The 121896-nt window shown below is 49.0% G+C and overlaps 2 protein-coding genes, 2 long non-coding RNA genes and 2 other non-coding genes across 10 annotated transcripts; 4 read left to right on the forward strand and 2 right to left on the reverse strand.

Annotated features, from left to right (window-relative positions):
- Positions 1-3706: 3706 nt before the first annotated feature.
- On the forward strand, positions 3707-13535 carry LOC129531517 (uncharacterized). Its single transcript, XR_008676730.2, has 3 exons — positions 3707-4052; positions 9497-9673; positions 11651-13535. It is a non-coding gene; the product is annotated as an uncharacterized lncRNA (long non-coding RNA).
- Positions 13536-25907: 12372 nt separating this feature from the next.
- On the forward strand, positions 25908-25968 carry LOC115933620 (U7 small nuclear RNA). The gene has a single exon (XR_004069486.2). It is a non-coding gene; the product is annotated as a U7 small nuclear RNA (small nuclear RNA).
- A 2522-nt stretch (positions 25969-28490) lies between these two features.
- Positions 28491-56053, forward strand: PDIA6 (protein disulfide isomerase family A member 6). Its single transcript, XM_004028843.5, has 13 exons — positions 28491-28637; positions 36886-37027; positions 41764-41821; positions 42314-42440; positions 46293-46399; positions 47570-47700; positions 48658-48772; positions 49607-49747; positions 50522-50606; positions 50730-50802; positions 52077-52235; positions 54488-54584; positions 55191-56053. Exons 1-13 carry the CDS (start codon positions 28619-28621, stop codon positions 55257-55259), a joined length of 1323 nt encoding a protein of 440 aa, XP_004028892.1. The 5' UTR covers positions 28491-28618; the 3' UTR covers positions 55260-56053.
- Positions 55326-121052, reverse strand: ATP6V1C2 (ATPase H+ transporting V1 subunit C2). 5 transcript variants are annotated; one of them, XM_055377487.2, is made up of 14 exons: positions 120913-121052; positions 119110-119264; positions 115526-115593; positions 85272-85357; positions 74979-75073; positions 70596-70687; positions 67466-67564; positions 66793-66861; positions 64505-64597; positions 64314-64407; positions 61700-61837; positions 60755-60852; positions 57054-57186; positions 55326-56271 (listed from the first exon to the last, which is right to left on the reverse strand). In XM_055377487.2, exons 2-14 carry the CDS (start codon positions 119236-119238, stop codon positions 56182-56184), a joined length of 1284 nt encoding a protein of 427 aa, XP_055233462.1. In that variant the 5' UTR covers positions 119239-119264; positions 120913-121052; the 3' UTR covers positions 55326-56181. The 5 variants fall into 5 exon arrangements, 4 of the variants coding, with proteins under 4 accessions (XP_055233462.1, XP_055233461.1, XP_055233465.1 ...); XM_055377486.2 differs by lacking the exon at positions 120913-121052 and adding an exon at positions 120358-120446; XM_055377490.2 differs by lacking the exon at positions 61700-61837 and having other exon boundaries at positions 120913-120966.
- LOC129531516 (uncharacterized) lies at positions 67913-71530 on the forward strand. The gene is made up of 2 exons (XR_008676729.2): positions 67913-69406; positions 70613-71530. It is a non-coding gene; the product is annotated as an uncharacterized lncRNA (long non-coding RNA).
- On the reverse strand, positions 95028-95092 carry LOC129531878 (U7 small nuclear RNA). The gene has a single exon (XR_008677316.1). It is a non-coding gene; the product is annotated as a U7 small nuclear RNA (small nuclear RNA).
- Positions 121053-121896: the final 844 nt, after the last annotated feature.

Consider the following 121896-nt stretch of genomic DNA (forward strand, 5'->3'; position numbering starts at 1 on the left):
TGGGGCTGGTGTGCAGGAGCAGTGATAGCACTCATTCTCCAGCAAACTTCACACCCTACACCCTACGAGCCACTTTTGTGGAGTAGCTCTGGCCTGCTCTCTCTCTGTCTCTCGAGTTTTCAGGCCCCCATCTGGGCTGGCCCTCTAGACGGCTCTGGCTCCCACGCTGGCAAATCTCCCCACCAGCAGCAGTTTTTGGTGTTCCTGCAGCAGCTGCATCCCCTCCTGAAGGTCTGGGGCTCCACTCAAGGGGGCAGAAGTCTTAGTTCCTTCATTGTTGACTCCCTCTCAGCCCTAAAGGTAGCAGCCGCTTCCTGCAGCTGCTGTTCCTGAGATCCTTGGAGTGCTCTTCTACCCTTTGTAGCACTCAGCCACCAGATTTCACCTGTTAGTAGTGTCCCGAGGCTGCTGTAACAAAAGTGCTAAAAACCAGTGGCTTAAAAACAGCAGGAACATGTTCTTCACAGTTCTGGAGGATGGGAGTTTGAAATCAAGGTGTCAGCAGTGCCCTGCTCCCTCTAAGACCCCGGGGATCCTCCTGGCCTCTTCCACTGATGGCTTGCAGTGGCTTCACTCCACTCTCTCCCTCTGCATTCCATGGCCATCTTCTCCCTGTGTGTCTGCATCCAAATGTCCCTCTTCCTACAAGGACACTGGGCATATTGGACAAAGCCTGCCTTTGATTACATCTGCAAAGATCCTATTTTCAAATAAGGTCACATTCACAGGCATCGGGGTTAGGACTTCAGCATGTCTTTCTCAGGGACACAATTCAACCCATAATGCCAGACCCTTTGTGCTTGTTGATGAGTCATTTTCCCTGTTACATTTTCCCTGTTCAAAGTACCGGTGTGGTTTCTGTCTCCTGCCTAGTCCCTGACTAACACATGGCCCTAATTTAACTCACCATAACTCTCATCTGTCCCATCCAGCTGAGGTGGGATATTAAAGAAAGAAAAGAGAAATAGAAATTAAAAGGGGGGAAAAAAAAAAAACAAGCTGCCTGTGATCCTCCTGCTTTACCCCGAGGTCTCTCTTGTCCTCCTGATTTTTTTGCAACACAGCAACCCCTAAGCCATCTCACTGCCTCCACGCCCATCCATCTACAGTCTCCTTCCACAGCACCCTGCTTAAAACCCTCCAGAGACTTCTCAGCCAGGGTGAAATCCACGCTCTGCCCCGTGGTGCTCTGCCCTGCCCCTTCCCACATTCACCCTGGACCTGCGTCTCCCCTTGCTCACTAGGCTCCGAGCCCAACAGCATCCCCGCCCCAGGGCCTTTTTTGGGCCACTCTTTGGACATGGCCTGAATCCCCCAGGGCATCTGCTGCCACCACCTCATCATGTGAGCCTCTGCTCTGCCTCTCCCCTCGGGGAGGCGTTCCCCGACCAACTACTGGCTAAGGCCCCCTCCTGGTCACCCGCTGTCACATGGCCTCCTGTTATTATCCTCCCAGCATGCACCTGTACCTAGAATTGTCATGGCTGTCTGTTCTGTGTCTGCTCCCCACTCCACCCTCAGCAGCGTTAAACCCTGAGACCAGGACCAGGCACTGCCTAGCATCTCCAGCACCAAGGACAGTGCCCGGCACACAGGAGGGGCTCAGCAAGTATTTGTTGACTGACTGTTGACGTTGCAGCATTTATTCGAGTACAAATCTACAGAATATGGTAATTACATACCCAGCATTTTAAAAATTCAGATTTTCAGAAATAACAACCACCTGAAAGAAACCCTGGATTTTGTGGGTTTTCTTCATAAACTTCAGCACCTTTGTCCTTTCTCATCAACGCTGTGGAAAATGCTGCATGGTCAGGCCTGCCGCTGAATGAAGTCACTTCCTACTGAACCCTGGGGTGGCCCTGTGCGACTCCTCCGATGGACAAGGCTGGCCCTGGCAAGGGGGACGTCCACACAGGCCTCTCCAGCAGAAGAGCAAGAAACTGGAAGGTTCTCTGATGATAAGTCCTGCTCTCTGAGAAGCAGCACAGTCAAATGTAGAGAAGACAGGACTAGGGGCTGTGGTTAGAGCTTTTGCCATAGACTGAGTGTTTGTGTCTCCCCAAAATCCATGCATTAGATCCTAATGCCCAGTGTGATGGTATTGGGAGGTGGGGTCTTTGAGAAGTGGTTGACGGGATCCGTGCCCTTACACAAGAGGCCATGGAGAGCTGCCTTGCCACTTCCACTGTGTGAGCATGCATTGAGAAGACCCAAGAAATCGGTCCTCACCAGACACCAGATCCGCAGGCGCGCTCATCTTTGGACTTCCCAGCCTCCAGACTATGAGAAATAAATTTTTGCTGTTTTTAAGCCACCCAATCCGTGGTGATTTTTTTACAGCAGCCTGAACAAACTGACAGCTTTGTTCCCCAGTTTGTCACCTCCTGTGTCCTTGGGCCACACCCTTAACCTCAGTCAGTGACAGTTCTCCCCCTGCAAATGAGTAAACTAAGGAGATCTTGCTTTGAGGGAGATGTGTCCTGTAGAGAGAACACTCTAATTAATGCTAATTAAGCTGTTTCCTAATACAAGCCAAAGTAATCATTAAGAAAACAATGTCAATGGTATTAGCGTTTGGTTACACTCTTGGGAACAGCTCAGAAAATAAAAGCCTATGAATGATTCCAGAACATGCTTAGAGCTGCTTCCTTGCTGCTGCCACCCAGATGACTCCTTAATAAGCCCGAGAAGTCTCCACGAGGAGCTGTTCTTGCCTGGAGCCTCTGGAAAATTGACATAACTCACGACGTGTGTCAGATTGCAGCAAAGATGGAGCTCAGAGAGGTTCCATTCCTGCCTGCTCCATTTTTGAAAACCAAGAGAAACTCACCAGAGTGGCAGGAGAGTGGCCAGCTCTGACGAAAAGAACCCCTGGGTGGACCTCAACACCCACCCCCAGCACTTTCTGAGCCACTGCTTTCCTCTGCAAAGTGGGGCTATAATCTCTACTTTCAGGGAGAACGCAGATTACAAATACTATATGTACACAGTATGTAACCAATGAATGGTGTCAAACATCCACCATCTTGGGGCATGCTGAGTGCAGGGATCCAGCCACAGACCCGGGGCCTCTTCCAGATGCCCAATCAGAGCCCGCTGCAGCCCACTCCTCACCTGCAGGCCCCTTGCCCCCAACTCGTGGGCAGGGTCCCTCTGAAGCTGTTACCCTCATTACTAGAATGTAAGGTCACGGGGCAATCTGTGTGGTCCACAGGTGCATCCCTGGCACCTAGAACACACATTCAAACATTCAGTAAATGTTTGTTGAGGGTCATATGAATGAATGAAGGATGCGCCCAACGCCAGCCTTTTAGCCAACATTCTCTCATCACGAGAATTTTCTAGGGGCTCAGACACCAGTCCCTGGGTCCCTCCAATTCCAAAGACACACACAACTATCCAGACAGTTCCCTCAAATGCCTCCCCCAGACTTGGGAGAGACTAGTGCACAGGCAACCTCTCCGGAGCAGTCCCTGCACCAGCCTCCTCAAGCTCCCCAAACTCTCACCCTGCCTTATTCTCCCTGGAGTGGGTGAGGGACCATGCTGGCAGAACAGCTCTCAACCGCCCAGGCAGAGATGGGCTACCTGACACCTTGTGCTTTCTTCAGAACCCCTCAGGGCCTCAGCTGAAGCTCAGACAGAGTGCATGCGCACACACACACACACACACACATCTAATTTTCAACACACTTGCACAAATATAGAAACATCATGGGGAAAAATGCAAAATACCTATGATTTCTGGAACAAGATCCAAGATGACAAAGATATTCCCTGCTTATTCTGCTCATGCCCGGGCTCCCCTGCCCACCCCCAGTGCGTTCATGTGATATCATGAAAAAGCAGCAGGGGTGGCATGAACTTGCACACCAGGCTGCCCAGGCTTGAGACCCAGCTCTGCCACCTAGAAGCTTGGAGCCCCTGAACAAGCCGCAATTCTGTGCCTTGGCTTTTCTGACTGCAAAATGAGGATAATCACAGCCCCTGCCTCCAAAGTGTCCCGAGGATCAAATGAGTTGATGATACTTGCACGGCGCTCGGATCGTGGTAAGTGTGCTGCATAAGTGCTCCTTAAATCACCATCTGGAGTTTCCATACCAACCTCTCCCTGGCTTCATCTTATTTTTTTCTCCCCCTCATTTTTATTCCTCTCTGATTTCCTCACGTATGTTTTTTAATCTTGTCATATTGAGTGCATCTTTGCAAACTGCTTCTAATACTTCAGGGAACTAAATGCTGTGTTTCGTGCTTTCTTTTCCCCGTCGCCTCCTTGAATATTTAGTAAGTCTTTGTGAGGATGTCAGCCCCTCCCTGCTGGGCTGGTGGTGTCCTGGGTAAGGGGGCCGTGGCCGCCATGGGAGCAGCACACAGGCCCAGCTTGCTGGGGGCCGCACTCATGGGAAACAGAGAGGGGTGACAGTGAGAACAGAGGCAGGGACAGAGCCAGCTCCTTGATCCTGCTGCCCCTGGAAGCTTCTCCTCCCAGCATCAAGCCCAGGCAGATTTGGGGTTCTGTTGTTTAGGAGAGGTGGGATTTTCTTGCTGTAAGTGGGACAAGTATCATCACTATTAACCATCATGAATGAGAATGAAACAGAATGAGAAGACAAAAAGCCAGAAAGCTGTTCTCATTCCTCTGTGCTCACACAGCTCATCAGAGAGGGTTGAGGCATGGGACCCCACGTTCTAACCCCAAGGAGTCCCCATAACCCTGTCTGCTACACTGAGACACAGGTCCCTTCCTGCTCACATGAAGTAAGCCATCTATTTTTTTTTAATCCCCATAGAACACAAGTGGCAATGAAAAGACACAATATAAAGAAAAGGTTAAGTAGATCAGTGGTTGCCAGGGGCTAAGGGAAGGGGAAAATTGGCACAGGTTTCTTTTTGAGGTGACTGATGAAGTGTTCTGGAATTGCTTGGGGGGGGTTACACAAACTTGTGAATACACTAAAAACAACCAAATTGGACAATTTAAAAGAGTGAATTCTATGGCATGCGAATGATCTCTTAATTAAAAAAAAAAAAAAAGCCTGCAAAAGTTTCATTTAAAACCACAGAAGGCCGGGCACAGTGGCTCATGCCTTTAATCTCAGCACTTTGAGAGGCCACAGCGGGCTGACTGCTTGAGTTCAGGAATTCGAGATCAGCCTGGGTAACTTTGTGAGACTCTGTCTCTAAAAATAGATACATAAATAAATAAATAATAAAATAACACCACAGAGCCCAAAGCCCCAGACCCATCCTAGACAAGGATGCTCCAGGCCTGACGTTGCCAGTGTCTGCAGCAGGCCATCGTAGGACCTGAGTGTGCCTTAAGGGAGTGCGGGATCTGTGGCTGAATTTCAGGAAGATTCAGCTTGTATTTCTTACATGGGAAAGACCCTCGGAAAAGTAGGGGTTGATCCCCCTTCCCCCTCATCACTGATGGTGGCACCCCCACGGGCACCTAGTGGGGTCAGTAGGATCATCTCAGGCACCAAGGTACTCCACGGTCTGAAAGCATTTTTTTTTTTTTTGAGACAGAGTCTTGCCCTTTTGTCCAGGATGGAGTGCAGTGTGGCTCGATCTTGGCTCACTACAAACTCTGCTTCCCGGGTTCAAGTGATTCTCTTGACTCAGCCTCCCGAGTAGCTGGGATTACAGGCACCCGCCACCACGCCCAGCTAATTATTGTATTTTTAGTAGAGACGGGATTTCACTATGTTGCCCAGGCAGGTCTCGAACTCCTGACCTCAAATGATCCGCCCGCCTCGGTCTCCTAAAGTGCTGGGTTACAGGCGTGAGCCACCGCGCCCGGCCCCCTCTCTAAGCATTGTGATTTCATAGGATCCCCTGGCGGTCCCATGAGGGAGACAGGGCCACAGCCACTGTCCCCATTTGGCAGCTGAGTGAAGGTGGAGCTCAGAGGTGGATCCAAACCCAGGCTGGGTTTCCTCGTGGGTCGGAGATGTCTGCTTTACTTTTATTAAAACATCGTCCCGATCTGGCACACCTAAAGCTGTGTATCCGAGTGTGCCGGGCCGGCTCCCTGGGCCCCACCTGCCTTCAGGCCTCCAGCTCTTGCCTGCAGCGACCCCTGGTGGGTGCGCCGGCCTCGTCACCTCCAGGCTGGGGACTGGGCTTCCCCGGAGGCCGCACCTGGAAGGAATACGCCCCGGATAAGGCCCGCGATGGAAACGGAACCCGGCTGGCTCACTGCCAGCGGCCTGGTCAAGAAGGCGGGCTCCGGAGCCCGACTGCCGGGGGTACCCGCCCACCTCACCCGCCTGCCAGCCCTGTGTCCCTGGAGTCCCCAGCCTTTCCACCATCTCAGGCCTGGGATGGAAACAGCACTTCCTGCAGATGGCTTGGGAGGCCTGGAAGGACGGTTCAGGTAAAGTGCACCGCCCGGGGCCGAGCAGCGGCCACAGTACACACACAGGCGCTGGTGCTGCTCCTTGCTGTAGGCCCGCCCCACGTGTTCATGCTCATCAACCCACGCTATGAAATTAGTTGACTCTAGGCCAGGCACAGTGGCTCATGCCTGTAATCCCAGCACTTTGGGAGGCCGAGGCAGGTGGATCGCAGACCAGCCTGGCCAACATGGTGAAACCCTGTCTCTACTAAAAATACAAAAAATTAGCCGGACATGGTGGTGCGTGCCTGTAATCCCAGCTACTAAGGAGGCTGAGGCAAGAGAATCTCTTGAACTTGGGAGGCGGAGGTTGCGGTGAGCTAAGATCACACCACTGCACTCCATCCTGGGCAACAGAGCAGACTCTGTCAAAAGAAAGAACGGAAAGAAGGAAGGAAGGAAGGGGGGGGGAGAAATTAGTTCACTCCACAAACACATCAAGTGTCCCCTGTGTGTCTGAGGCAGGGAAGGGAGGAGACCTGCCTCTTAGTGTTCATAACAAAGAAGGACCTGGACCCTCCCAGGCCACAGGAGCCTCGGCCTGCATCCAGGCCACAAGGGTTTACTAAGCACCCTGTCAGTCCTGCCAGGCGCTCAGGGACCAATGAGATCCCACCTCTGGGAGTCACTGCAGCCCAGAGGGGTGAGGGGCAGTGCCACAGAGAGGCCAGGCCTCCGTGGAAGGAGGGAGGGAGGGTGGCCAGCCCCAGGGAGGGAGGGAAGCCTCACAGGAGAAGGGCACACGTGTCCAGAATGTTCCCTCTCCACAGAGAGGGTCTTTCTCTCCAAAGCATACTGCTGCAGGCAGCATCCGTGGCCCACATAGAAAGAGGCTCGCCTTTGATCCAGCCTGAGAGGTTCCCTTTTTTGTCTCTGCTCAGAAGTGCAGCCTGAAAGTAGAGTGAGGCACTGCCTCCTTTTGAAATCATGCAGCTGCTGCTGAGGCCCCAAAGAAAGATACAAATTCACTGGGATCTTTCCCCAGATCTGCGTTGCTCTCACTGTAGAAGCTGTTGGGACTTTGCAACAGTATTTAGAAAACACCTAATGCCCAGTTTAAATCTTCTTCAGAAGTCTGGGGATGGGGGAAGGGAGAGGAAATTATTTTAGAATTCCGCTTCCATGTGGCAACATCCAAAGATAAGAGAAACACAGAGAGCACTGGTGGGACCTGGGAGGAGGCAAAGATTTCTCTAAACCAACGTCTGGGGCTTCCAATAACCAGACACTGGCTGCCACTTCAGGGTCTTGGCACCTCGAGCTCCAAGCTCCACTTCCAGACACTTGATGGCTTCCAGCCCTGGGGATGTCATTTAACCTTTCCAGCCTCAATGTCCACATCCACTTAACTTCATACATCTCCCTGAAGAGCCCACTATACAGCAAGCACGTGCCCTGGAATCCAGGCCCTGCCTCCGGGAGTTCCAATCTGTGTGTGGGTATAAGAGGGATGTGTCTCTATTCATAGGGGCTTACAAGGCTGGTGCCAACCATACTGGCATTCTGGAAACTTCTGAGAAGGGGCTCAAACATGTTCTGGGAAGAAGGCCCAGCCGCCTCTACCTGGCAGAAGTCAGGGAATGAGCCCGCTGTGGGTTTTTGAGGTTCTGGGGGCCACTCCCCTTGGCTGTGAGGCTCATTACCCCACTGTGGTGATGGACTGAAAACCGTCAGTGGGGGTGGGGACACACCAAGCTCAGAGACACAGCAGCAAAGTGGGGGCCTGAGAAAGCTGCCTCCCAGGCCTGCTGATCGGGAAATTCCAAACGGGAAAGGGTGATTAACAACTGCGGGAGCTGGAGGAGGGGAGAGGAGAGGGACAGGACAGGGAAAAAGACCCCAGATCCTGGGCCTGCCCAAGGGCAGGAGCCAGCCTGGCCAAAGTGAGCCTAGAGGCCACACAGACGTGGGCCCCTTCTGCGGAGTTGGCCTGTCGAGGGGGCGGGGCTGTCCCTGACACAGAGCCTGGGCTCTACGTGGACACCTGCCCAGGCAGGGGAGGGGATGCTTTCTGACTGCTCTGCCTCTGGGGAATGGGGACTCCTGGCCTTTCTCCATGCCCCAATATCATCTGTGAGCTTCCTCCCACCCCTCACTTGGCCTTTTAAGGAGAGTGACCCCAGAGGGCTGGAGTTCTGGGAGCCTCCAGAGTCCCGGCTTCTGCGGGTCTCAGTGGCTGGAGGGGCGGGGGGTGAGACCAGCACTGGACTCGACCTTGCCTTTTCTGCGTCCGCCAAATGTCCCTGGGGGCTCAGGTGATCCTCACCGCCTCCTTTCCCTGTTCCTGTGGCAAGCCACAGCCTGGCCTCCAAGCCAGCTGCCCCTCCCCTCAGGAGATGCCTCTTCTGGGGTCGCCCTCTTCTGCCCTGGACCCGACCTCCTGGAAGGAAGACCGAGGCGGGAGATGCTGACTGCAGGATTCAGCCAGCCCAGGGCCTGAGCCTGGACCCTTCGGTCCACCACAGCCCCGATTTTTTAGTGTAAATATTGTATCTAAGTACAGCACATACAGAGAAAAGCGCACGAGTCCTTAGCGCACAGCTCAAATCCCACACGCATCACCGCAGCAGCCTGCGCAGAGCAATGGCAGAGCGCCCCCTTGCGGTCACATCCTGTCACTACTCAACCGAGGGTGCCCGCTGCAAGGTTAGGTCTCCTGGCCTCGTGCTTCAAACAGGAATTGATAGAATCCCACCAGGTGGTGTTTGTGAGGCGTAGATGGCGAGGATATCTGCAGCTGCAGTTTGCTCATTCTCATGGCTGCACTGCATTGCACTGTGTGAGCAGAACACAATTTATCCTTCCACTGCTGATGGGCATTTGGGCGGTTTGCAGTTTGGGGTCTGGCCAGTCCTGCTGTTGTGAGCATTCTTAAGCCTGCCTTTTGGTGAATTCTCACGCCCGTGGGGTGAGTATGTGCCTGGGGTGGGGATGCTGGGTGGGTGTGTTCCACGTCAACACTGCTGGCAGGATTGTTGTCTATTTCACTCCCCGCCATATTCCACCACCTCGAATTGTGCCTGGAATATCATAGGTGCTCAGTAAGTATCTGTTGAAATGAATTCTCTCCTCTCTCTCTCTCTTTTTTTTTTAGACAGGGTCTTGCTCTGTTACCCAGGCTGGGGTGCAGTGGCACCATCATAGCTCCAGGGGACCCTGGCTTGCCCCCCTCTGCCCTCAGCGCCCAGCAGAGAGCCTGGCACATGAGGAGAGAGAGGTTTGAGGGGAGAGGAAGGAGAGGACATTCACGCCCCATGACTGGCTGCCCCAGGTAGGACAGCAGGGGTCCGGGAAGGTGGCTGGGAGGAGGAGGATGACTATGGCCGGGAGCTGGGTCCCGCTTGGAAACTGCATCCTGTCAGGCCCTAGAATCTGTCAGACACACAATCACTCAATGAAGGAGACGTTGGTATCAATTAACTCGTGTTCAGTGAAGGCCAATCCTGTCCAGTGAGCAGATTACCTGTGTCTGCCAGGCAGGGTGTGGAGGCGAGGGGGTCATCGTAGCTGGATCTGAAAGCTGCTTATTGCACCCAAATCAGCAGCTGACGACACCTCCCATTCAGGCTACCCAGAGGTCTGACCGATGACCTGCCCCTGCCCCAGGATGCGGGGCTGCCAGGTGAAACGCCGTCTTAGCAGCTGCAAGGGAGGGCTCCAGCCACCATGCCGGAAGAGGCTTACAGGGAGAAGGAGCCTGAGAAGGAATGTGACCAGTGCCGCTGATTCTTAGTGAGCTGAGCAGTTTTGCCAGGTGGGGGCCACCCTCAGAAACAAGCCAGCCTGCGTTTCCCCGAGTCAAGAGAGTGCGGTAGACTGCAATGTGCACGGGCCTGGGAGGAGGGCAGCGCCACAGCCCTGGCCACGGGGTCAAGGGGAAGGCTAAGTAGGTGGGGGCAAGTGGTCACAGCGCTCATCAACGCCCGTCCTATCACAGTAGACTCACCTGCGGCTCCAAGTGCCAAGGGTGAGGCCAACCCAAACCCACTGCAGTCAAGGAATCCCGGAGAGAAAGGGGGTCTCACCAGCGGCTGGAAGCAGAGCGGGGTTCGCTGCACTCCCACAAGGGCCCTCCCCGCCAGCCCCTGTGGCTCAGGGACAGTGAGGGGCTGGGCCGGTGCAGGAGGGAGCTCATTTCTCCCTAGGAGGGAGACAGAGAGGCTAAGTGGGGAGGAACTGAATGTTCTGAAAAGCTGACGTGGCCAAGCGCCCGAGGAGACCACAGAAGTGCCCCGTGTGCCTCCTGAGCCACCAGCCGGCGGGGGTGGCACCAGGCAGACCTCAGCTCCGGCCCACTCTGCGCAGGTGGAGTCCCCATGTGTCCAGGGGCACAGCCACGCCCGCGCAGGGGGTGACCCGAGGGCCTGGAGGGGCAGTTCAGTTCAGCTCTAAGTCTGAGGCCACATTCTGCCTATTTCCTTGAACTAATTTCTCACTTTAACTGAAGACAAGTATCTCCTACAAAATTGCTTTGCCCTCATGGGCTGGGTTTTGGATTTTATTTTTGAGAGAGTGAGCTCCAGAAAACAACTTAGAATCCTCTTTTGTCCCTTGGCAGCACTCCCTAGGCCGCCAGGGAGGAAAGGCCCTGCCGCTTCCTGCAAAGGCTCTGGGTGCCACCCCGTGTCCCTGCAGACGCACTCCTGCCCCATAGCTGTGCCTGCAGAAAAAGGTGCCTGAGAGAACCTTGACCCTCTGGCCAGAACCAGGCAGGCTTGCAAACTCACTGAGTTCCACCAGTTCAAACACAAGCATCCAGCCAAAACAAATGGAGAACTGATAGGCACGGAGGTCCACAGCATTTTATTCACGGATGCGTTCATTCATTCCAACATTCATTCATTCATTCATTTTCCCAGGCCGTGCTAGGAGCTGGGACACAGCCCAGTCCTGGCCCCTGTCTTGAAGCTGTGCACCCACACTGGAGGGGCAGACACAGGCACTGCTTCTGCACGCGGGTGCAAGGAGGCAGTGTGGAGCAGGAGCGGCCCACACCTCCCAGGGCCTGGGGTGAGGAAGCTTCCTAGAAGGGCCGCCATGGCTTAAGGGATGAGTGTCAGCCAAGGTAGCGGGGGACAGAGAAGCATCCTAGGCAGAGACAGCCAGAGAGCAAAGTCTTCCATGCAAGACACTTGAAGCACCTGGGCATGGCGGGAGCACAGAGGACAAGCCCTGCCACCTTGTGAAGGCATGTGGACTTCACAGTGCCACCACGGAGCCACTGAGGTTTGATTTATGCCATTTTTAGGTGGTCAGAGGGACAGTTTGACCCGACTTCTCATCCTCAGAGGAATCCAGGGGTGGACTTCAGAGCTCACCTCCAAAAGAGATTGGAAATTTAATCACGTACAGTGTCAATATGTACACCTACTATGTACCCACAAAAAATTAAAAATAATAATAAAAAAAAGAGGCTGTTGCAATAGCCCAGGCCAGAAATTCTGGGACCTGAACTAGGATTTGTGTGGAGAGGAGAAAATGCCACTGAGGTTTCAAATTTGGCGGGATTTGGTGATTGACTCAGCGAAAGGCAGAAAAATTGTTTCTAATCTTCACCCCCCAACACCGTGCCTTCTAACAAGGGCAGTTCCTGGTAAGGACAGGATCTTTTGATTGGAGAGCAAAAAGTCAACACCCTTGGTTATTATGGCTTTTGGCCAAATTATAGGCAATAGCAGGCAATGGAAGGAGGAAAATGAGAGTCTGGAGAAGCAGGGCAGAGCCCACCTGCTCAACTAAGAGGGGACAGGGCTGTGAGGCACGGGTGCTCCTGAAGCTGAAGAAGCCAACAGTGCTGGGAGCTGCCTGGGGGTGGGAGGTCTCCATAAGCCAGGATTCTGGGTATGAGTGGCCCAAAAGAGACCCTGGGAGAGAGGACATCAGGGGAACAAACAGCTGAGGAGGTGGGCATGACACAAACCCTTCTCCCAGCCCAGAGCCTCTCCAAAAGCTCAGGCCAGATATCCCCCTTTTCACAACACCGGGTAAGCAGATTCTCTCTTGGGGAATGAGAAGGGCACGAAGACCTGCTGAAGCCAGTGCAATCCTGGAAAGTGCCTGGACAGCACCCCAGAAGAGAGGGTGACCTGGGTCACTGAAGACGGGGTGGGGGATAACACCGTTAACGTGATGATACATCAATTGTCCCCAGACCACACCAGCGTCTGGAGTGAATGAAGCGGGCACCCTAGCAGGCAAGGAGGAAGCCCTGCTTTGCTGGTCATGCATCCCAGGCTCCCGGAGTGCCCCTGGGAATTTCCGGACACATCCATGCACTTGTGACCCAGGGCCAGAGCCAGGGGTCATTTGGCTTTGTGCCCCCTCCAAAGCAGGGGTTTCCAGTGTAGCAAACTTGTGCCCCAAATTCTCAGAGGTGTTTTATTTGCAGCGCCTGTCCTCAGAAGAATCAGACATGATCCAAAGGGGGCTGGTAGGGGACACTGAGACAGCAAGGCTGCACCATGCCCAGTGTCGCCTGCCCTGCACAGGCTAGCAGGAGACTGGCACTGTGCTGCCCCTTCGTCCCAGCTGCCATCTGCATGGGCGGAAGAGTGCCCTGGGCCCTGGTGGTGCAAGGAGGGCGGGAGACAGACCCTCGCATTCCTCTGGTCTCAGGGTCGTGGGCCTGGGTGGAGGGGGCACACACCCTACTGGAACAGGGTGCTCCAGGCTGTGCCCATGGCCTCGACACTCTGCACTTCTTAAAGGGGAAATGACAAACGGCAGCCTGTTCTTTCTCTTCCTCACCCTCTGAAACTACTTCCTGCCCAGTGAATTTCTGATACATTTTAATTGAAAAATTGATATACAGATAAAGCAAATTGGGGGTAGGTTGGAATGAATAGTTGGAGCACAGAGGATTTTTAGGACAGTGAAACTACTGTGTCTGATACTATAAGAGTAGATGTGTGTCATCTCCATCTGTCCAGACCCATAGAATGCACAACACCAAGTGTGAACCCTAATGTAAACTGTGGGCTCTGGGGGATAATGAGGTGTCAATGTAGGTTCATTGTAACAAACATGCGGGCTGCTGCGGTGTGGGATGTTGATAGTGGGGAAGGCTGTGTGTGTGGCAGGGGGAGGGGTTTTATGGGGAATTCACTGTCCCCCTCAACTTTGCTGTAAACCTAAAACTGCTCTAATAGACTAAATGAAGTCTATTAATTTTATTACATTGCATTAAAAAAATAAAAATAAAAAGATTAAACTTTAACAAACTTTTTTTTTACTCTAGTTCTAAAGAATTGCAAGAAAAAAAAATTTTTTTTTTTTTTGAGACAGAGTCTTACTCTGTCACCCAGGCTGGAGTGCAGTGGCGTGATCTCGGCTCACTGCAACCTGTGTCTCCCAGATTCAAGTAATTCTCCTGCCTCAGCCACCTGAGTAGCTGGGATTACAGGTGTGTGCCTCCATATCCCACTAATTTTTGTATTTTTAGTAGAGACGAGGTTTCACCATGTTGGCCTGGCTGGTCTTGAACTCCTGGCCTCAAGTGATCTGCTCACCTCAGCCTCCCAAAGTGCTGGGATTACAGGTGTGAGCCACCAGATCCAGCCTTTATATTTCTTCTGAAAACCTACACTTTCATTAAATTTTCAATCACTAAACTTTATTAGTATGTGGCAGACACTGTTGTAGACAGATGTCGCCAGCACATAGGAAGGTTCTCCTCTGTTCCCCCATGGAGGCTTCATCCTAGTGAAGACAGATGATAAACAAATAAATATGTAAATAAGGCCGGGTGTGGTGGCTCACACCTGTAATCCCAGCACTTTGGGAGGCTGAGAAGGGCGGATCATCTGAGGTCAGAAGTTTGAGACCAGCCTGGCCAACATAGTGAAACCCCGTCTCTACTGAAAATACAAAAATTAGCCAGGTGTGGTGGTGCATAACTGTATTCCCAGCTACTCAGGAGGTTGAGGCAGGAAATTGCTTAAACCCGGGAGGCGGAGGTTGCAGTGAGCCGAGACTGTGCCATTGCACTCCAGCCTGGGCAACAGACCGAGACTTCATCTCAATCAATCAATCAATCAGACACATATGAATTCTGATCAGTTCTGAGGAGAAACTAAACACCGAGTTTGATGAACTGCTCACCGGGGGGCACTCTCACTTCAGATCACCTGGTGTGAGAAGAGCCTGAAGAGGTGGTACATAATAAGCTGAGGCTGCAGTGATGGAGGCAGCAGGTCGTGCCAAGTCCCGAAGGTGGGAACCAGCCTGTTGTGTCTGAGGAACTGAAAGAATACTGCCATGAACAGAGGGAAAGAGGGAGGGGTTTGAGGTGACGTCAGAGGCAGGCTCTTAAAGGTCTGCTCGGGAGGGCAGATTTTTCTTCTATGTCTTATAAGAAGCCACTGGGAAAGGTTCTGTCTGTTTAACAGTTTTATTGAGATATAATCCACACACCATATGATTCACCCAATTAAAGCATATAATTCGACCTGGCACAGCGGCTCATGCCTGTAATCCCAGCACTTTGGGAGGCTGAGGCAAGCGGATCACCTGAGGTCAGGGGTTTGAGACCAGCCTGGCCAACATGGCAAAACCTCCTGTCTACTAAAAATACAAAAATTAGCCGGTGTGGTGGCAGGCGCCTGTAATTCCAGCTACTCGGGAGGCTGAGGCAGGAGAATGGCTTGAACCCAGGAGGCAGAAGTTGCAGTGAGCCAAGACTGCGCCATTGCACTCCAGCCTAGGCAACAAGAGCGAGACTCCATCAAAAAAAAAATCCATTATTCAATGGTTTTTAGTAAATTCATAGATATGTGCAACCGTCCTCTCCCAACTCCCAGCCCTAGACAGCCACAAACCTACTTTCTGTCTCTATAGACTTCCTAGTTCCGAACTTGAATATGAAAGTAATCATGTGGTTATTTTGAGTCTGGCTTCTTCCACTTAGCATAATGTCATCAAGGTCAATCCATATCGTGGCATGCCACTGCGCTTCCTTCCTTTTAATGGCTGAATAATATTTCCGTTGTATAGCATGGCACTTTTCGTTCATCCATTCGTCAGGTGATGAACATTTGAGTTATTTCAGCCTTTTGATTATGACGAATAATGTTGCTAAAACATACCTGTATGTGTTTTGTGTGGACATGTGTTTCATTTTCTTGGGTAGATGCCTAGGAGTGGAATTTCTGGATCACATGGTAACTGTTGAATTATTTAAGGAGCTGTTGGACTGTTCTCTAAAGTGGTTGTACCATTTTACATTCCCAAAAGCCGGTGTTGGAGGGTTCCAATTTCTCCACCTCTTCACCAACACTTGTTATTCTCTGACTTTGATTCTAGCCAAGCCAGTGGGTATGAAGTTATTTCTCATTGTGGTTTTGATGGACATTTCTCTGATAACTAATGACACTGAGCATCTTTTCATGTGCTTTATTGGCCGTTTCTATGTCTTCCTTGGAGAAATGTCTACTCAGATCCTTTGCACATTTTTAAATTGGTTCTTTTGTCTTTTTATTATTGAGTTGTAATCATTCCTTATACATTCTAGATACTAGTTCATTACCAGACATATCACTGCAAATATTTTATCCCACACTGTGGGTTGTCACTTCCTTGATGGTGCCCTTCGAAGCACAAAAGGTTTTAATTTGATGAATTCCAAATTGTCTATTTCTCTTCTGTTGTCCATTGGAAAGTTTTAAGTAGGGGAGAGGAGTGTGAATTAATTTAAAATTTTCAAGAATCCATAAGAGTCTGCTTTGTGGAAAAAGAATTTTAAGATGCCATATTAGTCAGGATTCTCTAGAGGGACAGAACTAATAGGATATATATATATATATACAGAGAGAGAGAGAGACAGAGAGAGAGACAGAGAGAGAGAGAGAGAGAGAGGAGTTTTTAAAATATTAACTCACATGATCGCAAGGTCCAAAAATAGGCCATCTGCAGGCTGAGGAGCAAGGAGAGCCAGTCTGAGTCCTGAAACTGAAGAACTTGGAGTCTGATGTTTGAGGGCAGGAAGCATCCAGCATGGGAGAAAGATGTAGGCTGGGAGGCTAGGCCAGCCTGGCCTTTTCACGTTTTTTTCCACCTGCTTCATATTCTAGCTGCACTGGCAGCTGATTAGCTGGTGCCCACCCAGATTAAGGGTGGGTCTGCCTTTCCCAACCCACTGACTCAAATGTTAATCTCCTTTGGCAACACCCTCACAGACACACCCAGGATCAATACTTTGCATCCTCCAATCCAATCAAGTTGACACTCTATATTAACCATCACAGATACCAAGAGTGAAAATAGAAAGACCAATTAGAAACCCAAATCAGACTTGCTTAAACAATAAAGATGATTTCGTATTTCAATAACTGGAATGTTCAGCTGAAGGACAGTCTTCAGACACTGATCAGGGATTGGCTCCATTTCTCCGTGACTGTTTCAGCTCTGCCCCCGTTCAGCTTCATCCCCACGTGGGTTTTCCTCATCCTGTGGGGTAGTTTCCAGGGACAACGGGGATCCATTCTTCTGCCCAAGCAAATGCCACTCTTCTAGCCATTGACCAAAGTCCAGAACTTCACTCTGATTGGTTTATGTCACATGCTCACCCTGGAACAATCACTGTGGCCATGTGAATGCCACTGGCCACTTGGCTTAGTGGCTATTGTGGTGACAAAACCCTTCCTGAGCCAATAACTGTGGCAAGGGGGATAGAGTTCTGCCAGCTGGACAACGCTGCTAGAATCCACCCAGGGTTGCTACACAATGGGGAGGGGCAGCAGAACACTCGACAGGTGTCATCGGCCACGGACATGTAATCACGGAATGTAAGCTGCCCCCAGGGAAGGGGCATAACCTTGGGCACAGCAGCTCTTTTTAGCCAATGGAAGGACACAGCCATGAAGCAACAGCAGTCAACACTCCCCATGACTGGAGGTGTGAGTGTCTCCTCCTGAAGCAGAGTCTGGGCTACATACCACAGCATCCACTACAGTATGGAACCAACATTGTTGACTCTGAGATGGCTATCTGCCTACAGGAGGTTTACTGGAGTGTGCTCTTGGCAATGACGCCAACAAGGAGGTGGCAAAAATAAGGTTGGGTAAGAGAAGCTAAATCATAAAGTTGAATCATGATGTGGGTGCTTACAAGGGCCTCAGTGGACCCCCATGGGAAGCTTAAAGCTGGGAAGGGCCTTCAGGGTTGTCCCAAATTGAGAAAAGGAGGGCAGTCCTTTGTATCCCCAAATCTATCAGTCATGGAATGTAAGCTGCCCCCAGGGAGGGAGTATAACCTTGGGCACAGCAGCTCTTTTTAGCCAATGGAAGGACACAGCCATGAAGCAACAGCAGTCAACACTCCCTATGACTGGAGGTGTGAGTGTCCCCTCCTGAAGTGGGGTCTGGGCTACACACCACAACATCCACTACAGTACGGCACCAACATTGTTGGCTCTGAGGGGCTACTGCAAAAGTCCACATAGCCATTTGGAACCAAGGTGGTGGCAATTGTAAAAAAGTGGGAAAAATGTCAGCAGAATTTGAATATGTTTTGGTGCTCAAATTATCAGAAATTGCCAAAAAATGTTGGGAGCTGGTGATGGAAAGAGAACCCAATGAGATTTGGGGGCTTGAGCAATTGGATTGGTGGTGTCATTGATACAGATGACAGAGTGTTCGCTGAGCACCTAGGCACTGAATAGAGATTTATTTCCTTCTTCCTAACCCTCTCTCACTTTATTCTGAAGTTCATATGAGCCATAAGAAGGATTGGAAGAAGTTTTCGAAGCAACTTCCTGGGAGTCCATGAATTAGCAGCAGTGAGAGGCTAGAGGCCTGACAAAGAATTGGGAAGCAGCTGCTATATCCCAAGCAGCAAATGCCAGTGTGGATGGAGAAGAGAGAGCTTCATTCTGTGGCAGGAGAGCTTGGCTGCTGACCATGAGACTGCACCCTTGGGATTTGTCCCTTGGATTCTTTAGCATCTGAGCTCTAACCTCTGAAACACAAGAAACAATGAGCAAGGTGATTTGTCCAGGCCACCTCTACTTCTGGAGAAAGGAGTCATAGCAAATGATCCACCACTATCTAGTCCCTGAGTGGATTTATATAAACCACCCCGAAGACACTGGGGTACTCTAAGATTGGCCCCAGATAAGCCATGGGGATACAGCACAGAAAAACTGTCCATGGCCAATATCAAAGATGCAGCTGGAGACCAGGCATCATGGGAGGTTCACAAAGGGGAGGCCTTGTCTTGTCCGCAGGAAGCTGTGCTCACAGCTTGTCTCCTCAGACTTGCTAGAGAGGCAACAGCCATAACAAAGGCTCAGACCTCACTTTTGGAGTGGCCACCATATGTTTTGGTTTTAGCTTTGCCTAGAAGCCTTGCAAATTGTTTAGTAAAGCCAGGCCAGAACATACACCCAAATGCTACTGCACCGATCCCAAGCTACCTGTTTGACTTATTAGATGCTATAGAGGGTGAAGATATTATCACTCTACTAAGTGCCTCCTTATCAATGAGTCCCAGTAAGGAGCATGAGCCCACTTATCCCTGTTTGCAGTGCTACATTAAAAATCATTTATGAGGCCAGGCACGGTGGCTCACACCTGTAATCCCAGCACTTTGGGAGGCTGAGGCGGGTGGATCACGAGGTCAGGAGATCGAGACCATCCTGGCTAACAAGGTGAAACCCCATCTCTACTAAAAATACAAAAAATTAGCCAGGCGTCATGGCGGGCGCCTGTAGTCTCAGCTACTCGGGAGGCTGAGGCAGGAGAATGGCATGAACCCGGGAGGCAGAGCTTGCAGTGAGCCTAGATCGCGCCACTGCACTCCAGTCTGGGCAACAGAGCGAGACTCTGTCTCAAAAAAACAAAATAAATAAATAAATAAAAATCATTTATGGCTGGGTGCAGTAGCTCATGCCTGTAATCTCAACACTCTAGCAGGCCGAGGTAGGCTGATCACTTGAGCCCAAGAGTTCAAGACAAGCCTGGACAACATGGTGAAACCCCATCTCTACAAAAATACAAAAATTAGCCGGGCATGGTTGTGCATGCTTGTAGTCCCAGCTACTTGGGAGGCTGAGGTGTGAGGATCACTTGAGCCCAGGAGGTTGAGGCTGTAGTAAGCCGTGATCATACCACTGCACTCCAGCCTGGGCAACAGACTCTGTCTCAAAAAAAAATTTTTTTTTAAATTTTAAAAATCGTTTATATAAGGCTGGGTGTGGTGGCTCAAGCCTGTAATCCCAGAACTTTGAGAGGCTGAGGTGGGAGGATCACTTGAGCCCAGGAGTTCAAGACCAGCCTGGGTAACATAGTGAGGTCCTGTCTCCACAAAAAATAAAACATTAGCCGGGCATAGCGGCATGCGCCTGTGGTCACAGTTACTTGGGAGCCTGAGGCAGGGGGATCACTTGAGCCTAGGAGGTCAAGGCTGCAGCAAGCCATAACTGCGTCACTGCACTCCAGTCTGGGTGACAGAATGAGACCCTGTATCAAAAAAAAAAAATCATTTATTATTGCCCTTGGATAGAATCTTTAAATTCACAGAAACACTTAAAACCCTATAGAGGGAGAAGTGCTGAATTGTCGAATTCTCCAACAATGCTTCCTCTTTCTAGATGTTTGCTCAGCATCAGTTCAGATACCACTGAATAGAAGGCAACACCCAACCACACAGCCAGAGGCCTCCTGGGTAAATCGGGGACTGCTCTCCTCTGACCCCTCTTTCTCCTGCCTCTACCCCTTGGCTTCACAGCAATTATTCATTTTTTAACACTCAAATGCTGGGTGCCTGTTGCCTATGTCAGGGGCACGCTGTTACTCCCTACACACAGGTAAAATTGATTAACCGAATCTTGCCGTCCACTGGCTTACCGTGCAACGATAGAGACTGGAAGCAACAGACGAGGGTGAGCTTTGGAAGAGCTGATGAGGCCATGATTAATTTCAACTGAGAGGTAAGAGAGGCGGAAGGAAGGAGGTGGATTTCAGCTGGGACATAAAGGATGGGCAATATTTCAGCAACAGAAAAGTAAGAAGAGGGCATTCCAAATCTCCGAAGGCTGTTTTAAAACACGACCTGAAAATTCTGTGGCCATCTCCTGGGAGGTAGAATCCACCCCCATCCCCTTCATCCTGGGCCCAACAACCTGCTTAACCAGGGTCAGTTTCCAAACCCAGGTCCTGAAGTGGCAGCTTCCTCTTCCTGACTCTTAGGACGCTCACTCTCAGAGCGCAGCTTCCAGAGGAGAGAAGATACCCCCAGCATCCATGAGAAGAGACCTCCAGGAGAAGCTTGTGTGGGTGTGCCGACCACTGGCCCCAGCTGAGGTCCCAGCCAACATCAGCTCCGACTTCCAGCCATGTGAGTGAACTGGCCCAGCTCCCTGGCTTCGGGCCACCCCAGCTGGTGCCGCTGATACAGGAGGTAGAAAGAAATTATTTAGACAGATAGTGAGGACAAAAGAGTCCTCGACAGAACTTCCCTTCTAACAAAAAACAGCTCAAGAAATTATTTTTTTCCTAACGAAGAATAGCCTGAAAAATCATACTACAGACACAGATAAACAAAGACAACTAGAAAAACTAGAAACTTACATGGGGGAATGCCAACGATGACATCTATAGAAACGAGCCTATCTGGGGGCTGGACATGTCCACCATGGAAGTTCCATCTTCCCCTTCTTTGTTAACACGTGTACAGTAAAAAAGAAGTGGGCAACATGAAAATTCAGACTGAAAACACACCTATAATAAATTACTGGGGTGGGGGTTGCCAGAAATGTACACCCTATACAAATGACACACCTGGTCCTAATCAATTTTTCATGCCCTCTGTAGATCAGACACTGCCTCCCCAGTGACTCATCTATAAAACACCCCACATTTAACCACAGATCAACAACCCATTTTTCCGGGACCCCCTTCTATAACAGAGAGCTATTCTCTCTCTTTGATCTATTAAACTTCCGCTCTTAACCTAACTCTTTGTGGGTCCACGTCTTTAATCTCCATGACCATGAGACAACGAACCACGGGTATTACCCCAGACAACGAGGCCACTTCACTATGCCAAGAACACCGCTGGACTTCAGTGTCTCCCTCGGTAAAGTGAGACTAGTCATATCTAACTGCAGGGCTGCTGTGAGGATTAAACGAAACACAACACATGGTGGCCCCATCTAATAGAGACCAGCAGGACAAACCTACAGACAAGCAGAGGCGGGCTTCTCGGATCACTGCAACAAGAGAGGGCATCTCAGAGGACCCATGGGGCAACTCTAACCAAGCGAGCCAACAGGATTACCATAGGGTGTTGGAGAAGGGAAGGATGTAGGAAAGATTTAAATAAAGCAGTGTTTTAATAGGCTCAAAGCAAAACACAACTGTGTATAAAGGAATTACGGTCAGACCTGGGCTACGAAGTGGATGGAGGTTCCTCTTTCCTTGGAAATGATGAAGTTAAGACAAATGTGCAATGTTGTGTCCAGAAAGCCCTGGGTTGGAAATCAAGGCAGCTTCTCAGTGTTAAGATGACTCAGGTCCTTCAGACAAAAGAAGGATGTTCCATTCTTACTCTATTTATCTCAAATAGCACAGTTTATAACAGTCTGTGCTTTTTCAGGAATAAGATTTTTCAGCACTGTAACTTTTTGTTGATTAACAAAAGCAGTTTTAGCAGGTTCACAGATGTAAATATGTGGAGCCTGGCATATGGTGAACATTCGGTAATAATTTCCCCATCCCCACCTCACTCATCTCCTCTTCTCTCTCACTTTCAAGCTCAGCAACTTCTCCTGCCCACTCCCTATCAAGGAAAAGTCCCATAATGTACCCATCAACCACCATGGCTAATGCACCTGGTAAGTAGAGGAAACCCCCAGAGTAGGAGCCTCCATCTGTTCACAACAGCCAAAAGGTGAAAACAACCCAAGCGTCCACTAACAGATGGATGGATAAACAAAATGAGGTCTAGTCATATGATGGAATGTGACTCTGCTTTAAGAAGGAAGGAAATTGACACATGCCACGGCATGAATGGACCTTGAAGACGTTAGGCTAAGTAAAATCAATCACTCACAAAAGGACAGTACTGTAGGATTCTACTTACATGAGATGTCTAGAGTAGTTAAATTTATAAAGACAGAAAGTAGGATGACAGTTGCCAGGGGTCAGGGGGAGGGGGAATGAGGAGTTGGCATTTAATGGGGATAGAGTTTCAGTTTGGGGTGATAAAAAGCTCTGGAGATGAAGGTTGTACAACGATGTGAGTGCATTTAATGCCACGGAACTGTACACTTAAAAACAGATAAAGGCCAGGTATGGTGGCTCACGCCTATAATCCCAGCACTTTGGGAGGCTGAGGTGGGTGGATCACCTGAGGTCAGGAGTTTGAGACCAGCCTGACCAACATGGCAAACCCCCATCTCCACTAAAAAAAATACAAAATTAGCTAGGCACGGTGGCATAAGACTGTAATCCCAGCTACTCAAGAGGCTGAGGAAGGAGAATTGCTTGAACCCGGGAGGCAGAGGTTGTAGTGAGTCGAGATAGTGCAATTGCACTCCAGCCTGGGCAACAAGAGCAAAACTCCATCTCAAATAAATAAATAAATAAAATGGTTAAAGTGAGCTGGGCACAGTGGCTCACGCCTGTAATCCCAACACTTTGGGAGGCTGAGGTGGGCAGATCACTTGAGGCCAGGAGTTGAGACCAGCCCGGGAAAAATAGTAAAACCCCATCTCTACCAAAAAAAAATACAGAAATTAGTCAGGTGTGTTGTGGCTTTCATCTGTAGTCCAGCTGTTTGGGAGGCTGAGGTGGTAAGATTGCTTGACACCAGGAGGTCGAGGCTGCAGTGACCTATGATCACACCACTGTACTCCAGCCTGGGTGACAGAGTGAGACCCTGTCTCAAAAAAAAAAAAGTTAAAGTGGTAAATTTTATTTTATGTTATGTGCATTTTATCAGTATTTTTAAAAGGCTTCATCTGCCTATCCCCACTGAAAATAAGACTACTCTACCTATGATCCGAACCTCAGAATGAATGAGAAAGTCAAGAGAGGAGCACTGTGTGTCTCCTGAGCACCCCTAGGAAGAGGTACATGTCCCCTGTCGGATCTACCCTGTTCATTCTGTGGGTATATTAGCCCAGATTCTTCACCCTGAGAACATTAAGCCCTGTATTAGTCAAAGTCAAGCTAAACTCCTGTGGCAAGTTATTCCAAAATACAATGGCTAAAACTATAGAATCTTCTCTCTAAAGTAACAGCTACATGGTGAGCCATCCAGGTTGGAGGGTGGCACTGATCTTCCCGGTCATTCTAGACTTGGGTTCCTTCCCTGCCACTGCTCCAGTGTCCCCAAGGGCCCTGTGGGGGTCTGCATGGTAGAAGCAAGGGTGCCCCAAGTCCAACAATTCCGCCTGGTGGAAGAGGAACAGGACCTGGCTAAGCAGTTGGGATTATCACCTCCACTCCCATTCCATTGGCAAGGCCTTGGGCGCCCACCGGGGGAGCTGTCTGGTGAAGTGTGGCAGGCAGTATATACCTGGCTGCAGTTCTGCGACTGTGGAGGAATTTCCAGAATCTGCAACTTTGATTTTGATTGCTTGCGGTCTCTTCCACAAGCCCTAAAACAAGAGTCACTCTCAACTCTGGTGCTTGGGGACAGTTCTTTGTTTTAACCCAGAAAGATGACCTAAGTGACTAGAACTCAGAATAGGCACCTGGGAGTCCCTTAATTAGACAGAGGGGGTTTGCAGCCATAGTTCTACCTGCCGTGTTGTAACAGTGTCACCATCAGCTGCTGAGGCAGGGCAAGTGACTTGCTGCTAATAACATAAAGTACTCATGTCTGCAAACCACTTATTCTTTTAACTAAATTAGAGAGTAATCAAGGTTAGCCTTTTAATAACATCACTTTCACTCATGAAAAACCATACAAGCTTCCTGAGTGGAATAAAAAGGGAGAGTGATCCTAGCGGGCTGGAGCAGCCACGGGTGTGTGTGTGTGCGTCGGCAAAGAATGGCAAAGGTGAAGGATTGCAGTAGTCAAAGAAATCTCACAGGAGGCAGTAGGTTTTAGGGGAAAGAGCTTGAATGTGGGCATCCAAGAACTTGGGTTCTGGCTTTTGATATGTCATTAACTAAGTTGAATGAGGACATTCCTTGAAAGCCTATACTGTGCCAAGCACATGCCCAGTGTGGGTCTTGGGCAGGCCACATGACATCTCTCCCTTGCCCATCGCCTCCACCCTCCGCCCCCAACAAAACAGAATGTTGAATTCATGTCCTCTAAGACTTTCTTCAGCTCTGCTACAACCTGATTCTAGGAAGTAGAAGCTCACCCTCTGATCTTGGGAAGCAAAATAACTGCAGAAAAAAGGAAGGCTGTACAAAGAAAAAAATCCCAGTCACATATGTGGTCTTCCTGGCAAGAGGGCATGACTTGAGTCCAATCGCAAGAAAATTTCAGATAAACCTAAATGAAAAATGCTGTATTTTTAGAAGTGGGGAGGTGGAATTGTGTGCTTCCAAAGTGTCCATGCCAAAAAAAAAAAAAGCACAAAAAGGGCATGAAAATGTTCCAAATGAATAGAGGCTGAAGAGACAAGATAGTTTAACCCAACATCTGACTCTAGGCTGGAGCCTGTAAAAAAGAGAGGAAAATGGTGTTTTGAAAAAAAAAAAAATGATACAGGCTGGGCATGGTGGCCCACGCCTATAATCCCAGCACTTTGGGAGGTCGAGACGGGTGGATCACCCTGAGGCTGGGAGTTCGAGACCAGCCTGTCCAACATGATGAAAACCCTCTCTACTAAAAAAATTTTAAAAATTAGCCGGACATGGTGGTGGGTGCCTGTAATCCCAGCTACTTGGGAGGCTGAGGCAGGAGAATAGCTTGAACCCGGGAGGCAAAGGTTGCAGTGAGCCCAGATTGCACCACTGCACTCCAGCCTGGGCAACAAGAGTGAAACTCCATCTCAAAAAAAAAAAAAAAAAGACAAATATGATTTCTCTTATATGAAGTACCTACATTAGCCAAATTCATAAAGAAAGAAAGTTGAATAGAGGTAACCAAGGGCTGGGGACAGCAGGGAAGGGGGAGTTACTGCTTAATGGGTACAGAGGTTCTGTTTAAGGTGACAAAAAAGGTCTAGAGATGATTAGTGGGGATGGTTCTACAACATTGTGAATGTATTTAATGCCACTCAACTGTACACTTAAAAATGGATGCTGACCAGGCGCAGTAGCTCATGCCTGTAATCTCGGCACCTTGGGAGGCCGAGGCAGGCGGATCACATGAGGTCAGGAGTTCGAGACCAGCCTGGCCAATATGGTGAAACCCCGTCTCTACTAAAAATACAAAATTAGCTGGGCAATGGTGATGTGCACCTGTAGTCCCAGCTACTCGGGAGGCTGAGGCAGGAGAATCACTTGAGCCCAAGAGGTGGAGGTTGCAGTGAGCCGAGATTGCGCCACTGCACTCCAGCCTGGGCAACAGAGCAAGACTGTCTCAAAAAAAAAAGTAAAAGGGGGTGTTACAACTTATTTAGAATTTGTCTAGCAGATTTTCCAGCTTTTACTGGAAGCCCCCTCACCCCTAATAATGTGTGAAATGGAAAACTGCATGTATATTTTACCACACTGAAGAAACAAAAAAAAAGAAGTTATTCCTCTGGGCTCCACTGTACCAGGGGCTTCTCTTTGTCAGAGCATGAGGAATACCGCAGTGTAACGTGCCTCTCTGTTGGCTATGTGCTCCCTGGGGCCAGTGACTGTGCCTGAGACAGTTGCTCGTATAATTAGGTTGTTAATGTGCATTTGGTTTTAATGAAAAAAGAAATGAGCAACACGCCCTGGTGCATTTCCGGAAGCCTGTGCATTTCCAGAAGGCTGTGCATTTCCGGAGGCCTGTGCATTTCCAGAAGCCTGTGCATTTCTGGAAGCCTGTGCCTGTACAGTGGGCTTCACAGGGGTGTGTGCCTCGTGCAGCTGCGCATTCAGCCCACGGTCCAGAGCAGCCAGTGACCTGGGATATTTAGCAGGGAGTTATGATTTGGCCTCTGTTTTCTCCACAAGGATCAGCCCTGAGGCCAACTGGGACAGAGACCACACAGCACACAGAGGGCACTGGCAGTGTGGGCCACCGCAGTTCGAGGGTTCTGTTCCAAGCAGGATTGCTGCCCAAACACAGCAGGCCTGGAGAGGCTGCGATCAACTCACAACCCTGAGAAAACAAACTCGATCGTGAGTGCGTTGTGGAAGCTGTGATGTCTGTGGCCCATGGGGACAAAGTTAACTGTCTTAACGTAAAGACAAATGAAGGGGCCCTCTTCTGGTAAGAGAATTAAATCCCTCCATCCGGGGAGGAAAAGCATGACTTTCCAGGCTGAGAGGAAAAGGAAGGACTTCGCTGTAATCCAGTCAGCAACAGCAGCAAATTTAAGGGGGGAAATGTGTCAAATGCAGGAAAGGGGTCAGAAAAACAAACAGCATTCATTGCCCCTCAGGCGCCCTTCAGGGAAAGCAGACAGGCCTGGAGGAACAGGCTCGCAGTCCACTGCCCTTTGCTGTGAATCCCAAACAGCCCTGCGATCACCGGTTGGGCTTCCCACGCACCTTCACATTCAGGAGGAGCTGCCCGGGGTACCAAGCTGAGGATTTCTGTCCCGGGACAAGCAGCCTCCCTGGGGAAAATCAATGCTGGCATGTGGCTTCCAGGAGAGGCCCCCGTGACTTCAGAGGGCTGCTGTGCCTCTGAGTTCAGTTTGCCTGAAAAATCTTCCAAACGCAGCTCTAGTGCCACTTCCTCCAGGAGGCCCACCAGCCGGCCCCCACCACTCCTGGACCCCTGCCTAAGAATACTTATGCCTTACACACTACAATATGGAGAAATTACTAATACAAAAACAAAATGTCCAAGTCCACTCCAAACATAGGAGGGAGAATCAAGGCGGAAAGATACAGTGGTCTTAACTTGTGCTTGAAAGATTTTACTTTTAGGTCAGGCGTGGTGGCTTACGACAGTAATCCTAGCATTTTGGGAGGCCGAAGCAGGCGGATCACCTGAGGTCGGGAGTTCGAGACCAGCCTGGCCAATATGGAGAAACCCTGTCTCTGCTAAAAATACAAAAATTAGCCGGGCGTGGTGACATGCACCTGTCATCCCAGCTTCTCGGGAGGCTGAGGCAAGAGAATCGCTTGAACCCGGGAGGCAGAGGTTGCAGTGAGCCAAGACCCCACCTTTGCACTCCAGCCTGGGCAACAAGGGCAAAAACTCCATCTCAAAAAAAAAACAAAAAAATTTTTACTTTTGCCGGGCGTGGTGGCCCATGCCTGTGATCCCAGGACTTTGGGAGGCCGAGGCAGGAGGCTCACTGCAGCCCAGGAGTTCAAGGCTGCAGTGAGCTGTATCATGCCACTGCTCGCCAGCCTGCCCCACAAACATTTTTTTCTCACTTTTGCATATTTTACAAAGCACACACCCACGCGAGCGCATTGCCAGCCCCCTCGCCCCCCAGGACAAAGTGGAGACCCTGTCAGTGAGGAGGCTACCGCTTAAGTCCCTGGGATTCTCCAGAGAAGGAGGAGAAGGCTCTGCAGAGCCATGCGCCCTGGACGGAAGAACTTTCAAAAGTAATTCAACAAAATAGAAACTTGTCGAATTACATTGCAGACAGCGCGTGCGGAGTAAATGTGTGTCCACGGAATATTCGTCGGGCACAAGAGGAATTCCCTGTCAGCTACCAGGACCGTGGGTGCTCTGAGGCCGAGTCACGCTCCCCCGGGATAAAGAGGGTGGGGGCGCACACAGGCAAGGAGGAGGCAGGGTGGGGGGGGGGTGCAGAATAAGGAACTAAGGTAAAAACGCCCAGTACTGGACTCCCCTCCGAGCAGCACCCCGAGAGGGCCAGGAGGAGCTGAGGCGGTGCGACCCGAGACTGCCAGCCCCGCCCCCAGCAGGCCCCGCCTTCCGCTGCTCGCCACCGCCCCCGTGAAAAAAACCAAACCGGTAACCTCTACCCGGCCGCCTCCCATTGGATATGTGAGTGAGCGATGTCCACCAGGACCAATGAGCCGCAGCCACGGCTTGGCGAGCGCCTTCCGGCCCGCCCCCGCGCGGCCGCCCCTCGGACCACCGGACTGGCCTGGGGCGGGACGTGGGCGCGGGGGCGCGGCGTGCGGCACGCGGCAGGGCTGAAGCGGCGGCGGCGGTGGGGACTGCACGTAGCCCGGCGCTCGGCATGGCTCTCCTGGTGCTCGGTAGGTGCGGGCCGGCGGAGGGAGGCGGGCGAGCTGGGGTCGGCCTGAAAGGTTTCGAATATCTAGGCCGTTCCCTGGTGGGCCGCGGCCGCAGGCGGCCGGAAGTGGGCCTGGCGGGCGGGAGGCGCGGGCCTCGGCGTCCGGAGGAGCTGCTAGGTTGCCCCGGCGGAGGTGCGGGTGCGCGGGAGACTCGGGCCCCGTGGGGAGGGGCTTCCGCAGCCGCGGGGGGCGGGAGCCTCGTGCGCTGGAGCCGGGCGCGGGGTCCAGGGCCGGGCGGGAGAGCCGCGGAGCCCAGCCCCGGCCGGATCCCGGGGAGGGGGTCAGTATTCCCGGCGAGTCGCAGGAGAGCTTGTTCTGGGCTCCTCTCGAACTCGTGCGTGGGGACGGAGGTTGGCGGGCGTCCTGCACTGCAGCTTGTTTCTGCCACCTGTTTTATGCAGCTCCTACTTTTAAAAACTGAAATGTTAAGCCGGGCGCGGTGGCTCACACCTGTGATCCCAGCACTTTGGAAGGCCGAAGCGGGTGGATCATCTGAGGTCAGGAGTTCGAGACCAGCCTGACCAACATGGCGAAACCCCGTCTCTACTAAAAATACAAAATTAGTCGGGCGTGGTGTCGCGCGCCAGTGATCCCAGCTACTCAGAAGGCTGAGGCAGGAGAATCTCCTGAACCCCCAGGAGGCGGAGGTTGCAGTGAGCCGAGATCGCGCCACTCCAGCCTGGGCAACAAGAGTGAAACTCTGTCTTAGAAACAAAAAACTGAAATGTTAAATCTCAGTCCTGAAATAAGGACCCATAGTTCCCTTAGAAAGGGACAGTGCCTTCCAAAAGCTGGGCTTAAGACGCAGGGGCGCTTCGCATGTGATCGGACTCCTTAAAAACGAAATGGAACCCGGCGTCTTAGGAATTCTGTAAATGTCTGCTTCTTAGTGGGCGAGGCCGAGGGTCCTGTCCTTGCCGGGCTCGCCTTGGTCACAGCCTTGGCTCTGAGAGTCCTTAACCTCGGCTCTGGCCTCAGACCACCTTCCCTCTATTTACTGGCTCTGTGACTTGGAGCAAGTTACTTAACCACTCTGTGCCAGTGCCTTTTCAACGGTGTTCACCATTTTAGGGACTGATAATAGTACTCCCTTAGGGTTGTCCTGAGGATTAATGAGTTAGTACATGTCTTTCTGTTTTTTTGAGACACGGTCTTGCTCTGTCTCCTAGGCTGGAGTGCAGGGTTTCCATCATAGTTCACTGCAGCCCGGAACTCCTGGTCTCAAGGGATCCAGGCACATGCCACCACACCTGGCTAATTTTTAAATTTTTTGTAGAGTCAGGGTCTCATTGTATTGCCCAGGTTGGTCTCAAAGTCCTGGCCTCGAGTGATCCTTCTTCCTCAACCTCCCAAAATCCTGGGATTACAAGTGTCAGTCACCTGGCCCGGCTAGTACATGTTTAAAGAGACGTAAATATTTGCCATATTACTGTGGAGAGAGTAGATGAGGGGAAAAGAGTTTAGTCTGTTTAGTTTCCTGTGAGTGAATTCAGACTAGACCCTGAAAGAGTCCGTGAGTCTATTAATTAACTCATTTTAATAAATGGCAGCCTTTTGGGGAAACCTCTTGGTTTCTAGATGACTGCTCTGGGACCATAGACTCCTCCTAGCAGATGTGGGACAGAGATGTTACTGATGTGAATTTATAGCATCCTTAACTGCCATGGAGGAATGGAAAACCACAGATGGCAGAGCCATCTGCTCACAGAGATTCTAGACACTCACTCGGATGGTCCAATTTCCCATTGGTGTTCATTATCACTGAGTGGAATGGTGATGTGAATTTTAGAAACAGAACGTCATTGGTCAGCATTGACCTACTTTGTCATCTTAAGTGAGCCCAGGGTTTTTTGTGTTCTTGGGGGTTGGAGGTAGTTGTTGGCTACTTTTATGCATTCAGAATGTCCACATCTTTTGTCTGTTCTTTCTCAGTAGTATGTTAGGTTTCCTTGTAACCCTGCTAGGTCACATTGCCTTTTTAGGAATTTTAGTCTCAAACCTTAATCAACACAGCATTTTCATTGGGTAGCCGTGTACAAGCAGAGGAGGCTCTTGTGAGAACTAGGCAAAATTTAAAGACAAACAGAGGTCCCTCACCATTACTAGAAAAAAGAATAACCCAAGTCTATCTTAATACTGTCAGTAAAGAGCGTCTTTGTACGGAAAGGGAAGCACATTCCTAAGGTGAAAAACCCTGGTCTGTTCTGGTGACTGCAGCCTGCTTGTAACAGCATGAAGAGGAGAGGACTGACGTTATTGCTGTCCTTGATTGGCAAAGAGAAGTGAAAGTACCTAATTCTGCCACAGTCTACCTAATGATGCTCTGTGGATTATACCCCTGCATTCTCCAGCCCTTCGGTTAGAAATTTGGGTCTGTCTAATTATATGATCTTAGGTAAGTTATCCTTTCTGTGTTAAAGTTTCCTGGTCTGTGAAATAATGGGCACCATGACACATACCACATAGGGTTCTTAAATGACTTAATATATGCAAAATGTTTAGAAAAATGCCTGATACAGAGTCACGCAAGTGTTACTGTTTTGTCTCGCCAGAAATAAAGACCCCAGTTTCTGGAGCATAGTGTGACAGGTATCTCAGAATGTTAGCCATACTCCCAGATCTCTCTTGTAAGAATTTCTCTTGAAACAGTCATACTAATTTGAGGGGAGGAGGAAAATATAAGAATTTTCCGTGCTGGGCTGTTAGTGAAAAACTGGAAACAATCAAAATTCAGTCAGTAGTGGATTGACTAAATGGTTCAGCCATTAAAAATGGTTACATTGGAGTAATTTTAAAATCCTTAAGTAGAAAATATCTGTAACTTACTCTTTTGCTTTTCCATTTTTGAAAATTTCACAATAGGCTCAGTGTACTGAGCAAGTACCAAATTCGTATCGATTTTACAAAAAAGATAAAGTTCTTTAAAAGTAGTACATCTCTGTAGAAGATTATCCTATTTTTTGTTTTTTTTTTTTTTTTTTGGTTTTTTTTTTTTGAGACCGGGTCTCGCTCTGCCTCCCAGGCTCAAGCAATCCTCCCACATCAGCCTCTGGAGTAGCTGCGGCTACAGATGCACCCTACCATACCCAGCTAATTTTTGCATTTTTGTATTTTATATTTTTTCTCTACAAGAGATGGAGTTTTGCCATGTTGCCCAGGCTGGTCTCAAACTCCTGGCTCAGGTTATCCACCCGCCTCATCCTCCCAAAGTTCTGGGATTACAGGCCTAAGCCACCCAGCCTTAGTCTTACTTTCAAGCTTATTCAGAGTTAGGACTGTCAGTGCTTATGTTCTTGATTTACTTGGCTTTGTTAAACATGTCAAACTCTACTTCACCTTTTCTGCAGCAGTGAAAAGATTAATGAGCAGTGCCATCCAATAGAAATATAATGCAAACATATATGTAATTTTAAATTTTCTAGTAGCTACATTTAAAGTGGCCAAAAGAAACAGGTGAAATTAATACATTTACTCAGTATATCTAAGATCATTTCAACATGTGTTTTCAAAATGAAAAATAATATTGAGGCCGGGCACGGTGGCTCACGCCTGTAATCCTCGCATTTTGGGAGGCCAAGGTGGGCGGATCACCTGAGGTCAGGAGTTCAAGACCAGCCTGGCCAACATGGTGAAACCCCATCTCTACTAAAATACAAAAATTAGCCGGGCATGATGGCTGATGCCTGTAATCCTGAGACGGGAGAATCGCTTGAACCCAGGAGACGGTGGTTGCAGTGAGCCAAGATTGCACCACTGCACTCCAGCCTGGGCAGCTGAGTGAGACGCCGTCTCAAAAAAAAAAGAAAAATAATGAGATTACATTTTTCCCTCCATTAAGTCTTCAGAATTCAGTGTGTTTTTACCAGCATATCTTAGTTTGGGGTAGCCACATGTAGCTAGTGGCTATCATGCTGGATAACCTGTTACTGAGGGAGCAGCCCTGCTTTGGTTAGCCTGGTGTCCATTCACAGGCATCCTTTCCCACCTCTTGAAATGGAAAAGGAGATTATCCTATCAAAGGCTACTCCATCACTGACTGGGTTCCCGCTCCTCCTCTGACTCTGGGCATTTTTTTCAGATACTCCCTGTATTTTATCTTTGGCCTCTCCCACTGCATATGTCTTCCTCTCCTAGATCACTCCCATCTTTAAAGAAAACCTTCCTTGTTTTCTACATTTGCCTGCCTCTGGTCTCTATAATGAAACCTGCTTAAAGAGTTACCTATATTCTCTCCAACCCTCTGCAGACTGCATGCCTGTTATTTTCACTCCACCACAACTGCCAGGGCTCCCAGTGACTTCTTTGTCACTAAATCCAATCAGTAGATGGTTTTAAGTCTTTGCTACTTTATCTCCCAGTAGCATTTGTTAGTGTGGCCCCTTCCACATGTATCTTGGTTTATGTGACACCACTCTGGATAATTCTCCCAATCCACCTTCCACATGGCAACTGGAATACTCCTTCTAGAAAGCATAAATCTATTCTTTCCTCTGAATGATAACCCTTTAGTGGCTTCACTATTAGTAAAATTAACAGTTTTATAAGTTCTTACAGTATTGGCTATATCTGTAATTCAAATGCAGTGTAAATCTTGAATACCATAATTGTTCATTCATACCTATAGCGTACAGAACCACTTTATCTTGAGCACTAAAAAGACAGCATGGTGTAATAGGAAAAGCTTGGAAATGGAGAGCTGCCCTGCCCCTTATATGTATGACCATAGATGGGCCATTTGGTCTAGACCTTTATTTACAAAATGGAGATAATTCCTACTTTGTAGTTAGTAATGCTGTCAAAAATTAAGTGATCTAACATATTTGAAAGTGATTTGAAAAATTGAACGTGTTGTATGATGGAGGATTTAGCAGTAAAACAATGAACAATGGTGTACACTCCTTCCAGAAGAAGTGTACCATTTAGTTATTCCAAAAAGGTCCATTTGAAATCTTCGAAATTCTAATTATGAAGCAAGCATGTGAAAATGTAACTAAGATGGCATGTACACACACTACTTGAGAACACAGGCCAGTCTCACTTATAATTTGCTATATCAACAAATTAAAAGGAAGAAATGATATGATCAACTTCAGAGATGCTGAAAAGACAGGAATAGATAGAAATTTCGTTAACATTGTAAGTATATTTTGGCCTGGCGTGGTCACTCATACCTGTAATCCCAGCACTTTGGGAGGCAGAGGCAGGAGGATCACTTGAGACCAGCCTGGGCAACACAGGGAGACCCTGTCTCTACAAAAATTTTAAAAGTTAGCCAGGGATGCACCTGTAGTCCCAGCTACTGGGGGTGCTGAGGTGGGAGGATCACTTGAGCCCAGGAGGTCAGGGCTGCTGCAGGGAGCTGTGTTTGCACCATTGCACTCCAGTCTGGGTGACAGATCAAGACCCTCTCTCAAAAAAAATAAAGTGTATTTATTTCAATCCAAAAGCCAGCATGATGCAAATAGGAAAACCTTGTTGAAGTCAAGAACAGTCTGAGGATATTCCATTATTTACTTTGTTCTAGAGGTAATTAGCAAATTTTTGTATATTGTCATGTGTTGCTTAACATTAGAGATGTGATCTGAATTATGATCAACTTCAGAGATGCTGAAAAGACAGGAATAGAAATTTCTTTAATTTCTATTGTATCAGACGATTTCTTCATTGTGAATAGCATCAGCGTGTACTTAATACAAACCTAGATGGCATAACTTACTAACTAGGCTACATGGTATAGCTTATTTCTCTTAGGTTACAAATCTGTTCGGCATGTTACTGTACTGAATATTGTATGCAGTTGTAACACAATGGTAAGCATTTGTGTATCTAAACATAGAAAAGATGCAGTAAAAATATGATATAAAAGATTAAAAATAGTACACCTGTATAGGACATTTACCATGAATGCAGCTTGCATGACTGGGGGTTGCTCTAAAAATTTTATTTCTTGGATAATAGATTAACCTTAATTTACTGTAACATTTTTCTTTCTTTTTTTTTTTTTTTTTTTTTTGAGGAGATGTGGTTTTGCTATTCTGTGTTGGCCAGCCTGGTTTTGAACTGCTGGCCTCAAGCAGTCCTCCCACTTTGGCCTCCAAAGTGTTGGGATTATAGGTGTGAGCCATGGCATTTGGTCAACATTTTACTTTCTAAACTTAATTTTTTTTTTTTTTAACTTTTTGGCTCTTGTAAAAACACTTACCTTAAAACACATTGTACAAAACAGCAGTACAAAAATATTTTCTCTTTTTTTTTTTTTTTTGAGACAAGGTCTCGCTCTATCAGGCTGGAGTGAGTGGCGCATCACAGCCCACTCCACCCATAGCCTCGACCTCCCTGGACTCAGTGATCCTCCCACCTCAGCCTCTCAAGTAGCTAGGACTATAGGCATGCACCACCATGCCTGGCTAATTTTTGTACTTTTTTTAGAGAGGGGGTCTCACTATGTTGCCCAGGCTGGTCTTGAATTCCTGAGCTCAAGCGATCTGCCTGCCTTGGCCTCCCAAAGTGCTGGGATTACAAGCATGACCCATAGCGCCTGGCCAGTATTTTCTTTTATATCCGTATTCTGTAAGGTTTTTTTTTGTTTTTAAAGTTTGTTTTAGTATTTTAAACTTTTTTGTCAAAAACTAGGACACAGGGCTGGGCACGGTGGCTCACGCCTGTAATCCCAGCACTTTGGGAGGCCGAGGCGGGCGGATCACAAGGTCAGGATATCGAGACCATCCTGGCTAACACAGTGAAACCCCATCTCTACTAAAAATACAAAAAATTAGCCAGGTGTGGTGGCAGGCGCCTGTAGTCCCGGTTAGTCAGGAGGTTGAGGCAGGAGAATGGTGTGAACCCGGGTGGCGGAGCTTGCAGTGAGCTGAGATAGCGCCAATGCATTCCAGCCTGGGTGACAGAGCAAGACTCCGTCTCAAAAAAAAAAAAAAAACACAAAAACTAGGACACAAACACGCACATTAGCCTAGGTCTACACAGGGTCAGAGTTATCAAGGCATCACAAGGTGATAGGATTTTTTCAGCTCCGTTATAATCCACAGGACCACCCTCATATATGTGTTCTCTCCTTGACCCTGTGGATGTGACTGTATATGTAAATTTAAAAGGTGAAATTTTGATAGTAATGCCATTTCAGAGAACTTTTGGGTTCTTAAGATACTAGTAAGTCAGTTCAGAATTTGTTTTCCTAAATTATTGTTGTAAATTGCGTGTAAGTTTCCAGAGTTGCTAATGAAAATGCTCTTGATCCACAATGTGGCAGAACTGTGTGGTCAGCAATACAGTCGACACTGTATCCTTTCTTTATAAGGTTATTCACACGAACAGTGTTTCTGATAATGTGTTATGGATAGTATTAAGAGAAATAAAACTATTTATAAAAATAAACATTGGCTGGGCGCCGTGGCTCACGCCTGTAATCCCAGCACTTTGGGAGGCCGAGGCAGGTGGATCACCTGAGGTCAGGAGTTCAAGACCAGCCTGACCAACATGGAGAAACCTGTCTCTATTAAAAATACAAAATTAGCTGGGCGTGATGGCACATGCCTGTAATCCCAGCTACTTGGAAGGCTGAAGCAGAATTGCTTGAACCTGGGAGGCGGAGGTTGCGGTGAGCCGAGATCGTGCCATTGCACTCCAGCCTGGGCAACAAGAGCGGAACTCCGTCTCAAAATATAAATAAATAAATTACCGTTGCCCTTGAAAGAGTCACAATCTAGTGGAAGAGACAATAATTATTTTCCCCTTCAAAAATATATTTTAACAAAGATAATGTGCTAATAATTGCAACTGAATAACATGAGGAATGATTACTACGTGATTGTCCAAGGTTACACAGGCAGAAGTGACCTCCCAATTTTTCAGCATCCATGCCATAAAATGACAGTAGTACTGCCTCATGGAACGGTTGTAAAGAACAAAGACTTTGATACATGAAAGCCACTAAGAATAATGCTTCAGCCTTTTTCCAGTGCAGCCCAAGGAGTGGGAGTGGGGACCGTCCGTTCCTTTCTTGCTCAGCGTTGCAGCAATGGGAGTGAAATTCTAGGGGCTCCGACTGCAGCAGGAAGGGCAGAGGGGCCAGAGCTAGGCCGTACTCCTGTGTGAAGGGCCCTGGTCAGTTAAAGAGGACTCTGGTTCCCCAGGGTTTCCAGTCAAAGCATGAACAGTGCTGTTAATGGTGCACTTTTGTTGTTATCTTCAGGTCTGGTGAGCTGTGCCTTCTTTCTGGCAGTGAATGGTCTGTATTCCTCTAGTGATGATGTGATCGAATTAACTCCATCAAATTTCAACCGAGAAGTTATTCAGAGTGATAGTTTGTGGCTTGTAGAATTCTATGCTCCATGGTAAGTATTATAAAATAGTTGTAGATTATTTATAGTACTTTCTGAAATTGGAGAAAATGCTGTATAAAAATCTGATTTTATTAAGACATCTAGTTTAGCTTAGTGTTTGTTTAAAATAAGTAGAGAAGAGGGAAATGGGAAATGCAAAGTATCTAGTCTGTTGTTAAGGAAGATCTGTCTTTTGATGAGGTGATGCGTGTGGAAGGAAAACTGATTTTATGAGGAAGGAATCTTGAGCGAAGAAAATGGAGGGGCCAGTGATTAACTTCATTCTGTTTCTTGAAGAGAATTATTTCCTGAAAAAACATAGTTAGAAAATCTGGTTTAATTTAAAAATTCTTTTCTTACCTTACATTCAATACTGGAAGAACCCTTGTGGGGTAAAAATGTAATCACCATTGAAACTAACAGCACAAAATTATATACAGTCAAAAGTACAACATTGCACTAGTTATTCGTGTGATTAAAGCGTTTAATGCAAAAAAACACCAAATAGAAGAGTGGAAACTGTGCAAGATGTATATGAGGCTGTCTCTGCTGTAAACCAGCAGGCCACAAGTATCCTGAGAGGAGAACCAAACCCTAGCCAGCTGTGTGTCTGTGAAGAACTGTGTGGTTATCTGAAATCCCAAGGAATCCTTTGACATGTGAACAATGCTTTGTAAGCTTAAGTGAGGGATATTAGAACCTGATGGGTACATTTTAGGGTATGCCTGATGAAACTTTTTCCTTTCTCACTTTAACTTTTTTCTTTGAAACTAAGTTTTAGAAACTAACCACCAGTCCTCATGGACCATTTTACTTTATGCTCAGTGTAGCAAATGGAGGTAAAAACGCTCTGTGTTCAAAGTGGATGTTGCCACATTGTGCGTCCAGTCCACCTAATGCCTTTACTGTTTTAAGGCTCTGGTATTTATGTGTTCAGTCCAAATGCTAATTCTGTGTGGATTAGCTCAATTATACTAGCAAATACATAAATAGTAATTGTACAAACTGTTGTATTGTTAAACATCTCTGTATGTGGTTTTTACAAGCTTATCATATATGGCATAGGTAATTTACCTTGTTTCTGAGAGCGACCATACAAGAGAAAACTCTGCAAGACAGCATAATTGAGAAGGCAGGATCTAGATCCACTAGTTAATCATTATTACATTGGCAGAGTTTTACTTTGTGGTATTTGGGTGACTGAATGTCTGATTAGAGCAAGCGCTTTTTTTGAGAGACAGGGTCTCACTTTCTCCCAGGCTAGAGTGCAGCAGCATGATCACGGCTCACTACAGCCTTGATTTCTCAGGCTCAGGTAATCCTCCCACCTCAGCCTCCCCAGCACTGGTACTACAGGCATGTACCACCACGCCCTGCTAATTTTTGTATTTTTTATAGAGACGGAATTTCACCATGTTGTCCAAGCTGGTCTCTAACTCCAGGGCTCAAGCAATTCGCCTGTCTCAGCCTCGCAAAGTGCTGGGATTACAGCTGTGAGCCACTGCACTGGGTCAGGCAGGTGCTTTTTAACTTCCTTTTGTGCTTGGATTCCTTTAGCATCTTGGTGAAGGCCTTGGATTCTTATAGTAAAACTTTTACGGTCAGGCATGATGGCTCACAATTATAATTTCAGCAATTTGGGAGACCACGGTGGGTGGATTGCTTGAGCACCAGAGTTCGAGGCCAGCTTGGGCAATGTGGCAAGACCCTATCACTACAAAAATAAAAAGAAAAGAAACAAATTACCCAGACGTGGTGCTGTGCACTTGTGGTCCCAGCTACTCAGGAAGCTGAGGTGGGAAGATCACCTGAGCCTGTGAGGTAGAAGCTGCAGTGAGCTGTGATTGTGCCACTGCACTCCAGCCTGGGCAACAGTGAGAGCCTGTCTCAAAAAAAGAAAAAAAAAAAAGATCTCCTTTAAAAAAAAAAAAATCAAACCTTTACATGTTTAAATAAAGCTTATAGAATCGCAAAAAAAACCTAAAGTATGGAAATATGATTATTGAAATATTAAAATTTTGATGTTAATGTAGTACTTTACAAGAACAGTAAGTACAGGTTGAACATCTCTTATCTGAAATGCTTGGGACCAGAAGTGTTTCTGATTTTGGATTTTTTCAGATTTTGGAAGATTTGCATAATACTTAGCTGTAGAGCATCCCTAATCTGAGAATACAAAATCTGAAATGCTCCAGTGACTGTTTCCTGTGAGTGTCATGTTGTCGCTCAGAAAGTTTTGGATTTTGGAACATTTCAGGTTGTGGGTTTTTAGAATAGAGATGCTAAACCGGTACCAAGATCCAGCAGCAGGCTTGACAGCTGCAATAATTCTGAATAGTGATGGGCATAAATGATGTTTGAAGATACCTGCAACAACTATAATGGCGATCATGAAAACAGCTGTGATTTTCATTCATGATAAAGTCACAATAATTGACTGTGGAGTGTTGTTTACATTCGTAAGGAAATTCTAAATTTCGATTACAGATTAGTGAAAATAAAGACTTTTTTTTCATCCAAATTCATAGACTCCCTCCCCTAAATTTTTCCTAAAAGGCCACCTTGGCTTCAGATTTATTTTTTTTATTTTTTTCTTTTTTTTCCTAAAAGGGATTCCCTAAATTTTTATCCACCAGCCCTTTGGGAGTCTGGACCCCAGTTGCAGAACCCCTGGGTAGACTGTATGCCATATTTATATGTATGTGGCATTATGATGTATGCGCAGATCAAATAGAAGAGAGGATGAACTCTGATAGTCTCTGAATTTAGTCCTCCTTTCTTAAACTGAAATTAAAGAGGCACGAAACCCTGTAAAAATCTGACTTCTGAATTTTTTAGTATCTCACCTAAACAACAAAACATACTGTATGTAAATACGTAGAAGTAGCATTTCAGGACATTCCCCCGATAGACCCTAACTTCAGATATTGGGATTGAGTTTAGGCCCCAATACTCAGTTACATAATAATTACAACTTCTACCTGTATGATTGTAGTATTTGGAATCAAAAACTTGTCAGGCAGCTCTGACACTGGATGGCTGTGATATTGGGTAAATTTCTTCTCAAAATCAATTCCATCATCTGTAAAATGAAATAACAAGAGGACCCGCCCTCAGCTTCATGCTGATTAAATGAAATCATCTATAAGTGTTTTCATCATGGTGCTGGCACCTAGCATTTGTGCATTTGGTCCTTAGAGACCTAATTAGAAGAGAATTTACTTTGTTTTTAAAAATGCATCAAATCACCAATGGATAAACTATGGTGTCTGCATACAGTGAATGTTACACAGCAATAAAAATAAACAGTATAGCTACCTACAACCTCAATGAGTGGTAAGGGCTAATAGGTTTACGCACATGTAATTTTTTAAAAGCGCTTTTCTGTGTTGTATTTCCCAATAATAGTACCTGCAAGGTTAAGGTTGTTTTTCCTTGTGTTCTCTTCTCTCCTCCTCTCCCCACTCTCTTCCGCTTTCCCTGCCTCCCCCCACCTCAGTCATTCACTCACATCACCATCTTGTGGTGTCACGTCATGCTTTTCGGCTTGTTAGGCTCACTAACGTGGGTTTATGCATGTGTTTCTAAGTCCAGAAGCGATTTGTGGGACCCAGAGAGTATTGAGATATAGGCATAGTTGATCTGGGCCAGATACCTCATATATAAAATTAAAAAGTTGGACTAGAGACTATCAAACCCCAGTAGGTTTAAGAATCACTAGCAGAACTTAATAAAATGCACTTCTTCCACTAGGAAGTTTGGGTTTGTGGACCCCAAGAATCTGTATCTTGCCTAGGCTTTCAGCTCCACACAGTGAAGCACATTGGACCAGATAGATTCTAAAGGGCTTGTTGAGGTGTAGAGTTGTAAATTATAGAGTTTAAATGTGATTTAATTGAGCAGTAATTCGGAAGCTTTTTTTTTTTTTTTTTTTTTTGGGGGGGGACAGAGTCTTGCTGTGTTGCCCGGGCTGGAGTGCAGTGGCATGATCTCAGCTCACTGCAACCTCCGTTTCCCGAGTTCAAGCGATTCCCCTCCCTCAGCCTCCCCAATAGTTAAGATTACAGGTGTGTGCCACCATGCCCAGCTAATTTTTGTATTTTTAGTAGAGACAGGGTGTCACCATGTTGGCCAGGCTGGTCTTAACTCCTGAGTTCAAGTGATCTGCCTGCCTCGGCCTCCCAAAGTCAGGCGTGAGCCACTGCACCCGGCTGGAAGCTTTTTTATTAGGATGATATGAAAAGTGATTGTTGTAAGTAATAAAATGGTGAGTTCATCCAGGTTGCTGATCCTATTTTACTTATTTATTTTTATTTTTATTTTTTGAGACAGAATCTCACTCTGTTGCCCAGGCTGGAGTGTAGCGGCATGATCTCAGCTCATGCAACCTCTGCCTCCTGGGTTCACATGATTCTTGTGCCTCAGCCTCCCCAGTAGCTAGGATTACAAGCGTGCGCCACCACGCCTGGCTAATTTTTGTATTTTTATTAGAGACGGGGTTTCACCATGTTAGCCAGGCTGGTCTCAAACTCCTGACCTCAAGTGATCCTCCTCGGCCTCCCAAAGTACTGGAGATTACAGGCGTGAGCCACCGTGCCCGGCCTTGATCCTGTTTTATTTGTGCTTGTCCTCTTTGCAGGCATCTCATTCAATAGACCATTGATGGGGTTTTTTAATTGAACTTTTGAATTTTTTGAATTGAGAATCAAAGGCTTTAATGGTTGCTTTGTGTTGTCTTCCCCCAAAAGGTGTGGTCACTGTCAAAGATTAACACCAGAATGGAAGAAAGCAGCAACTGCATTAAAAGTAAGTTTCTTAGGAATGCAAAAGGCTTACAAAACTTTTTTTTACAGTAAGTTTCTAAGATGTCCATATTCACCTGTGTATGTTTAAGTAATAAGTATGCAGATGGTTTAATGTTCAGTGGGAAGCTAGTTTGCATATCAGAGTTGAAAATACTGGTTCTGTTGTCAAAATCATACTGAGAACAAGGGGATAATACACATTTAAATGTTTACATTGCCTGTTTTTGTTTATTCTGTTTCCCAGATAAATGACAGTTACTCTCAGCCCTGCCAATTCTGTGAGCTGCAGAGTTCCCTCCATGGGCTTTGATTTCCCCCATCATTCCATTTAGATTCTCTTCTGGTGTTCAAGGCTAAAGCCCTTATTGACTGATTGCAAACTGCACCCTGTGCTTTATTACCTTTTTCTGAGTCTATATGAAGCAGATAATGAGTTCTTGTGGAGTCTGCTTTAGCGGAAGGAAAAATTGTTATTTCTTTTACATTTCCACAGGATGTTGTCAAAGTTGGTGCAGTTGATGCAGATAAGCATCATTCCCTAGGAGGTCAGTATGGTGTTCAGGGATTTCCTACCATTAAGATTTTTGGATCCAACAAAAACAGACCAGAAGATTACCAAGGTAAGGACTTTTCCTAGCTACTTCATTCCCCTGGTAGACAAGAACCTACTGTTCTTTAACAAGCTTGAGAACCTGCTCTACCTGCAAGGTTCTCAACCTCATTGTACTTGAATTATCTATAAATGGTACACAGTGATTCCTATACCCTCCGAGTCATTCTGAAGATGAAATGTGTGTCACACAGGTTTGTCTCAATGCTTGCTTAGGTCTATGCTACATTAGCAATGATAGAAAATAGTGTTCTGTGCTACCCTGTTGTCTTTCTCATTACAGTCACTTGTATTTAGTAAAGATCTACATGTATTTTCTTGCTCTAATCTCTCTTCCCTTTACTGTAGGAGAAGGGTCTAACATACCACTATGAAAAAGGAGACTCTGTAATTTGAGAGTCTTAGTCTCCTAAACTGTCAATAATAAATGGATACCACAAATTCTGTTTTGTAGATAAGTAAATTGTTAGTGTCTGCTGTGAGCCACTGAGGCAACTAAAGATAGAATTCAGGTTTCACCCTCCCAAGACTAAATGTTATTTCAGCCACACTATTCTTTTTTTTTTTTTTTTTTTTTTTTTTAAGAGACAGAGTCTTGCTATGTTGCCCAGCCTGGACTCAAATTCCTAGGCTCAGGCAATCCTCCTACTTCAGCCTCCCAAGTAGCTGGAATTACAGGCACCACACTCTTAGAGAATTGTCTTGTTATTTAATTAAGATATCACAAATGGGCTGGGCACGGTGGCTCATGCCTGTAATCCCAGCACTTTGGGAGGCCGAGACGGGCGGATCACGAGGTCAGGAGATCGAGACCATCCTGGCTAACACGGTGAAACCCTGTCTCTACTAAAAATACAAAAAATTAGCCGGGCACGGTGGTGGGTGCCTGTAGTCCCAGCTACTCCGGAGGCTGAGGCAGGAGAATGGCGTGAACCCGGAAGGCGGAGCTTGCAGTGAGCCGAGATTGTACTCCAGCCTAGGCGACAGAGCGAGACTCCGTCTCAAAAAAAAAAAAAAAAAAGATATCACAAACAGATTATTCTATTTAAGATAGTCAGAGTTGCTGGGTTGGGCCAGATCCATAGTGCTAGTAACAGTATTGGGCATAATTTGTTTGAAGCTGAAATTATGACTAATTTGATAAAGGTTTTTGTTGAAGATTTATATGGAACATATGAGTGACTGAACTTTGTCATCTTAGGTTTTGCTTTATGTGAGCAGTACCAGCTCATGGGTTGGGTGGCAGCATCAACATCATAGTAAAAGAGTTGTCTGTCATCGGTGACTTGCCTGAGTCCAGCTAATAGAAGGCAGGGAAGGTAGGGGTGAGGGGTACAGAATCTGTCGTGTGTGAGCTGGGAAGGCAGCCCATCCTGGCTGCCTAGCTGCTAGCCTCTCCATACTCCAGCGTCGTAACTAAACAGTACTTAGTGTCTTGCTTCTCTGCATAATGGGGATGTGCAAACCTATTTTAAGGTACCAGAAGCTTAATTGAAATAGTACACATAAAGCATATGAGACAAATACTTGGTAAATATGTGTCGTTGGCAAATCTCGAGGCTGGAGGTCTCATCTTCGTCTTCGTCTGAAGATGAAGATGTGGCCTTGGACACGTTGTCTCTGCTAGGCTCCCCAGCTCCAAAGTTCTAGGGAGAGACTTTTTTTTCCCCTGAGTAAACGCCTGCTTTTCTGCCTTTGAATAATAGTTTGTTTTAGTTTTCCTCACTTATGAAAATGTACATGTTTTTAGTGCAGTCAGTCTGCTGCTGTTTTTATAAATTTAGTTTATTGGAACACAGCCCTGTTTGTCAACATATTGTCTCTGGCTCCTTTTGCACTGGAACAACAGAATTGAGTAGTTGCAATAGACAGTATGGCCCAAAACGCTGAAAAGTTTTTTTCCTAGTATACTTCATGATTTGGCATATGTCCAGATAAAGACTCGGGGAAGGGGCAGTGGTTCAGATGACGGAGATACCTGACATAGATAAGGAGCAGAGGCTGTTTCATGTTGAGGCCTTGCCCTTCTGTGTTATCAAGTGACATACTTGGTAGGCTCAGCCAGCGATACAGTGCAAGATTATCTGAATAGATGCTGAGAGTTGCTGTAATATATTTTGTGGATATTTTTGTTCTGTTTTGTTTTGTTCGAGATGGAGTCTCACTCTGTTGCCCAGGCTGGAGTGCAGTGGTGCTATCTCGGCTCACTGCAACCTCCACCTCCTGGGTTCAAGCAATTCTCCTGCCTCAGCCTCCTGAGTAGCTGGGATTACAGACATGCACCACTACACCCGGCTAATTATTGTATTTTTAGTAGAGATGGGGTTTCACTGTGTTGGTCAGGCTGCTCTCGAACTCTTGACCTCATGATCCGCCTGCCTCGGCCTCCCAAAGTGCTGGGATTACAGGCGTGAGCCACCGCACCCGGCCTATATTTTGTTTCTTGTGTCAGGTCTGGTGTGTTCTCAAAAGTTTCTCTTCCTGGGCAGAAAAAAAGGCTGGCTGCACACCTTAGATCTCTAATCCCAGCACTTTGGGAGGCTGAGGTGGGAGGATCACTTGAGTACAGGAGTTTGAGAAAACTCTAAAAAAAAAAAAGAAAGATTTTTTTTTTTTCTTGACACAGAGTCTCGTTCTGTCACCCAGGCTGGAGTGCAGTGGCGTGATGTCGGCTCACTGCAGCCTCCGTCTCCTGGGTTCAGGTGATTCTCCTGCCTCAGCCTCCTGAGTAGCTGGGATTATAGATGTCCACCACCACGCCCAGCTAATTTTTGTGTTTTTAGTAGAGACAGGGTTTCACTATGTTGGGCAGGATGTTCTCGAACTCCTGACCTCAGGTGTTCCACGTGCCTCCGCCTCCCAAAGTGCTGAGATCCCAGGCGTGAGCCACCATAGCAGGCCAGAAAATGAACTTTCTAAAGAGATTCTATTAGATCTAGTTTTGCCTTTAAACTGAAGAAAGCAGATGGCATATGTTATTCCAGTACTTCTGTGTTAGTTAATAGCCCCTGACTGTCTTGAGCAAATAAGTTTTTGGTGAACTTCCAAAGACTATTATCATCTTGCCTCTTTGAGTTTTAATGCAGATTTGTTACTTATATTAGGATTAAGTTCAGCTTAACTGTTTCAAGCAAGATAGAAAAAAAGAAGCCTGGAATGGTTTCCAGTTACTTGGCTTCAAAGACACCTCATACCTGCTTTTTCCATCTTTTCTATCTGGTATCTCACAGAAATTGTTCCTTTTTTATTTGGGAAATTCCCCTGCTTTCCCAGCTAGATATTAAGCTTCTTATTGATCCATGTTCATGTTCGGTAAACATTTGTGAGTTATTCTCATTAGGAGATGGTATTTGAGCAGGGAGTTTTCGTTCACACTACGTAAAACTTAAGAAGAGAAATTGGGCTGGACACGGTGGCTCACACTTGTGATCCCAGCACTTTGAGAGGCTGAGGTGGGCGGATCACTTGAGGTCAGGAGTTTGTGACCAACCTGGCCGACATGGTGAAACCCTGTCTCTACTAAAAATACAAAAATTAGCCAGAAATCACTTGAACCCGGGAGGCGGAGGTTGCAGTGACCTGAGATTGTGCCACTGTACTCCAGCCTGGGCAACAGGGTGAGACTCCATCTCAAAAAATAATAATAATAAATAAAAAAGGAAAAGGAATTGGTTTTCCAAGTGTTAAGCCTAGTGCAAAATGCATTGTGGGGAGAAAGTGTGTTCTGTCAGAGATACATGTGTTAGAACTGTGTCACACCTGGTGAAGCTGACAGTGAGGTAAAGACACAGTCTTGGGCCGGGCCAGATGAGGCACTTGCTAAAGGCCGGGCTGAGGACCGCCTACCTTTCGTCTCCTGTAGGTGGCAGAACTGGTGAAGCCATTGTAGATGCTGCGCTGAGTGCTCTGCGCCAGCTCGTGAAGGATCGCCTCGGGGGACGGAGCGGAGGATACAGTTCTGGAAAACAAGTAAGACCATAAAATGTCAGTTTTTAATGTGTCATAATTTTGAAGCCAGAGTGGATTCCTTGTATAAGATAGTTGTTTTTTAAAAGTATGTTAAAGTGGTGAACTCTCAATTAAAGAATAATAGAGGATTGGATCCACCGATCCCAGAGAGAACCAGCCCTCCAGCCTGCTCATTTGGCTTCCTCAGAATTGCTGTTGCCAAAGCCAGTCAGTCCCAGGGCCTCTTGCCACACCTGCAGTCCAAGTACCAGGCCCAGGAGCCACGTGCTGGCATCCCGTGGCACTTGTAGGTCCAGAGTGGGGATGGGATGGACGGGTTTTCCTTTAGGTAGGCTTTGGCAAACCGTGATGAGATTGGATTACCTCTTGGCCTGTATCTGTGGCAGTCAGCCCCAAATCCATGGAAAATTCTACACAAATGGATAGGGAAGAAGAGAGAGAGAGAGGAGCAGATTGGTGTTTTAGATGCCCTTGTGTGAAATGTGAAGCTTACACTGATGTTCTTGTGAAAAGACAAACTTGAAGATGTATCAATATTAAATGGGCTTTTACTTTTAGGAGACCAGTTACACTAGCTTCTTTATACAGGCTCAGAGCTTACCCAGAGATTTCATGCTCTTGCCTTTTATTTTAAACTTAGACATTTAATGAGCATAGTTGCCTGGCCCCCTGCACCCTGCCTGGCAACAGAAAGCAATGCTGACTGCTTCTTAGATTTAGTACTGAAGAACATTCTTCGAAAAAAGAAAAGGATTAAGTGTTATTTTTAGCTCTGTTGGCTGGTAGGGACTTTGTCTATGAAAGATGTAACATAACATCCTAGGATGAAGCAGCAGCTGTACTTGAGTCTGAATTAGAACAGTGTTGTTCAGGTGGTTTTTTGAGCCATGTTGAGGTTTCTCTCTAAAAATAGCTGGTGACGGCATTCAGGTACAGGTTATGTGTTGTACTGAATGTATTGATAATTACTTGAAAGTAAAAGACTATTTGCCAAGCAAAAATTATAATGCTGAGGAATGTACCCAATTTGAATACAACCGTTTTCACTATTTTATTCACTAAAGAAAAACCCTAAAACTTTGTTAAGATGTAGAAGTAGTGTTATTATTTAAAACAGGAAAAGTGTTCTTCTTGGCCCAATTGTTTGATGTTTAATGTCATAAATGACAGGGCAGAAGTGATAGTTCAAGTAAGAAGGATGTGATTGAGCTGACAGACGACAGCTTTGATAAGAATGTTCTGGACAGTGAAGATGTTTGGATGGTTGAGTTCTATGCTCCTTGGTGCGGACACTGCAAAAAGTAAGTGCCTTCTACTAAGTAGTCTGTTCATTCACAGTGTTTTCAGTACATTCATTAGCTTATTTTGAAAGAGCTGAACTAGATAATAGATCACCACTAAGATCTCTTCCAGCAAAACTCTGACTCTAAGCGAATATTAAACATTGACATTAGCGCCAAGAGCTTCCACTCTCCTATTGCCAAAGATTAACAAGGGACTGGCTCATGTCTGGATTTAGGGGCAGTGGTGGAATGGGAAGCTCATGTGAAGGGTAGCATTGTATCTTTAGTAAAGCCACACATGAAATGTTTTCTAGGTGTGATATAATTGGGGATTGGGCAGAAATGCACAGATCAGTTAAAAAGTATAGGCTGGGCATGGTAGCTCACACCTGTAATCCTAGCTCTTTGGGAGGCCGAGGCAGGCAGATCACTTGAGGTCAGGACTTTGAGACCAGCCTGGGCAACATAGCAAAACCCCATGTCTACTAAAAATACAAAAAAATTGGCTGGGAGTGGTGGCGTGCGCCTGTAGTCCCAGCTACTTGGGAGGTTGAGGTGCAAGAATCTCTTGATTGTGGGAGGCAGAGGCTACAGTGAGCCAAGCTCACACCACTGCGCTCCATCCTGGATAATAGAAGGAGACTCTGTCTTAAAAAAAGAAAAGAAAAGAAAGGTGTTTGGGCTGCAAGTTAAAATGCAAGTATTTGGCCTGGTGAGGTGGATCACTTGAGGCCAGGAGTTTGAGACCAGCCTGGGCAACATGGGGAAACCCTATCTCTACTAAAAATGTAGAAATTAACAGTGGGTGGTGGCACACACCTGTAGTCCCAGCTATGTTGGAGGCTGAAATGAGATCACCTGAGCCCAGGAGGTTGAGGCTGCAGGGAGCCATGACTGCACCACTGCACTCCAGCCTGGGCAACAGAGAGAGACCGTGTCTCAAAGAAACAAAACAAAACGAATATTTTTCTATAGCCTAGAGCCAGAGTGGGCTGCCGCAGCTTCAGAGGTAAAAGAGCAGACGAAAGGAAAAGTGAAACTGGCAGCTGTGGATGCTACAGTCAATCAGGTTCTGGCCTCCCGATACGGGGTGAGTATACTTATAAGGCTCATTTCATTGTGAAATACATGGTGTTTCATTACTTCTTCCAATACTCCAGGCCTCCCTATGAGGTAGTAAAGGAGATGTTTAAACCATTTTGTAAGTGAAGAGATAAAGTCACTTTATTGTCATAACTAACAAGTCTGAAACTCAGGACTGTCAACTTTTCCCCCTAATGTCACACTGCTTCTGGTATATACTTAATGTGAGGTTTCAGCTTGCCCAGACGTATTCAAGTTGCTCATATGGCTGTTGTGAGTTGGTCCATTTGTTCTAGAGCAGGTACTTTGTGTTAATTATATGCCAGGGCTTGAATATGATTGGGCTAAACTTCACAGACTGTTAAAACTCCCTGATTTGATAATTGACCTCTGTGAGTCATTCCTTTGAAATCTGTGCAGTCTGGAGAACAGTTTTGTTACATTAAATTACCTATAAGGCCAGAGTGGTGGCTCACACCTGTAATCCCAACACTTTGGGAGGCCAAGGATCACTTGAGGCCAGGATTTCAAAACCAGCCTGGCCAACATGGTGAAACCCCGTCTCTATTAAAAATACAAATATTAGCCGGGTGTGGTGGTGCGTGCCTGTAGTCCCAGCTACTCAGGAGGCTGAAGTAGGAGAATCGCTTGAACCCAGGAGGCAGAGGTTGCAGTGAGCTGAGATTGCACCTGTGCTCTCCAGCCTGGGCAACAGAGTGAGACTGCTTCAAAAAAAAAAAAAAAAAAAAATTACCTATAAGGTGGTTTTAGAAACTGTAAAGATTGTGTTATTTTGCATTAAGTGTTAATTGGATTTTATCCTCTGACCTTTTTTTAATAGATTAGAGGATTTCCTACAATCAAGATATTTCAGAAAGGCGAGTCTCCTGTGGATTATGACGGTGGGCGGACAAGATCCGACATCGTGTCCCGGGCCCTTGATTTGTTTTCTGATAACGCCCCACCTCCTGAGCTGCTTGAGGTAAACCGCTTCCACTGCCTGTAGTCCAGAAAGCTTTTTTAGCTGATGGTGAGGAATGTTAAAGCAGTGTGACACACTGTTCATTTTATGCCCTTAAAGATACTCTCTTTAAAGTGGTTTCTATACTTTGAAATGGAAAAAAAGTCTGATAAATTGCTTTTCATAACTTTTAGCATTAGAATAATTACACTGAACAGAAATACGAGCTTCTTAAAGATAGAGTGTATTCAATCACTCTTGCTTATCATTCTCAAAGTAATAGAACATTTATCAAGTACTAATCATGTAACAGGCACTGTTCTGGCGTCTTTATATAGTTTTTTTTTGTTTTATTTTGTTTTGTTTTTTTCATTTAATTATCACATGAACACTGAGAGGTAGATACTGTTTTTATCTCCATTTTATATATGGGGAAATTGAGGCACAGAGCCTCAAGTGTGTATAAACATATAAGACATATAATACATGTAAGTATTATCTATTTAAACAAGTAAGTGGCAGAGCCAGGCTGTGTCCAGGCATTGCGATTTCAGAGATGTTCGTATGTGTGCTAATCACCCCACCCCCACCACCACAGCTTCCACAGGCTTAAGAATCAGTAGCAGAAAAATCTCCTCTTAGAGAACATGCCTCCGGGTGTTTCCATACGAGGAAGTAGTCGTGGGAGAAATGTTTTCAATGAAAGTGACGGTGCGAAGGTCTTGTTTGCCAGCTTACCTTTAGGTGTTGTATCATGCAGCCTCCTGATCGTCCCTTGTCTTCTGGGTCCCACAGATTATCAATGAGGACATTGCCAAGAGGACGTGTGAGGAGCACCAGCTCTGTGTTGTGGCTGTGCTGCCCCATATCCTTGATACTGGTAAGACAGACGGAAATGATTTCCCTTAGCTGTTCTATGCTAGATGCTCTGAGCATACTTCCTAAATGGGTTAATTTTATGGACTCCTTTATCTTTACCTTTAAAAAACTTTGTTTAAATCAGGAGCTGCAGGCAGAAATTCTTATCTGGAAGTTCTTCTGAAGTTGGCAGACAAATACAAAAAGAAAATGTGGGGGTAAGTTACTGAGCTTACTGTCTGAGTGTCATCTGAACAGCTGATTATAGGCTTTCTTGAGAGTGGTTCCCCCGTGTTTTTGTAAGCTGTGTTCTATGTTTGCTCTGCTATATGTTTTTTTTTTTTTTTTCCCTCCTGCCTCAGCCTCCCAAGTAGCTGGGATTATAGGCGCCCGCCACCACACCCAGCTAATTTTTGTATTTTTAGTAGGGTTGGGGTTTCACCATGTTGTCTAGGCTGGTCTCAAAACTCCTGACCTCAGGTGATCCACCCGCCTCCCCCTCCCAAAGTCCTGGGATTACAGGTGTAAGCCACCGCACCCGGCCTGCTCTGCTATATGGTTTTTATTCAGGATGTGAAAACTTTATCATGGGAGGAAAAGAAGGAATGAAGGGCTGTCAGCACAGCATGCATTTTTCTCATAGGAATCATGTTTTAAATGGTGATTGGAGTGCCAGGTTAGCAGGCAGACACATAAGGAGTAGTGCACCTGAATTCTACTGTGAACTTGAAGGCTGGGTGAGAAAGGGGAAATAGAATTGTTTCCTTCTCCTCTTCTGAGTAAGGACTGGATCTAGGCACATTTTCAAAACAGTGTATCTCTTTCCTATTTTATCCTTTTTTTTTTTTTTTTTTTTTTTTGAGACAGAGTCTCACTCTCTTGCCCAGGGTGGAGTGCAGTGGCGCAATCTCGGCTTACTGCAACCTCCGCCTCCCGGGTTCAAAAGATCCTCCTGCCTCAGCCTCCCGCGTAGCTGGGACTACAGGCGCACACCACCATGCCCGGCTAATTTTTGTGATTTTAGTAGAGATGGGGTTTGCACCATGTTGGTCAGGCTGGTCTCGAACTCCTGACCTTAGGTGATCCACCTATCTTGGCCTCCCAAAGTGCTGGGATCACAGGCGTGAGCCACCGTGCCCAGCCTCCTTCCTATTTATCTTTTTGCTTCTTGTCCTCAGTATCCATTGCTTTCCCTAGGTACCTAGCGCCCCCCTGTTGTCCCTCTCTCGATGACCTTGCTCCTCCTCCATTAGTCCAGCAAATGTTTATTAGATGCCTACAGAACACGAGAACATGCTTAATAACCCAAATGATATTGGTGGGATTTCAGGTAAAAAGGGAAAATCCATATAGAAACTCATCTTTTGTTTTTTATTTATTTGTCATTCTACGAAATATCTGAAGCGTGATCTTTTGTTCTCTAAGATCTTCTAGTTAGATCGTAAGCAATTTAAAAGACATATTTGCCCTAAAAACCAGTCTGGTTTTCTAGGTGGCTGTGGACAGAAGCTGGAGCCCAGTCTGAACTTGAGACCGCGTTGGGGATTGGAGGGTTTGGGTACCCCGCCATGGCCGCCATCAATGCACGCAAGATGAAATTTGCTCTGCTAAAAGGCTCCTTCAGTGAGCAAGGCATCAACGAGTTTCTCAGGTAATTTGTTTTCTTAGGTTGTTTGTTGTTTTGTCTGTTTGTTTGGTTCTGTTGTAGGTTTGTATTTGGAACTAGGTATATATATAAGCCAGGTAATAAATGGAATTTAAAATGCAAACTAATTCCAGAGAATTGAATGTTTATAAATTAGAGTTTTTAAATTGTCTCCCTGTTCGTTCTTTTTTCCATGGAATACTCTGCTTGCTGGATGAGGAGAAAGCATTGCTGCCCTCGGGCCACCCTGTGTGCCATTCTGTGCATCTGGCCCTGGGCTCTTTCTAATTCTCATAAAGGTCTCATATGGGCTAGAGGCCGCCCTGTCTGTCCATCCTCACCCTCATATGCATTGTAATCTTGACCTTGGGTAAATGTGGTTTCCATTTCTGGGCACTTGGCTTTGGAATGTGGTTATTTATTTGAAAATGGGTGTACTTAAGTTACTCCAACAATGTGCAAACAACATGATAGGTTCTAAAACCAATATACAGAGCTGTCTACCCTGCTCTGCTATTCAGCTCACCTAATCATCTTTTAGGCAATACAGGGCATTGACCTAAAGAGGTTTTATTTCCCATTCTTGCTTTCTTCCGCATTCATTTCTTAGCTGCTGTATAAGAGATGTTCAGCACACAAAAGGTAGTTGAGAGGCTTGTGTTGAATAATGAATAGGAAGAACAGTACATGAAAGCCTGCAGTGCTCTTGCTGCCAGTCTTCCTACTTGACGCAGAAGTTTGCGTGCTGTGTGGAGACGTGTGTGTGTGTGCTCTGTGGAGAGTAGGGGCTCCAAAGTCAGGCGCCTCAGTCACAGCTCCGCCTTGAGTAGTGAAGTGGGAGGCATGGAGGAAGCCCTGTGAGATCAGCTGCTTCAGCCTCTGCTGGGGGGGCAGACTGTGGCTCCTTCCCTCCCAGCTCTCTCTCATTGTAGTTGGTTAATATAGTTAATGGGTGTTTTCTTTCCCCCCCGCCCCCGAGACAGAGTCTTGCTGTGTCGTCCAGGCTGGCATGATCTCGGCTCACTGCAACCTCCACCTCCCGGGTTCAAGTGATTCTCCTGCCTCAGCCTCCTGAGTAGCTGGGATTACAGGCGCCTGCTACCACGCCCAGCTAATTTTTGTATTTTTAGTAGAGATGGGTTTTCACCAGGTTGGCCAGGCGGGTCTCGAACTCCTGACCTCAAGTGATCCACCCACCTCAGCCTCCCAAAATGCTGGGATTACAGGTGTGAGCTACCACGCCTGGCCAAGGGGGTGTTTTCATTAAGTTTGTGGGGCTGGGTGTGGTGGCTCACGCCTGTAATTCCAACACTTTGGGAGTCTGAGGCAGGTGGATCACTTGAGGCCAGGAGTTCGAGACCAGGCTGGCCACCACGGTGAGACCTTATGTCTACTAAAAATACAAAAAATAGGCCAGGTGTGGTGTCGTGGGCCTGCAGTCCTAGCTACTCGGGAGGCTGAGGCACAACCAGGAGGTGGAGGTTGCAGTGAGCTGAGATCACACCACTGCACTCCAGCCTGGGCAAAAGAGCGTGACTTGGTCTCAAAGAAAAAGAAGTTTGTGGACTGCTTAAGTTTGTGATTGTCATAGAGTAGTATTTATTAAATCAGGAAGTCAGAATGTGAATATATCTCGTAATTTTTTTTTCTAATAATAGGTTTGCTTATTCTAGCCCATTGGTGCCATAGATTGTTAGTCTAGCTCTATTATTCTATGAGTTGTTTGGTGAACTCTAAGTATTTGTGCCCACAGTATTTCTGGCTCTGGTTTCCCAACAGCCAGATTACACCAGGTCTGGTATGTTTCAAGTACTGATGTTTATGCACATATGCACCCCGCTCTCTGCCAGCCCACTGGAACCAGTCGCCTCACTTCTGATATGCTCCCTCTGTACAGGTTCACAGCAGTCTTAGAAAGCTCGCAGGCAGCCCATGTTCTAGATCAACTTTGATAATTATTTATGTATTTAATTTGTATTTCAGCAAATGCTCTGCTATTTTTAAAAACTTACTGATAGCAACTGACTTTATCTGATGCAGGGGACTTAGTTGGGAATGTTGAATCTGGTTGTAATGTTGTCCGTGATTAAAAAGATAATGTTCTCAAGGTGTTTCTGAGGAATGTAGTGCAGCAAGAGAGAAGAAATGCCTCTGCATAAACAAAGTAGGCAGACTGTTATTTTTAAAGTTGTTTATTCTTCTGCACCAGCAGTCCATTGTAAATGTGTGTGTGTGTGTTTTGGTCATTTTTCCCTAAGGGAGCTCTCTTTTGGGCGTGGCTCCACGGCACCTGTAGGAGGCGGGGCTTTCCCTACCATCGTTGAGAGAGAGCCTTGGGACGGCAGGGATGGCGAGGTGAGTGCCCGGGAGGGAAGCTGTGTGGGCAGCAGTCCTGGTTTACTCTCTTGAGCCTGTGCATCTCTGCACCTGGAGTCAAGTCCTTCCCATCAGACCTCAGCCCTGGTGCACCCGTGGGCCTTTTAAGAGGTTCTTCTCTGAAGACCCTTCATCTTCCTTATCACAAGTTTAAGTGCTGCACGGCATTTGATACTCTTGACAGCCAAGATACATTTCAGTAGTAAGGTTGCTTTCCTGATTATTACCTTAAAGTGAACATTTAGCCTGGAATTCATTTACTTTATCTTAGAAAAATAGAAAATGATAGCTTTGAAATTAGCACTTATTTCTGTACTGTTGTGTCCCACCCTCCTCAAAAGGACATGTTCAGTGGCTTCCAGTGTTAAAATGGTGAGTGATGTGATGTTGAAATGTTTCACCTGAGTTCTGAGCTTTTCCATCAGTATAATCATAGGTACGAAGGTCAGGGTAGGAGTCAGACTGAGGAGAACCTGGATTGTAGCAGGAGTAGCTCCAGAGAGCTGCTCTTCTGTAAAATGAGATGTTGACCTTCCAGGGTGTCCCCTTCTGCAGATCTAACAGTGGCTTTCTGTCGTCTCCCAGCTTCCCGTGGAGGATGACATTGACCTCAGTGATGTGGAGCTTGATGACTTAGGGAAAGATGAGTTGTGAGAGCCACAACAGAGGCTTCAGACCATTTTCTTTTCTTGGGAGCCAGCAGATTTTTCCAGCAGTGAAGGGACATTCTCTACACTCAGATGACTCTACCAGTGGCCTTTTAACCAAGAAGTAGTACTTGATTGGTCATTTGAAAACACTGCAACAGTGAACTTTTGCATCTCAAGAAAACATTGAAAAATTCTATGAATTGTTGTAGCCGGTGAATTGAGTCGTATTCTGTCACATAATATTTTGAAGAAAACTTGGCTGTCGAAACATTTTTCTCTCTGACTGCTGCTTGAATGTTCTTGGAGGCTGTTTCTTATGTATGGGTTTTTTTTAATGTGATTCCTTCATTTGAATATTAATGGCTTTTTCCATTAAAGAATAAAATATTTTGGACAATGCCGATAAATGTATGAAATTAGTATCCACATCATAAATTCAGAGTGATGTTTAGCAGTAAATCAATATTTTGAAGTGATACACAGATGTCTTTCCTCCCCACAAACTTTTTTAAACAAAAAACAAGACCTGATTTCCTGCCCAATATTTGTCTTTGGGCTGTCTCTAGTGACTAATTATTAAGGAATCTAGCTGGTTATACAGTTCAAGGCTTTCTATGTTGTTAATGAACCTCAAAATAGCCGTTAAGACATGAAATACAGCAGCAGGTTACCAATGCGAACAGGTAGTTCGCATTTATGTAAAACATTCAGAAAATGAAGTTTTGAATTTGTTAGAACATTCAAAGGACTTGAGAGCATTTTATTGTAACTTAAAAAAATAAATACAACTGTCACTAACTTTCGTGAGCAATTTCTCTGAAAAAGGATCTTAGTTCTGTAAGACATTTGAACCATTCTCTGGCTAAAGGAAAGAGGTGTCCGTGATAATCTGCACGAACATGAGACAGAGGTGCCAGCTGGCCTTTCTAGTCAAGAAGACTAAGGTCAATATGGAAGTAGACATAAGGAAAATAGTCTTGGTTATTGAGTTGCAGTCCCGGGATCTCCACAGATGCCTAGAAAAGAAGACATGGTAATGCTCTAAGTGCATAAACTAGTTTCCTGTCTTATCCTTTTATTTTTGAGGAAGCTCACCAGGCACTGAGCGTACATTCTGCTCTGCGTAGCTGTGGCCCACACCCTCCAGCCCTCTCCTTGCTGTGCTTTAATGTGTATGACATGTAGATTTTCATAACAGGCTGACAAATAGTTTTGCTTTGTTTTGTTTTTGAGACAGTCTCTGTCACCCAGGCTGGACTCAGCTCACTGCCTGCCTCAGACTCCCAAGTAGCTGGGATTACAGGCATGCACCACCACTCCAGGCAAATTTTTTTTTTTTTTTTTTGAGACAGTCTTGTTCTGTCGCCAGGCTGGAGTGCAGTGGCGTGATCTCAGCTCACTGCAACCTCCGCCTCCCGGGTTCAAGCGATTATCCTGCCTCAACCTCCCAAGTAGCTGAGACTACAGGGACACACCACCATACCCAGCTAATTTTTGTATTTTTAGTAGAGACAGGGTTTCACCATGTTGGCCAGGTTGGTCTCGATCTCTTGACTTCGTGATCCACCCGCCTTGGCCTCCCGAAGTGCTGGGATTACAGGCGTGAGCCACTGTGCCCAACCCAATTTTTTTTTTTAGTAGAGACAGGGTCTTACCATGTTGGCTAGGCTGGTCTCAAACCCTTGACCTCAAGTGATCCACCTGCCTCCCAAAGTGTTGGGATTACTGGCAGATACCAGTTTTTTGAAAGTAAGATGCTGAGCTTACTGTAGAAATACTGCTGTTTCTGGATACCTACATCCAGTATACTTGTAGCAGCTACTTCATCCAGATGTCGGAAGACAGAGTTTAGAACCTCTCTTAAACGCTTGGTGGATGACTTCTTATGCGGCTGCAGGAGCACTGCCTGGAAGTTCACTGGTAGTCCATACCTTTTCAGATAGATAGATAAAATGTGTCAGTTCACTACTCCAAATGCAAACACGGATAGAAACAGTACATTCCGAGGGTGAAAAGCTTCAACCAACACAGCTTCATAAAGTCAAACTCGAGCAAAATGCCTAGGGTCAGCAGTGATCTCTGGATAGAAAAAGCTCTAGAATTTGCTAACCCCCTTCTGATAGCTAGTTTTCAACTATAGAGCAAAAGAGGTCATCCCTCTGGCCATGAATGGCCATTCCACGGTGCGTGCTCAAGTTGAATGCAGGTAGTTGGACTAAACATTCGGACTCCAAGGCGTTTGTCTAAAACCCAGCTCGGCCGTTTTTCTCCACTAAAGGAGAGGCAAAAATCTGGTTTATCAAGATTGTTAGTATTTTCGCTGAGTTTTTGGGTAGATAGAAAACATTTTTAACATACCTAGTTGTATGCCTGAGCATGTTTAAAACCAGTTGTTGGGATGAGCTATTCCTGGGGTGTTAGCCCACACAAAATATAGCAAGTGCTGTAAATGGTAAACATTTTGTGATTGTTGATGTATTTTTATACTCTGAGGAAGCAAAGGATCGGATGTTCAGTAGTTAGCACCTATGTTCCCTCGGGATCCCCAGGCCTTGATGTGAAGTCTATTTTTACATGCCCTTCCACTCACCTAGTACTCTGTTCAGACTGGGGTCTGCCATGAAAATAAGTCCTGGGAGCAGGATCTATTAATATTACTAAGGTTTTATTTATTTATTTTTGAGACAGAATCTCGCTCTGTCACCCAGGCTGGAGTGCAATGGTGCGATCTCGGCTCACTGCAGCCTCCACTTCCTGGGTTCAACCGATTCTCCTGCCTCAGCCTCCGGAGTAGCTGGGATTACAGGCGCCCGCCACCATCACGCCAGGCTAATTCCACCACAGTCATTACCAACTTGCACTGGAGGTTGTTTATTCATCTAGGACACGTCCTTAAAGCTTAAGGCGCTCCTCCCCCAGCAGCCTGGCTTGAGGGAGAGGCCTGCCTCTGTTGTGCTCGCTGTGGTGGGTGGTAGGCACCCTAGGTCCTTAAGGGACATACGCTCCAGCCCTTAACCTTTCCTCAGCCTCTGAGTTCTTCCGGCCCTGTCCTGTCTCTGTGGCACCCGTCCTGCTAATAATGCCTTCTCCATTCTGCCCAGAACAAGACACCATGCCAGGTGCGGTGGCTCACACCTGTAATCCCAGCACTTTGGGGGGCCAAGGCAGGCTGGATCACATGAGGTCAGGAGTTCAAGACCAGCCTGGCCAACGTGGTGAAACCCTGTCGCTACTAAAATTACAAAAATTAGCTGGGCATGGTGGTGCACGCCTGTAATGCCAGCTACTAGGGGAGGCTGAGGCAGGAGAATTGCTTGAACCTGGGGGGTGGAGGTCGCAGTGAGCTGAGATTGTGCCACTGCACTCCAGCCTAGGCGACAGCAAGAGTCCATCTCAAAAAAAAAAAAAAGGACCCCAGGAGCGGCTGGCCCATCAGTCTCAACCTCTTCCTTGGGCAGATGCGCATCCTGGAAGGCATGGACAGGCTTCACTGTGTTAGGCCTGAGAGCAACCGACTTCTGAGCCGGGCAGGGTTGATCTGGGGCCATGTATATTAGAGATGGCTAGAACACTCCCAGGAGCTGGGTACACCCTCCAACCCAATGCTGCCATCCGTGTCGGTACAGGCTTTTGAGATGGGTGTGCACAGGTGCGCATGGGTACAGGTGTGGGTGCGGTGCATGTGCGGGGCAGAAGAACCAGGAACCAAGGTCAGATCTGTATCTGGGCCGACCACACACTGACAGCCACATGGAAGGGGAATTGGAGGCCAAGAACAGAGAGGAGGCTTATGGCAACAGCCAGGCCGGTGGGGCCAGACCCGTGAAAGAGAGTGCAAAGGCGGAGTGGACCGGGCCTGTCAGGGGTGTCTAAACTGACCCTGAAGTTTGGGGTCTGATGAGGGGAAGGATGAGGAGGCCACTGGCAGAAACAGGGAAGCAGAGGAAGGGGTGCGGGAGGGGAGATGAGACAGATACCCAGGTAAAGCCTACGGCAGGCAGGTGGCAGGACCTGGAGACCAGGGAACATGGGCAGGAAAACGAGGGAAAGTAGGGGACATCAGCCAGGGGGACGGCAGGGAGGGATGAGGAGCTCCTCAGTGCAGGCGGGGAAGGGGTCCGGAAGGTCACACAGAGGGTCTCAGGGGCTGGAGGAGCCCAGGAGGCCGCGAGTCAGAGCGGCAGGCGGTGCGCAGCGCTCCGTGACGCGGGACGCAGCCACACAGGGCAGAAAAGCGGCCTTCAAAGGCGTTTCCTCTGATTCCACTTTCATAAAAATCTGTAAGAATTACGTATCTATTCATAAAAAAACAACAAACCCTACACCTAAAAGGGCACCGACTGGGACGCTGGCAGTGTTCTCTCCTGTTGTTAAAATTACAGGAGATTTTTATTCACTCTGCTTACCTAGAATTGCCAGGTTTCCCACAGTGAAGCTTTTTTTTTTTTTTTTTTTTTTTTTTTTTAAACAGCCAGAGTTTCTCTTGTTGCCCAGGCTCGAGTGCAGTGACGCGATCTCGGCTCACTGCAACCTCCGGCTCCCAGGCTCAAGTGATCCTCCCACCTCAGCCTCCGAAGTAGCCAGTACTACAGGCCCACACCACCACACCCGGCTAATTTTTGTATTTTTAGTAGAGGTGGGGTTTCACCATGTTGGCCAGGCTGGTCTCGACAGTCCATGACAAGGGCCTATATATATATATATATATATATATATATATATATTTTTTTTTTTTTTTTTTTTTTTTTTATTAGGCAAAGGCCGGGCATGGTGGCTCACGCCTGTAATCCCAACATTTGGGAGGCCAAGGTGGGCGGATCATCTGAGGTTAGGAGGAGCTCAAGACCATCCTGACCAACATGGTGAAACCCCGCCTCTACTAAAAATATAAAAAAATTAGCCAGGCGTGGTGGCAGGCACCTGTCATCCCAGCTACTAGGGAGGCTGAGACAGGAGAATCTCTTGAACCCGAGAGGTGGAGGTTTTAGTGAGCCAGGAACATGCCATTGCACTCTAGCCTGGGCGACAAGAGTGAAACTCCATCTCAAATTTAAAAAAAAAAAGGCGAAATAAGCTTTGTTGTTGGTGATGTGGTTTTGGTTTTCTCTCTGGACTGCCTTGAGGGGTGGGGCTTCCAGGCTGAGGACGGAGGCAGCCCGAGAACGCCTTCCAGGAGCCACTCGGGCCCTGCAGGCTTCACGAGGGTGGGGACAGGAGCCAGCCAGAGGGTCCACAAGGGCATGCAGGTAGGGCAGCTGGGGAGAACCCAGGTGACACTTGCCCCAAGTGTAGCAGGAACGGAGGGAGCAGACAGCAGGGGACACAGGGCTGAGGGGAGGGTGTACTTGACTCGGAATTGAGCGTGTTGCCAACAGCCACAGTCACAGAAAGGAGACAGGTGGAGAATGGAGAGAAGGCAGGAGCTGGGGTGCCCCGATAGCTCCCCCAGACCCTGCCCATCCTCAGAACATTCCCAGCCGGGGCATCGCTGCCACGCACCTGAGCACGGACTCCACAAACACTCTCAGGGCCTTGATGTGGATCCAGGCAATGAAGGCTTCGCTGAAGTTCACCTTGAGCCAGCGCAGCAGGGGGCCCTGCAAAGACAGAAGAGCCAGGTGACCCCTGCTGACCACCCCGCCTGACAGAGCCAAGAAAGGACTTGGGTTTTGACAGAGCACGCCCTGAGCTGAGAAGAAGTGCCCAGGAGCCAGAAGCAGAGAGTCGGTCAGACCAGCCCTGGGTCAGGCTCAGGACCTCGAGGTCCAGGGCACCTGGTGCCGGGGAAGCTCAGCGGGCCAGCCACCCACTGCATGCACGGGGCCACCACAGACCGCAGCGCGGGGAGCTGGGCAGCCCCTGACCTTGGGGCTTTCAGCAGGCAGCCAGGGGCTTCTGCCTGACACTGCGCAGCCAGGGAGCCCACCTTCCTAGAGGCTCTGCCCCCAGGGTCCTGGCATCATCCACAGCAGCCACCTCCCCTCACAGCCCCACCTCACGTGGCCACAGCAGCAGCCACTGATGCCGGTGTGGCAGGTCTTCCTGGGAGCTCAAGAGTCTTGGAGCAAGAGCCCCGAGCTCCCGCCTGACACTGCAACTGCCCACAAAGGTCAGGGGTGGGTTCAGCAAGGGCAGCCAAGGGAGGAGAGCTGAGCTGCCAACCACCACCCCAGCCAGGGCCCTGCCCGTCCCAGCTCCAGCCACCTCCAGCCAGGCACCCGGGGAGAGGCGCCCTGGCCGACAAGCACCCTTCACTGCTGGCGGGGGCAGCTCCAAAGAGGCCCTGCAGATTAGGAGGAAGGCATGATTCCGGCTCCTCAAATATAAGACCTCAAAAGCCATATTAGAGAACAGAAAAATGCAAGGATTCATTTTCCCAGAAGGCGCCTGAGCTGGCGAGGAGATGTGAGCCAGGGACCCCGGGGTTCCCGGGGCGTTGCTTACCTCACCCTCGCCCTCACTCTCTCTCTCTCTGTCGGTCTGCCCCGCAGCAGGCCTATCAGGGTTACCTAGCGGGGTTACCTTAACCTTGTGGTCCGGGAAGGTGGATGATCCCTTTTTAAGAGCAACACAGGAAGTTTGCTAAAGGCACAGAAATGATTTATTAATCTTTCAGCAAACATGCATCACAAACAAACAAATCATTCTCATCGCCTGAAAGGCACGCGAGAGCAAGCTCAGGAATTCAGGCCCACCCTCGGGACTCGCGTGCTGGCTAGACTAGAGATGTGGTAGGTGCCCACCGGGCTCCTGGAGTGGTGAAGGCAGAGAGAAGGGCAGTGTTAAGGTCTTTGGGTTCCATATTCCAAGCACAGAGCCGATATCTGGCAGAGGGGTCAGTCCTGAGCTCCCTCCCCTTGCTTGGGCTCAGCCAGGACCCCGATCACAGGCCAACCAGGACAGCACCGGGAGGCGTTAGTGGAAACGGCTCTCTGCGCTCTGTCAAGGTGGCTCCACCATGCCCAGCCACAGATGCCTTCCTGGCATTCGGGGGGCACCTCGGCATGCAGAGTGCAGGAGATGAGTTGGGCATGCAGTTAGGACACTCACCGTTTCCCATTCTGTCTCTGCAAACAGGTGGGAAACACAGGCACATCCCACTCTGCTCTCAAAGTACACTCAAACCCCAGGGCCTGGTCTGTCCCTCTGGTTGATGAGTGACGAAAAGGATGCAAGACGTTTGGTCATGCACTTCTAGATAGGCCAGAGGGGGCCAGATTCTCAGGAGGCCAGTGGGACTACCCAAGCTGAGAGTGCCTCCACTTCCCGCCCACAGAGAGACCCTGGCAGGGCCCCCAGGGTGGTGTGGGCGAAGGCTACGCATGTAAAATACGCCAGCTGGCAACCTGAGCCCCATGTGGCAGGCGGCAGGCTCCTGTGTGTCACCCTGTTCCCCGGGGGTCTGGCAGGCCTGGGCCAGTGCCCAGGTGGGTGCCAAAGGCCCTGCTTCGCCACCTGTCCCCCAGCAGGGCCTCCCTGGTGTGGAGGCTGCCATGGTCTAGCCCCGTCCAGAGATACTGCGCAGGGGGTTGGGACCAGGACTGAATCGAGCTGGGAAAAAAGCCTGGCTGAAGAGAACAGCCAGGGCGTGCCCAGGTAACGAGGGTTTCAGGTGAGCTGAGTCTAAGGAAGAAAACACTTTGGAGCTCAGCTTTCACCGGGGAAAATCTTTCCTGCCTGGTGTCTGGGTCTGTGGGCCCTGCTCTGAGGACTGGAGCATCCAAAGGGCCGGGGGTCCCCAGCTCCAGCTTGGCTCCTCGTCCTCAGGAGGCGACACCCTCCCCGCAGGCTCAGCCGGAGCCCAGCAGCGTCTGGCTCTGAGGTGTGTCTCACTTGCTGTGCACACACACACTCATACACACACGTGTGAGCGCCCTGTGCTATTTCGGAGGAGGAGGGTGAAAAACCCCCATATAAACTTGTATATTATCAGCTGTTGTTTCCTTCCTAAAGGGAAACAGACCAGACCAGAGGGGCTCCGAGAACCCCACTACGGGGGCTCCGTGGCTGGGCTCACTTGTGACGGGGTGGCTGCTCATCCCCAGTCCCTGCGAAAAGGTCGCTGACAGACAGGCCAGGTCCCCAGGAGCCCGGAGCACACACTTGGCAGCACGGACACTGGGAGCACTCCCAGCCTGCCCGCGGCCACGGCGCTCCTCCCCATGGAGGTCCTCACAGTGCTGTATTCACACAGTGACTTTCCCCCAAAGGCCTCAAGAACTTTCTACTCATTCCTCCCGCCCCGTCACTAGAGGCTGGACTGGAAGGTCTCACGGAACCCTCCCTGGTGGGCATGAGGAAGAAGGGGCCCAACAACATTCCACCCAGACGGGCTCCTTCCAAGTTGCCCAGCCTAGCCCAGCACCGCAGCAGGAGAACCTGAGTATGGGAAGGTGCCCACTTCCCGGAGCGGTGGAGGGACCTTCCCAAAGCTCTCCTGCTCACATTTCAAACGCAAGCATCTAGTTTTGCTCCCTGGTGAGCTACGCTGTCCTCCTCCATGAAGGGTTTCTGAGTGGCTGTGGTCGGAAGTCTCCAGATAAGCACCCTCTCAGCGCTAAGGACACAGGGGAGGTAAATACAGGGGCTAGTGGCGCCCTGGAAACCTCACGGCTGCAATCTCCAAGGCCCAGCACTGCCCGCCCTGCACACAGATGCTCCCGCCTGGAGCCCACGTGCCTTGCTCAGTCCAAGGAAGGCCTGGCAGGGTCCTCTGGCCAGCTTGCCTCTCAGAGCCTCAGTTTCTCCATACTGTGGAGTTAGCAACCCCTTCCTGGCAGGGCGGTGCTCAGGACCAGTGAGAACATATGTGGAAAGCGCCAGCTTGGGCGGGCCCCCGGCTCCCACCCCCAGCTCCACCGCCTGGGCTCCTTTGTGCTCACCGCCCCTCCCCCCAGACCCTGCTCAGGCGTCCCATGAGAACAGACGGTCCCCATGGTGTTAGCCCAGGAGCCTGGGGACAATGAGAGGGAGGAGGGAGAGCTGGAGACCTGGGAGGACTCTTCTATCCCCAGGCCTCCGGGTAGGGGCGGGAGGGGCTGCTCAATCACATACTTACATACTGTTGCTTCTTATCAGACAGCAGTCTGGCCATCTCCTCTCTTTCCCTTTCAATTTCTTTCTCATCATAGTAAAATTCACGAACAGTGAACCTTACAACAAGCAAACCATGGGTTTTCACTCAGAAGCTTTCCAGAGGGGCAGAGACCCCCCGCAGTGGGAGATGAACCAAACCCGGAGGACCCTTACTTGTTTTCTTTGGCCTTGGTTTTGAAATCTTCGATCACTTTTCGAAACAGAGTCACAGTGAAAAGGCCCCCTTCCTTGTCCTCAGTAATGAGTCTGTTGGAGAGAAGCATCTGTTGGCTGGACTCACTGCCAGGCCTTGTGCGGGAGTGGAGCTCAGAGGCCCCGGGCCTGGTGGCCTGCACCTGGGGTCCATGGCAGCAGCTGAGGACTGGGGAACCAAGGACACTCCCTGAGATTTCCTAACTCCTGGCTGCCTGCCCTTCCCTCCTGCCCCTTCCACACCCCTCCAGGCTAAGGCCTCAGGGGGCCTCAGGGTGCAGGGAGTGTAGGGGCCTGGGCTTTAGCTCCCGCTTATCAAACTCCTGAGAGACCAAACCCTCCTGGGCCTCCGTCACCGCAGCTGGCACAGGGTGTCCCTGGCTCTGACATGCTGCCTGATAGTGAAGCAGAGTGGTGGAAACTATCCTACAAGGTCCCTTTCACTTCCAATGTCACAAAGTCCTAATGGGACACAGCCTCCCAAGCACGTCTCAACACAGGACCACTGGGGCCACTGTCTCTAGCAACTCAGGAATTCTTGGGGCCAGGAGTCTAAGCATCTCTGAGTCCTATTGGCCAGAAGACTGGAAGTGGGAGCCCTCAGGCCCAGACACGATCTCACAGCATGCTGGCATGCTGGCGGGGTCACCCTTCCTGTTTCTCAGAGCCCATGCCCATAGGGGCTGCCCCCAGACTCCAGATATCTCCAGAGTCATCTGTGCAGGCTTTCAGGTGGCCTGTGACAATGAAGGGCCTGAGGCTCTGGTCTGGGAGGCCAGGCCACCTACCAAGGCAGCCAGTCCTGGCAAGGATCCCCAGTGCTTGGCCTTTAAGAGCAGTGAATGCTCCTGCCAGCACATCGGCTTCCAGGGCCAGCTCCCCTGCTCCAGAGCCTTGCTCCTCTTCCCTGCCTCCCCTGTAACCTCAGGCTGTGATTGTCCTGATCCTTGCACCCTTCAATTTAGATCCAGATTGCCATCTCATAGCCCTGGGAGAGCCCCATCCCCCAGCAGGGGCCCCAGGGCAGAGGCCTTGCACTGGGAGTTCTGTGTGTGGGGAGTCAGATGAACAGGCTGGCTGCCTGATGCGCATTCTAAAACCTCTTCAAAGTACAAACCTTCTCAGCCATACAAAAAAGTTTAGAAGAAAATGAGTACCAAGCTGGGTGCGGTGGCTCACACCTGTAATCCCAGCACTTTAGGAGGCTGAGGCAGGCGGATCACCTGAGGTCAGGAGTTCGAGACCAGCCTGGCCAACATGGTGAAACCCCATCTCTACCAAAAATACAAAAATTAGCTGGCCGTGTTGGTGCACGCCTATAATCCCAGCTACTTGAGAGGCTGAGGTAGGAGAGTTGCTTAAACCCAGGAGGCGGAGGTTGCAGTGAGCTGAGCTCGCGCCACTGCACTCCAGCCTGGGCAACAGAGTGAGACTCCATCTCAAAAAAAGGAAAACGCACAGCTTTGGATCAGCCACTCAAAACCAAAGTTCCAGCAGGTGAAAGCCCACATGCCCCTACCCCACTATGTGCCACTCACTCCATCCTGAGCCACTACCATCCTGAGTGTGGCCTTCCTGCCCATGACCCATCCCCACAATTCCTTGTGCACCTGTGTGTGCCCGAGTCACGCCCATTTCACATCCATTTCAGACCCTCTGCTCCTCTGCAGCTGCCTTTCCCCTTCATCCCTCCTGACACACAGGGCCTGGCATCCTTGGTTCCCCCGCCATGCAGTGTCCCGTGATGGACACAGTCTGTAACCCGCTCTCCTCCTGTCACTCTGACAGGGCCCACTGGCCACTGCTGCTCTGGCCCCTGCAGGCCACACGCTGAGGCCGCTTTCCCTCCCGGCTCCTGCTGTGGCCGTTCACTGGGCAGCTGCTTAGGCCAGGGCTGGCTTCCCCCTCTGGCAGGGAAGAATTGACGCTGAGCCGAGAACACAGAGCCAGAATGCAGCAGAGGCAACGGCGTGGAGAGGCTGCTCGGCCAGGTGGGGCCAGGGCAGTGTGGGGCCAGGGCAGCCTTCCCAGGGCAGGGGCAGGGAAGTGAAGTTTTGAAAGAGGAAGGCACTCTGGCATGTGACAAGGTGGGTGACCCTGACAGAATTCCAGGCCAAGGGACAGGAGAGGGCCCAGGTGTGGAAAGCTGGGGAGCCTCACACCCTCGGGGCATGTTTGGTGCTTGGGTGCCCTGAAGCACCCACACATGTACCCCAAGGGCCCTGGGACCAAGCTGGGTTCTCACTTACTTGGTTGATCGAGGGACCACCATGTCTGAGAGAGATTCGTAGGTTTTTTGCCATTGTGAGTAGTTTGGTCTGCAAGAACACAGAATCGTTACGTGATTTTTTGCAGAAAAGGCTCGTGGGTGTCCTGAGTGCCTAGGAAGCTGCACACCCCTTTTCCTGAGGGCCTGAAGGTGAGCAGGGATGGGGTCAGAGGGAGCCCTCACCTCCCCTGAGGTCTGCTGTGCCCATGGGATCCCCTCCCCAGCCTCCACAGGGTACCCACAGAAGTCCCTTTGTGAAGAGCTATGGATACACTTGGGGCTCGCTAATAACCATCTGATCCGGGCCCCATATGACCCTGGACAAGCTAACCGACCTCTCCAGCCTCAGGACAATGGGAATCACCACACTTCCCAGGCCTTTGGTGAGGATGAAATAAAATAATGTCGACCACACGTTGGGTATATAGCAAGCGCTCAATAAATGGCTGCTTCTATCGTGGCCACAACCACCATCACCCAACCACTGTCCCTGCTGACACAGCCGCAGGCAGGGCCCCATGAAGGAATGACTGCTTCCCGAGAACTGGGGCTGGGCAGGGAGCATCCTCATCCACACTGCCCAAGTCACCAACGGGTCCACCTTCCTCTCCACTGGGCAGGGCCAGTTTCCTTCGTGATTGCCCAGCACTCACTTGGGGACGATGACCAGAAGTGTGACGAGATATTCAGAATCCAGCACGAAGTCCTCTTTGCTCACAATATCACTCAGTGTCCGGGTGAAGAGGTTCCCCCTAAAAGGCAGGTGGAACAAAGGGTGTGAAAGATGTGAGCAGAAAGGGACACAGTGACCCCACACACACCCACGCCCAGGCGCTGGGGGCAGTTCTCAAGGAAGGGTGGGTGCCAGGGATGCTGGAGCCTAGGGGAACACAGCAATTCTCAGCAATGATTGCTCCCCACAACCCCAGGGCCAGGCTCTGTGCTGGGGCCACAGCTGCTGCCTCCTCCCCTCCAGGGACAGGGAGGCTGGCAGGGCCTCAGGTGCTATCACCCGTCACCCAAGGGGCTGCCGAATCCAACACCTCAGTGACCTGCACTGCCCTGGTGCCAGCTACGGCTGCTACAGGAGGGGGGCCTCGGGTGGCAGGCAGCTAAAGTTACTCAAGTGTCAACACAACGGCCAGCTCTTGGAGCTGCGTGAGCCATCCTCGATAGAGCTCCGTGTCACTTTACAGGCCTCCCAGCCCAGCAGCCAGGGGACACTCACCTGAAATGCTTTCTACATGCCCAGTGGACCTGGTCTGAGTGTAGGGTATGGTATTATCGGCACATGGATCAAGGCTGTCGGATCAGCAAATGGGCCAAGATCTCACTACCCAGGCTGTATGTGGCATCAGCACAGGGGCCGTGACATCGGCACACAGTGCTTCCCTGGGAAATCACTCTCCAGCGTTGAGCCATGGCCGAAGCTTTAAAGGCAATGGGAAACACCCTCCTCAGGGAGCCTGTGTGGCTTCTTTGCTGTCCCCTGCCTGAACATCACTGACCAGCTGCGTGGCCATGGATAAAGCCCTTAGGTTCCTTCTCCCTGGGCACCGCATGCATGAGCCTCCCTGTCCTAGCACTGAACACGTTACCCTTACACTATCCCACCTCTCTCCCTGGCTCACCTCTGAATCCCCAACACGAAGCCAACTTTCCACACGTTTGTTGAATGAATAACTGTGAGCTCTGCAAGTGCAAAAATTGTATTGTATTCTGCTTTATATCTTTAGGGTCTAGCATCAGGCCTGAGGGCACAGTGCATACTTGGTTTGTGTACAAAGAAGAAAAGAGAGCGCAGGGGAGGGAGTTAGAAACGTTCATCCCTCTTTGTACGCCGCCCTCCTATACTTGGTGTATGCGCTCAGTAAATCAATTAAAGTCACTGTGAATCAATGATGATCAACGGATGAATGAACCTCACCAGTTGAGCAAAGAGGCTGGACCAGATGTTTGCACAAGTGCCAACCAATCCTGAAGAAATCCATCTCAGGGTGATGCCGTGCAAGTGGCTGGCCCCATGGCCTGTGGGCTCTAAGCCAGGACGGACGGATGACCCATCCCCTTAGGGCTCTCTGCCCCGGCGCCCGGCCCCTGTCCCATCCTCCATAGCTCATGCCCACTTACTTCTGACATAAAGCCAGGCATCCAACAGCAAGGGTTCCCAGTTGAAGCGGGCTTTTTTGTTTGAGACGGAGTTTCACTCTTGTTGCCCAGGCTGGAGTGCAGTGGCGTGATCTCGGCTCACTGCAACCTCCTCCTCCCGGGTTCAAGCGATTCTCCTGCCTCAGCCTCCCGAGTAGCTGGGATTACAGGCACGCACCATGATGCCCGGCTAATTTTGTATTTTTAGTAGAGACAAGGTTCCTCCATGTTGGTCAGGCTGTTCTCAAACTCCTGGCCTCAGGTGATCCACCTGCCTCAGCCTCCCAAAGTGCTGGGACTACAGGCATGAGCCACCATGCCTGGCCTAAAAACCATCTATGGTTTTTAATTTTCCTTCCACTAATGTACCATTTGCTTTTTTCACAGGAAGACAGCTGGCCCAGTGACCCTAAGAAGTGGATTGCAGAAGTGGGGGTACCTCCCAGGTAACATTCTCTTTGCTTACAGTAGCGGGCCAATCAGGGGGAGGGCAGCTGGTTTGGGGCTCCCTGCACCACTTCCCTTCTCTGGAGTTAGGGGCCAAGTGTAGGTATTATATTGAAAACTCTACAATTGACCAGGGTTCTCGGAGAACCGCCAACAGCATCAGATCCAGAGTCTGGGGGCACTGGGCTGCTCCTCCATACCAACCCCACCCCACCCTGTTCAGGAGCAGCCTCTCCAGCAGGAGCTCACCTGGCTTCTCTCTCTCCCTGTTTTGTTTGTTTGTTTGTTTGTTTGTTTTTGAGGCAGAGTCTTACTGTATGCCCAGGCTGGAGTGCAGTGGCGATCTCAGCTCACTGCAACCTCTGTCTGCCAGGTTCAAGTGATCCTCGTGCCTCAGCCTCCCAAGTAGCTGGAAGTACAGGTGCATGCCACCACGCCCAGCTAATTTTTGTATTTTTAGTAGGGACGGGGTTTCACCATGTTGGCCAGGCTGGTCTCAAACTCTTGGCCTCACGTGATCCGCCCGCCTCAGCCTCCCAAAGTGCTGGGATTACAGGCATGAGCCACCATGCCTGGCCACCTGGCTTCTCTTACACACCTCCAACAACAGGACACTCACTACCTCACAAGACAGTCCCTGCCACCGTGTTGCTGAGCCTACACTTTTCTCTGGCATCTCCACCATCCTGGTGATTGTTCTGTCTGTGGAGCCTGCTCCCTCTCCCACACGGTGGTTCTTCAGGGGGGTGGAGAAGGCACCTGAGTCCCTGAGGCTGCTCTGCTCTGGGCCACAGAGCCCACCACCCTGCTGCGCTTTGCAACGGGCCGTGCGCTGACATCCTGGCCTCCCGTCACCCCTGGGGGCCCTCTGTGCAGCCTCCACAGGGGAGGACTGGGGGCGGCACCCAGGCGCCCTGGAGAAGCTGGGAGACGGAAGCGTGCGGTGAGGAGCAGCATGGCCGCATCCTCTTCCCTGGGCACATGCACGGGGTATGATCACCCTCACCTGGCCCTTTCCTCCTCTCCCAGCACGCGGCTCTTGGAGAGGTGAGAGTGCCTCCACCTGTCTGTCTGTCTCACTCTCATGCATGGGCACAGACTCCCAGGTGGCCCAGTGAGAGGACAGGCAAGCACTAAGCCCCCACCAGGACCTGCCCCCGCCAGATGTGGAGGCTGGCAAATACACACATGGATTTCTTTTCCAGGTTCTCCAGGTTTGTCTTCAGAGTGTTGTAGGCAGCCGTTCGGGACTTCAGGTCCATCTCGATCTGCGCCAGTTGCTGTTTTGGGAAAGCAAAAGCTCCAGGTGACCTTGAGCATTGAAGGAGTTGGCTGAACTTTTTGAAATGGCCACAACAGCTCATGGTGCTTTCAAGAAAAATAACTGCCCTGCCCATTTGCCGGGATGACTTCTGTTTACCAGCATTTGGCGCTTCCAGGGAGTCTTGGATTCCAGGCGCCAAGCCATGATGGATTTTCTAGGATGACTCAGTGAGCCCAACCTTTCCTGATTTCAAGCCCATCCTGAACGGTCGGGACATCCCACGCCCACAGCTACCCTCTCAGGCTCTGCTGGAGGGCAGCTCAGGCTGACCCCCAATCGTTGCTTCCAGGGGTACCCAACATGGCCTGGCCCTCTCAAATGCCCATGTCTCCTGGCTCGGCTGTGCCAATCTCCCTTGCATGGATTGGCAGGGGCAGGGAGGTGCAGTGCACAGAAACAAGACAGGCCTGGGCGCAAGCCACGCCCTCCTGCTTTCTGGCCGACTGGCTCAGGTTCCCCATTTGTTCCACAGCGGGGATAATGCCAGTGCTGAGAGCCGACTGTGCCAGGCTCCTTCACATTCCCTCCTCGCAGCCCCATGTGGTGACACCCCACCAGCTTGGACAACCAGCCACGGCAGGAGCATTTACACCACGGCCATCCACAAATGCTACAGGCCAGCACACGGCTGGTGACAGGAGAATCTCGAGAGTCAATAGATGAAGAAAATGGGTGCTCCATAGAATGCCAACAGCTTTAGTCTAAATATACACATTTTTATATATGGAAGAATCCATTGTCAACTTTTAAACATTGGTTACCTTTTGGGAGAATAAAGGGAATGGGGGCGATGATCACAGCTCGGATGATATTATTAAAGATAAAATCATAAAATAATTTTAAAGATAAAATAATTAAATATAATTAAAATGATAAAATAATTAAATTAAATGATTATATTAAAATGGTAGACTGGGCGAGGTAGCTCACGCCTGTAATCCCAGCACTTTGGGAGGCCGAGGCAGGCAGATCACCTGAGGTCAGGAGTTTGAGACCAGCCTGGCCAACATGGTAAAACCCTGTCTCTACTAAAAATACAAAAAGTGGCTGGGCTTGGTGGTGGATGCCTGTAATCCCAGCTACTCAGGAGGCTGAGGCAGGAGAATTGCTTGAACCCGGGAGGTGGAAGTTGCAGTGAGCTGAGATCACACCACTGTGCTCCAGCTTGGGTGACAGAGTGAGACTCTGTCTCAAAAAAATATATAATAAAATGGGCCAGGCACACGTCTGAAATCCTAGCACTCTGAGAGGCCGAGATGGGCAGATTGCCTGAGCTCAGGAGTTTGGGACCAGCCTGGGCAACAGGGTGAAACCCTGTCTCTACTCAAAATACAGAAAAGTTAGCCGGGCATGGCAGCATGTGCCTATAATCCCAGCTACTCGGGAGGCTGAGGCAGGATAATTGCTTGAACCAGGGAGGTGGAGGCTGCAGTGAACCAAGATCACACCACTGCACTCCAGTCTGGGCAACACAGTGAGACTCTGCCTCAAAAAAAAAAAAAAAAGATAAAAAATGATAATTAAAAAAAGATTTAAAGATGAAGTGATGATTTTAAAGATAAAAACTAAATGTTTTTCTCTTTACATTTTGCCTTTTTTTATAAAATGCATCTTTTTATAATAATTTTTAAAAACTTTTAATTTTGAAATGATTATAGATTCACAGGATGTTGCAAAAATAGTACACAGAGATCCTAAGTACCCTCCATGCAGTTTCCCACAGTGATTTCCCACACCTCACTATACAACTATACTATTCTGCACTATACAACTACATACCATACTGTACTATGCAACTATATTGTACAACTATACAACTATATTAAAATCTTCTGCACGATAGAAGTATACTGTACAACTGTATAGTATACGGCATTATGCAACTATACAACTATATGAGTACTATTTTGCACTATACAGCTTTGTTACTACACTGTACTGTCCTATACAACTATACGATACTATTCTGCACTATACCATCATAGTGCAGTATCATAACCAGGAAACTGACATGGGTGTAATCCACAGATCTTGCTTTTTAAAATAAGATTTATATATTTTTTGAAAAACAAAAAAACGAAAAAAAAATACTGCTTGTCTTTATTTTTCTGATTTCACCACAAGCCAATGAAAAATTGCTGAGAGGTATTTGGGAGCCAGTAAAGCAGTGGTAGGAACTAGGGCTTTCGAACCAGTAAGGCCCACATTTAAATGCCAGTTCTGACTTTTACTGGCTGTGTGACCTGACATAAGCTCCTTGACCTCTCTGAGCAAAGTGGCCCGGAATTATTGTGAGATGATAGAGGAGTCTCCTTTGACTAAATATCTCTAGTTGATAGATTGAGACCTCTCGTTGGCAGAACGAGGCTGAGGCGGGGGGTGTCACACTGTGTTGCTGGTGTAGGAAAGACTGAGGGAGACAACACCCCGGAGCCTCTGCCCCTGCTGCTGCCAGAAGCTGCTTCCCTGTGGTTGGGCCAGTCCAGGGCTTCCTTGGGAAGTGGTGTCATGCACACAGTACAATCCGCAGGCTCTGGTCCCCAAGACCTGCATCCCCATCCCGGCATAATACTCCAACCGCTGCGGGCCCTGGATCGCTTGCTCAACCCCTCAGCTTCCTCTTCTGCACTCAGAGGAAAGCGATGTCCACCCCATGGCATGAGGCGGACAGTAAGAGAGCCCAGCACAGTCTCGGGCACATCTGGAATGCCACCAAACCAGTGCCCTCCTTCCTTCCTGCCAAAGGTACTCTAGGGGTGCTCTGGACTGGAGAAGCCAGGTCTCCCGACAGCCCCTCTGCTCCCTCCATGTGCTCCAGGGGGCCCTTCCCACTGAGTCTGGCCTCCCTGGGACTGAGAGAATCCCAAATTGGCACATGGTGAGGCAGGGAAGGGCCAGCCCCACCAGCCATCATGTGCTTCCAGTTCCTTGGTGGACATGCACAGCGCCCTCTGAAAGGCACACCTGGCACAGGTGCTCTGGGCACACCCTCCTTGAAGGGCCTTCCAGAATCACTGCTTGATCGTCCCAGCAGGGGCCTGGGCCTCTCTGATGTAAGCAGCACCTGAGGTGCCCCACCCAGATTCCCGAGCTTTCTGGCCCCACCCTACTTTCCAGGAGACCTGCAGGAGCTGCCAGAGGACAGGTGAGAGGCCCAGCTCCACTCTGACCCTTGGCCACAGTCACAGTAGAGAACCGGGTGCCTTTGTTCCTGGCCCAGGCCGAGACTCTCCCACAGCCATGGGGGCCAGCAGGAGAGGGGACACATTAGGGGCTCAGTGTTTTGTGGCAGAAGGGAGGGCCAGGCCATCAGAAACCATCAGCCTCAGTCTCACAGTCCTTGTCACCCTCACCTTCGGTGATGATACAGAGAAGTCACCCAGCTCCAGGTGCCCATAGCATCCCCTGGGACTCCAGTCAAAGGGTGTTCATTTTATCAAGTGGAGTGGAGGCCATTGCTGAACAGGACAGAGGACTGTCGGGACACTCACTGCCTCTCCACTGTCACAAGTGGAGAGCGACGAGCTGGTGCAGTGTCTGAAGAGATTAGGGCTCCCAAGCCAAACTCTCCACTTAAACCAAATAGCTTTGCAGGTGAACAATCCCCTGGGGGCTAGAGGTGTCAGATTCCTAGGAGTAGATGATGGGGGAGCTGCCTTCACCATCAGTAACTTTTTTTTTTTGGTGGGGGGACGGAACCTCATTCTGTTGCCCAAGCTGGAGAGCAGTGGCATGATCTCGGCTCACTGCAACCTCCACCTCCCGGGTTCAAGTGATTCTCCTGCCTCAACCTCCCGAGCAGCAAGGACTACAGGTGCGCGCCACCACGCCTGGCTAATTTTTGTATTTTTTAGTAGAGACAGGGTTTCACCATATTGGACAGACTGGTCTCGAACTCCTGACCTCGTGATCCACCCACCTTGGCCTCCCAAAGTGCTGGGATTACAGGTGTAAGCCACCGTGCCCGGCCACCATCAGTAACTTTTGAAAAAAGAAGTGGAGTAGCAAGTGAATGGGTGCTGGGCCCTCGAGGGGAGGCCAGGGGACTGGCTCTTTCCCTGTCCAGGGCTGCCCTGAAACCCCAAACCTGCCCAGTGCATGGAAGGAGGCCACACCTGAGAAACCCAGAGGCCCAGTCAGGACAGGCTGAGGCTGTTGGCAGGGGGGCCCTACCCAGGCTCAGACCCCAGGCTCTTGCCTGCCTGACCCACCAGTCAGCTGTTCCCCAGAGCAGTCCCTTTTCTCACCTTGGCTATTGTGTCCACCACACTCACGAGCGGCTGCTTGACAGGATATTTGGCCATGTCCCATTCAAAGTGGGTCACAAAGGATGTTAAGTCAACTGGAAGAATACAAACACATTTCAACACATGAGCCTGCGCTCTGCATCCATGATTGAGACTTCGGAATCCCAAGCCAAGCATCAGCGTGGACACGAAGGCAGCCATCGTGGGCAACGCCGGTGGGCAGGCACAGGGCTCTGGGAAAGCAAACGTTCCCTGTGGGAGCAGGGAGCTGTGAGCCAGTGGGAGCTGTCAGCCCAAGCACTAGACAGTTTCAGCCTTCACTGTCCATTACAAAGAAGGCATTTTACGCATTAGCAAAATACTGGACTGTGTGACTGTGGTTTAAACGGCAGGGAGGTGCGTTTTTCAGTATATGCTATTTAGAGAAAAGTCTCTGGGGAACAGACCACACCAGTGTTTTCAAGCATTTCCTTTTTTTCTTTTCTTTCCCCCAAACCCACTGCCTTCAGGATGCCTCTGGCTCATTCTAACCAGGGGTGGGGTGGAGAGAGCCCCAGAATTGAAGTCAGAAAGAAGCAACACTGAATAAACCTCAGCTGACTCAACCCCTAGGGCTCTAGGCTAGGAGGGAATCCATTTCCCTACCTGAGACACAGCGGAGTGGCACCTTGCCTGCTCTCTTCAGGTTAGTTCTCCACACTCTTGAAGAGAGCTACCTGGGCCAGCCGCCCCAGGACCTGACCTCTTTTAATAGGCCGGGTCTATGGAAAAGCGGGAAATTCCCTGGCAGCTGCAGCGCCACGGTGGCCCCTGGAATTCCCCGGCAGAGGGCCCTTCCCATGGCGGATGTCCCAGCCTAGGCTCCCTGTGCACCTACACTTCCTGGTCTATCCTGGTGCATGAAAGGGGACGGTCACGCTCACTCCACACCCATCACCCTGCTGGGGACACACACTAGACACCACCCCCTGCCCAAGGTCCACAGGGAGACCCCTAGGCAGACACACCGCAGAGAGCTGGAGGCCCAGTGATAACCGCCTAGAGTGCCAAGGGAGGACAAAGAGCTGGCGCCGGCTCCTCCTAGGGAGGATCGTGTCCCTTCACTGGGACACAGACATGGTATTCACGTGGAGGCTAAGGGGAAGAGGAGGTGGCCGTGTGGCCAGTGATGGAGGGCGCTGGGTGTCAGGCGAGGAGGGCTGGCAGCGCTACGTACTCGGGGCACTGTGAGTCAGGGAAGAGGGAGTGTGGACGGATGCTGAACAGAAAGGGGTAGGATCAGTCACCAAGGGTCATGTCTGCACTTCACCATGTGCCAAAACAACACTAGATCCCGCCCACTCAGCCCCTAGCACGGGAATTGGACTCAGATTCCTCCAACCCCAACAGCAGCGCCCAGTGGGGTCATCAAACAAGACTCCAGCTGACCAAGGGGAGCAGGCTGGGGACACTCACACACTCTGGGGGAGTCCTCTGAGGCTGGTGTGGAGGAGGCTCCAGGGGAGAAGCCAGCAGGAACGTGGGAGGGAGAGGGTGGTGCCAAGAGGAGTGGGAGGAGCCCTGAGAGGGGAGAAGAGGACAGGGGAGGACCGACTAGACAGGGTGCAAGGCAATGACGCAGGCCTGGCCACGCCAGCTTTCTCGCTGGGTGGCTGGGTGGAGGGAGGGAAGTGCTCTAAGCCGGGCAGCCATGGAGGTGGGAGGGATGGGGATGGAGGAGAGGAGGCAAGTTCTGCCTGGGACAAGCTTGAGTTTGACATGTGGGTGGACAGGTCCCCAAGAAGCAGATGGGAATGAAATGGGACTCGGAGGAGGAAATCGGGCTGGGGAAGAAATGCCAGCACGTGAGACGTAGGAAAGGCCTGAAGATAACAGGACGACGACGGTGACAATGACCATTAAAGCAGCTGGCACTTACTGCTGCTGACCTTGGGCCAAGACACATGAATTATTCCATTTAATTTATGCTTTGCTGGGCGTGGTGGCTCACACCCGTAATCCCAGCACTTTGGGAGGCTGAAGCAGGTGGATCACGAGGTCAGGAGTTTGAGACCAGCCTGGCCAACATGGTGAAACCCCGTCCCTGCTAAAAATTTAAGAATTAGCTGGGCATGGTGGCACATGCCCGTAGTCCCAGCTACTGGGGAGGCTGAGGCAGAAGAATCGCTTGAACCCAGGGGGCAGAGGTTGCAGTGAGCCAAGATTGAGCCACTGCACTCCAGCCTGGGCAACAAAGGGAGACGCCATCTCAAAAAAAAAAAAAAATTTATGCTTCAACCCCATTAAAACCCTATGATGATCTCCATTTTACAGATGAGGAAACGCTGGCACAGAGCAAGCTGTGGAAATTCCAGGATAAAGTGAGACAAGGCGTGAAGCACCTAACGCCCTGCAGGGCCCACGGCAGGGCCACGGCTCCCCTCCCTGCCACATGCACTAAGTGGACACAGCCTTGCTGCAGGTGGAACCTGCCTGGGAACCAAACTCAGACACCTTCTAGGCCACTGGGACTCGGATGAAGTCCTTGGGGGAATTTGTTTTACAGACTTAGGATGCTGGTGTTGGAATTAACATGGCGAGTCCTGGCCTGTTGACGAGAGTACCTCTGAGGCACTAAGGGTGGGGCCCTGATCCAATAGGATTAGAGGCCATATAAGAAGGGACAGCAGAGAGTTGGATCCATGCTCTCCCTGTCCTCATGCAGGCACCAAGGAAAGGCCATGGGACGATGCAGCAAGAAGGTGGCCGTCTACAAGCCAGGCAGAGAGCCCTCAGGAGAAACCAGGTTGTCTGATGTTAGTCTGTGGTTTAAGCTGCCCAGTCAGTGGTATTTTGTAACAGCAGTCCAGGCTGACTCAGACATTGGTATTAGTTTGGGTATTAATACAGGCTTTGGTATTGTCACACACAATGGGAATGACCTTGTAGCAAGGGTACAGGCCCGGGGAGGAAGTAGGAGCAGGGAGTGGTCAGAGGGTAACCAGGAGGATGGCAGGGACTCCTCCTGTGGCAGGAACGACAGTGAAACTCACCTCCAGGACCCCACTGCACAGGCACAGGCAAGCTCACCTCCCACCATGGGCCCAGAGCCATCCCACAAGCCGGGAACCAGTCTCAAGGCACCAAGCGGCAGCCCAGGATGGGAGATGACAGGGCGGTGTGTGCTGTCCCATCCATCTCTTCCCTCCACCTCCTACCCCGTCCCCTCTGACACCCCAGGCAAGTCCCCACAACTCCCTACTCTCCTCTCACAGTACCTCTGTCCTTCAACACGTAGGACAGGCAAAGACCAACTCCTTCCAGGGGTGGCCCAACTGTCCCTGCCCCTGCTGGCCTGAACTCCACTCCTTGTGCTGTCTCAGGCTCCTCGAGGACAGAGACTGTGACTCACTGGTCTCTGTGTTCCCAGAGCCTGTCGCAGTGCCCTGCACAGAGCAAGTGCTCCATAAACATGCTCAAACATTGACAGACCCCCCAACCCCGGCAACCATGACTGTGGTATCAGCTCGCACTGTCTACGTGGCTTGGAAGAGATACATTTCAGATCAAGCTCTTGTCTCTGGCCATTTGCACCAAGTCCAAGGTCTTCATGGCGTTCAGACCAAAGGGCTGAGGTCTCCCTTTCCATCTGAAGCACCCCTGCCCTGTAACTCCTCCAAGACTGAACCCACTTCCTGCAGCTTGGTCTTTGTTTCCAAAGACCATGGGGCGCATGTGGCACTATGAGCCCCAGCAAGGCTGTGGTTTCCAGAAGGCAAAGACTGTGTATCACCTCCGCATGTCCAGCATGTGCTTGGTTACTGACAGATGCTCAGGGAAGTCTGAGATTATGTCTCCCTGCAGGGGCCTCCAGAAGCCTCTGGGTGTGTGACTGTGCCTTCTTCCTCATCTCTCACATGTCCTGAACACCAGCTCCAACTGTGTACACTGAGCCTTGCCCCGGGTCAGGCATCCAAGCCCTTCCCTGTCCACGCACCTTGCCTTTGGAAAGAATGTTGTCTGAGGACGGCCCTCTGCCACCCCTCTGGCCTTCTATTTTTTCTTTTGAAATGGATCTCGTTCTGTCGCCCAGGCTGGAGTGCAGTGGCACCATCTTGGCTCACTGCGACCTCTGGCCTCCAGGGTTCAAGCAATTCCCCTGCCTTGGCCTCCCAAGTAGCTAGGATTACAGGCACACGCCATCACACCCAGCCATTTTTTGTATTTTTAGTAGAGGCAAGGTTTCACCATGTTGGCCAGGCTGGTCTCAAACTCCTAACCTCAGGTGATCCGCCCGCCTCGGCCTCCCAAAGTGCTGGATTACAGGCATGAGCCACCGTGACCAGCCACATCTTGCTTTTTAAAATAAGATTTATACATTTTTTTTCAAAAAGCAAAAAAAAAAAAAAAAAACCGCTTGTCTTTATTTTTCTGATTTCACCACAAGCCAGTGAAAAATTGCTGAGAGGTATTTGGGAGCCAGTAAAGCAGTGGTAGGAACTAGGGCTTTTGAACCATTAAGGCTCACATTTAAATGTCAGTTCCAACTTTTACTGGCCGTGTGACCTGATATAAGCTCCTTGACCTCTCTGAGCAAAGTGATATTGTGAGATAATAGAGGAATCTCCTTTGACTAAATGTCTCTAGTTGACAGATTGAGACCTCTTGTTGTCAGAATGAGGCTGCAACACCCAAAGCGCTGGGATTACAGGCGTGAGCCACCATGCCCAGCCCCTCCAGCCCTTCTGTACTCACAGCACCACAGCTTGCCCTCTGCTGCTTGGAACACACAGGCCTTGCCTCCCCTGCCTGGGCTGCAGTCACTAAAGCCTGGGCCTCAGAGGGGGCAACGCAGACCTGGGCTGAGGGCCCATGAGGTCAGGCCATGACCCAGGCAGGCTCACCCCTCATCAAAATACACTGTGCACAGGCTGGCAACTCTTGAGCAATGATGGTCTTGTCCGAGAACAAAAAGGAGGCCTGCCCAGCAGGCAGCAGTATGAGGGACTGTGACCAACCAGACTGCGGCCCATCGCCCAGCAAGCCAGACAAGCCTCGAGGGTTTCTGTCTTCTGTGGGCATTCCAGGGCCCAGGCCGGGCAAGGTGTGTTTGCCAGCTGTGGCTGCAATCAAAGCTGTCTGTGTCCTTCCTGCTTCCAGCTCTGCTAGAGGCAAGGAACAAGCAGAAACAACCGGTCCTGACGAAGCCAAGAGCTTGTGAAGCCATTCAGTCCATCTACAGGTGAGAAAAGGAAACTCCAGAAGTGACTTTTGGACCAGGTCTGACTGGCTGCAGGCAGTGGTGCCCTAAATGCCCCTGGAAGAGATAGGATTAAAATGCAACAATGTGCGCCTCTGGTTCATCCTGTCAATCACTAGTTCATGGGTGCCCTGCAGAAGAGAAAGACTTCCTCATTCAGGTAATATTAGGAAAGCCCAAGTCAAACTAAGTTTAAAGGCCTCTCGGCCGGCGCGGTGGCTCACACTTGTAATCCCAGCACTTTGGGAGACTGAGACGGGCGGATCACAAGGTCAAGAGATCAAGACCATCCTGGCCAACAAGGTGAAACCCCGTCTCTACTGAAAATACAAAAATTAGCCAGGTATGGTGGCACACGCCTGGGACTACAGTCCCAGCTATTTGGGAGGCTGAGGCAGGAGAACTGCTTGAACCCAGGAGGCAGAGGTTGCAGTGAGCCGAGATCCCACCACTGCATTCCAGCCTGGTGACAGAGCAAGACTCCGTCTCAAAAAGAAAAAGAAAAAGAAAAGAAAAAAAGGTCTCTCTGGCCTGGTTTATAGCACATGCTGTGTTTTGTTTTGTTTTGTTTTAAGAGACAAGGTCTTGCTATGTTGTCCAGGCTGGCGTGTGGTGGCTATGGACAGGCACAACCACAGGGCACTATAGCCTCGAACTCCCGGCCCCAGGCAATCTCCCACCTCAGCCTCCCTACAGCCTCCAGGCTTCAGAATGTGCTTTACCAGCTCTAGTCTTGGGAAGTTGAGACCCGACTCACGGGAGGCACAGAGGTCATCAAGCCTGTTCAACAAATGAAGCTGAATGTTCTTCTCCTGAGAAGAGAGGCCACTGCTGGTACCATCGGGACTGGGGATGGATACTGCATAATACTAACATCTAACTTAAGGTTACATTAATTTTGCGTAAAACATAAGCACTTTGATCACTATTTTAATATAAGCTAAAGTTCCTCTGTTGTTTATGTAGAAAAGTAGTTCTCTACCTGAAGTCAGCCTTGCAGTCCCGGGCCCGAGGAGTGACCTTCTGAGAAATCAGACCCGCTTGGTCAACTTGACAAGGTAATTTTTTCTTAGCATCAGCAAAAAATCTCAGTGTGACAAACAGACTGCATTTGGGAAGGCATTTGATAACTGCCAATCTCTAAAGATTCTTATGCAACCTAAAATGATTTGCTAGTTTTAATTCTACCAGTTTGAGCGGGTTGGAGAAAATCCAAAGCAAATGGCTCCCTCTAACATTCACACAAGGAAAGACCTGTTTGGGCACCGGGACTGCCCTGGAGGCTCCTTGTATGTCTGAACCCCATCAAGGCCACACAAAGTGAAGCCTGGCGTTTAAGGTTCCAGTGTCCATAAAACAGACGGGCTCAAAGAGCAGGGACATCGTGTCAGGATCAAAACAAGAAGCAGACCACATGCAGAAAGAGACAGGAGTTCACCTTGAACTCCACAAGGTCAAAGCGTTCCCAGCTTCCAGGCGGCATGCAGTGCTGCCCAGGAGAGGCAGGGAAGACAGGACAAAGAGGGGAGGGGATGAGATGGTGGTTATCTGTGTCATATGGATATTGTGACCAAGTTACAAGGTTGTTACTTGAGAAATCGTGGTAACTTGATCACTGTACCAATACAACCAGACCGAGATTCCACCTTCCCGGGACATGCGGGCATCAGGCCGAGCACAGACACAGCAAACAACGCATAACCTACTCTTTAAACATTTCATTTTTTCTTTCAAGCCTGCAATATAATAAGGTGGAGTTATTAAGCCATATAGACACACAAAGCCAAGATCACAGGTGGGTAGGAACATTTCGATATGTCAATTTAAACAGCCAAATAAAGTCTCCTCTGGCCGGGCGCGGTGGCTCACGCCTGTAATCCTAGCACTTTGGGAGGCCGAGGCTGGCGGATCACCTGAGGTCAGGAGTTCAAGACCAGCCCGGCCAACGGGGAGAAACCCAGTCTGTACTAAAAATACAAAAATTAGCCATGTGTGGTGGCGGGTGCCTGTAATCCCAGCTACTCTGGAGGGCGAGGCAGGAGACTTGCTTGAACCTGACAGGCAGAGGTTGCGGTGAGCTGAGATCACACCACTGCACTCCAGCCTGGGTAACAGAGTGAGACTGTCTCAAAAAAAAAAAAAAAAAAAAAAAAAAAGTCTCCTCATGTTTTCAAGAGGGAAAACTATAAATATATGTTATATTTATAACAAATGATATAAATCTTATTATAAACATATAGTGTAAACAGTCATGCGTTGCTTCATGACAGGGATACATTCTGAGAAATGTGTCATTAGGAGATTTTTGTCATTGTGTGAACATCACAGAGGGCACTTACAAAAACCTAGGTGGTATCGCCTACTACACACCTAGGCTATCGCAACTGTAGCACATGGTAAGTATTTGTATATCTAAATATTTCTTTCTTTTTTTTTTTGAGACAGAGTTTCACTCTTGTCTCCTAGGCTGGAGTACAATGAGCGATCTCGGCTCACTGCAACCTCCGCCTCCCAGGTTCAAGCAATTCTGCCTCAGCCTCCCGAGAAGCTGGGATTACAAGTGCCAGCCACCACACCCAGCTAATTTTTGTATTTTTAGTAGAGACAGGATTTCACCATGTTGGCCAGGCTGGTCTCGAACTCCTGACTTCGTGATCCATCTGCCTCAGCCTCCCAAAGTGCTGGGATTACAGGCGTGAGCCACTGCGCCCGGCAATATATCTAAATATTTCTAAACACGGAAAAGGTACAGTAAAAATACAGTATTATCTATTGTTGTTTTTTGTTTGTTTTGAGACAGAGTCTCACTCTGTCACCCAGGCTGGAATGCAACGGTGCGATCTCGGCTCACAGCAACCTCTGCCTCCCGGGTTCAAGCAATTCTCCTCCCCCAGCCTCCCAAGTAGCTGGGATTACAGGTGTGCACCACTATACCCAGCTAATTTTTTCTGTATTTTTAGTAGAGATGGGGTTTCACCATGTTGGCTGGGCTGGTTTTGAACTCCTGGCCTCAGGTCAGGCCTGCCTTGGCCTCCCAAAGTGATGGGATTACAGGCGTGAGCCACCACACTGGCCCAGTATTATCTCTACTCTCATTTTCAATATATATGCATAGAATCATGTAAGTTTAATTATCTCTACAGATATTTAAACATTTAATTCTAAAGTTTCCAAAGTCTCAGAGGTTTTGCCTTGCACACTTTAAAGGCACTGAAATAGTATGCACACAGTTAATGGGCCAAAACATCATTGGAATCTAAAGGTTCGTCCTGTCAGCACGAACGAGGCAGACATTCCCAACGTGACTGCACTGCAGGAAGCCTTCAGGGTGCAGCCTCTGTTCTTTTTACTGGACGGCAATTGAAGCCTGGCTGGAGGCCTTCCTCAGCACAGGAAGGCATTTCTCATACCTGATTTGGGCAAAGGGATAAATCGGTGAGGGTGAGGTGAGGAGGCAGAATTGCCCAGGTGGGGAGAGTGGTGGCTCTGGAGAGGGTGGAGGGGCAAACAGTAGGAGCCAGGCTGAGCTCCCTGGACCCTGTGTTTATCTGCAGCACTCTGAGGAGTTCACCAGCTGGTTAGAGTAGAGGCGGAACTGCAGAGCCATGAATTTATGAAGGGGAACAACTTCCAAACCTAGCAGTGCTGATGAGCTAAAAGCAGTGCACCAGCCAGGAACAGTGGCTCACGCCTGGAATCCCAGCACTTTGGGAGGCCAAGGCAGGAGGATTGCTTGAGCCCAGGAGTTTTAAGACCAGCCTGGGTGACATTGCGAGACCCCATCTCTACAAAAAATAAAAAATATTAGCCAGGTGTGGCCAGGTACGGTGGCTCACGCCTGTCATCCCAGCACTTAGGGAGACCAGGGCGGGTGGATCACCTGAGGTCAGGAGTTTGAGACCAGCCTGACCAACATGGAGAAACCCCATCTCTACTAAAAGTACAAAACTAGCTGGACATGGCGGCATATGCCTGTAATCCCAGCTACTCGGGAGGCTGAAGTGGGAGAATCACTTGAGCGCGGGAGAATCGCTTGAACCTGGGAGGGGGAGGTTGCGGTGAGCCGAGATTGTGCCATTGCACTCCAGCTTGGGCAACAAGAGAAAAACTCCATCTCAAAAAATATATCTATATATATTAGCCAGGTGTGTTGGTGAGCGAGAGGCTGAGGTGGGAGGACCCCTTGAGCCTGAGAGGTTAAAGCTGCAGTGAGCTATGATCACACCACTGCATTCCAGCCTGGGCAAGACCACGTCTCAGAAAATAATCATAATAGGCCGGGCGCGGTGGCTCACGCCTGTAATCCCAGCACTTTGGGAGGCCGAGGCGGGCAGACACAAGGTCAGAAGATTGAGACCATCCTGGCTAATATGGTGAAACCCCATCTCTACTAAAAACACACACATAAAAAATTAGCTGGGTGTGGTGGCGGGCGCCTGTAGTCCCAGCTACTTGGGAGGCTGAGGCTGGAGAATGGCGTGAACCCGGAAGGCGGAGCTTGCAGTGAGCCGAGATTGTGCCACTGCACTCCATCCTGGGTGACAAGCGAGACTCCATCTCAAAGAAAAGAAAAGAAAATTATCATAATAAAAATTGGCCAGGCATGGTAGCTCACGCCTGTAATCACAGTACTTTGGGAGGCTGAGGTGGGCAGATCACTTGAGGTTGGGAGCTTGAGGCCAGCCTGGCCAACATGGTGAAACTCCATCTCTACTGAAAATACAAAAATTAGCCAGGCGTGGCGGTGGGTGCCTGTAGTCCCAGCTACTCAGGAGGCTGAGACAGGAGAATCGCTTGAACCCGGGCAGCGGAGGTTGCAGTGAGCCAAGATTGCACCACACTCCAGCCTGGGCAACAGAGGGAGACTCTGTCTCAAAATAATAATAATATAAATAAATAAAAGCGAGTGCAGAGCCTCTGCCCAATGTGTCAATCCAGAGCGTCCACTGAGACCCGGGCCATCTCGGTGAGTGCTGTGTGGCCACAGCAAGGGCGACTCTGGTCTAGAGGGAGCGGGGAGATTGTGCTCCACATCAGAGGGCCGCCCTACCTACCTCCGTTTGCCAGAAGGTGCTCCTGGACCTTCCCCTTTGAGTCCTCCATGACTTCCACCACGCTCTGAGCCATTCTCCTTATGAGGCTTTGGAGAGAGAAGAAAAAGAGCCAGTTAGAGTAGGAAGCTGTCCTCAAAATACTGTCACATGCTGCTGGCAGGAAAAGTAGCTGGTGACACCCTTTGGGGGAATAATTTGGCAAGATGTATGAAGAGGGTTAAAATGCCAATAGCGGCCGGGCACAGTGGGTCACACCTGTAATCCCATCCCAGCACTTTGGGAGGCCAAGGCAGGCAGATCACTAGGTCAAGAGATCGAGACCATCCTGGCCAACATGGTGAAACCCCGTCTCTACTGAAAATACAAAAATTAGCCAGGCATGGTGGTGGGCGCCTGTAGTCCCAGCTACTTGGGAGGCCGAGGCAGGAGAATCGCTTGAACCCGGGAGGTGGAGGTTGCAGTGAGCCGAGATTGCACCACTGTACTCCAGCGTGGGTGACAGTGTAAGACCCCGTCTCAAAAAAAAAAAAAATGCTAATAGCCTTTGAACCAGTAATTCCACTTCTGGGAAGCTATCTTAAGGAAATGGGACAAACAGAAAAAGCTTTCTGAATAAAACGATGTTCTTCGCAGCACGCTGCTGACAGTAAAGAATTAGAGACAGCTGGAAGGTCCGACAATAAGGAATTGTTTAAGTAAATGATGGTATATCCAGCTGAGGGATTATTAGAGAGCCATTGAATATAAAGCTTCAAAGAATTCCTAATACTGTGGAACAAGGCGTGTATTATAATGTTGGAAAAATACCAAGATACAAACTCCTACAGGCAGTATGGGCACTGGCTACGACGACATGAAAGTGTTTTTCCTACTTTACGTATTTTCCAATTATAATCAGATATTGCTTTTACAATTAGAACATTAAAACTTTTTGTCTCTGAAAAACACACTGAAGGCTTCAGAAAGTACAGCATTTGAAGGCACAAGGGCTCGAATTGGCCGCAACTCTGCCAATTACCAAATGTAGGACTTTAGCCAATTTTTCTTTTTTTCTTTTTTTGGAGACAGAGTCTTGCTCTGTCACCCAGGCTGGAGTGTAGTGGTGCAATCTCGACTCACTGCAACCTCCGCCTCCCGGGTTCAAGTGATTCTCCCTCCTCAGCCTCCCAAGCAGAGGGGATTACAGAGGCCCACCACCACACCCAGCTAATTTTTGTATTTTTAGTAGAGACGGGGTTTTGCAATGTTGGCCAGGCTAGTCTCGAACTCCTGACCTCAAGTGATCCACCTGCCTTGGCCTCCCAAAGTGCTGGGATTACAGGTGTGAGTCATCGCACCCTGCCGATTTTAGCTAAATTGATGTAATTACTTTGAGCCTCGGTTCTATTACCTATAAAATGTGGATGATACTCATTTTATAGGATTATTATGAATATTGACATAACCAATCATCTGGTAGCAAGGAGAGTCTGCTCCAGAAGGCTAAGCCATTAGAACTCCAGTTGGAAAACAAGTCAAACTAGGATCAAAGTCTGAAAGTTATGATGATCCAAATCATTGCCTCAGGCTCTCTCTCCACATTCTCCCAGCCCTCAGGAGGGAGTTGGTGTTTGCAGGAAGAGGGGACTCAAGTCACTGAATCCTACATGGAGTACAAGGTCTTCCACTGCTGCAGACGCTGGCCACCCCAGCCACTCGGACCGGAGCCCAGAGCCCTAGGGCCCAACACAGAAAACAGAGGCAGGGACACGGGATGCCCTGATAAAAGCAAAGGAAGGAGGGAGAGGTAGCAACTTGCTTTCCTGACTCCCAGAGTCATGTGTTTATGGTCAAAAATGGAAAAATACAAGTATAAAGTAGTTAACAAAAATTAAACAACCATACTCCCCCACCCAAGAGAGAACACATTTCATATTCTGGCATATTTCCAAAGGCTTAACACTTGCATGGTTTATGTGAGTTAAGGTTTTTTTGTTTTTTTTTTGTTTTTGAGGCAGGATGTTGCTCTGTCACCCAGGTAGGATGGGAATACAGTGGTATGATCACGGCTCATTGCAGCCTTGACCTCCCAGACTCAAGTGATCCTCCACCTCATTTCTAAATTTTTTTGTAGAGACAAGGTCTTACTATATTGCCTAAGCTGGTCTCAAACTCCGGGGCTAAAGCGATCCTCAGGCCTCAGCCTCCCAAAGTGCTGAGATTACAGGCATGAGTCACTGCGCCCAGCCAGACAGAGTTAAGGTCTTCTTTTGATATCACCTATTATTTAGTGGAGTCGAGCAAGTATCAAACATCCTATAATCATTGCCTCATTTAATCCTCATAAAAATTCCCAAAAGTTGGGTATCATCTCATTTTACAGATGGAGAAACTGAGGCCCAGAGAAGTAATGTGCCCCATCCCTTCCAACCATCCAGTCGTTATGTGGACTCCAAAAGTGAGGCTCTCGGCCACCAGGCCACACTGCTATCTTTCCCGTCACTGTAGCCCATCCTGGGATTCAATCTCCGTCAGTATGATGGCATTTCTTAGAACAGTAGTTAATAGCGTCTTACTGATTATAACCTCAGGTAAGTTACCTAACTAATCTCAGTTTCGTCTGTAAAATGTTTTTACATTTTTACAGTTTTCAGCTGTAAAATAGGGATGATACTCCTTATCTCACAGGATTCTTCATGGAGTTTGGTGCCTGATACCATTGTGAGGTATCAGAGTCTGCAAGAGACACCTTGAGATATGCTCTAGGCAACCTGGGTGGACTGTTTTGGGTTCTCTGCCCCATGACTCCTGGGTAGATTTGGCAGGAGATCAGAAGGAGGGAGAGTCTGGTTCCCTCCCAGTTCCAGTGACCTCAGTCCTCTTGTCCCTGCCAGCCTAGGGGTTGTGACAATGTCTCTCCACCAGCCTGGGTTCCTGCGATTCTCCTATAGCCCACACATAACTCTGTCTCCCTATAATGAGCCCCTCCTCAAATTATCTCTGGCATAATTTGCAAGTGCATGTTCTGTTATCTGTGGGGACCCTGACTCCATAAATTCATTGGTTCATTTGTTTAGCAAATTTCATACATCGAACAACTACTATGCACCAAGCACTAACAACTACTATGTACCAAGCACTAACAACTACTATGCGCCAAGCACTGTTCTAAAATGTCATGGACAAAACAAAGTCCCTGCTCTTTCGGAGCTCCTATTTTAATGCTACCAACGGTTCCTCTTTTATCCTTACAGCGACCTGTGGGAGTTGCTGTCTCCTATCACCACATCCCCTATAATATTTTGAGTAGTTATTTGTTTACATAAATCCAGCACCTACCACAGTGCCTGACTCACAGCAGCTGCTCAGCAACGTCTGCTGAATGAATCAATGAATTCTGGCACCCCTACTTATTTCTGTCCTAACAGACCTAAAAAGAGAACTCACTCATCATTTTGCTAATGACTGTTTAGTGCTCCTTGTCCCAGCCTCTATGAAGTTTTTGTTTTGTTTTGTTTTTTTTTTTTGCTTTTCGTTTTTGAGACAGGGTCTCACCCTGTCGCCCAGGCTGGAGTGCAGTGGTGCTATCTCGGCTCACTGCAACCTCCACCTTCCAGGTTCAAGTGATCCTTCTGCCTCAGCCTCCTGAGTAGCTGGACTACAGGAACCCGTCACCATGCCCTGCTAATTTTTGTATGTTTGGTAGAGACAGGATTTCACCATGCTGCCCAGCCTGGTCTCAAACCCCTGAGCTCAAGCAATCCACCTGCCTCGGCCTCCCAAAGTGCTGAGATTACAGGCATGAGCCATCACACGTGCCCTTCTGTGAAGTCTTTAACTACATAGAATTGTGGCCCTTAGGCATATACATGACACCAGAAACGTCTCAGAATAACATGGTCTATGAAGTTCTACTGCTAGAAAAAGCCCTGGTTCCACATAACGCAAACAGCCCTGACTTAGCTGTGATCATTAATGATGGTCATCAGTGAATTGCAGTATTACCTAATCAGAAAATTTTTCTCACTGAAAGGGAATTAAGAGTCTAGATACTGTGTTAAATGTGCTTTTTTCACTCTACAGTTTGTTGTGAACACCTTTTCACGGGAGAAGACTGGTTCCTCATTCCTTTCATTTACTGTACTGTATTTCATTTCATAGCTGTATCATAACAAATTCTCTACTATTGGACATTTGAGTTATTGTCACTTTGATATGGTGTCACAATAATACACACATTTTGCTCACTTGTGCAGGTATATATAAAAAATAAGTTGCCTGGATCAGAAAACTGAACTTTGTTAAAAAACAAATAAATACATTTTTAAAAAGAAAAGTGCATTTAAAAAGAAAAAAGTTGCTAAGAAAGCAACTTCTGGAATTAAGAATATGAACATTTACAGTTTTAACAAGCAAGACTAAACTACCCTACACATGTACAAAGTCAGTATACACTCACACCTCAGTGTATGAGACTGCCTGCTTCCCTAAACCCTTGCCAACGCAGGTATTATGAATCTTTTTAATCTCTGCCAATCTGATATCTGAAAAATTATATCTCATTGTTGCTTTGATTTGCATTTCTTTGATCATCAGTGAGGCTGGACATCTTTTCTCATGTTTGACTCTATAAAAAGCTATTTTCTTCTTCTGTGGATAGCATGTTCATATATTTTGCCGGTTTTTTTACTGGCTTGTTCATTTAAAAAAAACTTTTTTTTGGTAGGGCCAGGGTCTTGCTATGTTGCCCAGACTGGTCTTGAACTCCTGGCCTCAAGTGATTCTCCCGCCTCGGCTTCCCGAAGTGCTAAGATTACAGGCATGAGCCACCATATCCAGCCTCTTTTAAAAAATTTTATTTGTTGATATATATAATTTTTTAGGTGTTTTGAAGACACCATTCTTTTTTTTTTTTTTTTGAGACGGAGTTTCACTCTTGTTGTCCAGGCGGGAGTACAATGGTGTGATCTCGGCTCACTGCAACCTCCATCTCCCGGGTTCAAGTGATTCTCCTGCCTCAGCTTCCCTGGTAGCTGGGATTACAGGTGTCTGCCACCATGCTCAGCTAATTTTTTGTATTTCTAGTAGAGACAGGGTGTCACCATGTTGGCCAGGCTGGTCTTGAACTCCTGACCTCAGGCAATCCACCCACTCGGCCTCCCAAAGTGCTGGGATTACAGGCGTGTGCCACCGTGTCCAGCCAGAAGACTCCATTCTTGAGAAAAAGTTTTGAGCTAAGTGACATTCCCATTTTAGAGATGAAAAAAATTAAGACTCAGAGAGCTAAAGGTCACCCTACACAGTAAGCTAGGGTAGAAGCAGAAATTGATCATAAATCTACACTTCTCCAAGGCCCATGGAAATTAGCTCTTCCATGTTTGTCTAAAGTAAACTCTGGCAGCTTTATGTAAAATGCCAGGAAAAAAATTTATATTAACCCATAAAAGATGGACAAACCATATTTTTAATTAAAAAAGCACTGTAAACAATATATAAAGACCTTGATTGGGATGTTGGTTACACTGATGGATGATACTTATTTGTCTAAACTCTCCAGCCTGTTCACTTAAGATGTGTACATTTCACTGTATCTTTTACCTTGTTAAAAAAAAAAAAATTTAAGCAGATACTGCCTTAGTCAAGTGACCAAAGTTAACATCATACACATGGAAAAGACCAATGCTGTGTGCCTCCTGCAACGCACTGAGGAAAACAACATCACTTCTGCAGTGTTTTGCCAAAACTGCATAACCTCAGTCTAGCCATGAGGAAGCAGCACGAGTTCAAATTAAGGAGCATTTTACAAAACAACTGACCTAAACACTTAAAAAAATCAGAGCCATCAAGGTCAAAAAGACTGGGTGCAGTGGCTCACACCTGTAATCCCAGCACTTTGGGAGGCCAAGGCAAGTGGATCACGAGGTCAGGAGTTCGAGACCACCCAGGCCAACATGGCTAAACCCCATCTCTACTAAAAATACAAAAATTAGCTGGGCGTAGTGGTGCATGCCTGTAATACCAGCTACTCTAAACCCTAAACTCTTCCAGGTTTAGGCTGGAAAGCTTTGAGGCTGAGGCAGGAAAATTGCTTGAGCCTGGGAGGCAGAGGTTGCAGTGAGCCGAGATTGTGCCACTGCACTCCAGCCTGGGTAACAAAGCGAGACACCGTCTCAAAAAAGAAAAAGAAAAAAAAAGTCTGTATAAGTGTTCCAGTTTAAATAAGGCTAAAGAGACATGACAATTTATGAAAGAAGACAGGAAGCCATCTCAGTTTTTATTATTATCTGAGAAAATATGACATTTTATTTTGGTAGAAAGTGTGCTTTTTTTTGTTTCAAAGAGATGGTGTCTTGCTGTGTGGTCCAGACTGGTCTCAAACTCCTGGCCTTAAGTGATCCTCCCACCTCAGCCTTCTGAGTAGCTGAGACTACAGAAATGTGCCACTGTCCCCAGCTTAGAAAGCACACTATTGAGACAAGCGGTGATATCCAAGTGAAATCTGTAGACCGAGTACCAGTATTGCCTTCCTGATTTTGACCATCATACTAAAGTTATATAAGAGGATGTCCTTATTTTTAGGAAATACACCCTAAAGTTTTTAGAGGTAAAGGAATATCATGTCTGTAACTTACTGTTGAAGAAGTTCAGAGTTCAGAAAGAGAGACAGAAAAGACAGAAGCAGAGACAAAAACAGAGAGAAAGCAGATGTGGTAAAAGTATATGAAAAGTATGAGAATTCTTTTCTTTTTTTTCTCTTTTTTTTTTTGAGACTGAGTTTCACTCTTGTTGCCCAAGCTTGAGTGCAATGGCGTGATCTCGGCTCACTGCAACCTCCACCTCCCGGGTTCAAGCAATTCTCCTGCCTCAGCCTCCCGAGTAGCTGGGATTACAGGCATGCACCACCACGACTGGCTAATTTTGTATTTTTAGTAGAGGCGGGGTTTCTTCATGTTGGTCAGGCTGGTCTGGAACTCACAACCTCAAGTGATCCACCTGCCCTGGCCTCCCAAAGCACTGGGATTGCAGGCGCAAGCCACCACACCTGGCTGAGAATTCTTTTCATTGCCTTTCATATTTTCTGGAAATTTGAAATTGGTTCAAAATAAAGCATTTAGGCATGTAAAGCATAGAACCCCACTTAAAAAATTATGTCAGTATATACCTAAATAAGAATCCTAAAAGAAAAGAAACCAAACTGTTGACATTGGCTATTATCTTCATGGATACAAGAATGCAGACCTGCAATTTCCGTGAATTTATGTAATGCTATGTTTTAATTTGTTAAAAACATATTACTTTTGCAAATAGAAAATAAAAGAAACTACGGTTGGGCAGGGTGGCTCATGTCTGTAACCCCAGCACTTTGGAAGGCCGAGGCGGGTGGATCATGAGGTCAAGAGATCAAGATCATCCTGGTCGACATGGTGAAACCACATCTCACTAAAAATACAAAAACTAGCCTGGCGTGCTGGTGGGCGCCTGTAATCCCAGCTACTTGGGAGGCTGAGGCACGAGAATTGCTTGAACCTGGGAGGCGGAGGTTGCAGTGGACTGAGATTGGGCCACTGCATTCCAGCATGGGTGACAGAGGGAGACTCTGTCTCAAAAAAAAGAAAAAAGAAGAAAAAAAAAAGGAAATAAGAGAAACTGAAAATAAAATAGTAAATCATAACAAAATAAATAATAAATAACTAATAAAAATAAACATAGCAGCATTATTAACAATAGCCAAGGCTGGGCATGGTGGCTCACACCTGTAATCCCAGCATGTTGGGAGGCTCAAGGTGGGCAGATCACTTGAGGTCAGGAGTTTGAGAACAGCCTGGCCCACATGGTGAAACCTCATCTCTACTAAAAATACAAAAATTAGCCGGGTGTGGTGGCACACACCTGTAGTTCCAGCTACTCGGGAGGCTGAGGTAGGAGAATCGCTTAAACCCACGAGGTGGAGGTCACAAACTCCATCTCAAAAACAAACAAACAAAAATAGCCAAAAGGTGGGAGTGACCCAAGCATCCATCAATGGCTGAGTGGATACATAGAATGTGGTGTGTCCATACAATGCGGCACTAGTCAGCCTTAAAAGGAAGGGAATTCTGACATGCTATAAGACATTGAAGACATCATGCTGAGTAAAATAAGCCAGGCAGAAAAGGTCAAACACTATATGATTTCATTCATAGGAGGTACCTAAAATAGCCTAATTCATACAGAGAGAAAGTAGAAAGGTAGTTGCCAGGGCCTGGGGGAGGAGGAAAGGAGGAGTCACTGTTTAATGAATACAGTTTCAGTTCTTCAAAATGGAAAAAGTCCTGCGGGTGGAGGGTGGTGACAGCTGTAACAGCAGTGTGAATGTACTTAACGCCACTGAACTGTACACTTAAAAATGGTTGGCCGGGCATGGTGGCTCATGCCTGTAATCCCAGCACTTTGGGAGGCAGAGGTAGGTGGATCACTTGAGATCAGGAATTTGAGACCAGCCTGGCCAACATGGTGAAAACCCGTCTCTACTTAAAATACAAAAATTACCAGGGCGTGTAGTCCCAGCTACTTGGGAGGCTGAGGCAGGAGAATCACTTGAATCAGGGAGGTGGAAGTTGCAGTGAGTTGAGATGGTGCCACTGCACTCCAGCCTGGGCGACAGAGTGAGACTCTGTCTAAAGAAAAACAAAAAAAGGTTAAAAAGGTAACAAATAGGCTGGGCACAGTGGTTCATGCCTATAATCCCTGCACTTTGGGAGGTTGAGGTGGGTGGATCACCTGAGGTCAGGAGTTCAAGACCAGCCTGGCCAACATGGTGAAACCCCATCTCTCCTAAAAATACAAAAAAATTAGCTGGGTGTGGTGGCAGGCACCCAGATACTCGGGAGGCTGAGGCAGGAGAATTGCTTGAACCTGGGAGGCGAGGTTGCAATGAACCGAGATTGTGCCATTGCACTCCAGCCTGGGCAACAAGAATGAAATTCCGTCTCAGAAAAAAAAAAAAAAAGGAAATAAATAAATAAATGGTAATAAATGATAAAAATACATTTTAAAGTAATAAACCCATATTCTTAAAAATAGGCCGGGTGCGATGGCTCATGCTTGTAATCCCAGCACTTTGGGAGGCTGAGGCGGGCAGATCATGAGGTCAAGAGATTGAGGCCATCCTGGCCAACATGGTGAAACCCCATCTCTACAAAAAATACAAAAAAATTAGCTGGGCGTGGTGGCGCACGCCTGTAGTCCCAGCTACTCGGGAGGCAGAGGCAGGAGAATTGCTTGAACCCAGGAGGCAGAGGTTGCAGTGAGCCGAGATCACGCCACTGCACTCCAGCCTGGCAACAGAGTGAGACTCTGTCTCAAAAAAAAAAAAAGAAAAAGAGAAAAAAAAAACCCATCAAGCATGGGGACAATTATTGTAACAGTGAGACCTGTTTATGTAGTTCAAGTGTCAGATACTAGAATTTCCCCTTATGTAGTTCAAGTGTCAGATACTAGAATTTCCCCAAGTTAAACATCTGCAGCATTAAAGGTGAGGAGGCCCGGTCAAATGCTAGTCTATAGGTTCACAGAAGAGCATCAACAAATAGCTCATGAGCATGAGGAAGAAAGCTCAACCTCACTTGCACAGGAATATCTTTTACACGAATTAGTTCAGTGTATAAAGAAAACTCCTAATACAGCATTGGCAGTCCTTGGGGAAACAGGAGCATCAACGCACTGTTGAGATGAGGTGTTGATTGGTACAGCCTCACTAGAGAGTAATTTTAGAGTATCTATCAAACATTTGGAGGCAAGGGTTGGTTCTGGTGAAAACCGGAAAACCTCCTAGACAAATTCTAAAAAAGCTGTATTCTTTCCTTCGAGACAGGGTCGCACTCTGTCACCCAGGCTGCAGTGCAACGGCGTTACACGGCCCGCTGCAGCCTCAAACTCCCGTGCTCAAGGGACCTTCCTACCTTAGCCTCCCAGGTAGCTGGGACTGCAGGCACACACCACCATGCCTGGTTAAATTTTATTTATTTATTTATTATTAATTTTTTTTTTTTTGAGACAGAATCTCGCTGTTACCCAGGCTAGGGCGCAGTGGTGCAATCTCGGCTCACTGCAACCTCCGCCTCCGGGTTCCAGCTATTCTCCTGCCTCAGCCTCTCGAGTAGCTGGGATTATAGGTGCCTGCCATCATGCCTGGCTAATTTTTGTATTTTTAGTAAAGATGGGGTTTCACTATGTTAGCCAGGCTGGTCTTGAACTCCTGACCTCAAGTGATCCACCCGCCTTGGCCTCCCAAAGTGCTGGGATTACAGGCGTGAGCCACCTCGCCCGGTCTAATTTATTATTATTATTTGTACAGACAGGGCGTCCCTATGGTGCCTAAGCTAGTTTCCAACTCCTGGGCTCAAGCCATCCTTCTGCCTTGGCCTCCCTAGTGCTGGGATTACAGGTGTGAGCCATTGAACTTCCAGAAATTTATTCTTCTGCTATACTGACTCATGTGCTACAAACACCATAATTTGTGGCAGAATGGTTTGTAATTACAAAAGACAGGAAGCCGTTTCAATGTTTATCAACAAGGGACCCATCTGATATAATGGACCACCAAGAAGTCTCTAAAAAAGAATGAGATCAGGTGTGGTGGCTCACACCTGTAATCCCAGCACTTTGGGAGGCCAAGACAGGAGGATCACTTGAGCCCAGGAGTTCGAGATCAGCTTGAGCAACATAGCGAGACCCTGTATCTACCAAATAAATAAATATATATATATAAATAAATATTAGCCATGGGTAGTGGGGTGTGCCTGTAGTCCCAGCAACTCAGGAGGGTGAGGCAGGTTGCAGTGAGGAGTGATTGAATCACTGCAGTCCAGCTTGGGCAACAGAGTGAGACCCTGTTTCAAAAAACAAAAAGTCAATCATGGTAATTCAAATAGACAAAGCAGTGAGTAAATAAAGGAGTAAGACAAGGGCGTGCTACTCAGGCCCAGCCCCTTACCTCGATAGTCATCTGGGGAATCCCCAAGGGAAGAAATTGGGTAAGATGGAGTGGGAGGAGTGGGGGGCATTGCCCAGGTGTGAGGCAGGGCAGGTAGGGACTGGAGGCCTTTGGGTGCTGGGCAGGCAGCCACCAGACACAGGCAAGCTGCGGTGGGGGATCAGGCGAGAAGGGGCCGCCCAGGAGCTTCACAAATCTGCCTATGGCAGGTCTGTACTGAACGTGCCCTTTCCTTCCTTTCCACAAACACTATGGTGGCACCTCTTAGCCCTGCTGATTTCTAAACCCTGGACCCCAAGGCGTTCAGTGGTGGTAGAATGGCCCTGGGGTAGAGGATGGCTGAAGGGCTTCTATCCCAATGGTGAGGGGGGCTCCTGAGATCTGTCTCCTCTTCTTCTGCACCCACAGCCAGGACATTCCTGCCATGCAGGGCCCCCAGGACTCTTCCAGTCCGGGGGTATGGGGAGAGGAGCAGCCGGCGGGTGCCTAGAAGCCTTGCACCCCAGCAGGAGGGCTGGAATTGGAGGTGAATACTTGAGGCTGCAGATCGCAGGGCCCGAGCAGAGGAGATTCTTACGTAGCCTTAAGACACAGTGTCTCCAGGGTTTCTGCCCTGCAAACTGCACAGGCCGCTCCCTTCTTTGTAGAAGGAAGGGTTGGGTCTCCCACCTCCAGCTCTTCCACTGAGGAGTAGTGGATACAGGTTCTGAGGATCCTGAGGGCAAGTCTATGCAACACCAAAGAGAAGGCTTTCTCCCTCCCTGGATTTTCTGGAAAATTCTAGCAAACGCAGGATAGAGTTGTTTGGTTGTCAGAAATTACCCAGAAAGGCCGGCGTGGTGACTCACGCTTATAATCCCAGCACTTTGGGAGGCCGAGGTGGGCAGATCGCCTGAGGTCAGGAGTTGGAGACCAGACTGGACAACATGGCCAAACCCTGTCTCTACTAAAAATATAAAAATCAGCTGGGTGTGGTGGTATGTGCCTGTAATCCCAGCTACTCGGGAGGCTGAGGCAGGAGAACCACTTGAGCCCGGGAAGCGAGATTGCAGTGAGCCGAGATCATGCCATTGCACTCCAGCCTAAGCCACAGGGCGAGACTCCATGGAAGGAAGGAGAGAAGGAAGGAAGGAAGGAAGGAAGGAAGGAGGGAAGGAAGGAAGGGAGGGAGGGAGGGAGGGAGGAAGGGAGGGAGGGAGGGAGGGAGGGACCCAGATGCCTGGGAAGAGCACAACCAGGTTACAGGGCAGGATCGGAGGGAGGGCATCTGGGAGCTTCTCTTTGCCCCGGAAGACCACTAAGGATTTATATCTGAATGCTCCACACACAAAGCCAAGGCCCTTAGAGCTGAGGAAATGGAGTGCACAGAGGCCCAGAAGCTTGCCCCAGGTCACTTCACTGGTGGCCACATGTCAGCTGGTCCTGACCCCCAGCCTTCCCCTAAAGCCAGTCTCCATCCGTGAAAGCAGGTGCTAGCATGCCCGCTCTGGATAACCCAAAACCCCAGGCCTGCCAGTGCCCGGCCACTGTCAGAGTACCTTGATGAGAGGGGCCACCTGCCCTAGCCTCACTCCTGCAGCCACACAGGAGGGGCCCCCACACCTGAGAGGGGAGGCCCAGAAGCTTCCAGGGGGACCCTGTTCCCTGCCTCCCCTGGTGACTCAGGAGCCCCTGGGCACCTCACCCCATCCTTTGTCTCTCTACTTCCTCCTCCACCAAGGGACAATGAAATCGTCATGCCCTGCAGCAAAGTCACCAGGAAAATGTGACTCCACAGCAATTAAGTGATTTTCTTTTCACAAAAACAAAGGTCCAGTGAGGCTCACTAGGAGGCTCCTCCTGGGGACTCTGGCCACAGACACACCATGCTTTAAATTCCAACTTGGCTTCACAGAAACGGGAAGTTTAAATAACGAGCTGATCTTTAGCTCTTTAGAAGGACTCCCCTCCGCATACAGTTGTGTAGAGCCACCCAGCAAAGTTACTCTTGTCACTAAGAACGGAATTCTCATTGGCCAAGCTGGCATTATAGAGTCACCCACATGCGGTCCAGACAGTAATGCTCTACCCTCTTCAAAAAGCCAATTTCACCTGGGTGTGGTGGCTCATGCCTGTAATCCCAGCGCTTTGGGAGGCCAAGGCAGGCGGATCACCTGAGGTCGGGAGTTCGAGACCAGCCTGGCCAACATGGTGAAACCCCGTCTCTACTAAAAATGCAAAAATTAGCCAGGCCTGGTGGCACACATCTACAATCCCAGCTACTTGGGAGGCTGAGGCAGCAGAATCACTTGAACCCAGGAGGCAGAGGTTGCAGTGAGCTGACATAGCACCACTGCACTCCAGCCTGGGCGACAAGAGTGAGATTTGGTCTCAAAAAATGAAAAAGAAAGTTTTCCCCTTGGAAGGAACAGGTAAGGAGGACCTGAACTCAGCTCCCAGAGAAGTGTTGCTGAAATCCCCTGGGGCCTACAGTCTTTTAGGAATCACTGGGCAATCCCCTAAGCGTCTGGGATAGAAAGAAACATCACACATTGAAGTTCTGGAGACTATGCCAAAAAGTCAATCCACCAAGCAGCTTAGCCACTGAGAACAATTGCAGGTCCTGCGCGCTCTCGGAGCAGAGTTCCAGCACACACAAAGTGAAGGGCTTCCCCTGGAGTTGTGCAACCTGCAGCCCAGCCCAGGGGACGCAGGAGCAAGGCCAGGAACAGCCCAGTCACACAAATAGGAGTACAATGGCTGATAAGCTCTTGAAAATATGTTTACTCTCGCTGGAAATCCAAGAAATGCACATTAAAACAATCACACATCATCCTGCCAGGTACACGAACCAAGCTTCTTAAAAGCACTTATTAATAGATGGGGTGTGATAAAAGGGCACTTCTTCTAACTTCATTGGAAAACAAGTTAGTAGTATGTACAAACAGCTTTCAATATGTCTATATCCATTATACCAGTAATTCCACTTCTGGGCATGCAACTTTTTTTTTTTTTTTTTTTTTTTTTTTTTTTTTTTTTTTTTGAGGTGGAGTCTCACTCTGTCACTCAGGCTGGAGTGCAGAGGCGTGATCTCAGCTCACTGCAACCTCTGCCTCCTGGGTTTAAATGATTCTCCTGCCTCAGCCTCCCAAGTAGCTTGGATTACAGGTGCCCACCACCAAGCCCAGCGAATTTTTTTGTATTTTTAGTAGAGACGAGGTTTCACCATGTTGGCCAGGCTGGTCTTGAACTCCTAACCTCAAGTGATCTGCCCGCCTCGGCCTCCTAAACTGCTGGGATTACAGGCATGAGCCACTGTGCCCGACCATTGGTAAAGTTTTATTTAAACATCTCCATGCAACTTTAAAATCATCAAAAATTTACACAATGAGTTATGCAAGGATATTAATTACAAAATTAATACCCCCAAAAAGGCAAAGATAACTTATACAGTGGGCTTTAATAGTGGGCTGTGGAATGCAGATAATTAAAACGGGGTCACCTAGAGGGACCGGGCTGGCTGGTAGTCTGGAGAAGTCTTCTGGGTGAGCAGTCTTCTGGGATCGGGTCGATAAGAAGCCTGCCCTGCTAGGCTGGGGTGGTGGGTGGGGGGGTCTTCCAGGCATAGGACCAAGGCAGGATGGAGCCAGGGTGGCTGGAGAGGAGGACCCTGGGGCCTGACCAGCTAGTCAGGAAGTCTAGCTAGGGGTCAGGAAGTCTAGCTAGTCAGGAAGCTAGGGGTCTGGAAGCGAGGGTCGCAAGTAAGAATTTTACATTGAGGGCCCAGAAAAGCCATGGAGGGTTTCATGCAGGAGAGCCATGTGATACGGTGCTTTTATTTATTTATTTATTTATTTTTGAGACGGAGTTTTGCTCTTATTACCCAGGCTGGAGTGCCATGGTGAGATCTCAGCTCACTGCAACCTCCGTCTCCCGGGTTCAAGCGATTCTCCTGCCTCAGCCTCCCGAGTAGCTGGGATTACAGGCATGCGCCACAATGCCCAGCTAATTTTTTCTATTTTTAGTAGAGATGGGGTTTCTCCATGTTGGTCAGGCTGGTCTCCAACTTCCGACCCCAGGTGATCTGTGATAGGGTGCTTTTAAAAAGATCACTCTGGCTGCTGTGGGGCGAATGAATGAAAGGGAAACCGGGAGACAACTGAGTCTGTTGCAAAAACACAGGAACGCAAAGAAGGTGGCTTCGATGGACATGCTGAGAAGTGGGTGGATACGGGACAGATTTTGGAGGTGGAGCCCACAGGACTCCGTCCTTACTGGCGTCTCCTATGGAGGGCTGGACAGGGAGCTGGTGCCCAGACTGTCTGCTTGAGCACCAGGTGCTTAAGTCACTGGAGCCTTTGACTGAGATGGGAACAAACCCTAGGCAGAAGGCTGCACAAATGGAAGCTGTTGAGAATGATACCAACTTTGGACACGAAGCTAATGCAAAAAGAACATCCAAAAAGGACCACGGGAGGTTGCCCCTGAAGCTCGTGAAAATAAGGAACGTCCAAATGGCTGCCATTTACTGGGGCTGTGATGAGCACCAACACGGTGTTAAGTGAAAAAGGCCTTGCTGAGACCTGGGGAACAATGGAGCCGTGGGTCCCTGAAGGACCGGGGCAGGGTCCAAGATGGAAATGCCTTACATTAAATTTAACCTCCAAAGAATGATTTCGGGATTTCACAACATTGCCTCGAGCTGACCCTTACTCCCGCATGTTGTACCTAAAGTGGCCAGCCAACATTCCTTCCTCCCCTGCTGGCTGGACTTCTGGTTTGATAAGAGCTGCTGGGAGCTGGGGGAAGCCTGGCAGATACTGGAGACCATCCCAGCTGGGCCTAAACTGAAAATCAAGGCAGGGGAGGCAAAGGAGAGCTACTGCCACCTGTGAGGGGCCTACCACAGAGCAAGGACAGACCAGGCAGTCAGGATGACCAGGTGAAGGCCTGACACTAGGCAGCTACATGATCTAACACAAATGTCTTAACTCTTCGAACAACAATATTCTCATTTATCCATCCATGGCAGTTACCAAAATAGAGATGTGACAAACCATCAGGCAGCACGGAATTCAAGACAATATACTGCACACAGAAGCGCTAGAGAGGAACAAAGGGGCAGCCTTCGAGGAGTTATAACTGTCATAGATGGCCAGGCGCGGGGGCTCACACCTGTAATCTCGGCATTTTGGGAGGCCAAGGCAGGATCACTTGAGGTCAGGAGTTCGAGACCAACCTGGCCAATGTGGCAAAACCCCATCTGTACTAAAAATACAAAAAATAGCTGGGCCTGGTGGTAGGTGTCTGTAGTCCCAGCTACTCAGGAGGCTGAGGCAGGAGAATCGCTTGAACCCGGAAGGCAAAGGTTGCAGTGAGCCGAGAGAGATTGCGCCACTTCACTCCAGCCTGGGCGACAGAGTGAGACTGTGTCTCCAAAAACAAACAAACAAACTGTCACAGACCTTTCTGTATCCCGTAAGGGCAGCAAAGCGCCTAAAGTATAAAAACATGAAATAGCAAATATGACACTCATTGATAGTGTTGCTCCAATAGACGTTTATCAATGCTACGCAATGAAAACAAGAGAACACACCCATTTCAGACACCCATGAAACACTTAGAAAAATAGGCAATAGATTAGGTCACAAAGAAAATTTCAAATTCCCAAAGGTCAGAATAGCACCTAATTCATTTTCTTTCTTTTTCCTTTTTTTTTTTTTTTTTGAGACAGAGTCTCACTCGCCCAGGCTGGAGTACAGTGGCATGATCTCCGCTCACTGCACCTCCCGGGTTCAAGCCATGCTCCAGCCTCAGCCTCCCTAGTAGCTGGGATTATAAGCACCCACCACCACACCTGACTAATTTTTTTTTTTTTTTTGGTATTTTTAGTAGAGATGGGGTTTTGCCATGTTGGCCAGGCTGGTCTCGAACTCCTGGCCTCAAGTGATCCGCCCACCTTGGCCACCCAAAGTGCTGGAATTACAGGCATGAGCCACCACACCTAGCCAACTCAATTCATTTTCTAACAAGGCAACAGAATTAGAAATGAAAAACAAAAACAAAAATAAAAGAATTTAAAAATTGCAGAATTGACTGAGGACGGCGGTTCATGCCTATAAACCCAGCACTTTGGGAGGCCAAGGTGGGAGGACTCCTTGAGCCTAGTAGTTCAAGACTAGTCTAGGCAACATAGTGAAACCCTCGTCCCTATAAAAAATATAAACTATTAGTTGTGCATGGTGGTGTTCACCTGTAATCCCAGCTACTCAGGAGGCTGAGGCAGGAGGATGGCTTGAGCCCAGGAGTTCGAGCTTGTCAGAAAAAAAAAAAAAGCACAATATCTAGGAAAAAAATAATGAAAATACCACATATCAAAATTTAAATTATATAACACTTAGAGAAAACTTCATTGCTGTTAGCATTACAGAACTAAACAAAAAAAAAATGAACTAAGCATGTAACTAAGCATGTTTTACAGAAAAGAGCAAGAAAATAAACCCAAATGAAGAGGAAGGAAAATAAGATAAATGCAGAAGTTAAACTATTAGAAATCAGAAAAATTATAAAATTGATCAATGTATTAAAAAGTTGTTTCTCTTAAAAGCAAACTAGGTAAACCACTGGGTAGCCTAATCAAAGAAAATGCAAATACTAAAAAATGGGGGATGCATAGATACAATATATAGGTAGACTCTATTCAAATAACTTGAAAGAGTTCACGAAACTAATGATTTTCTAGCAAAATGCAATTTGCCAATTTACTCCTCCTCCAAAGAGAAAACTAACAGAGCAACAGTACTGAAAAATTTTGTGAATATTATTAAAGAACTACTAAAAACGTACCAGGTCCAAACATGTCATAATGACATACTTTAAACCTTCTAGAAACAGATCACCCCATTACCATTCAAAGCAGCTATCCTCAAAGCACAGTGGCAGGGCCCGCAGCATCAGTATCACCTGGGAACTCGTAGAAATGCAGGTTCTCAGGCCCCAACTCAGACCTCCTGAATCACAGATTCTCGGGGTGGAGCCCAGTGATGTATTTTTAACAAACCTTCAGGATGATTCTGATGCACACTCAAGTTTGAGAGCCGTGAGTTAACGTGTTCAGCCTTAGTATGCCAAATGTGGTCTTCAGGCCAGCAACACCAGCATCACTGGGGAGCTTGCAAGAAATGCAGAATCCTGGCTCCAGCCCAGATCCACTGAGTCAGAATCTGCATTTTGTCAAGGTCTCCAGGAGGGCCTGGCACAGTGGCTCATGCCTATAATCCTAGTACTTTGGGAGGCCATGGTCAGGGGTATCATTTGAGCCCAGGAGTTTGAGACCAGCCTGGGCAACATAGAGAGACCCCCATCTCTACAAAAGAAAAATGAAAAAAAAAAAAAATTAGCCAGGCATAGTGGCACACTCCTGTAGTCTCAGCTACTCGGGAGGCTGAGGCAGGAGGATGGCTTGAGCCCAGGAGTTCAAGGCTGCAGTGAGCTGTGATCATGACTAACACCAGCATGGGCGACAGAGCAAGATCCTTTCTCAAAAAAAGGGAAGAAAAAAAAAAAGACCAGGAGATTTGTTCACATGTCCAAATTTGATAATCATTCTCTAGAGCTCCAGCCCAAAGCTGTGCAATAGAAATATAATTCAAGCCACGTGGGTAATTAAAAAATGTCTAAGGCTGGGCGTGGCGGTTCACACCTGTAATCCCAGCACTTGGGGAGGCCGAGGTGGGCAGATCACATGAGGTCAGGAGTTCAAGACCAGCCTGGTCAACATGGTGAAACCTCATCTCCACTAAAAACACAAAAATTAGCTGGGCCTGGTGGCGCACACCTGTAATCCCAGCTACTTGGGAGGCTGAAGCAGGAGATTTGTTTGAACCCAGGAGGGGGAGGTAGCAGTCAGCCAAGATCATGCCACTGCACTCCAGCCTGGGTGACAGACCAAGACTCCATCTCAAAAAAAAAGGTCTAGTCACCACATTTAAAAAAGTAAAAACAGGTTAAATTAACTTTAACAAGATATTTTATTTAAGTCAAAATATATATTTTTTTCTTTTTTTCAAACAGGGTCTCACACTATGCCAAGGCTGGAGTGCAATGGCTCGATCACGGCTCACTGCAGCCTCAACCACTCGGGCTCAGGGTATCCTCCCACCACAGCCTCCTGAGTAGTGGGGCATACAGTCACACCCCACCACGCCTGGCTAATTTTTTGTATTATTTGTAGAGAGGAGGTCTTTTTTTTTGTTTTGTTTTGTTTTTTTTTTTTTTTAATGATCGTTCTTGGGTGTTTCTCGCAGAGGGGGATTTGGCAGGGTCATAGGACAATAGTGGAGGGAAGGTCAGCAGATAAACAAGTGAACAAAGTTCTCTGGTTTTCCTAGGCAGAGGACCCTGCGGCCTTCCGCAGTGTTTGTGTCCCTGGGTACTTGAGATTAGGGAGTGGTGACGACTCTTAACGAGCATGCTGCCTTCAAGCATCTGTTTAACAAAGCACATCTTGCACCGCCCTTAATCCATTCAACCCTGAGTGGATACAGCACATGTTTCAGAGAGCACAGGGTTGGGGGTAAGGTCACAGATCAACAGGATCCCAAGGCAGAAGAATTTTTCTTAGTACAGAACAAAATGAAAAGTCTCCCATGTCTACCTCTTTCTACACAGACACAGCAACCATCTGATTTCTCAATCTTTTCCCCACCTTTCCCCCCTTTCTATTCCACAAAACCGCCATTGTCTTCATGGCCCGTTCTCAATGAGCTGTTGGGTACACCTCCCAGATGGGGTGGTGGCCGGGCAGAGGGGCTCCTCACTTCCCAGTAGGGGCGGCCGGGCAGAGGCGCCCCTCACCTCCCGGACGGGGCGGCTGGCCGGGCGGGGGGCTGACCCCCCACCTCCCTCCCGGACTGGGCGGCTGGCCGGGCAGAGGGGCTCCTCACTTCCCAGTAGGGGCGGCAGGGCAGAGGCACCCCTCACTTCCCCGACGGGGCGGCTGGCCGGGCGGGGGGCTGACGCCCCCACATCCCTCCCGGATGGGGCGGCTGGCTGGGCGGTGGGCTGACCCCCCCACCTCCCTCCCGGACGGGGCGGCTGGCCGGGCAGAGGGGCTCCTCACTTCCCAGCAGGGGCGGCCGGGCAGAGGCGCCCCTCACCTCCCGGACGGGGCGGCTGGCCGGGCGGGGGGCTGACCCCCCCACCTCCCTCCCGGACGGGGCAGCTGGCCGGGCAGAGGGGCTCCTCACTTCCCAGCAGGGGCGGCTGGGCAGAGGCGCCCCTCACCTCCCGGATGGGGCGGCTGGCCGGGCGGGGGGCTAACCTCCCACCTCCCTCCCGGACGGGGCGGCTGGCCGGGCTGGGGAGCTGACCCCCCCACCTCCCTCCCGGACGGGGCGGCTGGCCGGGCGGGGGGCTGACCCCCCCACCTCCTTCCCGGAGGGAGCGGCTGGCCGGGCAGAGGGGCTCCTCACTTCCCAGTAGGGGCGGCCGGGCAGAGGCGCCCCTCACCTCCCGGGCGGGGCGGCTGGCCAGGCAGGGGGCTGACCCCCCCACCTCCCTCCCAGACGGGGCGGCTGGCCGGGCGGGGGGCTGACCCCCCCACCTCCCTCCCGGACTGGGCGGCTGGCTGGGCGGGGGGCTGACCCCCCCACCTCCCTCCCGGACTGGGCGGCTGGCCGGGCGGGGGGCTGACCCCCCCACCTCCCTCCTGGACGGAGCGGTTGGCCGGGCAGAGGGGCTCCTCACTTCCCAGTAGGGGCGGCCGGGCAGAGGCGCCCCTCACCTCCCGGACGGGGCGGCTGGCCGGGCGGGGGGCTGACCCTCCCACCTCCCTCCCGGACAGGGCGGCTGGCCGGGCAGAGGCGCCCCTCCCCTCCCGGACGGGGCGGCTGGCCAGGCGGGGGGCTAACCCCCCCACCTCCCTCCCGGACGGGGCGGCTGGCCGGGCGGGGGGCTGACCCCCCCACCTCCCTCCTGGACGGAGCGGTTGGCCGGGCAGAGGGGCTCCTCACTTCCCAGTAGGGGCGGCCGGGCAGAGGCGCCCCTCACCTCCCGGACAGGGCGGCCGGCTGGGCGGGGGGCTGATCCCCCCACCTCCCTCCCAGACGGGGCGGCTGGCCGGGCGGGGGGCTGACCCCCCCACCTCCCTCCCGGACGAGGTGGCTGCTGGGCGGAGACGCTCCTCACTTCCCAGACGGGGTGGCTGCTGGGCAGAGGGGCTCCTCACTTCTCAGACGGGGTGGCTGCCGGGCAGAGGGTCTCCTCACTTCTCAGACGGGGCGGCCGGGCAGAGATGCTCCTCACATCCCGGACGGGGCGGCAGGGCAGAGGTGCTCCCCACATCTCAGACGATGGGTGGCCAGGCAGAGACGCTCCTCACTTTCCAGACTGGGCAGCCAGGCAGAGGGGCTCCTCACATCCCAGACGATGGGCGGCCAGGCGGAGACGCTCCTCACTTCCCAGACGGGGTGGCGGCCGGGCAGAGGCTGCAATCTCGGCACTTTGGGAGGCCAAGGCAGGCAGCTGGGAGGTGGTTGTAGCGAGCCGAGATCACGCCACTGCACTCCAGCCTGGGCGCCATTGAGCACTGAGTTAACGAGACTCCGTCTGCAATCCTGGCACCTCGGGAGGCCGAGGCTGGCAGATCACTCGCGGTTAGGAGCTGGAGACCAGCCCGGCCGACACAGCGAAACCCCGTCTCCACCAAAAAAATACGAAAACCAGTCAGGCGTGGCGGCGCGTGCCTGCAATCGCAGGCACTCGGCAGGCTGAGGCAGGAGAATCGGGCAGGGAGGTTGCAGTGAGCTGAGATGGCAGCAGTACCGTCCAGCTTCGGCCCGTCGGCATGTGGGGAGAGGGAGGGGGAGGGGGAGAGGGAGAGGGAGAGGGAGAGGGAGAGGGAGAGGGAGAGGGAGAGGGAGAGGGAGAGGGAGAGGGAGAGGGAGAGGGAGAGGGAGAGGGGAGGTCTTGCTATTTTACCCAGGCTCAGTAAGCCATTTTAAATGTCTAGATTTATAAATACTATTAAGTGTTTTCATAAGTAACAATGATTGATAGTACAATCGGGGAGGAGGGTGGAATGGAAGAGAAAAAGGCCATTTTCTGGTCAGTTCTACCGATGACTCCGAGCTGGAAGCATTGTGGAAAGCCCAGGGCACAGAGTCCCCCAGGGCAGATGGACCCAGACAGGCAGACCATTAATGGCAAGTTGATGGACCTGGAGTGTATTCCCTCCTCTGCCACCCCTGTCCACCTTTGTCTTTCTAGGATCTTCTCTCTGGGCCTGTTTCCTCATTTGGAACTCTTGCAGGTTAGATAAGATCTCTAACGGGCTGCCCAGCTCTTATAACCCAGGATGCTTCCCTCTATTCATCCATTCAATCAGTCACCAAGGGCCGCCATGTTACAGGAGCTAGGGATCTAATCATAAGCAAAAGACAGGGAAGAAAAATATGACCAAATAATCCCACAAGAAGACGTCAAAATCCACTGTGGCAAGTGCCATGAAAGAGGGGAGCACCGGGTGTATTAGAGAGGGTAAATCTGTGGGCGTGATGGTAGAGGGTATGGGAAGAGATGGGGAAGAGAGTCTCCGGGAGCTGGGAAGGAGGAAGAGGGCTCAGCAGGGGCAGATGGGAGGAGGAGGGGTGAAGAGGCTTGGAACAGCCGCCATGGAAAGTGGGAGCCCAGCAGACACACACAGTAGGGCTGCCAGCAGCTTAGAGCAACCCACCATGCATGCGGCATACAGAGACATGCAACCGCGGTCTATTCACTGAATCCCATGAAATGCCACATAGGTCATCTCAATCTGACATTCTTCCACCAACAGAGAAGAAAAGCCTATATGCTTTTTACAATTCCAGTTTACTTCTCTTTAGAATGCCCTTACAAGAACTGACTCACACATATCACTAAGCAGACATCCACACTCAGCTATGAAATCTTTGATCAGCCAACCCTCAGTCAGCTCCATGGAACCATGTGGGTAAAGAAAAAGCCAGCAGCTATTCCATAGACAGGGTAAGCACTCAGGGGCAAGCAACGACAGGGGAAGCACTTAGGGGCAAGCAACGGTCACCAAGCACCACAGCACCCAGGAGGTCCTGCTGAGGTCCCCCTGACCGCCCCAGCGCCTGGGAAATGCACTCTGTCAATCAACACCGCAAAACAGGCTAAGATACTGTGAAGGACTCAAACGTTTTTTTTTAAAACAGGGAGAGAGGTTTTTTTTTTTTTTTTTAAAGATAATAGCATTTGGTTTTTCAAATGTTCATGAATGATAGGGCAAATACAGAATAAATTAACAAAGGCAGTATGAAGGAATAAATTAAAAAAAGAGAGAGAAAGCTCTCGTAAGCAAAAGCTGCCTTCCAACTACATGGAAAAACACTCTAGTGCCCTAAGTAAATAAATAATAAAAGGATATTGAAACAATACACCCTGAAAACGCTTGTGCCTTCTCTGTTCTCCTGGGCAGAAGCAGTGCTGACAGGTTTATGCTACCGAGGTTACAGACCCAGCTAGCATTTATTTACCTAATAACACTCGAGGACTTTTCAAAGAACCGATGCCATTCTCCAGATTTATTAGTACATATAACCCACTCTTTTACCCCAACCTCTACCAACTCCCAACACAGGACACCCTGACCCTCGGACTAGAAAAAAGCCAAGATTAGAATTTTGACGTGCTCAGACCACACCATTTTCCTTCCCCCTGATAGGAAGGCTCTTAAGAATATATACCCACAAGGAAAACGAAAACAATGCACAGTGATTTTTCATTCTTGCCACACCTAGTCCTTATTGTTTAGAAAACACTTAAATTTGCACAGGTTCTATCTGTTTCACAATTATAGCCACAGTCTTGCCTGTTCACACATTTTCATTTCTTTTTCTTTTCTTTTCTTTTCTTTTCTTTTTTTTTTTTTTTTTTGAGACAGTCTTGCTCTGTCATCAGGCTGGAATGCAGTGGCACAATCTCGGCTCACTGTAACCTCCATCCACCTCCTGGTTTCAAGCAATTCTCCTGCCTCAGCCTCCCAAGTAGCTGGGACTACAGGCGCCTGCCACCAGGCCCGGCTAATTTTTGTATTTTTAGTAGAGATGGGGTTTCACCATGTTGACCAGGATGGTCTCGATCTCTTGACCTCATGATCCACCCACCTCGGCCTCCCAAAGTGCTGGGATTACAGGTGTGAGCCACCGCGTCTGGGCTTCATTTCTTTTTCTTAAACATATGCTATACTACCACTAAAAGCAACTTGTGCAACAAGTATGTACAGAACAAAACACTAATATACTTACTGGGGAAACAGAGCAAACAGACAAAAAAGAAACTAAAGTGGGGCTGGGCATGGTGGCTCACGCCCGTAATCCCAACACTTTGGGAGGCCAAGGCTGGCGGATCACCTGAGGTCAGGAGTTCGAGACCAGCCTGGCCAACATGGGGAAACCCCGTCTCTACTAAAAAAATACAAAAATACAAAAATTAGCTGGGCTTGGTGGTGGGTGCCTGTAATCCAGCTATTTGGAAGGCTGAGGCAGGAGAATCACTTGAACCCGGGAGGCGGAGGTTGCAGTGAGCCAAGATCACGCCACTGCGCTCCAGCCTGGGCAGTAGAGCAAGACTCTGTCAAAAAGAAAGAAAGAGAGAAAGAGTGAGAGAGAGAGAGGGAGAGGGAGGGAGGGAGGGAAGAAGGGAAAGCGAAAGAAAGCAAGAAGAGCAAGAAAGAAACTAAAATGGAAACAATAACAATCCAGGATCACAGAATTTCAGAGCTAAAGGGGTTTTAGTGAATAAGAGGTTAAAAGACTTGCACTAGGGCAGAAAATTGGTAGCAAAGACAGCTCTAGAATTGCTACAATTTCTGCAGCAGGAAGGGAACTAGTCACACTTTTTTTTTTCTTTTATTCTTTTCTTCCTGAGACAGGGTCTCACTCTGTTGCCCAGGCTCGAGTGCAGTGGTGTGATCTCTGCTCACTGCAGCCTCGACCTCCTGGGCTCAAGCAATTCTCCCTCCTCAACTTCCCAAGTGCTGGGACTACAGGCATGCACCACCACACCTGGCTAAATTTTGTATTTTTTGTAGAGATGGGGTTTCACCATGTCACCCAGGATGGTCTTGAACTCCTGGGCTCAAGCAATCCACCCATCTCAGCCTCCCAAAGTGCTGGGATTACAGGCATGAGCTACTGCGCTTGGCCCAGTTCACATTTCTTAAGCCAACCTTCCTGCACGAGACCAGTCTCCTTCTGCGGTTTGTCACTGCTGCCCAGGAAAACCTAAGGCATTCACTAGCCTAGGGCAGTGGGCTGTTCTCGATGGCATCTGTTACAGGCCTTTCTTAGGTTTAGCATTATTTGATTATGTGATGTGATTATTTTATTAATATGTGTCTTCTCAGCTAGGCCATAAGTTGTACAAGGCCAGTCATACCTCCCTGTGGTGCAGAGAAGCCTAAGAAGGGAGTCAACATTTCCAGATCAAGTCACTTTTTCTTGGATATTAACTTTTACAGGACAGGCCCTGAGATTTGATAATACTTGATTTAGCATGATTTTACGTCCCTTCATTCGTCTGAGAGCAGACAGATTTTATGAATGAGAGAGCCAAAGATTAGTTTTCTTTCTCAAAGACTATGAATGGTGGCTAGGTGTGGTGACTCATGCTTGTAATTCCAGCACTTTGGGAGGCCAAGGCGGGAGGATTGCTAGAGCCCAGGAGTTCGAGACCAGCCTGGGAGGTATAGTAAGACCTTGTCTCTACAAAAAAATTTAAAATTAGCTGGGCATGGTGTTGTGCACCTGTGGTCCCAGCTACTTGAGAGGCTGAGGCGGGAGGATCACTTGAGCCCGAGAGGTGGAGGTTGCAATGAGCCCTGATGGTGCTACTGCACTCCAGGCTGGCGACAGAGCAAGACCCTGTCTCATGAAAAAAAAATGTTGGCAGGGCGCAGTGGCTCATGCCTGTAATCCCAGCACTTTGGGAGGCCAAGGTGGGTGGATCACCTGAGGTCGGAAGTTTGAGACCAGCCTGACCAATGTGGAGAAATCCCGTCTGTACTAAAAAACACAGAATTAGCCAGGCATGGTGGCGCATGCCTGTAATCCCAGCTACTCGGGAGGCTGAGGCAGGAGAATCGCTTTAACCCAGGAGGCGGAGGTTGCGGTGAGCTGAGATCGTGCCATTGCACTCCAGCCTGGGCAACATGAGTGAAACTCCGTCTCAAAAAAAAAAAAAGGTTTACACCTGTGTATTATCTCACTTCAAAAAAAAAAAAAAACCACTGTGAAGAGCAAACTACTTGGTGACTAGGAGCGCCTGTGTGTTAGTCCAACATCCCATACAAAGCAAAATGTCACTAACAAAGGCATCCTACTATTCTTAGGCAATCAGAAGGTAAATAGCAACAGAACACAGAGAACCCAATTCTTAGCCCATAGCACTAATCTGCAGATTAGAAATCCTCAAAGTGGCCAGGCACAGTGGCTCACGCCTGTAATCCCAACACTTTGGGAGGCTGAGGCTGGAAGATCACTTGAGGTTAGGAGTTCGAGACCAACCTGCCCAACATGGTGAAACCCCATCTCTACTAACAATACAAAAATTAGCCTGGCCTGGTGGCACACGCCTGTAATCTCAGCTACTTGGAAGACTGAGGCAGGAGAATCACTTGAGCCCGGGAATCAGAGTTTGCAGTGAGCTAAGATCGTGCCACTGTACTCCAGCTGGGGCAACAGAGCAAGATTCTATCTTAAAAAAAAAGAAACACTCCAAGTATGTTCACTAGAACTCCTAATTCCATATAGTTCATCAAACAAGGCAGTAGCAGCTATATCACTATTCCACTAAGAAGAAAAGAGCAAGTCCATGGGCCCTAAAAACCTGAAAGTTTCACAAATGTTAAGGGTTAGGAGAAGAAAAAGAAAAGGAATCCCTGAAACCCTTTAAGGAAGCAGTCAGAGCACTGAGTCCCAGCACTGCAGCCCAGCAGGCCACCACCCAGCCCTTGGGGAATGCTGCCCTCATCTACCCCACAGCCAGGGTCTCGATCTGTCATCCAGGCTGGAGGGCAGTGGCACGATCACAGCTCAGCTCAGCCTCGACCTCCTGGGCTCAAGCAATCCTTCCACCTCAGCCTCCCAAGTAGCTGGGACTACAGGTGCACCACCACAGCCAGCTAGTATTTTTCACTTTTTGTAGAGAGGGGGTCTCACTATGTTGCCCAGGCTCTTCTCAAACTCTTGGGCTCAACTGTCCCTCCTGCCTTGGCCTCCCAAAGTGCTGGGATTACAAGTGTGAACCACTGCACCCAGCCTGATCTTACTATTACTACGTTATCCAGAAATTATATTTATATGTTGAGAAAATTAGATGTACGCACTGTAAACACAATATAATAATAGTTATATTTGGATGGCTTAATTATGGGTGATTTATATTTTTTTCATGCTATTCTATGATCTATAAATGCTTTCCAATGAATCACTTGAGGTCAGGAGTTCGAGACCAGCCTGGCCGACATGGTGAAACACCATCTCTACTAAAAATACAAAAATTAGCTGGGCACGTTGGCATGTACCTGTAATCCCAGCTACTCGGGAGGTTGAGGCAGGAGATTGCTTGAACTTGGGAGGCGGAGGCTGTAGTGAGCCCAGATCGTGCTACTGCACTCCAGCCTGGGTGACAGAGTGAAACTCTATCTCAAAAAAAAAAAAAAAAAAAAAATGTTTTCCAATGATTATATACCAGATTTGTAATAATTTTTTTTTTTTTTTGAGACAAAGTCCTGCTCTGTCCCAGGCTGGAGTGCAGTGGCACGATCTCGGCTCACTACAACCTCCGCCTGCTGGGTTCAAGCAATTCTTGTGCCTCAGCCTCCCGAGTAGCTGGGATTACAGGCGCCGGCCACCACACCCAACTATTTTTTTTTTTTTTTTTTTGTATTTTCATGTTGGCCAGGATGGTCTCGAGCTCTTCACCTCGTGATCCACCTGCCTCGGCCTCCCAAAGTCCTGAGATTACAGGTGTGGGCCACCACACCTGGCCCAGATTTGTAATAATTTAAACAAAGATATATAATTTTAAGACTCCACGACATCCTCATACACTTTTTTTTTTTTTTTTTTGAGACAGGGTGTCACTCTTTCACCCAGGCTGGAGTGCCGTGGCACGATCTTGGTCACTGCAGCCTCAAACTTCCAGGCTCAGGTGATTCTTCCACCTCAGCCTCCTGCATAGCTGGCACTACAGGCACATACCACCATACCCGGCTAATGTTTTGTATTTTTAATAGAGATGACGTTTTGCTATGTTGTCTAGACTGGTCTTGAACTCCTGGAGTCAAGCAATCCACCAGTCTATTCAAATAAATGAGGGTACATCTATTCACAGTAACACAGCCATTAAAAGAACGAACATGCAGTTATGGACTGATATGAAACTATCTCTAAGATATGTTATTTAACTAAAATGCAAGATGCAGAATATATGCTATCATTTGTACAAAATTAATTTTAAGGCTGAATGTGGTGAGTCACATCTGTAATCCCAACACTTTGGCAGGCCGAGGCAAGAGGATCACTTGAGGCCAGGAGTTCAAGGCCAGCCTGGGAAACATAGTGAGACCCTGTCTTTACCAAAAAAATACAAAAATTAGCTGGGCATGATGGCATGTGACTATAGTCTCAGATAATTGGGAGGCTGAGGTAGGAGGATCGCTTGAGCCCAGGAGTTCAAGGCTGCACTGAGCTATGATTGTGCCACTGCACTCCAGCCTAGGCAACAGAGCCAGACCCTGTCTGCAAAAAACACAAACAAGGAAACAAATACATGAATGAATAATATTAATTTTAAGACATATTTATTTGTGAATGTATTGGCTATCTCTGGAAGGCTTACCTAGAAAGTTATAGGAAAATTGCCTTAAAAGAGGGGCAATGGAGGACTAGGGGGACAGGAAAGAGAAAAACAGGTGAGAAGAAAACTTAATTTTCTTTTTGAGACGGAGTCTCGCTCTGTCACCCAGGCTGGAGTGAAGTGGCGCGATCTCGGCTCACTGCAACCCCCATCCCCCCTCCCCCGCTCAAGCAATTCTCCTGCCTCAGCCTCCCTAGTAGCTAGGATTATAGGCACCCACCACCACACCCAGCTAATTTTTGTATTTTTAGTAGAGACGGAGTTTCACCGTGTTGGCTAGGCTGGTCTCAAACTCCTGACCTCAAGTGATCCACCTGCCTCGGCCTCCCAAAATGCTGGGATTACAGGCGTGAGCTACCACTCCTGGCCGGAAACCTTCACTTTCACTATATATATCCTTTTTGTACTTTGGGTTTTTGTTTGTTTGTTTGAGATGGGGTCTCACTCTGTTGTCTAGGCTGGAGTGCAGTGGCACAACCATAGCTCACTGCAGCCTCAAGCTCCTGGGTTCAAGCATTTTTCTCACCTCAGCCTCCCCAGTAGCTAGGACTACAGGCACACATCACCTCATCTAGCTATTTTTTTTTTTTTTCTTAGAAACAAGGTCTTTTGGCTGGGCATGGTGGCTCATGGCCTGTAATCCCAACACTTTGGGAGGTCGAGGCAGGTGGATCACCTGAGGTCAGGAGTTCGAAACTAGCCTGGAACACATGGTGAAACCCTGTCTCTGCTAAAAATACAAAAGTTAGCTGGGCATGGTGGAGGGTGTCTGTAGTCCCAGCTACTCAGGATGCTGAGGCAGGAGAATCACTTGAACCTGGGAGGCGGAGGTTGCAATGAGCCACGATCAGACCATTGTACTCCAGCCTGGGCAACAGAGTGAGACTCTGTCTCAAAAAAGGGAGGGAGGGAGGGAGGAAGGAAGGAAGGCTCTCTATATTGTCCAGGCTGGTGTTGAACTCCTGGGCTCAAGCGAGTCTCCTGACTTAACCTGTGGAGTAGCTAGGGTTACAGGTGTGAGCCACTGCCCCAGGCCTCTTTTTGTACTTGAAATTTTGTACTATGAGCATTTATTACTAAAAAATAAACAAACTTAAAAAGGCTTGGTGGGAAACTACACCAATGAGTTTTCCAAGTGTCTCGGCACCTATGCATGATCTTCAGGTTGAAGGCAACCCCTTAACAAGTGCTGCCTCCAGCAGACAAAACACCAGGAGGGATCAGGCGGGCTCCTGCAGACCCAGCACCCGCAGGGGGACTGATCGGTTTTCTCTGCTCACTTTTGGAACCAGGTCTAGACAAGTCCATACTCCGGTTCAGCCAAAGCAAGAACACTGTGTCCTCTGACAACAATGTCAAATTCTCACTTGTATGTAGTAAATAAGGAATATTTTACCTTTCAGCAAAGGTGTCGAGTTTCCCCAACTCATCAGAGAGGCCAACCAGGGAATCCAAGGTCCCCACCTAGACAGATCATAAAAACGTCAGAGGCTCACAGGTTTCTGGCCAAGCATGATGCCATCTCAACAACACGGCAGGGACTCTGTCACTTCATCTTGAATTTGTCACCCTTGGTCAATGGCCAAAGTGGAAAGTAGAAAGAACTCTTAATGGAAACCAGTGGATTTGGGGGTGTCTTTATTTACTTATTTTTGACCAACAGGATAAACTGTCATATGCCTGCCATAGGAAGGAGTGACTATGATGTTACCATCTGACCTCAGCTCATTTTCCTCTCAGAATGGCAGCCTGCTAGTCAGCCATGTTGTTAATCCCCATAGCTGAGGAAGAGATACACCAGAAAGCAAGTTAAAGAAGTTCTCATTCCTAAAAGCTTTTCTGCTCCAAGACAGTCCCATCAGTTGTGTTTTTTGTTGTTGTTTTTGAGATGGAGTTTCGCTCTTGTTGCCCAGGCTGGAGTGAAATGGCACGATCTCGGCTCACCTCAACCTCTGCCTCCTGGATTCAAGTGATTCTCCTGCCTCAGCCTTCTTAGGTAGCTGGGATTACAGGCATGCACCATCATGCACGGCTAATTTTTTATTTTTAGTAGAGACAGGGTTTCTCCATGTTGGTCAGGCTGGTCTCGAACTCCCGACTTCAGGTGATCTGCCTGCCTTGGCCTCCCAAAGTGCTGGAATTACAGGCTCAAGCCACTGCACCCGGCCCCACCGTTTTTTTCTCTGTTCTTTGCTGTTATTAACCATGATCTTAAGGCCAAGGTGGGCAGATCACCTGAGTTCAGGAGTTTGAGACCAGCCTGGCCAATATGGCAAAACCCTGTCTCTACTAAAAATACAAAAATTAGCCGGGCATGGTGGCATGCACCCGTAATCCAAGCTACTTGGGAGTCTGAGGCAGGAAAATCATTTGAACCTCAGAGGTGGAGGTTGCAGTGAGCCAAGATCGCACCACTGCACTCCAGCCTGGTCAGCAGAGCAAGACTGCATCTCAAAAAAAAAAAAAAAAAAAAAAAATTCTTGCTGGGGAAGAAGGCAGCTTTTCCTTTCCTCCCACTTCATCGTTCACCTAGGTCCTTTTCTTTTCAGAGAACTTATGATCTGTTTTTTTGTTGTTGTTGTTTTTTATTTTTTGAGATCTCGGCTCACTGCAACCTCCACCTCCCAGGTTCAAGTGATTCTTCTGCCTCAGCCTCCCAAATAGCTGGTATTACAGGCATGTGCCCCACGCCTGGCTTATTTTTTTATATTTTTAGTAGAGATGGGGTTTGGTCATGTTGTCCATGCTGGTCTCGAACTCCTGACCTCAAGTGATCTTCCCACTTCGACCTCCCAAAGGGCTGGGATTACAGGAGTGAGCCACCGTGCCTGGCCATGATCTATTTCTTAGTGTAGAAATTACTACAATGTCCAAAATTGTATTTAAAGGTCTTTTCACAGAATCAGAAAGAAAAGGGTTGCTATCATGTGGTACCACCAACTAGATGTTAAAAAGTAATTAGGTTCTGAGATTTGGCAGAATTTCAAGAAAAAAAAATTAAGAAAAATAATTAGGAGGCTGGGCACAGTGGCTCACACCTGTAATCTCAACACTCTGGGAGGCCGAAGGTTTGAGACCAAACTGGTCAACCTGGTGACACCCCGTCTCTACTAAAAATACAAAAACTAGCCAGGCATGGTGGCATGTGCCTGTAATCCCAGCTACTGGGGAGGCTGAGGCAGGAGAATCACTTGAACCCAGGAGGCGGAGGTTGCAGTGAGCCTAGATTGCACCACTGCATTCCAGCCTGGGTGACAGAGTGAGACTCCAACCAAAAAAAAAAAAAAGTAATTAGGAAATGATGAAGCCTGAATATCTCTACCAAGACAAGTCACTTCTTTTCAAGTAACTTAATTTTAAGCAACTTCTGCAGGGGCTGTGTCTTCTTTTTCTATCTTTTTACCTTCCAGAGTCCAGCACAGTGCCTCACACACAGTATCAATGAGTGGATGCAGAATTTACTAACCCGTACAGTGTCCATTGCTGGACAAGCAGAGGCAGGCTTAAAAAGGCAGCAAGATGTGGTTTCAGAACCCACTGCTGCCACTTACCAGCCTGACAACACTTAGCCTCTCCCAGCCTGTCCCCAGAGTCAGCTTCCCGGTGATGCATTTCAAGTACCTAGCCGTCAGCTCTTTGCTCAACAAATGTTAGCAAATGGGGTAGCATTACAACCCTGGTAGCTGATGGGGCAGCTGTTTGGGCGCAGGGGCAAAGTGAGGTTTGAAAAGGGAGTATATGGCAGTTTTCTACAAGAGCAGATGCTGGGCAGTCAGTGCCATCTCACCAGCACCTGTGCCATGTGGTCTGGGAGAAAGCTGTAGTGTCTTCCCCGTGGAAACCTACAGCCTCAGAAAGCACCACGGTAAATCCACTCTTTTTGAAGTAAAATAATTGTGTGGCCAGGCGTGGTGGCTCACTTCTGTAATCCCAGCACTTTGGGAGGCCGAGGCAGGTGGATCACCTGAGGGCAGGAGTTTGAGACCAGTCTGCCCAACATGGCAAAACCCCATCTCTACTAATAATACAAAAATTAGCCAGGCATGGTGGCACGCGCCTGTAATCCCAGCTACTCGGGGGGGAAAAAATTGCACGTCTCATTCTTTTTTTTTTTTTTTTTTTTTTTGAGACGGAGTCTCGCTGTGTCACCCAGGCTGGAGTGCAGTGGCGCAATCTCGGCTCACTGCAAGCTCCGCCTCCCGGATTCACACCATTCTCCTGCCTCAGCCTCCCGAGTAGCTAGGACTACAGGCGCTCGCCACCACGCCTGGCTATTTTTTTGTATTTTTTAGTGGAGACGGGGTTTCACTGTGTTAGCCAGGATGGTCTCAATCTCCTGACCTCATGATCCACCCACCTTGGCCTCCCAAAGTGCTGGGATTACAGGCGTGAGCCACCGCACCTGGCCTCATTCTTCCTTAATGTTGGTTTCGTTTGAACTTTGCCCTCCACTCCAAGAGCCCTTAGATGCCTGGGCATGACCCAAACTCCCTTCTGCCACCAAATTCCCTCCCTTCCCCTCCCTCAGGACCAAAGGGATCCTAGATTTCCTCCCCTGCCCCCAGGTCAAGAGTACAATCAAGGCTGAAGCCCCCCAAGCCTGCACATCTATGGTGGGTCTTCTGAGATGTTGCAGACAAACCAGGAGGAGCCAGAGGAACACCCGAGAGAACCTGAGTGTGCATTTAACGTGCTTCCCACTTTTTGAAGCATTAGACACTGCTACCCACAACCTTGTCCCCCTGTTCATTCCTTCCTGTGGCTGCACCTACATAGGTATCACAATTTATTTTGGACTATGGCATGATATCCCACCTAGCCCATCACCTCCCCGTCCATCCTCAAACCTCAGCTTGTCCTCAGAGCCCCTGCCTTTGCCTTGATACTTTCTCCTTGGCTTCCTGAAGTAGCAACCTGTCTCCCTCTCCCGTCTCCCCCTGACCAATCCATCCCTTTTTCACTCCTCCCCAAGAATTTTACCTTGAAGTCAGGAATAGCGAATTTGGTATTATAAGACAGGTTGGACTTGGAGGTTACAGTATTCATCCTCTCCAGAGCTTGCAAATTTTCCTTATCGCCAGGGGCAGAAATTAACCAAAACTCCGACATGCTTCCAGTCTTCTCTTACCCAGTGACTGCCCAGAACCAGGACAAACATACACAAACAGAAACAGAAGGAGAGATGTGTCAGATATCCCCGCCTCACCACTCCCTACCCTCCAATTCATCCTTTCTAGGATGAGCTCCAAGGACATCCATTTGCAAAAGCAAAGCTCTTATCTCCACCTGGGCAGCCCTCAGGTGTTCCCGAAACTCCAAAGCTCCTTGGTCCCTGCAGTGGTTCTGGCTGGTTTTCAGGAGCAGAGGAGGAGGGAGAGGTTCCTTTCTTTCTCACCACCTCAGTGAACAACCCCTATCAGGCATCATAAAACGAGAGGACAGTAAGCTGGAGGCGGACACCTTCTGGGGGAATATTTGTCTTCCTTCCACACTGCATCTTCTGGGATGCAGGATGGGGTGGAGGAAGGCGTGGGATGAGGAAGGGATTTTCACAACAGGCTACCAGGTCAAACCGCAGGTCAAACTGGCCAACCTTGTGATTGGTATTAGCTTTAAAAATAGACTTCAGAGGATTTTTTTTAATAAGAAAAAAAAAAAGTAGTAGGGGGTGAGGGGAACTACTAAAGTCTCTTTTCCACTAGGCGAGGTGCCCGCTCAGCAGAGCTGGGTCCCTTGCCCGGCGTGGCCGGTGGTTTCGCGGCCGCGTCTGCGGCCTCTACGGCCGATTCGATTCGTGCTGCTCCTTCACAGGTGTCCACACCCGCACCTTTCCCCCTCGGCCAGGTTCCCCCTTTCCGCTTGCCTCCCCGCGGCGTCTCCGGACAGCTGGGGGAAAGCAGGATAAGCTCTGAGGAGCCAGAGACCCCTGGTGGAACCTCTTCCTTTCGGACTCCCGGTCCCGCTCCAATCCGAGGGCATTTTGTTCTCTCCTAACCCCGCGCAGACCCAACGCAGCTCCTTTCCGCCTTGACTGCCCATGGCCTGGGGACGAGCTGGCCCCCCGCAGCACCTGCGGAGATGCTACCAGCCCGGCCGCGGGGAAGCGCACGGAGGTGCACGCTGCCCATGTTCCCAATGGGAAAGCGCAGGCTGGTGCGCAGCCGGACCCCGTGCCTGTGTCCCCACCCCGCCCCTGCCTCGGGTCCCCGCTCCGCGGTGCGTCCTTACCGGGAGCCGGCGGGGCGCGGGCCGCGCGGTAGGGGGCTGCGGGCGACGGGCGGCGGGTGCGGGGCCGGAGCGCACTGCCGGCTCCCGGGAGGCAGCGGCTTCGCTGCCCCGCGCCCCGCCCCGCCTTTTATCCCGGGCTCTGGAGGCGGCCCCGGCCCCGCCGGATATTTGCATACGGGCCGTCCGCCTCCCGCCTCGCTCCAGCCGGGGGCCCGAGAGCCGGGGAGCAGGTGCAGGCGCCGGGCAGGAAGGCGCGGAGGAGACGCGCAGGGTCTCCAGTCCCCTACGCGCGAGGGCCGGGGCCCTGGGGGCTTCTGCGGCGCGTCCCACGGGGTCTCCTGCCGCACGACTGCGCTGCCGCGTCCGGGACGCGTGGACGGCTGAGCCGGGTGGGAGTCGGGAAAAGGCTCTGAGCTCGGGACCACCCCGCCCTCCCGCTGCGGCCGCCGCAGCCCCGCTTGGTCACCCACTCTCGCCTCACAGAGACATGCGCGGATCTCAGGGGAATCACCTACTCCCAGGTGTCTCCAGGCCAGTGCAAGAGACAGGACCCACCTGTGGGGAGCCGCGCAACAGGTGCGCAGGTGCTCGGGACGCACCTGCGTAGACAGCGAAGCTTTTCCTGTCCGTGTGGGCGCGGGTGTGCGCCCGGTTGCCCAGGAAACTCCCACCTCACCCTCTCCACCTTCCGAATTGCCCTGTGGATGGGGGGTGGGGGGGCGGTTACAACTCACCGTATTACGATCAGAGATGAGTTCATGATCAGTGCTGTCTGGAACCAGGAGGGGGAAACCCTGGAAATTAACGTGTGAAGGTTAAAAACAAGACAAAACCAAAGGAAAACTCGGAGAATTCATTTTCTCTGGACCGAAGGAGAAAGCTTTAAAGCATCCTTCCATGTGGGCGATGTTTTCAGTGGTTTCTGGGAAAGATGAAAATCTCAAGAGTGTCCTTCGAGGGGGCATTGGAGACGGTGTTCTTGCTTCCTTAAACGTGGACTCCCCCTCCTGTGTAAACTAGCCTTATATATCAACCCATTCTTGTGAATGCATCAGGGTCTTTGGGAGAAGGATTTGACATCATCTGAGACTTAAGCTGTAATCACATAGGGTGGGATGGGAAGCCCCAGAGACAGGACAGAAAGGTGGCTTTAAGATCACAGTGGGGTCGTACTGCCAGCCTAGGTTAGACTTGGAAGTCCCAGCACCTGCAGCAGGCATCGTTATTGGGACACTAATGTGCATTAGTCAGTCCTTGCAACATCTTCCTGAGGGAGGATACCTGAAACCAAGGGATGGGGAAACCCCGGTATGTTTGAGGACATTAAGTGGCTATTCCAGGGAAGGAGTGGCCCAGTTAGACATTAAAGCGGGGTGGTCTCCAATCTTGGACGTTATCCAGGCACGACATTTTATCCAGCCAGGGAAAACATCTTAGAGCTGGGGGCAGATCTCATCTGCAAACAAGGGTGGAGATGCCCACAGAAGTTACGTGAATTGCCCAGTGTCACACAGCTGGTTATGTCAGAGCTACAGTTGG

Source organism: Gorilla gorilla, chromosome 12 (genome assembly GCF_029281585.2).
Source record: "Gorilla gorilla gorilla isolate KB3781 chromosome 12, NHGRI_mGorGor1-v2.1_pri, whole genome shotgun sequence".
NCBI classification, from domain to species: domain Eukaryota; kingdom Metazoa; phylum Chordata; class Mammalia; order Primates; family Hominidae; genus Gorilla; species Gorilla gorilla.

Coding starts and splice junctions, on each gene's coding strand:
- PDIA6 (XM_004028843.5), top strand. Junction 46,400..47,569: donor GATACAGTTCTGGAAAACAA/GTAAGACCATAA, acceptor CATAAATGACAG/GGCAGAAGTGATAGTTCAAG. Junction 48,773..49,606: donor TTCTGGCCTCCCGATACGGG/GTGAGTATACTT, acceptor TTTTTTTAATAG/ATTAGAGGATTTCCTACAAT.
- ATP6V1C2 (XM_055377487.2), bottom strand. CDS start 119,238: ATGTCGGAGTTTTGGTTAATTTCTGCCCCTGGCGATAAGGAAAATTTG. Junction 75,074..85,271: donor GCACCTTCTGGCAAACGGAG/GTAGGTAGGGCG, acceptor GTATTCTTCCAG/TTGACTTAACATCCTTTGTG. Junction 64,598..66,792: donor GTGGTCCCTCGATCAACCAA/GTAAGTGAGAAC, acceptor TCTCTCCAACAG/ACTCATTACTGAGGACAAGG.